At 48.4% G+C, this 124,049-nt stretch overlaps 2 protein-coding genes, 1 long non-coding RNA gene and 1 pseudogene across 6 annotated transcripts; 3 read left to right on the top strand and 1 right to left on the bottom strand.

Moving 5' to 3' along the window:
- Positions 1–25,972: 25,972 nt before the first annotated feature.
- On the top strand, positions 25,973–37,423 carry AGT (angiotensinogen). Of its 3 annotated transcripts, none has more exons than XM_080822453.1 (5): positions 25,973–26,061; positions 29,926–30,777; positions 33,851–34,118; positions 35,760–35,904; positions 36,668–37,423. In XM_080822453.1, the coding sequence occupies exons 2-5, from the start codon at positions 29,949–29,951 to the stop codon at positions 36,857–36,859; spliced, it is 1,434 nt and encodes a 477-aa protein (XP_080678579.1). In that variant the 5' UTR covers positions 25,973–26,061; positions 29,926–29,948; the 3' UTR covers positions 36,860–37,423. The 3 variants fall into 3 exon arrangements, with proteins under 3 accessions (XP_080678579.1, XP_080678580.1, XP_080678578.1); XM_080822454.1 differs by lacking the exon at positions 25,973–26,061 and adding an exon at positions 26,849–26,927; XM_080822452.1 differs by lacking the exon at positions 25,973–26,061 and adding an exon at positions 27,822–28,078.
- A 6,863-nt stretch (positions 37,424–44,286) lies between these two features.
- Positions 44,287–97,637, bottom strand: COG2 (component of oligomeric golgi complex 2). Its single transcript, XM_080822451.1, has 18 exons — positions 97,422–97,637; positions 77,957–78,118; positions 76,738–76,803; positions 74,446–74,526; positions 72,773–72,876; positions 70,376–70,484; positions 69,387–69,566; positions 67,648–67,772; positions 63,384–63,510; positions 61,315–61,454; positions 54,792–54,853; positions 52,907–53,058; positions 51,056–51,253; positions 50,076–50,148; positions 49,650–49,792; positions 48,001–48,140; positions 46,362–46,545; positions 44,287–44,856 (listed from the first exon to the last, which is right to left on the bottom strand). The coding sequence occupies exons 1-18, from the start codon at positions 97,491–97,493 to the stop codon at positions 44,755–44,757; spliced, it is 2,220 nt and encodes a 739-aa protein (XP_080678577.1). The 5' UTR covers positions 97,494–97,637; the 3' UTR covers positions 44,287–44,754.
- On the top strand, positions 91,894–92,577 carry LOC308355460 (rRNA-processing protein FCF1 homolog; annotated as a pseudogene). Its single transcript has one exon. The product of its transcript is annotated as an rRNA-processing protein FCF1 homolog (transcript).
- Positions 97,638–100,465: 2,828 nt separating the features above from the next.
- LOC308354791 lies at positions 100,466–103,227 on the top strand. Its single transcript, XR_013967905.1, has 3 exons — positions 100,466–102,014; positions 102,356–102,498; positions 102,602–103,227. It is a non-coding gene; the product is annotated as an uncharacterized lncRNA (long non-coding RNA).
- The last annotated feature ends 20,822 nt before the right edge of the window (positions 103,228–124,049 follow it).

The following is a 124,049-nucleotide window of genomic DNA, read 5'->3' as shown; positions in this document are numbered from 1 at the left end:
GAATCCCCTCTGAGGTCAGAGAGCTGCAGGGTTTGTAGTCAGAAGGGAGCTTAGGGAACCGTCATGGTACCCATTACACGAACAGAGCTTACCCAGCGCTCTCTCCGACCACCTCATTTTGATTTAGAGCAGGGGTCTGCTAACTTTTTCTGAAAAGATCCAGTTAGTCAATATTTTCGGCTTTGTGGGGTCATACGGTCTGTGTTGTAACTACTCAAGTTTTTGGGTTGTAGCACAAAAGCAGCCATGGATGCTATGTGATGAATCAGCATGGCTATGTGCCAATAAAACTTTATTTACAAAAGCAGCTGGGGGGCCGGATGTTGTCCAGCTGGCATGTGGCGGCTGACCGCTGATCGGGTGGACTCACAGAGGACGTCAGCTCCTCCTCCAGGGTACGGACGTCTCTGTTCTCGAACATTCCAGGCAAGAGGTGTTGGGAAACATTTTTCTAAAGCAGATATCATATGAGTAAAATTCTCTGTCCTGTAAAACTCTACAAACAGGATTTCACATTTGAGAAGAAATGAGGTTTAGAGGTTGGAGGCTAAAGTTTAATAAAAATATTAGCCGCCGTGTGGTACCCCTGGTCTTCTAAGCACCTTACAACGACGTCTCTGCGATTCTCCAGCTAGTCACAGTGGGTGTTGGAGGCACAGGGTCTTGAGTTAGTGGGTGTAGTTAAAAGCTCATGACACGAGTTTTTATAGGACTTCCCAGTTCCCAGAATGTTCCTTTAGTTCCACACACTTGTCGAGTGGATCCTGCGTATTGTGTTTCACAGAGAATGTGTAGACATCGACGGGTGACATCTGGGGAGAACTCCCAGGTTTGCCTGGGGTGAACTTGAGCAAAGAAGCCGTGCCTGTTTTCTCGGCATGAGTCAGGACAACGGGGTCTCCTAGGGCTGCAGGGGGTTATGGGATCAAAGTAGCCTGTGGAGTCCAGGCAGGGTCAGCAGCTGTGGACTTCTCCCATCCCTGTCCTCGCTGTCCCCTGCCCCATTCCACAGACGCGGGCTCTCATGACCTGACTTTGCAACCTCTTTTGTTGTGTCTCTTTGTTTGCACAATAAAAGGTTCTGGAATGACTCTGTGCCAAAAACAGGGGAGCTGCCCGCTGCCCTGCAGACAGCTCTGTTTAGAAGTGATTAAGGACAAGAGCCAGGGAGACTGGTGTGACAGCAGGAGGGCCCTCCATTTCTGGATCATTTCCAGGAAATGATCAGCAACCTCGGTTTCTGAGAATTTCCCCCTCAAATGCCCCGGCGAGGGGGAAAGTGAGTTTGACGTGAAATCTAACGCCGGGAGGAGTCACGAAGGGTCCGCTTCATGCCGGGCCTTCCCCGGGCTCCGGGAACCTGTGTCCTTATTCCGTCCCCGTTACAAAACCCTCTCTGGGCAGGAGTCTTTCCACTTGGTCTCTCCTGCGGACTGGAAGAACCAGATTTTTTCCTGAAAGCCTGTTTTAGTTACCGGGAAATCAGAGAGCGTGCTGCCATTTGTGACTACTGCGAAAACGCCTCTGCGTGGGAAACACACTGAAAGCGTTTAGCAACCCGCAGCCTGTTGGGGTTCACCTTGTACCCTGCTCCCCAGGACCGTGGTCCCACCAGGGGAGACAGGACTGAAGCCGGGGCCCTGCCCCAGTGCTCCTGTCTGCCTGCGGGGCCTCAGGTGTTACTACCTGGTCAGCCTTCCTGACCCCTCCCAGCCCCATCCCTTGGGACGAGCCATGGCCAGGGTGCGGGCAGGCGGATTACGCACCCCCCGCCTCCCGAGGTGCTCTGTGCTGATGCTCCTGCAGTGCTCATTGCCCTGGGCTCAGGGCTGCATCCGAGCACCTCTGAGCCTGTGCCCGGCTCAGCCTGGCGCCCTGGCTGGGGGAGCATTGGACTAATGCCTCAGGAAAGCAGACACCGTTCTTGAGCCTCTCGGTTTAATTTTCCAAACCTTCGCTTCTTCTCAGGATGGAAAAGGGTTAGAGGAACTTCAGCCACACCGTCTGGAGGCCCAGCGGGTGCGCACGCCTCCTCCAGGCAGCCCCCCTCACACACCCTAGGAAACGCTCTGAGCACCTCGGAGAGGAAGGTTTGTGGGTTTGCCTGCGGGAATGGGGTGCGTTTCTTGGAATGAGTTCTCTCTGCTTGTCACCAGCTGAGAGAGACACCCGGGTGGCTTCAAGCCCCGTGAGCCTCACGGGGACCATTCATCATTTGGGCTGTATCTCCTTCCCCTTGACAGGAACAATGTGCTGGAGTGAATTCTAAATTAATTGATCCTTACCAGGGCCTCAGGGGGCCTGCTGGTTCTTCCCTTCCATACCCCTGGCCTGCACTGAATCTGTTTTGTTTCCTTCTTCCACAGTAAGCCCAGATGGGTTTGTGCAGCAGAGGGATGAGAGGAACATGCCCGGGGTGGGGGTTGGGAGGAGTCCACTTTGCCCGAGGATTCCAGTAGCCTTGGACTTTGCAGCAGGGCAGACAGACTCCCCCTCTCCAGGACTTGCCAAGTGCACAAACCAGACCCGATCCTGCCATGGGGCCTGTCCTCTGTTCTGTGCCTGACTTAGCAGCGCTGGGAGCTGTGTGCAGAATGGTTGGGGCGGCTGGAGGAGGAGCCCGGAGGGGAGGGGATCCAGGGCGTGTGACCCGGTGTCCAGGGGTAGGGGCCGTGGCTCAGGTCAGGGGCGGTAGGAGAGGGGGTGAGAAGGGGCAGATTCTCTTAGCAAAATGACTGTCAGGGCTTCTTTGTGGGGCGCTAGGTTGGGGCTTCCGGCTCCTAGACCTGAGTCCAAGGACGGAAGAGGGACAGATAGGCAAGTTCAAAACTTTGGATATGATGGCATGAAAACGCCCCCCTCCCTGCTGGTGGGAGGATAGAGTGTAAACTCTCATAACCTTTTTGGAGAGTCGTTGATTAAAATCTATCAAAATAACAAATGCCCGGACCCCCCACCCTGAGACAGCTGTTTCCTCCTAGCAACGTCACCCGCAGATAAACCTGTACCCCTGAAACATTTTCCAGCTTGTTCACTTCATTGCAACACTATTTACTGTAGAGAAAAGTTGGGAAGCACTCAGGGCCCACTCCTAGGGCCACGATCAAAAATTACGGTCCAGCTAACCGTGCAATGGAACACCGTGTGGCCAACAGAAGGAAACGAGGGGATTCCACGCTGACATGGATGTTTGACGGAAAGGTCCCCGTGCCGCGTGGCGTGCAGAGTCGGCCACTGTTTGTGGAGAAACGGGGAAGAATATGCTTTTCCAGCTGCAGAAGAAGTTCTTGGAAAATACACCCGGCATTAGCAAGAGGATCCCCTCTGCCGTCCAGGGTTTGGACTGAGTAAGCAGGGGCTAGAGTGTCCGGAGACTTCTCTGTGTGCCTTTTTATACGATTTTATACTTGTAACCTTATAAATGGACTCGGATGAATTTCTAAGTTTGAAATGTCCAGGAGATGGCCAAGGTCGAGGTCCAGTGGGCGGTTAGATAGCGAGCAGGACTGCAGGACATGGAGAGCGTCCTTGTCCTCCTGTCTGAGTGACCGAGTCCCTCTGGCCACAGGAACCTGGCGTGGTGCCTCCCCTCAGTGAGACGCTCTCCACTCTCCCCCTCCCGGCTCTCCTAGCGACCCCTCCTCATACGTGACCCTGTGCCCCAGCACGTGACACCCACTCTGTGTGCGAAGGGGCTTGGGCTGGGACGGGGGTCTCAGAATTCATGCACCGTGTCCCACGTGTGCAGAAATGGAATTCCTTCTCTTCCGGTGCCTACATCCCCACAGGCCTTGGGACTGTAAACTGCCCAGAGCACCCGGTGATCTTGCCCCTTTGTGGGGTGCTCTGTCTAATACACGGAATTCAAGGCCACTTTTAAGTATTACTGGCTTAGTCACTCTTTTGGCCAAAACTGAGTCCTCTTGAGGTAAGCACTGCCCCCAGGATCTCTGCCCCAGTCCATTTTTCTCCCCGGGTTGGGGGGGCATTTAGGCACAGGGAGGGAAATGGGCTTCTTTGGTACCAGAACCAGACCAGAGGTCCCCAAGTCTCCTGGCCTGTGGTGGATCCGGCCTCCTCCCCTGGCCCCAGGGGACTTTCTTTCTAAGGTGGGAATGACCCACGTGTCACCATGGACTTCGAAAAGTCTAGCTTGAAGCTCAAAACCAAGCAGGGATGTCTTCATTCTAGAGGGCCTCTGTTTCCCCTCCCTTCGTCTCACTGCCAAGAAGTTGAGGCTCAGGAGTGGTGGCCACAAGGGCCACCCCCGTCTCCTAGAAGGTGAGAGCTGGTTCTCCCTCTGCCACCTCCCAGGTTCACACCGGGAAGCCTGGGTCCCAGGGGAGATTCTCACTTCCTCCCCCAGGCCGTGTCCTCACCAGAACGGCCCGCATTCCAGCATCTGGCTACCCACCCTTTCTCCCCAGTGGGCCACCCACATTGGCGTCGCATCACAGGGCAGGCGGTCACCGGCAGGCACCCAGCTCGAGTCTTTCCCAGATGCTCTGTCCGGTCTCTGGCCTCAGTTGTCTGAGTGCAGAGAGCGTGCATCTCGGAGACGCACACTGATCAGCTCCTGACAGTCCCCTCGGTTTCCCGGAGCTGCTCACGCTGCCTGTGCCGCCCTTGGCTGCTGGCTTGCTTTCTGGCTTGATTGTGGAATACGGTTTCCTCTAAGGCCTTGTCGCCCCAAATAAGCACTAGGCTCCTGCCCTACAGCCCAAGGTGACACTGTTGAAATGGCCTTTGCATTCCTGAGGGGTCCCACTCTTTAAAATTTCAGCCTGGGGGCACCTGGGTGGCTCAGTCGGTTAAGTGTCCAACTCTTGGTTTTGGCTCAGGTCGTGATCTCAGGTGGTGAGATCGAGCCCCACCTGGGGGCTCCACAGTTGGTGTGGAGTCTGCTTCGGACACTCTCTCCCTCTCCCTCTACCCGTCTTTCTCTCTCTCTCTCAAATAAAGAAATCAATCTTTAAAAAATAAAATAATAAAATAAGATAAAATAAAATAAAATTTCTGTGCGGAAGAAAAACCGATATCCTTGGCTTCCTTCTGTGGACCCTCTGACGCCTCTGTCCCTGAAATTTGGTCTCATTCCCCGAGGACAGCTTCCCGGTCTCCCTCGGGGCTGCAGGTTGATGCTGCGCACAGATCCTAGGACGCCTTGAACCCTAGGCCCAGCAGAACGGACCTCCACTCTCCGTGGTTTAGCGAGCAAACATCCTAACTTGATTTTGGAAAAACTATGTGTCTTGTTGCCTCTTGACCTGGAGCCCCCATTCCCATCCAGTAGTAAAAACGGGATTTACATTTTGCTGTTATGATACTCTGCTTCATTTTAAAAGGGTCTCTTGTTCTGCCAACTAGCCGCCCACTTCAGCGCTCAAGCACCCTCTGAATCAGTCTCTCCGCACTCAATGGCCTTCTTCTCCCTTCTTCTTTCCAACAGCGGCACCTGCAGCCGTTGGGGAGGTGGGGAGCTGTGGGTGGGGGTCTGACTTACCTGGGGCATTGGGGCGGGGACTCTGGGGCCCTGGGAATTCACCTCTTTTCTCACTGAGTCTGCTGCTGGAGGCTGCATTTCGATTTCTTATCGTGGACGATGCTTTGTAATTCCCTGGGGGTGCAGCATGGCTCCATTTTTCCCTGACGAGAGCCCCTCCACCGGGTCTTTCCGGGCCCCCTCCATCTCTGGCCCTCGGTTCCCTTCCCCAGCTGGGCTCTCGGCTCTTGCAGCCTCCCCAGCACGTCCCCTGCCTGCTCAGGACAATGCCAGGGGAAGTGACTCTCGAGTCTCAGTCACCCCCCCCCCCCAGTGGAAATTGACACGTTTGGGCTGCGCAGTGTCATTTGAACACGCTTCTCCCAACGGGAGAGTTTCATAAATCCCATTTCATAAATCCCATCTCCTGGGGATGGGAACAGAACTTATTCCCGGGTCTTCCCGGCTGTCTGGGGCTACATGACTCAGGCCCTGCTCCTCAGATGTCCCCACGTGAGACTGATTCAGAGCGAGAGCTGGAGAGGCAGGAGAGAAGGAACTTGTTTCGTGTGTTGTGAGAGCGAGGCGGTGGTGGAGGCACTCTAGTCTTTAGGGTCTGTGTGGCAAGCTTTTGGTGTCTGTGTGTCTGCATCCTGTGTGAGCCTCTAGCATGTGGGCCTGAGGAACGAGGTCTCCGAAAGTGACGGAAAAGATGGCCTTTCTCCAAAGCAGCCTCGGGATGGCGCTGAGCATCACTGCTGGCTTTGTTCCTCCCAAGCCTGGGTCGCTGGCTTCCCTGGAAACCGTTACCTCCCTCTACCCTTTAATAACCGTTCTTCTGCTTTAAGTAGCAACTGTTGCTTGTGATGAGGAATTGTGGGCACCCTTGGCTTGTTTCCATGTGATCTTCAGGTCCCGGATCTGCGGGCTCGCAGGCTTCCCTCTACCCAAACAGCCTTGGTGCCCCTTCTTGTCCGGGACCCACAGGAGCCCCTGTGAGGCCGTCTGCTCCCATGGATGCACACAGAACCTGGTGCACAGCGTACTGGTTTCAGAGTCTCCTGCAAACATCTGGAGGTGTTCCTTCCATCGCTCTCCCTCTGCAGGGTTAACCAAGAGGAGTCTTAGGGCGGGTGGAGGCAATGACTTCAGAGCTCCGTTCTCACCTTCAACTTCTCCCCACCCCCACCAGCCCAGCCTGGGCTCTGGACACTTTGGGACTCCTGCTCTGGTCCTGAGAACCCCTCTGGTACCGCATCCATAAGCCTGGCTAGTGTTCTGCTGGGTGGGGGAGGGGCCGCAGGGAGAGAGGGTGCAGCCCTCTCGGCCGGCTGTTCGCAGCCGTCCCAGTGCCATTGTCTCCTTCCGAGCCGGCTCACAGCCAACCAGCAGAGCCCACCCAGAGCAGGACAGCCCAGCTGAGCCTCACGTAAAAGGCCAGCCACAGACTCATGGAAAACACATGTTCTGTAAAGCCCTTAAGCTGCAGGGGGTTTGTTATGTAGCAAAAGCCCACCGACACACCTCCCATGAGACCGTAACTATGGTGGGATGAATGGGACAGTCATCACGAGGCAGCGCGTAACTGAGCACGACTGGGGGCAAAAATACACTGGTTTGGGATTTAGTGTTGAAAAAATATCCCTGTTACACATCATTTTCTAAATCAAATTGCACTCGGTTTGCGCTGCCGGTCTTTGGAACGGATGGAAAGTGTCCGTTCAGTGAGCTTTGGGGAAGGCTTCACACAGGGTCGCACAAGCACTCCCCAGGGAGACCCAGGAGGCCATGGGGGCTCGTACAGGGTGGTCCCTGGCATCTCTGGGGCCTCCTAGCTTGGATGAGGACGCAGCACTCGAGAGCTGGAGACACACCCGTGCCCGTGGCATCGGCCCCGTTGGCTCTGTGAGGGTAGACATCGTCCTGACCCTCATTCCTCTGCAGAAGATCTGTTGTCCCAGCTACTAATGCTCCCCTGATTCTCCCCTAGAGCACTCAGAGGAAACATAGATTAGGGCGAGTCTGGGAGACTCCCTCCCTCCTTTCCAGAGATGCTATGGGGGTTTTGTTCTGGGTCTGAAGGATCCTTCCATCCTAAGTCCAAGCACCATGTCAGACACCCTCTGATACACCAGAGCAATTATCCCAGGAGATCCCGGCAGAACACTCAACTGTCCTGGATCGTCCCTAATCCAGAAGGCTTCACCATTATACAGCCTGTCCCAGGGTCCTGGGGTCAGTCCAGCCTAGCTTCGAGGACAGCCCTCAGATTTACTATGAAATCAAGCAAGACCCTGGACCTTGATTTTACTTTGAGTTCACATCTAGGGAGGTTGGAGTAAGGGAGGCCCAAAGCTCCAGGGAGCCCGTTGGCAGAGACTTTGCCAACAAGTCACGTGGCTCTGGGCATGGATAATGCAGAGTAATGTCCTGAAGCGGCTTCCGCCATGTAGGAGGAAAGACAGTCACTAGTAGTTCGTGATGTTTTCCTGTAGCAAAAAGAGATGGAATACAAAAAAAAAAAAAAAAAAAAAGAAAGAAAAGAAAAAGAAAAAAGAAAAAAAAAGGAAAAAAATCATTGTAGAGATTTTTATATTTTCTACAGCATTGCTGGGTTTATTAAAATAATTAATATAATTACAAATATCTCATGGGAGCTCTCTCCTGCATCATACTGTCCAGCTGCATATGCAGTAATTGACATAGGTTTTATTTAATTCCCCCCTTTTTTTTGCGGTGAAGGTTTATCTTCGGCAACTCTTCGTGCGTCTCATCTTTTGTCACTTCTCATTCTGTCTTTTTGACACACCATTTTCAGATTCTCATAAATGGTATTCTCCCACGTTGGGAAGGCGCCATTAGGCAGCAAACACATGCTACGTTGGCCCGGATGAATGGCTCAGGAAAAGAACTATTTGTCTACTTTGAGCTAATGGCTTTCATAAAATCTCATAGCAATCCTTATGCTCCAGCTTTCAGAAGGATTTATTAGCTTAGGCTCCCATGAAAAGATAATTTATAAAGTCATTGACTGTCAGTCCTAGCTGGGAGGACATCAAGGAACACAAGAATTGCTCATTTTGGATAGGACTTTTTTTCATCCGAGTACTATGCTATGAACTACTACGGTCATGGGTTCGATTATTATAACTGATGTATAAATATAGTCTCCTGTTTAATTTAGGCAATTACAAACTGTGGGAGCTGGTGGGATGCAAAACCGTTTCACGATTTTGGAGAATAGTCTAGTCGTTCCTGAAATGGCTACACCTAGTTACCATGTGACCCAACAATCCCAGTCCTAGGCATACTTCCTCCCACCAAATGAAAATATATGTCCACGCAAAACCTTATTCATGGGTGTCTATAGCAACATTATTCATAATGGCCAAAAGGTAGAAATAATGTGAACCAAGTGACGAGTGGATAACCAGAATTCGGGATGTCCATGCGGTAGAATACAGGAGAGTCATGACAAGGAATGAAACCCAACACACGCCACAACATGGAGGAACCATGAAAACATTATGCCCCCGTGAAAGAACCATCACAAAAATCCATGTATTAGATGCTGTGGACTGAAGAATGTCTGTGTCCCCTCCCTGCGGCCCCAGGTCATAGGTGGAGACCTAACCCCCAGTGTGATGGGATTTGATGGTAGAGAACTCATGAATGGGAGGACCACCCTAGAAAAGAGGTTCAAGAAAGCTCCCTTGTCTCCTTCACCACTGGGGACACAGGGAAAAGATGGCCATCTCTTAGCCAAGAAATGGGTTCTCGTCAGACACCGGGTCTGGTGGTGCTTTGATCTTGGGACTTCCCAAGCTTCCAGAACTGTGAGAATTATTTGCTGGTGTAGCCCCACTGTCTGTGGTATTTTTGTTACAACAACCCAAACGGACTAAGCTATTCCATGATTCCATTCGTGTGATCGTCCAGAACAGGAAAGTCTGTAGAGATAGCAACTAGATTAGTGGTTGCCAAGGGCTGGGGGAGAGTAGGGAGTGGGATAGAAGTGGGGTGCTAGCTATAGGATCCGGGGTTTCTCTGATGTGATGAAAATGTGCTGAGATTGACAGAGGTGATGGTTGCACATAGTTGTGACCATACTAAGCATTGTTGAATCGTACACTTAAAATAGGTGAATTGCACATTGGGGAGGGTATGGGCTATGATGAGTGCTGTGAAATGTGTAAACCTGATGATTCACAGACCTGTACCCCTGGAGATAAAAATATATTATATGTTTATTAAAATAAAAAAATTAAAATAAATAAATAAATAAATAAATAAAATAGGTGAATTGCATAATATGTCAATTATAGCTCAATAAAGCTGCTTATAAAAAGAAGATATGTGTAAGTTCTGTGCTTAATTTTGCCACCGATAAGGTTTCATAAAGTTATGTGCCGCAAATGTGACTTGGGTGTTAATAATAGTGATGGTACCGACTGTAATCTCCACGGGAGGTTCTCAGGCGTCCCGACACACGCAGTGTTCTGTGCAGATGGCTCCTTGCCAGTCAAAGTTCTCCTGTAAGCTGTGCAGATTGATCTGCGTAAATGAGGCAGAAAGGTATTTATCAAAAGAGCTCGGGAAACCCAGAAAATGGGTAAATGCAGAGAAAAACTAAGAACCGGGTATGGAGACGCGCGGGAACTCAGGGAGACCCAAGAGCTGTGAACAGAGGGGCGCCTGGGTGGCTCAGTTGGTTGAGCGTCTGCCTTCAGCTTCGGCCGTGATCTCAGGGTCCTGGGATCGAGCCCCACATCCACACACCCAGCCCCACATCCGGCCCCGTATCAGGCTCCCTGCCCAGTGGGGAGTCTGCTTCTCCCTTTGCCCCTCCCCCCTGCTTGTGTGTGCTCTCTCTGCCTCAAATAAATAAAATAAAAGCTTAAGAAAAGAAAAAGAGCTGAGAACAGAAACATTCTCACAGCAGGGTCAGAAGTCGGGGTGATTGGAAGCCGACCGTCCCCACCGCTTATACCTCTGTGCTTTGGACTCCAATGCCAGGCGGTGGCCCCGGAGCCCAGGGAAGGCAGAACCTCCCACTAACAGCCCTTCCAGATTCTACCCGAGACCCACAGGGGTCCAGGTGCCAAAAAGTGACCCAAGCCCCGGCAGTCTCCAGGGATGCTTCCGGTTTTGTCCAGGGTGAACCTGGTGGCCCCATCAGGAAACAGAGCCTCCCCATTTTGCAATTTGGCCCCAAAATGCTACTCGAAGAATTACATTAGATACTAAAGCAGTGTGCAGCTGACTCGGGAAAGAGAAATCGGGAGAGGAGGAAACATTTCATTCAACCCCGAACGCCCGAGTAACAGATCTCTTCTTGCTCAGCCCCCGTTTGTGGTTCAGACCAGCGTCCGTGCTCCCGATGTTGTGCAAATCCCGGCCAAACGAGGACATTTGAAAGAATTTTTTGGATCAAGACCCAGATGAAGAGAAACCCATCACATTAACAACCGCAACAGCAACTTTGCGTTAAACCTTTATACGTTAAGACTGAATTTGCTTCAGGAGCTTGGAAGCCGAGCTGAGTACGAATGAGTATTACTGAGTATTACCGAACAACACGTGTGTTCTCAGCCACACCAAAGCAAACTCTTTGGATTTAAGGTATCGTCTTTCTTCAAGTTTTGATATCCTTTTCCAAGCTCCCCTAAACGTACGCGAGGCATTTTTCTTTTAAATAGTGTAGTCAGGGTCCTGGGAAGCAGTAGGCGGTACACCCACTGGGACAACCGAGAAGATTTTCATCAATGAACAGTTCACCAGGATGTGGGCAGGAAAAGACACAGTAGCTTGAACAGCTCCCTGGGGGTTGTAGCAACAGGGCCCCTCGAGAACGTTCCCATCTGGGAGGGGGCAGGGCAGGAGTTGACAGAAGAGGGCGTAGCGCTGGGATAGACTCCTACGGAAAGCGGGGCCTGCAGGACCAGTAAGGATGATCTCCGCCCCCGGCAAGACCAACTGGAAACCCACCAAGGGAGCCTGGTGGCATCATTCATGTCAATCAGGCTCCCAGGGGCCGGGGCAGGGAGGCGAGGGCGGGAGGGAGCAGGTGGGTGGGAGTCTTAGGAGGTGGGTCGTACTGGCATCGAGCCGCGTCCCACAAGAGGGTGGGAGGCCCCCAAACAGTGAGCCCAGGCCTGAGTGCGGTTTTCTGAGCCAGTGAGTGATGTGATTATTACCTACCTTTTCCTCTAGCGTGCCTCTGGCTCTGGTCTCTTGTTCAGACGATAAGCATAGCCAATTATTTACAGAATTTACAAATTAAATTCTTTCCTGGAGTCTTTTTGTGCTGAAATACAGGTAACATGAAAGTGACCATGGTAACGATTTTGAAGTGTACGGTTCAGTGGCCTTGCAGATGGGGGTGGTGGTCCCGGAATGATGGGCAGGACAGGTCTCCAGAAGATGGTCTCCCCATAGACAAGACGGAAGAGAGGGCATGGGGGTGGCCCAGTGACAGGCCAGCCAAGAGGAAGACTCTGGTCCCCATCACAGTGGCTCTCAAGTGGCCCCATCCAACCAGATGTCACCAGGAGGCAGAGCCTGGGGTGGGGCAGCTTTGGAAATACACATGATCCGGTGAGTTCACCCCAACTCAACTGCATTGGCAAGTTTTCCAGAGGAAACGTCAATCCTGCAAATGCTTCCTATTTTCAAACAGTAGCAAAGATGCCATTTTGGCCTAAGTGGGTTTATCACTTTGTAGCAACTGAGACAGCTTTTCAGGCGTAAGTAAGTGCAAAAGAGCCCCCTAGTAAGGAAAGCAGCCTTAGGACTAAAGGGTGCTGGCTGGGGGTTCCTGATGGTAATTTTCACAGGTGCTCGCTTTCACAAGCTTTAGCCTTGCGAGTTTTTATTTGTTGGGGTACCTGGATGGCTCAGTACGTTCAGCATCCAACACTTGAGCTCAGCTCGGGGCATGAACTCAGGGTCGTGAGTTCAAGCCCCATGTTGGGCTCCATGATGGGTGTAGAACCTACTTAAAAAAATACAGTAGATTTTTTGTTTGTTTGTTTGTTTGAAACCTGCTGAATGTATGAAAGCGTGCTTGGAAACATCTAGTAAAGAGCTGAGTTTAGGAGTTGATAGAAACTTTCTATCATTTCAATCAGAAGGAATTTTCACGAAAAGGGGCGGGATTTTAATAGACCAACTTAGTTTTTAGGTACCTCCGGCTTTGGGTACCTCTCCAAATTTCTTGTGCTGATTTGCTTCACTCGTGGGCCAGTTCACCAAGAAAGCCAGGGCCACTGCTCCTTGGTGGGCACACCAATTCTGGAGACCCACCTGTGGCCAGACACTGTTCTAGATGTGGAACTCTTGCCAGGAACAAAATCAGCCCTCAGCGACTCATCACCCAGAATTCAATACACAATCCGTATGATTTCGTACGATGGTCCTCGGTAGAAGGAAGTTAAGGAGGAGTCAGGGGATAAGGTGTGGGGCAGGGTGTCTTCAAGGGGTGCTCACAGAGGCCTCTGAAGTGTGAGATTCGAACTGATCGGTGAGTAATGAGCCCCTGCTCCCAGATTGAGGAAAAAATCATGCTGGGTGGTGGTTTCTGGGTTCAGGGGGGCAGGAATGAGGTCAGAGTGGCCGGAGCCCAGAGGATAAGTGGGGGGGCGTGTACTTAGGGCTTACCCACGTGCTGAGTTTTCTGATTTGTCACTAACTACAATGGGCTGCCTTTGGAGGTCTGGTTCCTAGAGGGAATGTGATGCGATTTACACCGAAATAAGACCTCACTGCGTGCCACATGACCAACAGATGGGAGGGAGCCGTGGGGGCAGAAACAGGAAGCTAACAAGGTGGTCTGTGGGACATGTGGGAGCCGCGCACGCCTTAGACAAGCAGTTATGGGACTCTGTTGGGGGACATTTAATTTAAAAACAGAGTCTTCTCCCAACCTGGCGATTCTCTCCATAAAACAGTAGAGCAAAAAAACACTTTTATGAGTGAAGAGGCATTAGACCGCGTGCGATGGGCATCGCAGGGAATCCGCGAAAAGACGGCAAGCAGATACCACCATGACACACGTGTTCTCAAGACAGACGACAACTAGTCCTCAAGGAAGAGGACACCATGGCCCTCCTGCTCATGCAGAGTTCCTTGAAATTTACCTGGTAACTGGAGTGACCATCTGCTAATTGAAGGGAAGACACACTTCTCATAACATTAGGACAGGAGGTGGGGGAACCATCCCACCTCTCCCCCCCACCCCCAGCTTAGGCTCCTACGTACGGCACCCCCGGGCTGGGACATAAGGAGCTCTGGCCCTTCCTGCTTCTGTTTCAAAAAGAAGAGAATTGTATTGACCGTGCCAAGTTTTCTAAGGTAAGTGTTCTGAGAAAATGGAAGGGGGAGGGGAGATCCCTTGCCCCACTCTCAACAGAGAGAATGGAGTCTCATGATTTCATTTGAATTTGTCCTTACAGGGCCCTCTGTGTGTCAGAAACACTACCCAGGAGCACAGGGCAGCTGTGCTGAACACTAGTTGGGCGCCATCGGCCTCTTGCTGGCCGTGGATGAAAGTCCGGGAGAGATGACCAGTGGAGGCCAAAGGGCAGCGTGGAGCCCAGAGAGGGAGAGGGTGGACAAAGCACACAAGATAGAGACCTTCGGCTCAGGGTCAGGTGGAGGGTCAGGTTACCGTTGCGTTTCTGCTTGCTGTCAGCCCAGCAGAGCTGGCGCTCTCCCCAGCCACCCGGCTGAAACCCACATCCCCGGCAGCCCTTTCATGATGGACAGCGCACTGGTGTCATCATAAAACACTCACCATGACCTTTGAGACTGGAGTTGTTCTCCTGGGGCGTGCAGAGAGGATAACAATCCGCCCGATCGCTTCCCTGACCTTAATTCCAGAGTATATGATACAAGAGCGAGAAGAACACCTGTGCCCAAAGAGTTACGGTGCAGATAGTACGTTCTACCCTGTTATGGAGAAGGGACGTGAAGTGGCGGGTGGGAGGTCTTAGAAGGGGGACCTGCCCCTCAAAAGTGCTAAGGAAGTGGCAGCCTCTTATAGTTGTTGCTCACAGGTGACATAAATAGCGCCTCTCCAGACAGACGTAAGAGCCCGGAAGGCTGGAGAACTTTCTGTGTTCTGCCTCCCAGGGCCAGATCAAGACTTGAGACAGAAGTCATGGCTCAGTAATTACTGACAGAAGATGAGGATTGTTGGGCTCTCAGAAGTGGATAAAACTTGCCATTCTCCCCCTCGGGCATGGTGTCTTTCTGGAGGACGGAACTCAGCAGAACTCTGTCGTGTGCCCCTCAGTTGTTTACTTGAGGTTTCTAGGACCTCCCGAGCCTGTACTGATGGTTTGAATTTTGCTAGAGAATTGTCACTGTCACGTAGGTTTTCATACTTCCTGGCAAAAAACTGTAGGTAGGGCTCTCTCTCAATTTCCTAATCTCCTTTGTAACTGTAGCCTTTTTATATGTGCTTGGTAAATATTTATTGACAGTATGATTGATAGTTTTAATTTATGATCCTGGAATAATCCAGCGAGTACAGCTGGGTATTTGACTCCTGGGGAAGAGCCCGGGAATTCATAATTTCGGCGCTTGGTGTTATGTGATGGTCTCTCTGCTCTAGCCTGAGAAATCACTCAAATGGCTTTAGGTATGAGACACAGTTCCTGGCACAGGTGGTCACTGTGCCTGGTCACAATGTCTGGAGCAGGGAGCGGAGGAGAGTTCTATTTTTCCTTTGCCCAGAATCTTTAGGAGGAGGGATTATCTTTTTTGGACCTCAGCATCATACCTGAGCACCGCTGTTGTGATTTTAGGGCTCTCCTGTGCCTACCGGGGTGCCAATTTCCCGGGACCTTGTCAGAAAGTCACGCCATTCACCATCTCCAATGCAACTTTGACTCTAGAAAGTCATCATTGACATTACTGCCCGGGGGAGAGGGAGAAGGGAGGACTCTCAGATCCTGTATCCGAATTCCTCACTCCCTACTCAAGAGAGTCAGAGTGTCTTCTTGGAAACATTTTGAGATCCAAGGGAAAGGCAGGAGGTGGAAAAAACAAGACGTGGGGAGACACAGGGGCTGTGCTCCCCCAGTAAGGCTCTGTTGAAACATACACAGATTGAATTCTTCATTGAAATAGGGAGCAGGGATGTTGGGACAGGATGTGAGAAGAGATCCGTTCACCCATCGGGCTCCCTACTCTTGAAAAAGTAGGGGAAGTGGCCCCACCAGCTCAATGTTTTTGTTCGTTTGTTCTTAAAGATCATAAGTGCAAACGCTCTCCCATCTTGGCTCATAGCATGACACCTTGGGCCAAGTCCCACTGTCCAGACTGCTTGAGCCTGGAGCCGTTTATAAGCCTGTCCCTCTATTAATAAGGTGGGCAAAGCAACTGTCACGGGTTCTTCTCTTCATAGCAAGCTTCAGACAGGACAGTCAACTAGCTCTCCCCACAAAGCCAGGGGGAGGCCTGAGAGGTGACCCAGGAATCCCGGCCTCTGCTATAGGGCTGGTTGGGGCTGGCAGCTTTTGCTGGGCCTCCTACCACGGCTGGCCTCCCCACGGCACCCTGACTTCTCCACTCCTTCCTGTTTGCGGCAGGAAGGCACCTCCACAGATTTTTGTCCCCAGATTTCTTTGCTATGTTTTCCATGGAAGAAGACGCGATCGTTGAATAAATGCTATTTCTGGAACTCGATTTTCGCAAGAGGTACATCTCAGACCCGTAAGGATAGTGTTTCTGTTATCACCCGTGTGGAACTTCAGTGGGAAGAGGGTGACAGCGTTTCCCCGTTGGACAGCCGTTCCTTATCTAAACTTATTAAATGGCGAGCAGCACTGTCCCCTGTAGACTTTTCCCAACTCCACGGTGCCAAAGCAAACACGCGGAGCCTGGCCACCTTGCTCTGGTAATACAAGTGTAAGGTGGTGTGAGTAGGGGAAATAGATCTGGAAAACAGTACTATCTGTATCTGCTTTCAGGACGCCTCCCTCTGCTGACACAGAAACGGAAGCCCAGGCCTGTCCAGGGCAATTCCCCAACCAGGGAGTCACCCCCAAAACAAACTGAGGACCCCCGAGAAATGTGCCTTCTTAAACAAGAATGCTGAATTCAAATTTGTGTGACTCCTGATGAGTTTTCATTGCAAATGTATTTTCTGGGATAAAACCCCTTCATCCAATTTAATTCACTAATCAATTTCTATTATATAGAGTAGTTAAATCATTTTTATTTTTCTAAAGTTAATAAAACATTTTCCATTCTAATTTCTCAAAAGTAATTTTCATCAGGATAAATTCTCTCCCTTTTAAAATTTATTGTGAAGAGCTGATTAATCAATTAGCTTTCGTCCTCATCAAATTCTCTTGATTATAGCATCTGCCTCTCAAGACTTTTCTTTTATAGCCGGACCCAAAGTTTCCTTTTGTTTTTCTCCTCCTTCCCCTTTGGCCAAGTTCAATGTCTCAGGCTTAAAGTTGGCAGATCTGAGTTTTACCAACAATATAGTTTTTAAAATCAATTTCCTATTAGTGACAAAGTTTGTCATGTACAATTCTAGCCATTGTCTGGATAGGTTATGTACGTTATTTCTACATGTCCTTTTCATTATGAAGGGGATAAAGTAGGTCATCTAGCTTTTTTTGGTTCAGAATTTTCTGTACAGTCATCTCTTCATGCAAGAATAAAATAATAAAATTATACAAGAAACAGGTGGTGTAAATAAAGTAGATGCTTCCAAGGTGAATATTTATGTATTTATGCTTTAAAGACTTATTTATTTATGTATTTGCGTGTGAGAGACAGCACCCAGGCAGAGCCGAGGAAGAGAGAGAATCCCAAGCAGACTCGCCGCTGAGCATGGAGCCCGACGCGGGACTCGATCTCATGAGATCATGACCTGAGCTGTCAGCCAGTTAACTGACAGAGCCACGCAGGTGCCCCCCCCTCTCCCAAAGCTGAATTTTAGAGAAGGACACTGTGCAAGTATAGATCCATTACCTTTGTCCCTGGTAACCTGGATTAACAAGAACAGATCAAGGTTCGGTGAGCCTTTTGTGGGAAGGGTGAGGTTACAAATATTTTAGGATCATATCTTCTCTCAACTCTGCTGTTGTAGCCTGAAAGCAGCCATGGACTGTATGGGAGTTACCGAGCATGACTGTGTTCAATTAAAACTGTATTGTATATAGATAAACATATAATGTATATTTATATATACTTATATACGTAAATATATACTATTTATCTAGATAAATATATGCTATTGATATAAATATATATTTATCTATATATCCACAGACTTTGTTGAAGTATAATTAAGACACAATGTTATGTCAGTTTCAGGTGCACAGCATACTGATTTAACCATTCTGTCCACCACTCAGGGCGTCCCACAGTAAGCACAGCCACCATCGGTCCCCGTACGAGGTTGCCACGATATTACAGACGGTGTCCCCTCTGCTGTACTTTTCATCTCCGTGACTTACTTGATTTATGACTGGAAGATTGCACCTCAGCCTCCTTGATCTTTTTCTCCCATTTTCCCACCTCCCTCCCCTCCGGCAGCTGCCAGTTTGTTCTCTGTATTTAAGAGCCTGTTTCGACCCCCACCCCCATTCCGCACATGGGTGAAATCATACAGAATTTGTCTTTCCCTGACTTACTTCACTTAGCGTAACACCCTCTAGGTCCACCCGTGTTGGCTCAAATGGCACGATCTCGTTCCTGATTGTGACTGTGGAATATCGCATTGGGTGTATGTACACCACGTCTTCTATACCCGTTCATTTTTCAATGAACACTCGAGTCGCTTCTCTATCTCGGTTGTTGGAAATAACATTGCAGGAAACATAGGGATGCATGTATCTTTTTGAAAGAGTATTTTCCTTCTCTTTGGGTAAATGCCCGGCAGTGGAATCGCTGTGTCATGTGGTAGCTGTATTTTTTGAGGCACGTCCCTGCTGCTTTCCCCAGTGGTCGCATGAGTGGACGTTCCCACCAGCAGTGCACAAGGCTTCCCTTTTCTCCACATCCTGGCCAGCACTTGTTACTGTCTTTTTGACTCTAGCCATTCTGACTGCTGTGAGGTGATACCTCATCGTTCTCCAATAAAACTTTATTTATAGAGTTGTGGTCCAGATTTGGCCCGTGTGCCGTACGTAGCTTGCCAATCCCTGGAATGGATGAATGCTATTCTATTGTTTGTTTACTTGCCTGGGTTGACTGCAGACAACTTAGAGCGTTCTGGAACGCACATTAGAAGTGGTTTCTCTTCGCCCAGTCTCTCGGGATCTCAGGATCACAGCTGTTCTTCAAAGTCCTGTAAAGCTGCCATGTGTGTGTCATACCCAGTTTTCCTAAGGAGCTCATCAACCTACAGACTTAAATCGAGAACCATAAAATGTCCTGGGGAGGGATAAAGGGAAGGTAATCATAGTCCCATCTTACTGAAAACGGAGGCAGAACGATCCTCTTAACCTTCATCACAGGGTTAATTATGGATGGAGCATATTATATGATAAAACCAAAACGCATCGCAAAGCAAGGCATGACTCTAACGTTATTATTCATGAACCTCATCTGGGCAGAGCAGATTAAGTTCTGAATTTAACTGGGAAACTGTTACACTTTATACTTAGATCACTCCCTTAAATACAGAAACAATGACACTTCTGAGTATAATATTAGATACAGAATTGTCTCGTCACCATGTTGGATACCAGCAGTGAATGTAACACTGTGTGTCAACTGTACTTAAATAAAAAAGAAAAGAAGAAGAAAAGCCAAAAATTCAACTAAAACAAATGTAAAAGGGAGACCCATTACACACAGGCTTAAACTTGAAGGGAAATTTAGTGTACTCAGTGGAATCACATTTTTAAAAAATATTTTATTTCTTTATTTTTGGGGGGTGGGCAGAGGAAGAGGGAGAAAGAGTCCTGGGCAGATTCTCCGCTGGGTGCAGAACCTGACACCACCCTGAGCCGAAACCAAGGATTGGATGATCGACTGTGCCACCCACACGCCCCAGAACTGGATTTTTGAAGAATGCTCTCTTGCCCTCTCTGTAGAAATAAAAGTTATGTTATTGGGGATATTTTCAGCTGCACATAACTGTCCCCAAATGCTACCGTTTGCGCTCAAACAAGCAGACATCCAGGGACAGGCAATTGTTGGCACCAGCTGGGAAGCTCGATGTGCCAATCAAAGCTCAGGCTTTCTCTCTCTTTCCACTCTATCATTCTTAGTTTGTTGGCCTGTGGTCCTTATGGGTGTCTCATGGTTGCAAGGTGGCTGCCCTGTCTCAGGGTAGTACGTAATGTTTGAGGGAGTAGATTCTGAGTCACTAACTCTGCTAATACAAGGAAAGCAAAAAGACTCCCAGAGGCCCTCAAATTTCTGTTTATGTCTCGCCGGCCTGAACCATCTCCCTTGACCATTAGTGGTTACAGGGGAGCCTAGGAAAGTGAATAGTTACTTTTCCCAATTTCCGCGTGGATGTGGACAAGGGAGAAAGGTGCAGGGGGAGAAGAGAGGTCGGCTTCCAACAGCATCCGGGATTAACTTTATTGCCCGTTTTCACAATCCCCTGGAACAGATTCACTAATTGTATCACTTAATATCAAAATTGATGGAAACAAATAATCTACTTCTTATTTATACAGCTGTAGCGGGTGACCAAGGAGAGTCATCCATTTGGCTCTGCGTTCTGAAATATGCTCCAGTCACAAGAATTTCCCCGAACGGTGCCATCCGGAATCCCCACCCCCTCCAGCCCTTGGTGGGCTGCATCTAAATCAGCAGCCGCGTCCTCACCAGGCAAGGGCTGTATGCAGAGGTCCACAGGGCCCAGCCCGGCCCAGGGCATTGCGTGATGTCCGGGAGGGCTCCCAGGGGGAGCAGAGCCCTCCTGTTGAGAAGCGGGTGCTGGCACTGGTTCGTCTTATTTAGCAGGAGTCTAAAGGCCTTGAGAGCTGAGAACGCGCCTTTGTATTTGAGGACTCTTTATTGGAAGGAGACGGATTTCTCCCTAATGGGTCCATTGTACCAACCGAGAGAGCCCCAAGAGCTGTTTCAGTTTTTCTGGCTCAGATGAGCAGGGACGAGGACTCAGAAGTGGGGGAACGTGCCCTCGTCACAAAAAGAAGAACTTGGCAGCAGGACAGGGAGCACCTCCCTGCTGTCTGGTTCCAGGAAATGATGTATCCTGCACTCATGTGTCCCGGACCAGGCATGTTTGGGGGACAACAGCTCTGATCCGGGAAGAAGCAAGTCCCCCGTGAAATAATGAGTTTTGTCCTAGAGGTAGAAACAGAAACCCGGCTTCTGTGTTTGTGTCTCCTTCTTTCCTTGCTTCATTCTACCAGCCTCAGGGGCTGATGGCGTCATGTACCTCAATAAAGCATCGCCTAGTTTCCCAGTTTGGCTTTGTTTTGCTTTAGAGCAGGAGTTTGGGTGTGTTTGTCCCGTGGCTGGCTGGCTGGCTGGCTGGTCAAGAGATGGAAAAGTGGGAGTTTGAGTTCAGACCCAGCCTCGTCTCCATGACCGAGGCGTGGACCTGACCTCCGGTAGTGCCAGATGGAGGCGTACCCCTCGCCAAGGCATCACTGTGGCCCAACGCTGCCTCCGACCCATGGCTGGGTTCATGGACCCCGTTCTGAGGGATGGCTTGCTCAAGCTCCGTAGCCAGTATGTGCTGTTCATTCCACAGTCTGCATTTAGCCGCAGATAAACCATCCCGGACTTCCACTTAGGGAGCGGATACAAGAAATGGTACATATTAGAAAGAAAATTGTCCTAACTCTATATCGGGTCAAAAGTCAGTGGCCTGCTTGAGTGGCTGCTGCTTCTGGGAATAATAAGAGTCTTGATCAAATGCTTCGGCAATTTTCTGATTTATTTTAATGAGCTTAAAAGCCTTGCATCGAAAATCCACCCAGCTGATAGCCTTGGGAGCTGATTAATGGCCTTGAACCAGTCTCGCAAGAAGTCGAAGCTGACCTCCTTTACTGTGTTCCACTTAATGATGATTGCCTCCTGATTTTTTCCCCAGTAACATGTCATTACCAAGAGACACATGTCTGCTTAGAGGCCCCTCTCCACTTGGTAACAAGTTTGAAATGAACTTTGACGTGTGTTGTAATCCCTGAGAAGCTGCTTTCGAATATACTAAAAGTTGAAATTGTGTGACAGGGACACTCAAGCCTGAAAAAATTGAGAGAAGTGGGGGAAATCACTCAAGGACACTCGAGGGCATGTTTTTCAGATGCTCACAGATGGGGGCAGAGGTGGCCTGGGTCTGGGGGGGCGGCGCCCAGAGGAGGGACACATTGGATGTTCCCTTGACGCCGGGCCACCACTAAGCTGTTTGGGGCCACAGACAATTAACCTTTGAGAAGAACTTGTCTATATAAGCAAAATAATTGTAAAATTATGTGACAGAATTCATAGGCCCATGTGAGTTACAGTGATTCTTTTAAAATGGAGATTCAGAATAGTGGTCAGAGAAGGGTCTTAAGTCCCTACTGTCTAATCAGTGAATGTCAAGATTCTTTCTGTTCTTTATTATCAAATGTGTCGTTCCTGGATAATTTCCTATCTTGTGGCTCCTCCAACCTGTTTGTGTCGAGACAGTACAGACCTTCCTGTCTCTGCCGTTTCCTGACACTCCTGAAGTTGTGCCCTCCGTCATGCCATCTGGGAATGCTGGCTTCTGACGACTTAGCAAGGTTGCCCTGTCCTTTGTTGACGATGACCACAAATGCAAGTCTTACCTACAGGGCAGTCTGAATTAGAATTCTTTTTCTGGTCATGTTAAGCATACTGCTTGGATTTTTTTTAATAGCATAAACAGAGTAACATGTGTTATGATCGTACCTTCCCCTGAACTCCATAGGGCATGTGGGCAGGGTGCATTCCTGGAGCATAATCCCTTCCATTGTCCACCTGCCTTTGGCACCCAACAGGAGCAGGGAGGATAGGTGATGAGCGACAGTCTGGGGAAAGGGGGGGGGGCGGGTCTTGTTGTCCCAAGGAATGTCCGTCTCCCGTCTGGCATGGCAGATGCCCACCCTAGAGAGCACAATGTCATTGCATTGATTTGAGGCAAGAGAGGGCATCTTTCAGAAGGACCAGTAAGTGAATGGGCATTGATTTTGAAAGTCCTTGGAAGGGAGAGGACCACCCCTGGAGGACTGGCTGACACAGAGCCTGTGGAAGATGTGGGGTGAGCATTCTGAGGGCCAGAGGCAAGGGATCCATAGGAAGAAAGATGCCTGTTGCCATTGGTACCCTGAGGCCATATAGAGCAGAAAAGATACATGGGACACAGGCGATTGAGACAGATGTATGGCTCAAGCCCCAGGCTTTGGCAGTGGCTCTTTGTAGCTCAGAGCTCCAAAGTCCCAAAAGGAGACATCAGTACCATCCTAACAGCCCAATCTTGTGTGATCCTGCTAGTTATTATCAGTGAAACAAATGTTGTGCCAGCCAGCCAGAATGATCTGATGAGGAGACAGCCCTCCTAAACCGAGGATGCCCCAGAGGCAAGAGGCCTAGAGCTACTCAGACATCTGGTCACCCCCTAATGCAACATGGGGGATGCATAGAAGGTGAGGGAATGTCTTCATGGGGAGAAACAGGAATCAGGGACCACACAGGTCATGGTCCTGCCCCCAACCTGTCCCAGACACCAGAGAACTTAAAACATTGAAAAGAAGGTGCTCTAGGGCATAGTTCAGCTCCTTCCAGTTCTGGGGTCCCAGGATTCAATTCTTCATGCCTTGGTTTACCCACTGTGTTGGGCCATTTTGAGATAATACAGTAAAATCTAGTTTTGTACATATCTGGGGTTCAGGACCCCTCCCCCTAACTTCACTAGTTTAAGAAATATGTGTACAGTATGATTTGTCTAGACAGCAGATGTCCTCCTGTCCCTCAATACTGTCATTTCTGTGAAATAATTGCTGTCCTTTGGACAGTTGGGCTAAGATGCATGATCAGACATTGAGCTTCAATTCTTGACCCGTAGAAGCCTTTCAATAAATAGTTGTTGGACAAACACCTGAATGTGGTAGGAAAAGAACAGGGGTAGGTGTCAGAGAGACCTGGATTCACCACCTTCTTTCTGGGTGATGTTTAGCAAATCTCTGAGCCTCTTGGGGGCCTCAACTTCCTCTCCCTGGATGGCAGTGGGTGCGTGAAAGTGTGCACTGCAGACATCGAAGAACGTGGATGCACTGGGCATGGAACCCCACCTTAGAAAGAAAACCACAGGCCCCAAATGGCGTCACTTAGGCTAACTCAGCAAACCAAGACTTAATACCCAAGCTAACTGCAGTTTGGATCCCCCAAGAACATGACCTTTCAGCAGACAACATGGAATTTTCTGGTCGATACCAGAAAATTTACTGCGAGACCACTTCCGCTTCTTCTAGGAGGCCAACATTGCCTGAATAATGCTCTCTTAGCTCTTGCTAATAAATTCCTCTATTCATTGTTTGCATGCCCTCTGTCTGCCTTCAAAAAGCTTTCTTTTGGTTTGCTCAGTGGAGCTCCCCTCTACTGGCTGCCTGATTCATGAATTGTATCTTCGCATTTGCTTGGCGGAATTCTGATTTTTAACAAGCCGCTCAACAAATATGAATTCTTTCTTCCTTCTACCCAGGAGTTGAGAATACGGAGTTTTTTGCTCCCTGCACCCATTCATTACCACAATCGTTAAAAGAGGAGTCCACAGTTCAAACTTCCATTGGCTTCTCAAACTATCTCAGCCAGACCCCTCTCTCGTCCTTCCCCGAAGCTGCTCTCCAACTCCCTAGGGACTCCTGCCCTCCTCCTCGTGGTCTTTGATGGGCAATAAAGGGTTGGTGTCAATCAAGATTGCTCTGAGTGCAGACATCTCCACACCGGTGACTTGAAGCCATTCTGACATGCTGCCCAAAAGGCCTCCTTCTGGCCCTGACTCCCTACCTCTCGGAACTCTCTTCCTGGCTTCTGGAACACAACCCCTGTGTGTTACAGCCACCCCACCCCGCGCGCCCCTCCCCATCCTGCGCCGACTCCCTTCCCATCCCCCAGCTCCCCCAGCTTCCTCTTCTTCCCTCTCCTCATATCTAAGACTTCTCGGGGTGGGGGGTGGGGAGCATCTCCACCCACAGGCCTTGAACTCCACCATGATGCATCAGGGCCCTGCATCCAGCTGAGATCTCCGTGCTGAGGGTGGGCATTGTCTCCCCGAGTCTTCCCCGCTGGGATCCAACAGGCGCTCAAAACAAACCCATCTGAGATCAAACTTCCCTTTGCTTCCCCAAAGTTCTAGTGCTTCCTTGGTCCCTCTCTCGACGTAAAAAGGACATTTGTAAAAGTAGAAATCAGGCTTCATAACATTCCCCCGCTCAGACGTCTTCCATCCCTCCCTCCCATGGCATTGACTTTGACCTCCGAGCTGGGGTTCAGGCTCTAGCCAGCGTCCTTTCTTTCCACATCCCTCGGTCCCACGCCCCAGATGTGGGGTGGCCAAGTGGGTTTCGTCTCATCGGCTCAGATCCTGGAGAGTTTGGCCTGAAGCCCTGTGTCCAGGGGACACTCAGGAAAGACGGGGCGCCCCCACCCCCGGCCATGGGGACAGGCACAGGGAACAGTGGCCATTTCCTGTTATCTCCGCTCTCCCTCGTAGCACCTGTAGGGGTGCTGGTGTCCCCTGAAAATCTCCGTGCTTTCCCACCCCTCTGGTACTGTCCTGCAGGCCTCTAAATATCTCTTCCTCGTTATCCAAGCCCAGCTTGTTTATCCTTCAGGCTTGGACTGAAATGACATTGCTTCCTGAAACCTTCCCCAGTTTCACAATTGTTCCTTCCCAGGATCTGAAAGCATCTTGTCGGTGCCTGTCTGTCTGTCTGTACCACTGTTGGCGTCTAGCGGTCTCTCCGGCGAAATCACCAGTCTCTGGAAGGTGCTTCTGCTTGGTTGTGAGTCTCTCCCCCTGCCCGCCAGAGGGCGTCTCAGGGAGCAGGTGCCTAAAGGTGGTTTGGACAATCATTGAGCGGCTCAAGGCCGTGGGGTCAGAAGTCGCCCCCCCACCTCCCGGGCCACCCTCCACGGCTCCTTCCCCTGCCTACTGGGGACTCAAGCACATTCTTGGGGACTCTCAGAAGCACGCCTCAAGAGGGCTCTGTCAGAAGGCCTGGGTGGCTGCCACACCTCAGGCTAGAGACCCATCACACGCCTACACGCACCTACGTGGGATCCCCCGTGTGCGTCCCCGCGGCCCCAGGGCAGGGGAGCCGGGGTAAATGTGTAACTCCACGGCTCACCGGCTCAGGCTGTTCGGCACGGAAAGTGTGTATCGATCACTCTGACTTCCTGGAAGGAGTCCCAGCCCGAGAGTCCCTCTGGCGCCTGTCCCCTAGCGGCCCCGACCGCGTGAGGCCCCCACCCCCACGGTCGGGCCAAGTGATGTCACCGCCCTCCTCCCCAGCTTGGGCACAGAACGGTCTGGGAACGGCTCCATCCCCACCCCTCTGATATAAATAGGGCCTAGCCAGGGCAAGAGGCTGCTCTTGTTTTGGGGACTCGAGGAGAAGGTAAGCGGGGAGCCCCTCCCCGTCAGGGCAGCTGAGTTCTGCCGCGAGGAGAAGCCGAGGGGTCTCTGGTGGGAGCGGCTGGGAGCCGGAAGGCAGGGGTCCGTGGTGACAGGCGCTGTGGGGGGATCACTACCGAAGACGACGCAGATGTGTCCCCCCTCCTGTCATATCGGACGTCCTCTCATGGGCTGTCCTCCCCCTCAGCCACCCCAGGTCTTAGCAGAGGAACTGCCCCCCCACCGTAGGGCAGGGTGGCCGGGTCCCCTGCCGCCTCTGAGCAGGGCTGGGTCCTCAGGCGCAGGCCGGGAGCAGAGCCACGGGGGGCCCTAGAGTCAGAAGGAAGCACAAGGCTTGTGCAGGGGCAGGAGCTGGGGGGTGGGTGGGGGAGCAGCCTCAGATAGCCGGGGGCTGCCTCCCTGTCCCGGTCCCCCGAGGCTCAGGTGAGGAGTGGCCTGCGGGTCTGTCTCCCTGCACCTCCCCCAGGCAGTGCTGCCTCTGGCCCTGGGTTCAAGGCTTGGGTGCCCTCGACTCATCACTTTGTATCCCCGAGCCTCGGTTTGCCCATCTATAAAATGGGACAAGCAGCGATGCCTGGCCTCCCTTGTTCACGAGCTAGGGGTATACTCAGAGAGCTAATATAATGTGAAAGTGCTTTCTAAACTTTAAGAGAAACTACGAAGACAGATTCTTACTGTTCAAGAGGCACCAAGATGGGTGCTGAAGTGTGTGGACTTTGGCATCAGGGGGTCTGGGTTTGAATCCTAGTTCTGTCTCTCACTTAGCTGCGTGATCTTGAGCAAGTCACGGAACCTCTCTGTTCCTCCGCAAAACGGCATTCATTAATCCACTTAACAACTGTTTATCAAGTACGTACTATGTCCCAGGAACATTTCTGGAAGTGTGGTATATATATCAGCGAACAAAACGGAGAAAGGATCCCACTCTCTTGGGGTTTGCCTTCACGTAGGAAGAGACAGGCGCTGAATACTAAACACATAAATGCATAATAATTAATTATTTATAAGGTCATAAGGGGGTCAGTGCTGTGGGGAAAGGAAGTAAAGCAGGATAAGTGAGTTCAGGGTGTCAGGCGTGGTGGGAGACAGTTACAGCGGGAAATGGGGTGTCACGGAAGCCTTAGCAGGATGAGACAAATCCATGGAAAGTGCTAGAACACTGCCTGGCAATGATAGGCATTAGACCAGTGTTGGGTGCCGATCTCACCGTTTCACGAAGCCACAGAATCACGAGGGGATAAGGAGAGGAGACTGAGCAGGGGTGCCGGAAGAGGGCAGATCCACAGGAGCCCGGAGCCCCCGTTTATTCTGAGACCCCGCGGTGGGCTAAGGCCCGGTCGGTACGGCGGCTGAGAGCAACGCACAGCAGCCCCTGCCCCGGACAGGGACCGTGAAATTGTTTCACTGTAGACAGTGCGTGTGCCGTGCGGGACTGGCAACGCAGGGAGGGGGCTGTGCTCACCTGCGTGGCCCCAGCCCGGGACTGGGGGCCACTTCTGCCAGGTTTCTCCAGCCCCCCGCTTCTACAGGTTTCCCCTGATAACTCAGAGTGTTTGGGCTTTTTACTCGAGGCAAGAGCTGGCAGTGGAGGCCTGTCTGGACGGGAAGGAGAACTTTCTGTTCCATTTCTGCATGAGAACCATGGATTGGGTCAAATGTGCGGGGAGGAGGAGGAAGCGGTGGCCGAGTTCAGAAGTCAAAGTTCCTTTGGTGTTTGATGACCAGAGCAGAACTAAACACACAATGCTTGTGAGTTGAAAGCAGGGGCAGGTTACCAGGCCCGGGAGAGGCGTGCGGAGTGCCAACGTCAGGGGATAACGGGGTATGCCTGGGTGTGCAGGAACGATGGAGGCGTCAAGGTGACCTTGAGTTCACGCCTCAGTTCCAGGGATGCCTGGGCTGCTCTAGGAGGGCCGGGGGATGAGTGAGGATGAGGATGGGAGCACGAAGGACGAAGCTGGTAATGCAGCCCCAGCGCAGACCAACACCACCGGATGTCGGTGAGAGGCGTTGGTGGGGCTGGTGTCGGGCTCCACGGGGATCCACCGCGCAGGACATAGTCCTCCACGTGCAGGACACGGTCGCCGGCTGTCCTGGGGCGCTGGGACAGGTGCAAACACCGGGGCTTCCGGCTGAGCCTCTGGTGCTCACCGCCAGCCGCCCGTGGGGGCCACACTGGGGCTGAGAAACCCCTTCCCAGGCCACGCCCCAGGGCCATTGTAACTGGCATCTCCGGGGGCGGGGGGAGACGGACTTCCACGGTTTCTAAGGCTCCCCCGGTGAGACCAGCGGGAACCGGGCTCGGGACTGACCGGTGAGAATAAATGCAGGTCTGAATTGTGTCTGTTACACGCTTTGGTGTGTGACTCGGGAACTTTTCTTCCTGCCTCAGAACTCTCCTTTCTGTGTCTGCAAAGGGGTGAAACCTTTCCTTCCTCGCATGAACAGCCAAGGACTGGACTGGGGAATCCGTGGGCCGGGGCTTCTGGGAACGGTCACGTTCTACCCAGTTAGAACAGGTCTATTCTTAAAGGACGCACCTGGTCTGGGGAATGAGGTGTACATCTCCTGGTTGGCACTACACAGATCGTTCTCGCCAGGCCAACTTATAACATAGAAAAAAACCTATGTGCGTCTTAGTCTCGTATCCCAAACTGGTCTCCACCTACCCCGGGGCGGTCTGCTCCACGGCTGGTTTTCTAGGGGAAGCTCATAGCCAGAGGCAGCCGTATCAAAGTCTCACAGACTGGGTCCCTTCAACGACAGAAATGTGTTCTCTTGTGATTCGGGCGGCGACAAGTACTGATGAGCTCCTTCTGGGAGAACCTTCATACCCGTTCCAAGTCCAAGTTGAGATGTTGACAGATGTTTCTTCCGAGGTCTCTCCCCCTGGCTTGTAGATGGCTGTCTTCTCCCTGTCTTTCCAGGGTCTTGTGTTTGTGTGTGTCTTGTCCTAATCTCTTCTAAGAGGGACCCCAGTCAAATGCGATGAGGGCCCATCCCAATGACCCCATTTAACCTAAATTACCTCTTTAGACACACCATCTCTCAACAGAGTACGTTTTGAAGTAGTGGGATTTAGGACTTCAACATATGAAGTTAAAAACTTTAAGGCAACAAGGCGAATTTTTTTTAATTTTAAAATCAAAGTTCCTTCAAAAATAAGTTTAAATGTTTCCATATTACTCTTTAAAAATTATTTATTTATTTATTTGAGAGATGGAGAGAGTGAGCACAAGCAGGTAGGGGATGTGGAGAGGGAGAGGGAGAAGCAGACTCCCCTCTGAGCAGGGAGCCACACGCGGGACTTGATCCCAGGATCCCAGGATCATGACCTGGGCCGAAGGCAGATTCTTAACGACTGAGCCACCCAGGTACCACCCCCCATATTACTCTTTAGTAAACATATAATTGTTGACTAACCCATGATATCACTGTTTTACCCAGGGTAAAAAAATACTATCAGTCAGTCACATAATCTTGAAGAGAAGCATTTACAACATTTTGTGAAAACATTTGTACTTGACGTAATGGACATTCTGGTATTTCTGTTTAAAATCTACCCATGTCTTACTCTCAAGACATTCTCCCCATCATAAAAATCAGACAAAACAAAACTAACCCCAAAATAACCCCCCCAAAAGGCACAGCTCAGCCCGTGCTAGTGCGTCGTGGCTCCCAGAGATACTGTCCTCTGGAATCTATCGCTTCTCTTCAAGGTGTGTGTAGACCCGGATAGGTTTCTCCTGCGTTCGTGACCGCAGGGAATACGGGAACAGCTAGACGTCTGGCTGGAGGGCACTAACGCGCTTAGTAACCTGTCGCCCTGCACGAAATGCCATTTCAGGGAAGCGAGCGCCCCTGCCGGAGATGGCTCCTGCCGGAGTGGGCCTAGGGGCCGCTGCCCTCTGCCTCGTGGCCTGGGCCGGCCTGGCCGCTGGGGACCGAGTGTACATCCACCCCTTCCACCTCCTCGTCTACAGCAAGAGCAGCTGTGAGCAGCTGGAGAAACCCGGCCCAGAGACGCCCGAGGAGCGGACCTTCACGCCCGTCCCGATTCAGGCCAAGACGTCCCCGGTGGACGAGGAGGCGCTCCGGGAGCAGCTGGCGCTGGCCGCCGGGAAGCTGGAGGAGGAGGACAGGATGCGGGCGGCTAAAGTGGGCATGATGCTCAACTTCTTGGGCTTCCACATGTACAGGGCGCTGGGCGAGTCCGGGAGCGCGGCCAGCGGGACCGTCCTGTCCCCCACGACTCTCTTCGGCACCCTGGCCTCTCTCTACTTGGGCGCGCTGGACCCCACGGCCGGCAGACTGCAGGCATTCCTGGGCGTCCCCGGGGAGGACCAGAGCTGCACCTCCCGGCTGGACGGCCACAAGGTGCTCTCCGCCCTGCAGACCATCCAGGGCCTTCTGGTCGCCGAGGGTGAGGCTGGCGGCCGGTCCGCACTGCTCCTCTCCACGGTGCTGGGCCTGTTCACAGCCCCTGGCCTGCGCCTGAAGCAGCCTTTTGTGCGGGGCCTGGCGCCCTTTGCCCCCGTCACCCTCCCGCGCTCTCTGGACTTGTCCTCGGACCCGGATGTTGCTGCTGGGAAGATCGACAGGTTCATGCAGGCGGTGACAGGGTGGAAAATGGACAGACCCCTGTCAGGAGTCAGCCCGGACAGCACCCTGCTTTTCAACGCCTACGTCCACTTCCAAGGTAAGGCAAAGCCAGGAGGTGCCCTCGGGGCTGGTGCCCCAGGGGGACAGGTCTGTGTCTGCACACTTAGTGTCCAGCATTTGGCTCAGCAGGGCCAGGCCTTGGGGATGGGCAGGGTGAGAACGTGGGGAAGTCCCTGGAAGTCCCTCTCAAGGAGCCGGTAGTAGCTGCCCAAGGGGCTCCTTGGATGAGCATCCGGCCAGCCACCTGCTGTCCTACTGCGTGCGGCGACTCTAGTACTCCCTTGTAACCTGATCGTTTAATACCCTTGGGACGTGGTAAAGCAGTGCTACTGCCTCTGGGGGAAAACCCACAGTGACGCCTTAAGAAGGCGCGGCCACAAGTCGGGGTCCTGAGATCCAAACCCACACCTCCCGGCCCGGTGGTCCATCTCCACGCTCGGGAGGGAGGGCTTCTTGCCTCTTGAGAAGGTCAATGTCCCTGCAAAAACACCCAGTTTGTTTGCTTACACCACTTTCATGCTGGGAGCGGTTAGTACTACTCCCCGCTCCCCAAATCCCCGCAAAGATAGGTCGCTACTCGACAACTGATCTTTGAAGACCTATTACGCGCATGCCCCTGAGCTGGGCGTCTCAGGGGGCCAGGGCGGAAGGACGCACAGGTCTGGAACCCAGGTTGCCTACTGAAGTTCAAGAGGGGAGATCGATCCCACAGGCGAGTGCCCGCAGCTGCAGAGCTCTAGGGAAATGTGCCCTGAAAAGGCACTCTGGGGCACCAGGCCCTCGAAGGAGGGAGGGTCCCCGGGGGGAGGACAAAGGCTTGGGGACAGCGAGGGGAGCAGGGCTGTGGAAGAACAAATGTGTGAGCGAAAAGGCTGGCAAGTTCAGGGCCAGGAACCAGAGCAAGGGAGGCTCTGTTTGGCCAGAGCTCGGAGGGGATGGGACCTGTGGGAGGCACAGACCGGAAGAGGGGTCCGGCCAGATTTTGGGATGTGATGCTGGGAAGGGTGGTGGGTGCCAGAGCAGGCAAAATGTTCTGGTCAGAGGGCATCCAGGCCACCGGGGCTGTGTACATGGGAGGCAGGGAGGGTCCCGGGAAGGTGATGCAACGAGCCCACTGTCCCGGGAGCACGTGCTGAGGCAGTGACCTTGCAGACTGACAGGCGGGCTGGGGAGGGCGCGTTTGCGAGCCAAGGGAGCCACAGCGGAGACATGGAGGCGTAATAGAGCACGACTGCTGTCTTACTCTGAAAACGTCCTGCAAGTCGGTAAACCCCCACGGGGGACGACCTCCAGCCCGTTCTGGGTGCAGGGGGAAGACGACGGACCCAGGAACTGAGGCCAGCTCAGGTGCCCTCCTGCTGAGGGTGGCTGCCCCCCCGCCCCGGGGAGGACGGGGTGGGGGGGGGATGCACGGCCTCAGCCTGCCGTTCCCAGGAGGAGCCCCAGGGGGACGCTCACTGAGAAAGTCCTGCCCCCGCTAAAAGCTGGAGAGCCACGGGTGCCTGGGCACTCGGCCAGCCCCACCATGCCCACCCTCTGATCTTGCCCCTTGACCTTTCCGGGCCTCGGTTTCCATCAAACAGAGATGCACAGCCCCTCCCTGCCCAGCACCGCGCCGCTGCCTTACGAAGCCAAAGCCTGTCTCTCTGGGGAGCTCAAAGTGCCTCTTTGGTAATGATGTTCCGTGACCACGACCTCAGTGCCCAGATGGACGTTCCTGGCGCTCGAGGCCTCGGGGGTTGGGAGCCCCTGAGCTGTAGGGCGCCCTTTGCCCAGGCCCTGTGGTCATCCCGAGCTGCCACTGGCTCTGGCAGGTTCCACAACACCCGTTGATTTAACCTCGAGAGATTTACTTAACCTCTGGGTGAGGATGAATTCTGTGCTTTTCAGCAGAGCGCTGAGGACAGGGAAGCCACCTCTGTTCAGACTCTCACGTCCTTCTGTTTGGGTGGGAAAAGATTTAGTCCCTTCTTCCCCTAAATCTACAAGTCTCCGGCCAGGCCGGGTGGGCCAGCACCGAGGGCCTCCTAGGGGAGCCTGGTACAGTCACGGGGGACCCCCAGGGACAGGGCGTTCAGCAGGCGTCTGCCCCTCTTTCTGGCACAGCGGAGCAAGCTGGCCGTACCCCTCGGCCACCCCACATGCAGCCCCCCGGGGGAGGCCCCCACACGGGGCTGCCCCCTCCCCCAGGGCCGAGGGCGAGCTTGCACTGAGCACTTTGCTCCGAGCCACGGCTTGCACCAGGTCCTGTGTCTGTCCTGGGCAGCACGCGGAGCCTGCCTTGCGGGATGTGTGCTTAGCTCTGCGTCCTGACTGGAAAAGGGGAGGCTGTGGCAGCTGACGCTGCTCCCAGATGGAGACGCGAGCATGCCCCGAGGGTGCGTAGGGCCACCAAGCTGCTCTGGGTGACGCTGGGATGGTGGACACAGGTCACCGCAAGTCTGTCCCGCCCCATAGAATGTACGGTCCTGAGAGTGAGCCCTCATGTCAGCCCTGGACTCTGGGTGACAGTGATGTGTCCGTGCAGGGTCATCAGTATTAATGGACGTCCTGCTCCGGTGGGGGTGCGGATAGCAGGGGAGGCTGTGCTTGGGGTGGGGACGGGTGTCCGGGAAACTCTATATTATGTTATCAACCTAACTTATGTTATCAACCTAACTTCTCTAAAAAAATGAAGTTGATTAAAAAAAAGAAGCCAGTGAGCATGGCAGACCGCAGGCTTTGGGCTGGACAGCTCTGGGGTGAGTTTCCCTGGTCAGTTCATGGTGGCCTAAGGTCCCTGGTTTCCTTTGTGGACCTTAAGGTGACAGGTGTAAAATCTCAGAGTGGCACCTGGTGTGTCACATGTCTTCAACACGGGCAGTTAGCGTCACCGTCGTGATCTCAAACGGTTGGATCTTGCAGGAGGAAACTTAACCGGCCCTTGGGGTACAGGGTAGGGCCTGCAAAGCGCAGGGGTGGGAAGATGCCCCGCGGCCCGGGGTATGCCGGGGAGGCTGGGGCACAGGCTGGGCCTTCGGCTCTCCCCGTGGTGTCCCCAGCCCTAAGCGCATCTGCCTGCCCCTGCCTCGGCTGACCCGTCCCTCCTTGTCTCCTCTCCGGGTCTCCAGGACAGCTGAAGGGCTTCTCCCTGCTGGGGGGACTGCAGGAGTTCTGGGTGGACAACGCCACCTCAGTGTCGGTCCCCATGCTCTCGGGCACGGGCACCTTCCAGCACTGGAGCGACGCCCAGAACAACCTCTCCGTGACCCGGGTGCCCCTCAGCAAGAGCGCCTGCCTGCTGCTGGTCCAGCCCCACAGCGCCTCCGGCCTGCAGAAGGTGGAGGCCGTCACCTTCCAGCACAAATTCCTGACGTGGCTGAAGAACCTGTCTCCCCGGTACGGCTCCCGGGACACGGGCTGGCACCTCTGGGGTAGCTCCCTGTGGGCCGTGGGGAGCTGGGCCCGTCCGTCTGCCCAGGGCGGGAGGGGACGTGGGGTGAGCAGATGTGTGGGTGTTGGCTGAGCCCTGGACCCAGGACAGGGAGGGGCCGGGGGCCCCCGCTGTCCTGGAGCAGAAGGCCTGTGCATTCACGCGTCACCCCTCCATCCGTCCACCCGTCCACCTAACTCTGCAGGTATCGTCTCTCTCTGGGCGCAGGAGAGGGAAAGGAGTGGGGGGCGTGATTTCCTTGGGCTTGGGCTTACCCGCTGGTTTTGGAGGACTGCGTTTCAATCCGCCCTGAAGGGGGGACCTCTGATGCCACGACCACCAACCACGCCCCCCCCCCCCCCCCACAGTCTGCTACATTTCCAGAGCTTGTCGGGGACTGGCTTCCCGGAAGGGTTCGGACCCCTCCGGGAGGCCTGGGGCAGAGGCTTTCTTGGGGAGCTGTCCTTGACTCCAGAACTCGCCGCTTTGCTGCCCGAGTCGTTTGCTCCTCTTTCCAACGGGCGGGAAGAAAGCCATTCCCGTGCGCTGGCGCTCTACACTTGACCCTCGTCCACGGCCCGGAGCAGTGGGGGCCGGAAACCTGCTCTGAGACCACCACTCAGGGACACACTGGCCTCCCGAGGGCAACGCTCCTTTGGAAATCAGTTTTGGTTGTGCTGACGGTGAACGCCTGAGGTCAAGGGTGCCACGTGTACCATCTGTAGCACACCATTCAGTGGCATGGAGCACCCCACACTGGTGTGACCCCCCCACACTGTCTCCAGAACGTTTTCAGCTTCCCCGACGGAAACGCAGACTGACCACCGTACCCGCCTCCAAACCCTGGCCATGGCCGCTCTGCTTCCACTCTCTGTGAACGTGTCTGTTCTAGGACCTCAGAGGAGCGAACTCATACAGTGTCTGTCCTTTTGTGACAGGCTTGTTTCACCTGGCATGACGTCCTCAGGGCTCGCCCGTGTGGCAGCGTGGGTCAGGATTCCCTTCTCTTACGGCTGATGTTCCGTTCGACGGACAGACACGTTTCGTTTATCCCGCCGTCCGTCCATGCACTCTTGGGTCACTTCCACCGTTTGGCTACTGTGGATAATGTATGGACGTGGGGGTCATGTAAATCCCGTGAAGGCTTCAGGGGTCTCGGGAAACACCCCCGGGCTCTCAGGGATGCCGACGGGAGGCAGAGGCCCTACAGGCCGGCCAGCTGAGTTGATGTCAGCAACGTGGCCGAGTGGAGAGTGACGGGACGTTCCCCCCATCCCTCTCCCCTCCACGGGGCTTTCTGTGTCATGAATGTCACTGCATGGGGGTAGTAAGACGCGCTGCGGTATTTCAGAGAACAGCATTTCACAATTATCCACGTAGTTCAGCTTTGATGCAGCCAGCTGAAAACCAGAGTAGAACGAAGGACAACTCATTGCCAACCCCACTGAGCGCTACTTGAAGCTCACATCCTTCTCACAGTATTTCCAGGGACACGAGAGTTTTTTGTTATATTTTTTGCTGACGAACTTTCCCTAGCTGGGCGGGGGGCCCCAGGGCCTCCCAGGGGGAGCCGCCCGGGACTTTCTAAGCATGTGTCACCCCCGCAGGACCATCCGCCTGACCGTGCCCCAGCTGACACTGCGAGCCTCCTACGACCTGCGGGACCTGCTGGCCCAGGCCAAGCTGCCCACCCTGCTGGGGGCCGAGGCGAACCTGGGCAAAATCAGCAACGACAATCTCCGAGTCGGAAAGGTACCGTGCCTGTGATGTCCGGGTCCGAGTGATTCTGTGTGTTCACGGGGGGGAGGTGGAGATGGAAGGGACACAGAGAGAGCTTCTGCGGGGCAGGCAGGGGAGGAGGGGAGGAGAGCATGGCTATGTGGCTGTGCATCTGGGGTGGGAGAGAAGTCACCAGAACTTTCCGGGGCTTTCCAGGGACAGGCGGAGAGCAGCAAACCCTTCCCCACTATGTGTTTTTGGCTCTGCCCAGCATGGCCTAGCCTCGGGGTCCTTCCCAGATCCCACAGCAGGGTCAGGACTCAGGCCATGGGATCAGGACCCAGTGCCAGCCCTGCCAGAGCCGTGTGCTCCAGGAAACACTCAGCAGGAGGCAGACTGTCCCTCTGCCTGAATGATGTCTCCCTGAAGCTGGGGTGCCTGCAAGTGCTGGCACCGGGCTGGGTCCTGGGGAGAGGGGGGGCCCTTGCAGTTCTGCCGTTGGAGATCACTGCTGGGGAGCATAAGTCTTTTTGCTAAATTCGTGGGACGAACCAAGTAATGGCAGACCACAGCCAAGGGGCCCGGGGTTCTGTCCTGGAAAGCGAGGTGGAAAGTGGGAGACCGGTGCTTTGGAGGGGTGCTCTGGGGAGAGCTGTTGTGTGAGTTGGGCTGAGTGGGAGCCATCTACGCCGAGGGGCATGTATGGCACGGGCGGGCTGGAGAAACGGCTGTCCTGCACACTGTCCCTGGACCCCGAGGGCTGTCAGGAGCAGTCCCAACGCTTGCTGCTTTGCAGGTGCTGAATAGCATCCTTTTGGAACTAAAAGCAGACGAGGGAGAGCAGGCCACAGAGTCCGCCCCGCAGCCGGACGGGCCCAAGGCCTTGGAGGTGACCTTGAACCGCCCGTTCCTGTTTGCCATTTACGAGCATGACTCCACTGCCCTGCACTTCCTGGGCCGTGTGACCAACCCGCTGAGCGCGGTGTGAGGCCCGGCCCACCCGCAGACCTGGCAGTCACCGCGAGCAAGGGCAGCGGCCCGCAGCAGCGCTGATCTGTCGCCGTCTTCCACTCTGCCTTCCAGCGAGTCCGCTCCGAGCTGGGAGAAAGCCGCTCCCCTCCCGTCTAACGAGCAGCGGAACCTGCGGGCAGAAGGCCTCCCGGGTTCTTCGGCTTCTCCTGGGCCACGTGGGGGGGTCCCAGGAACAGGAACTTAGCACAGGACAACTGTTCAGGAGAAAGTCTGAACAGACCAACTGGGTCGTGAAACCGGAAATTGTTCCCTTTTTATCAGAGAACAGGAATTGGGTTTTACAATCCCACGGTTTTCCCTGCTCTGGATGTAGATCGGCTGGGGAAGCGCGAGCCGCCGAGCCGCCGAGCCGCCGACCCCGCGATGCCTTAGCTTTTGTTGGTCCCGGTCTTCTTTCCCAGGGTGCTGTGATCTTGGAAAAACACAAGCGCCTGAATTTATGTTAGAATGTTAATACCACGGCTAATTATCCCTTGTGTTATTAGTAAATGTCTTGTAACAATAAACAAAAGAAGAAAAATTCTGGGGCTGCCTGCGTGGCTCAGTGGGTTAAGCCTCTGTCTTTGGCGCAGGTCATGATCCCAGGTCCTGGGATCGAGCCCCGTATAGGGCTCCCTGCTCAGCCCCTCCTCCCACTCCTGCTCTCTCTTGCGTCCACTCTCTGTCAATAAATAAATAAATAAATGAATAAAATAAAACAAACAAATCAAACAAATAAAATCTTAAAAAAAAAAAAAGAAAAATTCTTTCCTTCACAGCAAAACAAAAACCTGCCATTTAGCTGACAGACCATACACACCAAGTCCTTTCTAAGGCTTTGAGCCATACTTTGGGCGTATTTTCATGGAAGGTGTAGGCCATGACTTAGCCATCATGTGGAGAAGTTTGCTTCTGGACGCTTCTATCCCTAAGTGGCAGGTGGGTGCGTCGGGGAGGCCTCAGGGAAGCCGGGAAGGAACGGGGCCCACGGGCACTTCTTCCTTTCCGGGGACACAGGGTTGATCGTGGTGCTGACGACAGTGAACCCGTTTCCTGATGTACATACAGCGCTCTCTCCGGCTGCCTCCCCCGGCACTGAAATCACCAGGCAGGCTACGGACTACGGGGCCCACCGACGAGGGCCCAGGGGCATGCGGCGGCCGGGCAAGCATCTGGGGGTGAGAGTGGGGGTGACCGTCTCAGAGTTGAGCCGGGTATCTCCCGTATGCGGTGCAGTGGTGGGAGCAGAAGCACCCGTGTTCCGCTCACACGACGGCTGTGCTGCCCACAGTCCAGAGGGGACTGAGCATCCTCCGAGCCTCAGCGTCCCCCCTCATGTTCCAAGTGCCCGGCTAGTCTGGCGCACACCTCCCTGCTCTGGGATCCGGGGAACAGCTGGGCCAGGCAGGTGAGGGGCAGCGTGGTAGGGGCTTAGGGGCCCGGGTTCCGGAGGTGGACGGGCTGAGCAGGAAGCCCACATCCAACACTGACCGTGACCCAGAGCCGGTGACCTCCCCTGCCTGGGGCCCCCTGCCCTTCTGTGCCAAATGGGAAATCCTTGAATGAATAAATGAGAAAAAACCACCATCATGCCAGTGGCAAACGTTTTGGGGCACAGGCAGCACCCACCCCCATCTCCACAGCTGCAGGCGAAGCTTTCTGCTGGGAATCATTTCAGTTTCTGGCCGCCTCCCACCCCCCCGCCCCCAGCTCCCCTTTCCTCAGATCAGCCTCTGCCTTCTGGCTGCACAAGGAGGCCCCAGACACGTCACACCGAGCCGGATGGGTGCTTGAAAGTGCTAAGGCAGGCGGCCGGCTGCCTCCTTCCAGAATGTGAAAGAGCCTGAGCAAGGGGTGCCCATTCCCCCACAAACCCCCAAGCCTCACGACGTCAGCCTGAGTGATATGGGCCCCCGGGGGATGAATGGGACACGGCACCAGCGCTTTGCACAGTCACTTCGAAGACGCAGCGATCCAGACGCCCTGAGCCCTCTCTGCGGCATGTTAATGAACTGTGGGTGCTGCTCAGGGCCCCCCTTTCCGCAGCGGGCAGAGACTCGATTCCTGCAGCAGCCCCGACCCCGCTGGGCCAGCCCTGGCTTATTTTCCACCACGATCTGTGCTCCCTGGGTCCCTCTTCCCTCTGCCCAGTGTGGGGCAGAAGCTGCCCCCCAAGTCCTCTCTGGCTTGGGCTTTCTGGAACGGCTAGGAGATGCCAAGGCTCTAGGGAAAGCCGGATGTTCGGGAAGCAGGCGTCCCTGAGAATCTCACGACTCAGCCCAGCCCGTGGTGCGTGTTGGGGACGCAGAGCCTCGGGTCCCACCCAGGCCCCGGAGTCCGTGTCTGCATCCTCCCGGTGGCCCGCGAATGCACACCGGACTTCAGGTTAGGGCCAGCACAGAATCCCCCTCCCAGCACAAGCTTCTAGAAGGGCCGGGGCCACAGCCAGCAGCACCGGCTCCTGGATTCCCGCTCTCAGGGGGAGGACACATCTTCAGTCGGAAATAACCCTGACAGCCTCTCCCGTGGTTCCTGAAACGACTGCGGACGGAAAGCGGTCTAGACGGGTGGGTGCGCGACGGGTGCAGCTCGTCCCTGCACCAACACACCGGTGCCGGCGGAGAGCCCGCGCCACCGCTGCTGCCGTCAATCTGACTCGTGAACCGTGGTCTCGAGGCGGCTCACGGAGACACGCATGGTCACGCTGCAGCCAGAGGAAGGGGACGTCGGCGTTTGTGCCCGTCTTTTAGAAAGCAGCTGGCAGCGGACGAGCGCGTTTCTCCCGCCGCTGGGGCTGCCGGGGCTCGGGGCGGTTGCTAGGAGTACCGGGTTGCCAAGCCACCCACGGCTACTTTTGTCCTCCAGCTCTTTTATAAATGGGCAGTGGGTCAGCATGTTCCCAGGATACAAAATACCAACATTCTGCAGACTGCTTCACACACAGGTATCGGCTCGGGGGGGCTGCTCCTCCTACACTGTTCTTCACTCAGTTCTAAGCCTTCCTGGGGTTGCCAAGTGCCCCTCCCGTAGACACGGGCATGACTGAGCAGCTGCGACCCCCTCCGGCCTGGGCACGGGTGGGGCCGGCAGGGACGGTGGCCCAGGGTGCTTCCCTGCCCACCGAGGAAGCTCATCAGAGCCCAAATCTTTACTGAGTTTAGGAAGCGAAAACGACTTTTGTTTGTTACTCCTTCGGCAGCAAACCCCAGCCTGAAGAGACGTGGGGCTGCTTAAGAGCCTTCAGTTACAGAAGTTTATGGAAGTGTGACGGGTCCTCAATTTGCTGCAGGAAGATCCGTGTTTGATTAGCAGATGCGTTCCATGCGGCCCCATGGCACCTGAGATGGAAATCACGTTACCTTTCCAAACTGAAAAATTCGGATCTCTGAAACATGTACTGAAGGCTTTGGGCTTTAGATAGATGGTGGATTTGAATATCATCCCATGTGATCTTTTTTTTCCAATAGGATTTATTTTTTAGAGCAGTTTTAGGGTCACAGCAAAACTGAAGAGAAACTACAGAGTTCTCATACACAAATAGGTGGGATTTTGGGTGTCCTAAAAATCCTCTGTGCTCTACCCATTCATACCCCACAACTCCTGGCACCACTGACCCTTTAGCCACCTCCCTAGGGAGACATTCTCTTCCAGAAGGTCGTGTTGCTGGAATCCTACAGTCTTTCCAGATCGGCTGGAATGTCGGTGACTCCATCACTTCAAGGGAGTGGGGGTCCCGTAGCCCACCTCCCTGCCTGCAAGTTACCGTACACTTCTGTTGAGTTACCCGGAAAGGCATCCTCTGAGGCCTGTTCGTAAGCTCCGTTTAGGGGGTCGAGACCAGCCTGCGGTTTAGGCTAATTTGGTGCCACCCCTGAGGCCATATCCCTCCGAGGACCCTCCTCCTCGCGGCCCCGTCAGAGCCTTTCCACTCCGGGAACACACACTCTTCCCGGGCCCCCGAGCTCGGAGGATTGTTCTACCTGCTCCCTTCCTTGCCTTCGTGGCCTCCTGTCCACACCTGCCCACACAGCTAGTCAGCACCCAGCTATACGAGAGCCGCCCTCCTTCCTCTCCACGCTCTACCCCCAAGTTCTGGCCTCCCAAGCACCCCCCACTCCAAACTCTCTCAAACCAGAGTCGCCAGGCTCTGGGTCCTCCTGGGCTGGGGCCTGGCCGCCGTCCACACGGGGCTCAGTTTCCCTTCTCTCCGGGATCTCGGACACCGCTGTTGCCCGGTGTCCGCACTGCCCCGCTCCTGACCTTGGCCTTGTTCAGCTGTGCAAGGCGGGAGAGTGACTCAGGTCGTGGTTACTGTACCACGCTGGAGTCCTTCACGGCCAGAACCCGCCTCGAAGATTGAAGAGTGCGTCTTGGCTCCCCATCAGAGAGAGAACCCCGGTGTTCTGAGGTTCAGTGGGAACGTGAGAATGAGGCTGAGCGGAGCACGGAGGCGCGCTGGCAGCCGCGGGAAGGGAGCACGGGGCCTGCCCCCGCTGCCGTGCGACACGACACCCAGCGGCCGGTCGAGGGGGCAGATGGTGCCGGGCACACACACAGGTCAGTGCCGGCGTCCCCCTCAGAGCGGCTGACCCTGAGGCAGGAGGAGATGGACAGGGAGAGGCCGGCTTTCTCCCACGGCGGGGAGCCTCCGTCGGGGCTGCATGCAGGCGGAGGAGGAGGGGTCTCTCCTGTGGGTCGGGGTGCCAGCACCGAGAAAGTCAACGGTGCCTTCAGAGAAGAATCACCGCCCCCCCCCACCCCAGACCTGCCTTCAGAATCTACCACTCGCTCGATCTCTGCAGTCCGTCACCAGCCCGAGTCCTGGAACATGAACTTGAGTGGGAAGGTCTCGGTGATCTCCGTGGCAGGTCACGGCTGCGTGTCACCGTGCAGCCAGTAGGGCAAGGCCGAGCACCCGAAGTCCTGCGGCCCCGGCTGCCCTGCTTTAGCCCACCAGGAGAGGCCTGAGGGCCCCGGGGCCGCCTTTTCCGCACGCACTTGGTGGCTGAGCCTCTCGGTTGCTGATGGCGACTCCCTGTAGAAGCCACAGGACGCTGCAGAGTCACCGGTACAGATGCCCACCAGGAGCGCGGGTGCGTGTCCGAAGCAGCTCCAGGCTCAGCGTCCGTCTCTCGGTCCTCCTGGACACACAGCCAGACCAGTTCCCAGTCCCCACGGGCTGAGCTCCGGCTACGGCAGTGTGCGGGGCTCTCCCACGCGGGGCCACCCCCACCACCCCCCGGCGTAGCCCCCCGTGTGCTTTTCCTTTCCCAGTTGGCTGCCGCCAAGGGGGAGACCACCTGGTGGCCCCAGAAGGTCTGCCCACATCCGAAGCCCCAGAACCTGGGCCTGGTGCCCGGTGACCTCAATCAGCAAAGAGGCCTTTGCAAACACGATTCAGCTCGGGAGCTCATGACGAGATCCTCCCGGATTAAGCACGTGGATCCTAAATGCAAGGACAGGGTTCTCGTAAGGGAAGAGAGCAGGCGGCCCCGGGAAGAGGGAGGCAGAGACTGAGTCGCGCTAATGCAAGCCGAGGAGGGAGAGGCAAGGAGGACTGTGTCCGTCGAGCCCTCGGGGGCAGGGCCCCGCCGATGCCCGCATTCGGACTTCCGCCTTCAGAACTCTGAGAGAACAGAATTCTGTCGTTTTAAGCCACCACATTTGCGGTAATTTGTTAAAACAGCCACAGGGAACCAGCACAGGAAGTCACCCTCGGGGAATGCGGAAGCCACAGGATGGAGGTGGCGGCTGGGAGGCAACCGGGGTCCCTGAACGATGGCGGGGAGCGCCCCACCAACTCGCGCACGGCCTCCAGGCACCACATCACCCTGGCCAGAGAGACGTCCTTGTGCTGAGACGGCTGTTTGGCTCCTATGTCCTAGGGTAAAAATTCATTCTAGTTTTCCTATAAAAAATGCATTGGTTCGTCCTTAACCTTTGCTCAATTATGATTCTTCAAGACAAAGTTACCTAACAGAACACACATTGACACAGACGTTCTGGGGAAGCCAGGGATAAGCGTTCTAGAACTTTCTGCTTTTCACTAAAGACTGTTTCTTTAGCCTAGAAACCAGCATCAGGACCCCAAGCGTGCAGCTACGCTGAAATGAGCCCGGAACGTGGTGTTACCGGACCTAGGCCGAGCCTGGGACCCAGCCCTGCAGCAGCAGCTTCTCCGTTCCGACACTCCTCTTCAGGAGGGAGAATTACCTAGTGGGGAAGCCTGGACCCTGGGACTAGCTTGGCTGGATTTAAATTCCACTTGTTAGTTATCCTAACTCCTTAATTTCTGTTTCCTCATCTGCATAAGGGGACAATGGGGAGTTGGAAGGGCTAAATAGCCAGGCCGAGGGGACACACCGAGGCTAGCGTTGACTAGCGCTGGGCTGGCGACAGGCGCTCAGCCCCGTGGCGACTGAGCAGACCGTGGGCAGGTGGGCGATCCGCGCAGCCGGCAGCGCTGGGTCTCGGCTCCCAGAGGACCCGCCGGGCATGGCAGGAGGCTGGCGTTACCCACGAGGGCCTAAGTTTACACGCAGAGGCAAGTGCTGGGCCGGCCATCGTGGCGGCTTTCACAGGTCCCGTGGGGCTGCAGGCTCGCCTGCTGGCACGGGGAGGCAGGGCCCCCCGCTGGATCTCCCTCGCTCCAGCAAATCCTGGGCCGGGGGCGTGTGCAGCTTCGAGAAAGCACGACTTCTGTAGGCTCCCTTTACAGAACTTGGGGTCTGGGGGCAGCAAGACACAAACGTGGGTGCAGGGTTATCTCCACTGGCTCCAGGTCAGCCTCGCTCGCTCTCACTTCCCTCCCGTCCAGTGCGCCTTCCTGACCGCCCCCCACGGCCCTACAGGCCCAGCACCCGCAGAGGCAACAGCCCGTGTAGACGGCTGAGCCGGCTCCCGTGGCCGTGCGAGTGCCCACCCTGACGCCGAGTCCCTCCTGCTCTCACCACCGGGCTGCGGCCCACCGGACCCCGTCCCGTCGGGTGAGAGCCTGCTCGAGCCTGGGCAGGGCACGCAGGGCTGCGGCCAGCGCTCTCCAGGCCCCGAAACACAGTGGGAGCCGCCGGCTGCACGGGAGCCCCCGCCGCCCCTGCCGCTCTCACGCCCCCCTTCTCCAGCTCGGCCTCATCACGGCGCTGAAAACAAACAGCAAGATAACTGCTGCCGGCTCCCAGCCCTGCTTCCTTTGTGGCCCCTTACCCGCTTCCATTCTCGGCCCCGAGCGGGCCTTTGAACCGAGGAGACTCTGAGATGCAACGAAACACGCGCTAGAGGGAGGAGAGCATCGCCTTCGCGGGTCGGTCCGGCAGTGGCCCGCCTCGTGCTCCGCCCTCTTCCCGACGGCCCTGCAGCCTCTCCCTCCCGCCGGGGGAGCGCCACCCGACCCGAAACCGCACAGGCTCTCGGCAGACATGTCTTTTATTCAGGAAATACGTCTTTCCTCCCGGTTCGCGCCCGGCAGACGGAGGAGTGCGGCTTCCCGCCTCCCTCAGAGCGTCCCCCCCGCGCGGTCCCCCCTGCAGGCGGGCGCTCCCCGCGGCGCGTCCGGGGCCAACTTTCCGCAGCCACGTGGCTCTGCGTATTCGAGTCCTGTTTTAGAAATCGGCTCTTCCACGCTAAGATTTACAATAAAAATAAAATAATTTGCTCTGTAAACTATAGTAGAAAGTTTCAAGTGTCTTAAAAACGATCTTCCATACAACGGAAAAAGGCTTCTGTGTTCTGCTCCGGGTGACAGGACACCCGATGTGCGGAGAGCAGCGGCACTGGTGTGTGGCTGGAGACACGGTGCAAGCACTTCGGGGCCACCGAGGCTTGGGAGGGGACAGAGCCGCTTTCCGCCCCTCCCCATGGGCTCTTCCAAAATGCTCACGGCTGTTCTGCTGCCGCCTGGTCCTTGGCAGCCGCCACCAGCTCAGCGAGGGCGGGGAAGCTCTTTATGTCCTTTGTCGCCAGGCCCATCTTTTGAATCTGCAAAGGCCACGAGAGCGAATGAGGCCTGGGTCTGAATGCGAACAAAAGCCCCTTATGAAAGGACACACAGAACAGCCCCCCCCGCAAGGAACCCAGAAAAAGGGCGCTCCCCAGTGACTGCCGGAGTATTTCTCCCTCACAGCAAAGGGCTGACTCATTGTCAAGCCTCACTTTTTGGGGCTGAACACTTGGCATTCTCAGAAGCCAGCATGTTCATTTATCTTAGTCCATCACACCGGGCTCTTACCAGCCTGAGAGCCTCTTTTGTGGACTGCGAAAGAAAATTCACACAAAAAGAATAATAAAGTGAACTATTTTTTAAGTGGAGGGTTTTCAAAAAAGCATTGGCCTGAGGTCTTCGTTTCTTCACACGCCACCACCAACCTCTCCTCAGAACCCGATGAACTGCGGATGCCGTGGCGGGGCGAATGCTGGATCACCGTGGCAACCGAGTCGTGGCACACCGTGTCCCCGCTTTTGTGAACGGCAGCAACAAACACCACACGCACACACGCACAGGAAAATCTGGAAAAACCTACACCAAGTATATACAATCTGCCGGCATGCTGCTGCTCCTCTGGGGACGGGGACCAAGGACTCCCATTTCTTTTTGTCCCCCCGCTGCTACCCCCCAGCCCTCCCCTTCTTTCTTTGGCTTCTTTGTTCTTCACTCTGCTGTAACAAATTGTCTTCCTTGTAAAAAGACTCTAAGTTTCTCTTGTGAAATAAAAAAACAGGGCAACGGACTTCTGCCAGAATAGACCTATCTCTGAATTCACCTCAAAGCAGCAAAATCCGGCTCTGCAGGAGTCCTCAGTGAGCTAAAAGCCAAGCATCTCCTGCCGGAGATTTCAGGATCTCACCTCTCACCTCTTTTCCTCCGGCACAAGACCTTCCCAGAGAACCTGTGCCATTCCACGAGCCTACACGGTTTGGAAAGCCAGCTTCTCGAGGATGAGAAGTTTCGCGATCCTTGAGCAAGTCACCTCAGTGTGAACAGAGGCCTTGCACAGAACCTGGATCTGCCTCCTAAGAGACAGTCTGTACGGTAATGCTCATCCACCCGCCGTGACCCTAAAGCCTGGGTTCGATGAAAACAGAGAACTCAGCCAGGGACGCAAAGAAGTCAGGCTCAGACGATTCCTCAAGGGCCACGCTCAGAAATCCACGGCCTAATGCTTTTGTCGTTATTCTAACCACCTGACTGCGTCTTGGGCACTTTCCAGGCGGTGGACAAATAGGACCCCCTCTCCGTCTGTGAGCTCACGCTCACACTCACGAGCGCCCGAGCCGAACAGAGGTGGTGGGCCCGCAACCGTCAATTTTTAGTATCTGCTGGTGCACATCCTTTTCCTTCAAGTATTTTGGGGCCCTGACCTACTCCTCCATCCCCAGAGGTGGACACCCCCAACCCCCGGCAGCACATGAGGGCTCAGGCGAGCCCCCAAGAGACCGAGGGGCCCTCATCAGAGGCATCACGCTGACGACGGCTCGGGCCTTACCTGCTCTCCCAGGTACTCCACATCCAAGGCCAACTGCAGCCGGATTTTGTCATCGTCGCTCATGCCGCCGCCACTGGGACCGACAGGGTTGGCGGGAGTGCTTTTCCTGGCTTGTTTCAGCCTTTTCAGGCTCTCCTCCATTTTCCTCACCGAGCTCAGAACGTCGGACACGGTTTCGTAATACCTGGAGCACAGGACACACTCACTGGTGAGGCCGAGGTGCTCGTGTGCCTCCCCAGACAGGGGAACTGGCTTTGGGGGCCAAAACAAGAGATTTTTAGGATTAAAAATTCATTTCCAATTAAAAAAAAAATCTGCCATGGTAGATTTATCAATGTTTCTTAAGACTGAAAAAAAAATAGTTTGTTTTTTTTTAAAGATGTTATTTATTTGAAAGAGCGCGTGAGAGAGTGTGCACAAAGTGGGAGGCGCAGAGCGAGGGGGAGAAGCAGGCTCCTCGCTGAGCGGGGGGCCTGATGTGGGGCTCGAGCCAGAACCTGGGGATTGTGACCTGAGCTGAAGGCAAATGCTTAACTGAGCCACCCAGGTGCCCCAAAAGGGCGGGTCTTGACTCTCTAACACTGCATTCCTTCAAAACTGATACGTACGTGGACTTGTGTACAATTTTACTCCCGAACACTAAGAGGAAACTGTGGGCCAAATGGTCTTTCGTACTTGGGGTGAGCAGCCGGAGTTCACTCCCCGAGTGCGAGTAACAGATTCATCTACAGTCAGCTCTCGGAACAGTCCATCTTTTAAAGAATGGAAGCATTTCAAATTTTTAAATAAAACGAATTACCTTCACAACAGTCTCAATATAATTTGCAAATTATAAATGAGTTGCTTTTCAAAACTTCGCTTACGAGCTGGTTACTTGGCACTTGGAATGTATTTGCCCACAAAAGCAATATTGTAACTCACTGTTATGTCCTAAATGAACCCACAGATTTCACTTAATTCAGATGAGACTGAAATAAATCAAGTATTAGTGCAAAATAATTAAACAAAATTCAATAATAAAGCTGAATAATATTCTTTTGACATAAGTCAAGGCTGGCATCGGGGGAGGAGCTGATTAAGGGAGAAATGAGGAGACATTCAACCACAGGAATGCTAAAGACCTCCTTGTATTTTCAAGGACTGCGGGGTTTGAGACACGGAACATTTGTCCGTTATAGTGATACTTCCGAATGTCTGCTTTCTCGTCTAGACTGCAGCGGCCTCGCGGGTAGCAGCCTTGGATTATGCGGCGTGATCAGAGCCATTTCGGACACAGCTGAGGAGACAGAGGATCTTCAAAGGAAAAGCAAGCCTGGACTTGCACAAAGAGGCCCAGACGAGGCGCATCACGGACAGCAAGGACTGGTGTGCCCAGGGAGGTGCAGGGCCGGTGTGAGCCCCGGGGAGAGGCTGGGAGGCAGGCGGCCCGATGCGCTCTGGGTGCAGGGCGAGTGGCGCGAGCACAGCTCAGCCATCAACACAGACAGAAGGACTGAGCACCTGCACCTGGCTCGTCCAGCGACCCGCTGACTGGATGGGCTCGCCACCTTGTCCACATGCAAGCCGCCAGGGCCTCCACGGTCTCTGACTCAGGGCTTTTCTAAGAAAGTCTGGAATCGCCTACTTCTCGGGTACTTACTTATGAGTGCTCTCAGAAAGGGCGCCTTCCAGCCACTGCCGAATTATTGCCTGTTTGAGCTTATCCTTGTGCCCGCTCTGAAGCTGGTGAAAGGGCTTCAGAGCACTGTCCACGTACGAGGAGGCTGCTGTTGGCACCTCCTGGAATAATGACGGTGGGGGATACAAAAATACACAGGAAAAAAAAAGAGAGAGAGAGTAAATTACTTACACTTCACAGAGGTGCTACTGACCTACCAGTTTTGAGACAGGTACAAAGTCCCTCCCTCCCCAGAAGGCACACTAGTGTTGTCTACAGAAAGACACCTGGAGAACGGAGGGGGTCTGGTAAAGCAAGGGAAAAGTCACGTTTCGAGCCAGAGAGAGAAAGAGAACATGCACCGGGGCAGATGAGGGTAATGGGGGTGGGAGGGAACCTGTGTCTGAGACTGTGCATTTCTAACGAGCTCCCACCAGGTGGCGCTAACACCACCGGTGGGCAGCGGAGCACGGGATCTAGGGTGTGTAATTTGACTTTCCTTAGTTTTAGCTTCATCTGCAGACAGGGCCACTGGCATTCACTTTATAGAAGAACAAATGACAGTATCTGACCCACAAGCACCTGGTAAATACATTAACATCGTATTGAACAGACGGGGAAAGTTGGTAGCTTACTAGAAGAAAATTAATGTATTTGGAACATAAAGTAGGTCTCCTCCCACTTTGAAGTGGGAGCTTCAAGTCAGACCAGAAAGAGGAAGCCAGGTGAGAAAGTGCTCTCGTTGGAAGCGGAAATCCCAACGCACACCCCAGATTTTAAAAGGAGAAGAAAAAGAACCACAAAGGAGATTCGCCCCAGCTCAGTTCAGCCCTCTCTGCCTCCACAACACCGAGTCAGACAGGAAGTCCAACACGAATGGGACAAGACGCCCATCATTAGCACACGCAGAGGCTGCCCCAGGGACACTCCAAAACAGTACAGCGTTTTAGGAAATTTTCATAGTTCTTGAAAATAATTTTAGCCTAACATCCAACTCTACATTTATGAAAAAAGAAATTCGATGGAAAATTAAGTGACACGTAGCCAGAAGGAGACGAGAAATGCCTGAAAATAAGAATTCAGGAGGGGAAACTAAAACCACTGGTCCAAAAGAAGTCCCCAAATCGCCATTCTATAAAACGTGACAACAGGAGAATCTGACTTGGAACACCACCGTGCGTGCATGCTTTTCCATCTCATAAATGCTTTCCTTGTTCTTAACGCAGCTTTTTAAATCTTATTGAGTTAAAGAACCGGAGAAAGCTGGTACTTGCTAGGACAGTATGAAGGGAACAAGGTAAATTCAAATTTATTCAAATATAAGATTCAAAGACCAAAAGAATACAGGAGTTAAAGATATTTTCTTAAAATGCTTTCTTTTGAAATGATTATCTTTCCTTAAGGCCAAAGGCATCCAGAACAAGTCTGTATAGTCTGAGTCCAATTCCCAAAGCAGCTGACCATAACCTTCCACCTGTGCGGTCCCCCTCCCGCAAATAAAGACTCTTTGGATGAGGCCGATTAGGTCTGTCTCGGGCTGTCCTGGGTCTTGCTCAACCACTCCCTCCCTCGGTGGCTTTCCTGCTCTGTGTTTCCCCACTGTGGAATTCTTTTCAGTGAGTGCTGCTAACCTTATTGGTTCTTCGGTAAAGCCTGGGGACCTCCAGGGCACTTTTCAGGTAACTGAAGCAAGACTCACTTAAGTCTTGGATGATTCTGTTACTCAAGGCAGGAACACAGGCTGAGAGAGACGTCTGGGAGTCCTCCAGGGCTGCTGTTGAGACATAAAGATTAAATGTAACCACTTACTCAGGCCCAGATGTGAATCTTAATTTAGACAGTGTCATGGTATTTAGAGAGTATATGACAGTAAATCAAATCATTAGAATTAAAATATCTCATTTAGAGAAGTTAAAATCACAGAACAGAATATAGAAACAACCAAGGATTTACAACGAGAGAAGAAAATGGTAAATATATCCTACAATCTCTAAGGTTTTATTTTAAATTATTTCTTATTCAAAGATTTTCTGGGTCTAAAGATTCATTTTTTTTACCTGAGATAGAAGAAAAATTCTTAAAGCCAATCATTTCAAGTTTTGGCTTGATTGTTTCCAAGAGTTCTGGAAGCTGAAATAAATATGCACTTTATATATTCAGTTACTTTTTAGAAATCAAAGGAAGAGGCAATTCTATTTGCATCTATAAACTCTAAAATATTGTTAATGAACGATGAAACTAAACTCAGGACTTTCTGTCATATTCATCAGAAGAAAGGAGAACTCCTAACGCTTTCACAATATAACAGAAGCCAACATCATGTGAAACGGCAGTGCTCGGCTAGCAACAGGCCAGGGACCATGAAAACCATTTCCTATCCTGTGGCTCTCTCCGGTCCCAAAACAAGCTTACAATGAAGACCATGTTTTTGCTCAAAACATGTTATTTGTTCGAGCACCACAACATATTTAAACCGGAGGAAAGCATTTATGTACCAGAGCACTCGCACACAAATTCGGCCCACAAAGCCCTCTTAATTAATGATAAAGGCCCCCAATATGGGGCCCTATCCAGGGGAAACAGAGGCAGAAGTTTTAACAGTTGAGCACTTTCAACGTACAGCTGATGATCTAAAGTTACCAGGAAATGATGTGGTCAGGTCAAGTGGGGTAGAGACAACTAAGCCCCAACCTGTCAGAGATCATGCCGCACAGGGTGAGCGGAACTAAGGGGCAGACAGGAGCGGGCTCGCTCGGAGCTCGTGAGAGCGCTATGGGAGAGGAAGCGGAGGCCCCAGGTTCACACAGTTTGTGACCAGACTGATGAGAAAGGACAAAGACAGCCCACTGGGCGGGGGGGGGGAGGGGGGGCGGTTGGAGACACCTCGGAGGGCAGATGAACATGTTCTCTCGAGGTGCCCTTGGGACCCAGGATTCTAAGCCCTGTGAGGCCAAATGGCGTCAGGTCTTTGCACACACACTGCTTTCTGTGGCCACACCGAAGCGAGCCCTGGGATTCTTCCGGGACACAGGCCTACCTGCTCCTGAAGCTTGTCCAGGTCTGCGACCACATACACGAGCTGCGTACTGGAAATGGAGACCGTGGGCTTTGTTTCTGAAGGGCCACTTCCTTGGTCTTCACCATTTCCTTGGGTAACTGAAGGGTCTTTGCTACCAGTTACCAAAGGCTTTTTGATATCCTTGGCACTTTCATTAGAGATGGGCCTGAGTAAAAGCTGGAAAACCATTGCAACGATTATTTCTCCACTAGCAACATCTCTTGACCTTTCGTTTTTGTGGGTCGACGACTCACCTAAAGTGACAGCTGTCTACGAAGTACTACAAGTTCACCAACCGAAGCACGACAAGGAGAGACCAGGTCAAGCGACACCCCACGTACATTTATCTTCCTTAAACCTTAAACCTGTGTCTAATTTCGGTGATAAAAAGTAACTGGCAAAAATAAAATAGGTTCCTAAACAGAATGAAAATTAATTTCTGGAACATCACAATTAAAAAAAAAGTCATTGACTCTACTGGGTAAAATCATTTACCTAGGGCGCTTGGTAAATTTATCATTATAATTAGTAAGGATAAAAAGAAAATCAAAACCCAAGCCTCGTTATGCTTCGAATAGTACAAACAAAAGTGTTACTCGAATCCTGTATTGTTACAAGGGAAAAACCAGAGAGAATTACCCTGGATTCAGGAAAAAAATGGAAAAATGAACGTCCGGGGCAAGATAATTTATTAGAGACGTAAGAATTACTGGCTGGCCAGAATGCATGACGCTGCCGACTCAGACCGAACTAAAGAGTCTCACGGCCCCCGCGTCCCCAGAACCGACCGCACAGTGGTCTTCAAAAACAGCCTGACAGTCTGCTAAGACCCTTTTGAGCAGAGGAAAGCAAAAGGGAAAAAAAAAACCAAACTGGCTTCCACTGAGCTCCCGGGATCCGCCAGGTACTTCCATCAGCAATTTGTTGGTCAACAAATTATCTCTTTACTTCTCACAACCACATATAGAAGCTGTTTTCCCATCTCACAGATGAAACATTTGGGACTCTAGAGCTAATTTTCCCAAGGCCACGAAACATAAAAGTGGCAGAACCTCGGTTTGGTTCTGACTGAAGCCTGCGCTCCTTCCGTTAGAAACTCAGCGACACGGTGATGTGCTCATCTCTGATGCCAACTAGGACTTCCTTCCCACAGAGGAGGCTTCTTCGTGTCAACCTTTTTGAGAGCAAACACACGCTTCCGGCCTCTTTTCATTGTCATCACACACAATGAACCGGCTGCGTGTCTGTCTGTCCCCTGAGACTGTCCAGGAGGCAGGGCCTCTCTCAGACCCAGATGCTGGTGCGGGGCCTGCCTGCGCGCTGAGCTGAATGGACGCTTTACGCACAGAACCTAATAAATCTTCATAGGCATGTGACTATTTAATATAGTCAACTACCTGACAAGGAGAAAAGTAGGATATTCTGAAATGAAGGGAAGATTAATTTCCCTACCTTTTAATCTCGACGATCGTATGTTTTTTTATAAACTTTCGAATATGATTAAATCATGTTTATTTTTATTTCTACTCCTTTGCATGAAAATGAGCATCTCTGTTTTAATCTGGGGGCACCTCAAGGATTCTGGCTTTGAGGAGGGAACACAAGCTCGTCAGCGCAGAGCTTTCCCACCAGATGCCCACACAGGCCATGGAGCCAAGAGGGAAAGGGAAACACACATTGGCTATGAACTTGAGAAGGGCGCCTACTGTCATCCTCCAGATTAACCTCCGGTGACCACAGGGCCTTGTAACCTCTGGTGACCACAGGGCCTTGTGAAACCGGAGTCCCTGACAGCGCTGGTCCCGGAGCGGCGGCGTGGCCGGCCCTCACCTCGTGGACGAAGCCCGAGTACCGAGCCAAGAGCTGCAGCGTGAGCCTCCACAGCCGATGTGTCAGCCCCGGGAGGAACATCTCGGCCGACCAGCACCGCTGTAGGCCGCTCCACGTCCTGTGAGAAGCCAGGAGGCAAAAGGGACTGCCGGCTGGGGAGGAAACAGACACGTCAAGTATCGCCGCCAACTCCGGGCTCAACTCAAAACATTCTCAACGTGTAACTCAGAAATGGGGAAAGTGGCCCTAACCCATCCACACTACCCTGTCTTTCGTGGCAATGTGTTCTCTAATTTTACACAGGTCCCCCTCCTGGGTGCTGGGGAAACATTAAACACACAGCATTCAGAAATCATCTGTTACGAGGCATTTTATACCACCACATTAAACACAAGCGGGGGGGGGGGGCGGTCACTTGCGAGGGTTTCGACTTTGGTGCCGAGTCTGTCCTGTTGCATTTGTCTGCTCCTCCGTTCCTCTCCCTGAACCCACTACTCATGTACAGGAAGTCAGGGACATAGGACCGTGTTTGGCAAAAACAGGTGAAGACCGACTTTGAGGCTAAAACCGCACAGTCCAGACTGATCTGGCCACACAGACACGAGGAGTCCCAGCGAGGCAGCCTAGAGACCCATGTGGCTACAGAAGTAGCTGGACGGTGTGTGAGTGGCCGCCGGGAGTGACTACAGGACATGGGATTAGTGAGACCACTAAGGAAAGCAAGCATGTCCGGAACCCACCAACCACTGTCACCTGCTCACTATCCCGGGATGGGGGCCAGGGCTCTGGAGGCCTGGGGCGGGAACCCCAGGTGTGAATCACCCCCAGGACGGAAGGGCCATCCTGATGCTTTACATGGGCCTGGCACGAAAGCAGATGTGAGCCAGTTTGCTATACAAAGAGCGGATCACCAGGGGCTAATCCCCTCGCCGTGTTATATTCAGAAACAAAAATAATGTCTGCTTCCTGTATTCTTTTTTTTAAATTAATTATTTTTATTAACATATGATGTATTATTTGCCCCAGGGATGCAGGTCTGTGACCCGCCAGGCTTGCACATTTCAGAGTGCTTCCTATAGTCCTAGAGTGTTTTTTGTTTGTCTATTTCAATTTCACTTTAGGGGCGCCTGGGTGGCCCTGTCGGTTAAGTCTGCCTTCAGCTCCGGTCATGATCCTGGGGTCCTGGGATCCAGGCCCGAGTCAGGCTCCCTGCTCAGCAAGAGGCCTGCTTCTCCCTCTGCCTGCCTCTCCCCCTGCTTGTGCTCACTCACTCTATCTGACAAATGAATAAATAAATCTTTAAGAAATAAAATCTTAATTCCAGTGTAGTTAACATACATTGTTGTACTGGTTTCAGGCATACAATACAGTGACTCAACGATTCTCTACATTACTCAGTGCTCATCATGGTAAGTGTCCTCTTAATCCCCATCACCCGTTCTCCCCTCCCCTCTGGTGACCACCAGTTTGCTGTCTATGGTTAAGATCCTGTTTCTCGGTTTGTCTCTTTTGTTCCCTTTGCTCGCTTGTTTTGTTCCTTAAATTCCACAGGAGTGAAATCATATGGTGTGTCTTTCTCTGACTCAATTCACTTAGCGTAGTGCACTCTAGGTCCCTCCATGTCCTTGCACATGACAAGATTTCCTCCTTCTTTACTGCTGAAACCATATCTCATTCTTTTTACCAAGAATGCTCTGTAAGCCAAAAAAATCTGATTTCTTTAGCCTCTTTAGAAAAAAAGAGACTGAGTTATGTCTTTAAGGTCTAACTACGGCATGACAGGACAAGGTGCAAGTACCCTCAGAATGGGGAGCTCTAGGTGACTGGCTGAGCTTCCCTCACTCACGGAGTGACATCCTGCCACTGATCACTTTCAGGAAGTTACCTGGGGCGTCCGCCAGCACACCCGTGAGTGCTGCTTCTAACGATCCTGCGATCTCTCTGAATCTGAGATAAAAACAAGAGCACAGATGAGGGTTAATGCAGCTGTTAGATGCCTCTCCCTGTTCTCCCTCCTTCCCGGGGAACAGCCACTTCCTCCACTGGCTTGTCCCTTGGTCTGATGACCTTATTGGTGTCCAACCAGCCCCGGAATGCCTCTTCTCCCAAACGTTTTCTTAACTGAACAAGGAATACATTTCTCTTGCTTTGGGCACTATTAGGTAGGGTTTCTCTGTTATTTGCAGCTGACTGGAATCATGACTAACCCCATGCTTTTCAAACTAAACAAACTGCCTGTTAAGCCGCCACCAAGAAGCCATGCCCGGCAAGTCCCACCTGCCTGTCCCACCTGCCTTGTGAAACCTGAGTTTCCGTCCCCTCATGGCCACGAGACTGTGGGTATCTCCAATCTGTTTCGATTTGCACAATCACAGCAGAGTACACGTCCCCAAACTAACGAACGGGGAGGCTGTATTCTGTATCTTTGTTTGCAAGCTTGAGAAAAACCACTGCAGGTAGCCAGTGAGCACAGCGGCTGGTGGCCCATGCCCTGCACATTTCCGTGGAGACCCTCGTGCTCCCCCGTGCCCGCCCTGTTGGCACAGCCAGCGACATCTGCGCCACTGGCTTCTGGTTACTTCGCCTGTGTCTCAGCGGGCCCACCAGCCATCATGACTCCTGTCCCCGATTTCTGTTTTAATAACTGATGTGGGCACGTGTTTTGGACTTTGTGACATGAAAGTGTGTATTTTTTAAACTAGCTGCTCAGGTAGCATTCTGTTTCCCAAGTACGTGAACTTCCCCCATCACACCTTTCCCAGCACGCTCCTGTCACCTGCCAGTTCCCTTATGGCAATCAATTCTCACACACGCTCAAGATTAATTTACCTAATTGAGCAGTTTGGTTTTTAAAACTATTTTACTATTTTTAAAATTGTTTTGTTAGTCACCATACAGTACGTCATTAGTTTTTGGTATAGTGTTCTATGATTCATTGTTTGCGTGTAACACCCAGTGCTCCATGCAATGCATTTCCTCCTTAACACCCACCACTGGGCTCACCCATCTCCCCACCCCCCTGAAGCCCTTAGTTCGTTTCCCGGAGTCTATAGTCTCTTGTGGTTCGTCTCCTCCTGATTCCATCCCCCGCTTCATTTTCCCCTTCCTTCTCCTAATGTCCTCCATGTTATTCCTTATGCTCCACAAGTAAGTGAAACCATATGATAATTGACTCTCTCTGCGTGACTTATTTCACTCAGCATAATCTCCTCCAGTACTGTCCGTGTTGATACAAAAGTTGGGTATTCATCCTTTCTGATGGAGGCATAACCCTCCATAGTGTATATGGACCACATCTTCCTTATCCATTCGTCCGCTCAAGGGCATCTTGGCTCTTTCCACAGTTTGGCGACTGTGGCCATTGCTGCTATGAACATTGGGGTACATGTGCCCCTTCTTTTCACTACATTTGTATCTTTGGGGTAAAGACCCAGTAGTGTGATTGCTGGGTTGTAGGGTAGCTCTATTTTTAACTTTTTGAGGAAGCTCCATGCTGTTTTCCAAAGTGGCCGTACCAGCTTGTGTTCCCACCAACAGTGTTAAGAGGGTTCCCCTTTCTCCACATCCTCTCCAACACTTGTTTCTTGCCTTGCCAATTTTTGCCATTCTAACTCGTGTAAGGTGGTAGTGGTTTTGATTTGAATCTCCCTGATGGCTAACAATGAACATTTCTTCATGTGTTCTTCATGTGTCTGTTAGCCATTTATATGTCTTCTTTAGAGAAGTGTCTGTTCATGTCTTCTGCCCATTTTTTGACTTGATAACTTGTTTTTAGGGTAGAAGTTCTTTATAGATCTTGGGTATCAGCCCTTTATCTGCAGTGTCATTTGTGAATATCTTCTCCCATTCCGTGGGTGGCCTCTTTGTTTTGCTGACTGTTTCCTTTGCTGTGCAGAAGCTTTTGATCTTGATGAAGTCCCCAAAGTTCATGCTCCCTTTTGTTTCCCTTGCCTTTGGAGACGTGTCTTGAATAAACATTGTTAAAATTAAAATGTCTATACTGACCAGAGCAATCTATACTTTAAATGCCATCCCAATGAAAATAGCAATGGCATTTTTCAAAGTGATGGAACAAACAATCTTGAAATTTATATGGAACCAGAAAAGACCAAGGAAATGTTGAGAAAGAACAACAAAGCCGGGGGCATCATGTTGCCTGATTTCAAGGTTTATTACAAAGCTGTGATCACCAAGACAGCAGAGTACTGGCACAAAAACAGACACACAGATCAATGGAACAGAAGAGAGAGTCCAGATACAGACCCTCAACTCTACGGTCAACTAATCTTCGACAAAGCAGGAGAAAATAGCCAATGGAAAAAAGAGAGTCTCTTCAGTAAATGGTGCTGGGAAAACTGGACAGCTATATACAAAAGAATGAAGCTCGACCATTCTCTTACACCGTACACAAAGATAAACTCGAAATGGATAAAAGACCTCAATTGTGAGACAGGAATCCATCAAAATGCTAGAGGAGAACACAGGCAGTAACCTCTTCGACATGGGCCACAGCAACTTCTTTTAAGACACGTCTCCAAAGGCGGTTTGTTGTTTTTACAGTACATGTGGGCTTTTAAAAAGCAGTTCAAGGACAGAGCTGAAGGAGACTGTCTGAAGGGTGAAAAGAACAGCACGTCGGACAGAGAGCAGCGGCTGTGCCGCCCACGGACGTGCAACACGGCCCAGGGCCCAAGACCCCAAGGCCGCCCTGCGCTGCTGGGACCGGCCTGGTTAGCACAGTTTCCTAGAGGCAAAGTGGAAGGAACCTTCGCACCTACTGCCCAGGGAAGCCTGCGGAAGGCTCGTCTCCCTGAGCTGCAGACAAGAGGCAGGGGGGGGAAACAAGTGACAAGCAGAAAGGCAGGGTAAGAGAAGGGAACCCAGGAGATGAGCCCGAGAATAGCAGCAAAAGGGGGTGGTATGACCCTGCGCCCGGGGAAGAGAAGGCAGAAGGGGAGCTCTGCAGCGGGGAGAGCGTACTGGCCCCAGGTCTCAGCCTCAGGCCCCTCACATCACTTTTCCCCAAATCTATACAAAATACAGAGTAAGCTCTGACAGGGAAAAGGCCTGAGAGGTAACCCGGCACCGCACACAGCTGCGGAAACCCGGAGCGAGCTACACAGCCCCGAGTAAGGAAACGGTTACGTAACGTGTGGCACATTCATTCTAGAATGTGGTAGGGGAAGAGGTCGGCTTGAAGCTACACAGCGGTCAGAGCAAATATAATTTACCAGTAAGGAAGACAGAGGACACGAAATTATGTGGACATTTATGCTAACGACAAGAACGCACACGTGAGAAGTTACCAGAACCAAAAGCAGCAGGACCCCTGGTAACTTGCTGCCTTCACACGGCCCTTTGCCGTGTGACCACATGGGAAGACCCGTGAAAGCACACCTGCCCGTGTCATCTGACGGAGCTGTGCCTCTCCAGCCCGGGGCCCAGCACCAGCCCCTCGCTCAGCTTTGCTGGGCAGCCGACTTCGAGGACGGAAGTGACAGGTTATCGTTCCTTGTGCAAAACAGCAGCAAGTGAGAGGCGACTCTGGTGATGCTTGAGAAGCGTGCTGTCATTGGCACGTGGATGTGTGATGCCATTCTGCTCTTGTCAAGCGTACTTGTAGCGAGGGCAAACCCCAAATAAAACGTTTCTCAATTCTTAAATCTGGGTTTGGGGAAGGTCTCTGGACACATTCCTCCAGGCAGGCTTCAGGTCTGCGAGCTTCCAAAAGTGCTCGTATAGAATCGGCGTGGCAGGGAGACCCCCCCTCTCTGCTCGGCAGGACTAGAACTGTCGGAGGCCGCGTCTCGACACACCTCTACTTGGTGTACTCGCACACTTGGGGGCAAAGGGAGAGTGTGTCGATGCTGCAGACACTCCACATCATTAACGAGGAGATCTACTACGTTCAGCATGTACTGAATATAGCATATACTGTGAACGTTCTGGGAGTATGTAAGGTTCTAGAAAGATTTCGATTAAAAAGACCTACAACTTAGCCTTTGGCATTGAAGGGACTAATACCAACCAGTTTCTAGGTAGCCACTGGGCTCATGACAATTTGATACAGTTTCGGTCCTACCTGCATTTACTTTTCCTCCTATGAGAAATTAACTCCTAAAGCTACTTCACAACACGCCTGTAAGAACATGGGAAATGCAGACCCAGCAGGGAATCAGGACCAGTGTGCTCCAGAAGGTGCTAGCTTGGAGTGCTCCCTTTTCTCCTAAGACGATGGGGATGCAGGCCTACGGTCAGACCAGGAGCGTAAACCTGCTCCCAAGAGTGCAAAATGAGTATTTCTCCCTATAAATATGTCAAAGCGTACCACCCCACTGGCTTTTGGCTTCCTTCAGGTGACCCTGAAATGAATCAGATAACAATACAACTCTGACCCTAGTCATGTTTGTGGAACTTTCCGTCATTCCCCCAGAGTAAACAATTCGACACCTGGTAAAAATCAACAGGACAGTCCTACAAAGGATTACTTGAATTTATTTTAAAATGGAAAGACAAACATATTGAATACAAGTTCCACACTTTGTAACTCAAACGTCACTTTTAAGAATTTCACAAATTTTGAGAGAGATTACAAAGAAAAGTTAACCAATCCCTTTGAATGCTTAATTTTAAAGACCTGACGAAGGTACAGAATCTTTCAGGGAACTGGCTGACTTTCAACCTAGTTTAAGGCTCATCTGCCAGCCCTGTGAGAACGAACTGAAGCGAGGCTGTGCTGTCGCTGTGTGGCCCCGCCTGGCCCACCCTGAGCTCGGGGTGAAACAGCCCATCGGAGCTCCAGGAGGGTGGGTCCAGGAGGTAGGGGGCCAGTGCAAGGTCTCCAAGCACGGGGTCATGGGATCTGGAGGAACAACTGGAAATTGAGTTTGGAGGCAGCAGCCGGGACAACGTGATGTGATAGCACTGGGCATCTACAGCTATCTAACCCACCACAGACCACGGAAGAAACGGTTAAAATGCAGACATCTCTTCTCTACTGTAGCCTTACACTGTGACATAAAGCTCCACTATTTTAAACTCTGTTCCTGAATCAAAAGGGCTTCTTACCCTGGCTTGATCTTGATTATCCTGTAACAACTACTTCCAGTGTGGTCCATGAATACCTTAGATGACCAAATCCTTAACTTCCTACGCAGAGACAAGCTACGTTGGTGATGGGACCTTGGCAAATTAAGCATAAAACTCGGAGAAGTATGAGAAGGGCATCTCCCTAACGTTCTGATAACCGTGATTTCATTATCAGAAGATGATTACATACATTTGCAATCATGGCGAGCAATTATAATCAAGGTACCTAATCCGTAATATATTTCCCTGTGACTTTCCCTCAGAACTCGAGGGAAAAGGACTGCATCGTAATGAAAGCACTCGGCGATGTAAACAAGAAGCCTAGGACCCTCTACCTTCTATCTAAAACACTCCAGTTGGGCGCCTGGGTGGCTCAGTGGGTTAAGCCTCTGCCTTCGGCTCAGGTCATGATCTCAGGGTCCTGGGATCGAGCCCCGCATCGGGCTCTCTGCTTGGCAGGGAGCCTGCTTCCTCCTCTCTCTCTGCCTGCCTCTCTGCCTACTTGTGATTTCTCTCTGTCAAATAAATAAATAAAATCTTAAAAAAAATAAATAAATTAAATAAATAAATAAAACACTCTAGTTAATGTCATTCTATGAAGGAACTTACCATGACCTCAACCGAAAGACTCTGCAAAAATGCCTGATCTCATCGATTTTCTAGCAGAACACACGCTGCCAAGAGTTTATCCTAAATTTCCCCAATAGTTTAGAGAAGCACTTATTTACATACGTGTCATCATCAGGACATCTGTTAGAAGTGTCACCATTTTCCAGAACAGAGAGTACAAATGTCAGAGATTATAAAGAAAAGCCAAAATAATAACTAGGATTCTCATAACTGACTGATGGAACCAGATGCAAAGGATACTTAAGGCTGCGCCTCTCCCCACTCTGAGGGAAAGAACTGGCCAGAGAAGCCGACAACAGATGTGGGCTGGGGCCGCTGTCTGACAGTGGCAGGTGAGAAGAAGGGGAGAAGGGAGAAGAGCGCGCCGCTCCAGAGCCCTCCGGTCGCCTCCGTGTGATGGCTCCGTGCGATGGCCGCGCAAGTGTCAGCGGGGGGGACGGAGCTAGGCCTGGAGGCCACCTCAATTCGAGGCTGGTGTGCCCAGTGCTCTAATCACAAAATTATTTTTCTCTCACGTGAGCCAGGACCTTGGTAATCAAGACACTTGCACGTTTCCATTTCAGGTTTTGCTTCCCACGGAACAGTACAATGATCTCAAAGAAAGGGCTGGAAAGTGGGGCAACACCTGCATCGGTATTCGAATTCCGTCTTAGAAGACTGGAGGTGGGGGAAAGGAATAAATTACTGACCTTATTTGAAAATAAACAGGTAAATTCCACTTATTATTGAAGCTGTGATAGGCAGGATGAGCTCTTAGTCTCCTCACACTGGCCTGGGATCCACACTGCCGTTCAAACGCTCTCACAAAATCCATACTTACGGTGTATTTCTAAAAGAAGAACACACAGGTGGGCGTTTCACTGTAAGCACACTAACCAGAGACGGGAACATGCACGGAAAGCTGTAATCCAGAGAGAGAAGGGGAGCCCTCGGACTCCGTTCCCAGAGCCGACAGGGACCTCAAGAGATCATCCTTCCCAGGTCCCGACTTGAAGATCCCGTAATGCCCAAGTGGTTCGGTGACCGGCTCACGAGCTTACGTGACAAGCCCATGTGGAAACCCAGTGATCTGCAAAGGACAGCTCTCACGTTCCAGGGCACCCCTCACCTAGCCCACTGGAACGAGAAAAGACCGTAAATTAAGTGGTATCGCTTTCACTGCCACTCCAGAAGTCGTCAGACAAGAATCAAAGCAGGGGAGCCGTCCAGTCCTCTCTATAGACGGAAGAGCACGAAAGCGGATGGGGGCCGGGGGTGGGGGGGCTCACACCACAGTGAGGACAGCAGCTGAAACTCACCCAGCATTCATCACCTGTGCGCTGTGCTTAAAACCGTACCACTTAATTTCGCCCACAAAACTACCCTACCAGTAACTACTGCTTGCACTTTAAGGACGACATTTCCTCTTCTGCTTAGGCTCCGAGAGAATTTACCCCGAGACGAAGCTAACAGAGGACACAGAACCGGGGTCAGGCAGCGGAGCAAAACCGCAGACGTGGTGAAATGTGGATTCCCTTGTGGGAACTCTAGGCCCCCGAGTGCCCAGGCTGTGAGGAGAACGTGTGCGGACCTTCCACGGACTTCTTAATTGAGACGGGCTCAATTCTGGCTCACCAAACCATTCACCTAAATTGGCCGAAGTCTGCGCTTAGGCCTGAATTATGGTGCCCTGAATACTACATGTTTTTAATTTCTTTCAGTTGGTTCTGAGCAACAGATCCCCTGAGAGGGGGATCTAGGCCTGTGGATTTGAGACAAAGGTATTATTCATCCTTTAGGGATAAAACGTATTCTACTTCTGCATAGGACAGGATGCTAAAGGAATACAAAGATGTTTCTCTCTTCATAAGAAGCATGTCACAGTGAGGCGGAAAGCTGAAAGCATTTTTTGAGAGAAACTGACAGATGCTTTGCTTGCTTGAAATATACCCACCAACATTAAGCACCGGTTTAGAATTCTAAAATCAAAGCGCTGTGAGAAGGTGTCATTTCCGAGCTGAAACATCTCCTGAGCCTGATGTGATCCGTACAATTCTCTAGAGCACAGCAAAACGTAAAAGGTCTTAAATGGTTCCTGCCTAAATCACTATTTCATTCTGCTTACAGTATCTATTTTTGAAAGCCCTAATTTTCAAAATCACAAAAATCACTGTCACACAATTTACTGAAAGTGACAGCAAATGATCGTATTGTTCAACATACTGTTAACATCACACAACGAGTCACGAGAATAGGTCAGTGGTATTTTTGGAATAGTAACGCTCCGAATTTGTTGTCTTACCTGTTTTTGAAGTCCACCAGCCCGCCAGCTCACCGCACTTACTGCCTGCCTCTCTGATGCTTTAAAAATTAACAAGGATTTTACAATCCAATCGATACCTTTTGTTTTCCTTAAAAATTATACAGTACAGATCTGCAAACCTACTTTCTTATGGACAACAACTGCAACGAGATTGGCTTTTAATGGTTTTTAGGATCTTTTTTAAAAAGTGAGAAAATAATATATGCATCTAGTCACAACTGTGTTTAGACTGGATCTTACTAAACATTGTCAAATTAAAATACTTATTCCCAAAAGTATCAGGGACTATTACTTGGATGAAACAATTTTTAAGCACATGCTCACTCATGAACTCAAATTTTTATAGAGAAAAAAAAAAAAAAAAGACCACCACAGAACCAAGACTGCAGAAAACATGATTAGCGTCAAGCCTCTGGTTAATATCTTCAAGAATCAAGATGATGGAGGAAAAGGTACCTCGTGAAATGCATCAGGATTCCCGGGATTAAAAAGAGAAGGCAATTTTTCTTCTAATCCTCGTACTATTTCTGGCCAGACAGAGTTCACCAAAAAGTCATATCCAGGAACAGTATTGCCTTTTTCACTGTAGGACAAGAGCAAAATCTCAGTCAGATACACTGTGCTCTTCTATTTACAAAGGGTGAAATTCTACTGTGCTGTTTTTACTAGAAGTTCCTCAGCCTAACACTTATTTCGACCTTTACGAACAACTCTCTTTGTCACTGAGCTGGTTTAGGGCCCGACACTTCTATCTTACTCCTTGATCCCAGACTCACCTGGAGGCTGGTGCGTCCTCTGTAGCCTGACTCTTCTATCTATCACACAGGAGAGCAAGAAGTGTCAGACCGCCTTGGCACGATTCCTCCCCTAATTAGGCCACCGTATTTACACTCTACCTTGGATAAGCAGCACACTAATAACACAAGAAAAGCAATCTTCGCATTCAATCTTAATACCGCTAAGCCCCGAGGCCTTGTAAATGATGCTAATTTACCAATTACTAACAGCTGTGCGAAGATGCCGCCCTCTCCGAGATCACCTTCAGTTCTACAGCTATAGGACCGTTCCATGTAAAATCTTAATAACAAATCCTGATACAGAACACCTATCACATTAATGGTTTTGTGTGTGTCCATGCTTTATTTTGCATTTTTTAGCAAAAGGCTGGACTCTGGATTTCTAGTTCTAGAATTCGATGAGAGGCAGAGGCAACACAGACACGAAGCATCCACTCGGGAGCCAGAGTGCCTGGGTTCAAATGGTGGGCCCTTTGCTTTCTATGTTTTGTTGTCTTCGTCTTTAAATGGACGTGACAGGATATGGATCATAGTTTCATCATACAGGTTAACATCTATCAAGCATTTACGCTGGGGCCTGGTGTACAGTAAGTGCTATGTTAGCAATGGTTTCATATGTAAGTAAATAAAGCAGATTACCTAAGTTTCTCCTGAACTTAGAGACACATAAATATGTGCCTTGATGACTACTACCTCGATGACTACCCGCTCCGATTGTTGTATATTGCGTAACATGCTCTACTTTTAAGATAATTTTAACAATGATCAGCAATGCAGTATATGTTCTTATTTAAGCAAAAGGGGGAGTTCTGTAGCTAAGTTGTGATAGCAAATTGGGATTTTACTATGCTGGCATTAAAAGTCAACAGAAAAATGCTTTCATAATTTTCCCGCTTAACAAAAATTATAAGGAAAGACAGGTTATCAAGGAAGCTACGCTTCACTTCCAGAAAGGGAGACCAAATAATCTTACTATAGTTTGGTATTGATGGGAAATCACCGGTGGGTTGGCGGAGGGTTGGGGAGGGCAAAAAAGAAAGAATAACATTAAGGGTTTTAAAACTACAGATGCACAGAGTATAAGCAATATTAAATGACAAGATCTCCTCATCCCCAAGGTAAATATCTACTTAAAGCCCCAAAGAGAAAATTTACATCCTCAAGATTAACAGTCGAAACAGATGGCAAATGAGGAATGTGAATCCTATTCCTCGGAAGATAAATCCCATATGCCGCCAGCGCTGCCAGATTATAAAGGGCACGTGCAGACGGGACACACGGAACAAGCGAAGGACGGACAAGGAAAGCGCTGAGCCGGGCGCGTGGAAACCTGGAGGCAGGAGCTAAGCAGGGGGTGGTCAGGGGCAGCACAGTCAGGGTGCTTGAGGCAAATGACGACCTACCGAGGTACAGTTTAGATTCCTCAATGGGATGCCTGGGTGGCTCAGTTGGTTAAGCATCTGCCTTCGCTCGGGTCATGATATCAGGGTCCTGGGACCAAGCCCTGCACTGGGCTCCCTGCTCAGGGAGGAGTCTGCTTCTTCCTCTTCCTCTGCTCCTCTCAGGCTCATGTGTTTTCTCTCTCTCTCTCTCTCCCCTCCTCCCTCTGACATAAATAAGTAAATAAAATCTTTAAATAAAAAAACACAGATTCCACAAATTTCTGAGGCTTCTTTGTGAATTCGGCCACACTGAAAATGGTGGAAGAACTTGCAAAGCTTTGAAACTTGACATTTCAGGACCAAGACTAGTCTTGTCAAATCTAATGACTGGCTGTCTCCTAACTGTGGCTTCTTTACATCATGACTTTTCTTCTTCTTCTTTTTTTTTTTTTAAATTTTATTTGAGCGCAAGACAGCACAAGCCAGGGGTCAGGGCAGAGGGCAGAGGGAGCCAACACAGGGCTCGATCCTAGGACCCTGAGATCATGACCTGAGCAGAAAGGCAGAGCTCAACCGACAGCCACCCAGGCATCTCTACATCATGACTTCTAAATTCTTAATGTGAAATCCAAATCCAGCTAAATCTTCATGATTACTAAATGCAAGTGGCAAAACCAGGCTTTCTCTAAAATCATGTAGTGAAAATAGGGTATGTCAATGGTCAAGTGGCGTATTTATTACTCCAGGTTTTTCTTCCCACAGAACACAAATTCAAGACCAACTACACTGCTTGCTTACTTCATAAAGATTAGGGACCTCCTTAGCCTTTCTAAGACTGAAAACAGATACATTCTTTCATTTTGCAGACACCGTGTAGTTGTATCTTTAAGATGCTGTGCCAGGTGTGGGCAGGAAGGCGTGGGCAGCATGAAAGGGAGCTCATGCTAAGCGTATGGACATCAGTTCTCAACAGATTAAAAGCCAAATGGAATCTAGAGGATGTGCCTAATGCTGAACAACAGGATAAAAGATGGTCTCTTGAAAGAAGTAGTATCTCGGGCACGCTTCGGTGGCTCCGTGGGTTAAGCCTCTGCCTTTGGCTCAGGTCATGATCTCAGGGTCCTGGGATCAAGCCCCGCATCAGGCTCCCCGCTCAGTGGGGAGCCTGCTTCTCTCTTTGCCTCCCCCTCTGCGTATGCGTTCTCTAATAAATAAATAAATAAATAATCTTAAAAAAAAGAAAAAAAAAGAAGTGGTATTTGACTGGAGCATCATATGGAGTGACAGGTCAACAGAAAGACAAAGGGAATGAGAAAGGCAGGAAGCAATGAGGGAAAACACAGAAGCACACAGTACAGACAGATGTTCCTCGGCTTATGACAGCCTCAGCTCCTAATAAATCCATTGTTCAGCTGGAAATCTCTTTAGTTGAAAATGCATGGAATACACCTAAGTGAATGAACGTTAGAGCTCAGCCCCACCGACCTTAAATGTGCTGAGAACACTTACAGTCTTGCACAGTTGGGCAAAATCCTCTAACACAAAGCCTATTTCACAATAAAGTGTCTGGTATCTCATGTAATTTACTGAACACCACACTGAAAGCCAGAACAGGATGGTTCAAGTGTGTTGGTTGCTGACCCTCGTGATCACGTGGTTTGCCTGCCCAGCATTACAAAAGAGGATCCTATTGTAGATCGCTAGCCCAGGAAAAGATCCAACTGAATGCATATGACTTCTGCACTATTATAAAAAGGCAAAAAACCATAAATTGAACCAATGTGAAGTCAGGGATCTTCTGTACAAGGTGTGTTAGGGATGGTCAAGTGCTACTGTCTGGGGGAAAGTTCCACAGTAGAAAGTTCTACAGTGGAGAACCACTAGGACCAGAGCACCAAGGGCCTCAGGTTGCGCCAGGAAGACTGGATGCTCCTCTACAGGCGATGAGAAGCCACGAGCGACTCAGGAAGGACACAGAGCTCTGGGCAGATGGGACAGCCGAAGGCTGCAATGAAGAGGGACAGGTGGAGCCGGGGGGACCAGGTGGGGAGAGCCTGCTATCCTGGACAAAAGGCGACAAAGGTCTGGACTGGGATGATGGAGACGGTGGGAGGTAATGGGATATTCATCAAACAGAACTGGAAAGCCATGGAAATGAAATAAGAGAGGGAGGGAAAACCGAACATGACTTTAATCGCGATCAGTATAAAACGTGTTGAATCAAACTGAATTGGTATTTCTAGACAGATGATGACATCACAATAATGGAAGGAAACCAATTTTGATTTTGAACCTGGTTAAGGAGAAAGTGTAGACAAGAGGCTCTGGAGTCGCAGAATGTCACCGTCAAGATTCATCCCCACTCTTCGTTCCCTTCCCTGTAAACCCAGGTGAGCGACACCCGCCTCACAGCACTGGTAACAAATAGGGAAGCGCACACATTCCCGGGTCAGACAGGACAGCCAGGGATCAAAAGAGCACAAGGAGGTGACAGGTGATCACTAAACTGAGCTCAGGCGCAGGCACAGCAGTTTACGTCACCTTGAGATGGCTCCTCCTGTGACCTCTCGAAGAAGGCGGCAGTGGTGAGGAACGAACTCCAGGAGCTTAGCGTACATGATCTGGAGGCCATCCGGATGAGACTCAACGATCTGCTCTACGATCACCTAGCGGAAGGAAGAGCGTTTTTGTTTTTTTTTAAGCACCTAAAAGAGAAGTATGAACTATACACTACAGAGAAAAGAATCGAGAAAACCTTAAAAATGCACTTCGTCATTCCTCCTCCCCACTCGACGTGCCTTCTATATGGGAGATAAGTAACAGCGGCACGAAAATCTAGGTCCTGGGATTTGGGAACACTGTTCCGACCCTGGGGGACACAGAGGCTGGGGGACAGAGACTGGCCTGAAGCTAAAACATCACACACACTCATCTGCTTCCCTTCTGAGCCTGAAAGCAAAATGCTGTGTCTCCAGACAACAGCTCTATACCATCTTCACCCTGGCCTTGTCCTCTACCGTCTCCAGAACAGGGAAAGGGCTGAGACGGAGAGCGATGGAAGAAAACACATCTTACTTTGCTTTAGTATTTTATTTTTTGTGGTGAGGCTGGGTTGCAGGAGGTGAACGACAAGCACACAAACTTAAAATACAAACATGGCCACAACTCATTTAACGACACGGAAACTTAAAGTACTTCCCTAATTTAGCACATTAGATTCAGTTCAATGAAAAGGGCATAAATTAAATCACTAAAATATTTTCATTTAGTGACATAGAATAACGTGGTCTTCTTCACCCCCACAGAGAGAGCTATGAACTATAATAGGATACATACAAAGAACTGACAGATCATTTATTTTTAGTAGTCCTAATGAAGCTGAGAGGATTACTGAAATTAATCCTTCAATTTCACTCCTATCAATGGGATACTGTCCCGTTTTCAAACTGGAAGCCTTTCATCCTGAAGTCATGGTGGGTAGCTTTGTACTTACTGGACAGAAAGAACACTCACCCTGGCAGGTGACGGGAAGAAAGCCCTCAAACGCTGAGACTGGCTTCATGACTTCTATCAGCCCGAACCAGAGGAAACCGACACTCTCTAAGCGGGAAATTGCTGAGTGCTGGTGGCCTCACACAGCGCAGCCCGTACTCTGGCCGCTCAGAGGCAGGATACACTGACTCCCTGTATTTAACTGTATCCTCATAGGTCAAGGACACTGGGTAACCAAGTTCCGGACTTAAGGTACTACCCTGCTAACTCACCCATAAAAGCCCTTTATCTTTGAATATTCCCTCCCTCCCACCTTCCTGGCCTGGCAAACTCGTCCATGGTTTTCAAGACTTAGGCCACGTCAATTCTGCGAAGACGCCTCCCCTCACGGACTTTCCACGTGCACAGGACTGTCTTCCGGCTCCTCCAGCGGGCACGTGCGCCTCAGTGGGGTCACGCTTTTCGGCGACTTCATTGACGTATAACTTACGGAAATTGAAATTGACCTGGAAATGTTCTGATCCGTACCTTCTTCCTAGGCAAGTCCCTCACCCCTACTAAATTAAGATGATCCCTAAGCCATGGCATCACTGGAAGAGACCAGAGCACATGCCTGACTCCTGCCATGCTGACAGGCACCAACGGGGACCGACCCTTTCTTACAACCGGAAGTGCAGAAACTAGGAGAATCTTCAAGGAAGAGGCCTGAGCTCTCACACACCCAGTCAAGAATCAAAGTCAGAGAAGATGCTCTGTGTTTGCGGAATGAAGTGCATGAGGGCACAAACCTCATCCATGTACGGTTTCACCAGTACTTGACCGACTAACGCCTCTGCGTCCCGTGTCTTGTCAATTGTGGCGTAGGTCCGTAAGCAGTGCCGTATGATGTCAACATTGGAAGTCTGAAGACCTTCTAAGAGCAGGCCTTCCAGGGACTGCTGCAACATGGCCGTAATGCCAGCTATACGCTGCAAGAACAGAGAGACAAGGAAAGAAAGGTCCAGGCAGAAAAGTTTCTAAAAATTCAAATCTATATGTATAATTTATATACATATGTGTTATATATATAAAGCAAGCCTCTAATTCTACCAGAATATATGTAAGATTAAAATACCAACATTTCCTAGAGAATAACAATGAATCTCTTCTCCCCATGATTTCTTTTTTTTTTTTTAAGATTTTTATTTATTTATTTGTCAGAGAGAGAGAGCACAAGCACATACGCAGGCAGAGGCAGAGAGAGAAGCAGGCTTCCTGCCAAGCAAGGAGCCCAAGGCGGGACTCGATCCTAGGACCCTGGGATCATGACCTGAGCCAAAGGCAGTGGCTTAACCGACTGAGCCACCCACGCGTCCCCTCCCCATGATTTCTTTGAAAGTAAGTCGGCTTCACCAAAGGGAAGTTTAGATAACTACTGAACGACAAAAAGTTATTTGCCTCTTAAGCTACGGAGTAAATCTGACAAGCGTGCATTTAAACCCAGTCAAGGGCTTTGGATAAATGAACTCTGACTACATCATATGATGTGTCAAGTTACATGAAATTCAGAATTAATTTTACTCGCATAGTTTGGAGACTACGCTCGTGTCTTTACACAAAATCCACCTAGCGTGACACAATGGAAGCAGGGTCCCAAGCAGCAGACACTGAAAGAAAAAATTCAAAGCTAGCTTCAAAATCCTGTAGAGCAGCAATTATCAGGGGGCAATGCTAGGTCAAACCAAAATCATCCAGGAAATTCGCAAACAGCAAATTGAAAATCGAAACCAACACTTACTGGTCTTACTTTGTCCAGAAGAGGCATGCCTTTGCTCTGAACAGCATGAAACTGTAACTGGTTAAATTCTGTGGCAATTCTCTCCAAAATCTGTCCAGTCCAGAGAGGGCTAGTAGAGACAATTACAGAAGTGTAATTCCTGAAGTTAATTTCGGAGTGACCACATCACCTGGTTAGCAATGCTGAGGCTTTGGCGCCCCCTGTGCTCTAACTTTCTTCACGGTGTGTTCCCAGCCACCACCCCCACCCCCAGCCCCCCACGCCTTACAGCGCTCACGCACCTGCACCTGCACACCATCAATTTTCAGGACAAGCTGTCTGTGCACCAGGCCCCAGGTGTGGGGGGTGAGGAGCGGGGAGGTCGTAGAAGCCACCGAGTACAACTGCATGTTTCCACCACGCTCCTCAGGCTCTCCCATTCGTGACCTTCTTCATCTCTAACCCCCTCCTCTCTCTCACCCTGTCCTACCGTTCATACCCAAATCCCCCTCTTCTTCTCCGCCTGCCTCATTCTCCCTCCCCAATACCTCCACAGTACCAACTACCGCTGTCTCCTCAATCAGCTAAAACCGGCTGCCTAGCAGCAACCCAGGAGATCCCTCAGAGCAGCTGACTCCAAGTTTACATTTACCCAAGGGCGGAAAGAGCAAGCTCGGTGCTCCGGCAGCCGGTGAGAAAATACTCACAGTGCATCTGCCACCAAGTGGACTGGATACAGTTCCCTCCTGCCCCCCAAGCGTCAACCCCATTCAAAAGGAAGCCAAACAGTGAAAGAAGAAAAAAAAAACAAAAAGGGCCCCGAAGCACCTGCTGGGCTCTTTGAGGCATCCCACATCTGACGATGGGCAGTCAGGTAATGAGGAAACACACTGTAAGGAAACCCAAAACGTCCGGAGACCCGCGGCGGTGCACCCAGTCCCGGAGCATCAGAACTAGTGTGGTGGGAAGGCAAGCGCTCGGCACGACCAACCCCAAAGCCTAATCCCGACCTCTACTGACTGACCCCGTGCGCATTTTCTATTTATCCTTATCTCCATGTTTCTGGGCCTGGCAAGCATGATGGATTTACCGTGCGCCGACGCTGCTCTGGCTTTCCTGACTCTAGAGCTCAGAGCTGCTCTTCTCGACAAAAAAAGTCCCCCAAGGTAATTCTGAGCAAGAAAGTGCACAATGTCTGTTTATCAAGGACAGCGTTGCAAAGGGACAGGATTGTAGACACAGAGCTCACTGAAGTGTTTCTATCCGAGGAGCGCAGCGGCAATGGCGAAGACGGGAAGAACGCTGGAGGGCCAGCTCCCCGGGGGCCGAACGAGGACGTGGCCGGAGGGGCTGCAGGCGCTGCCGAGGGCCACAGCGAAGCGGAGCCGCTGGAGGCACACGGGTCGCAGAAGGGACGCGCACCGAGTGTCTGCTAAGTGCGCACGAACGGGGACAGAAGCACGAGTGCAACGGGCTAGAGACACAAGCACGGCGGGGGCTGACCACTTAGCTGAACGCCTTGATGTGAAACGGGGCAGATACCTTGGACCAGAGAATCGCTTCCTTTGGGATGTGTCCGTTCTTAATCTCCATCATGAGAGATGTGGAGCATACGGTCTCTCAAGTCCCTTCCAAATCTAAAACCTTAATTCCTAAAATTTAGAAACCCAACTCCGCCTGCAGGAGGAGAGACTGTTAGCCTCACACGACAGAGCACGCAGGGCAAGGCGACCTTGACGCGGGAGGCCCAGCTGGTACATGCAGGACAAGCCCGGGCTCCTCCCACTGCACCACAGTGCGCCTCACGGTGCTGACAGGACCTAACAACTCATTTTCTGAGTCACTCATCTACCCTGGCTGATTGAAAATTCACACCAGAAAGGGAACAAGACAATCACAGTAGAACAAAGAGAGCCATCATCTTTTTCCTATTTCATAAGCTTCTTCTTTCCTGTTTGTAAATTTCAACTGGATGTGTCCCATACTGTTTCGTAATAATATAATGTGGGTGCAAAATACATCAATGTAATACTCTGGCCATGTCTAGGAAAAAAAATCTGAGCAAGATGAACGGTAGGTATGCCTTGAAGATCAACATGATTTTGCTAGCCCTCAGGGAAGGTGATCCCAAATATAAAACTTTTCCACTGGAAGCATACTGACGTGTTGGAACTGTGGTCTATAACCAAAGGGTTTATAGGGACGTGTTATAAACTTCACCATTTCATGCACTCCACTCTCCTGGAGCTACATTCAAAAATACTAAGCCACAAACCCAGATTTTCTTCTTGTTCAGAAATGAATTCTAACTAAGCCCTCCCTGCCAAATTAGGCTGGATGGGAAGTATTAATTTATGTGCTATTTAGTAAAAAAAAAAAAAAAAAGAAAGAAAGATAGAAAAGAAAAAAAATGCTTACCTGCTTGCTTCTAGTGCAGAGGTTTCTTTAGAACTTTGTGAATTTAAGATTTTTTCAATTTTTTCAACTGATCGAATAACTTGTATAAGCCTCAACACACACATCTATAAAAATAAAAATTAAGCAAACAAAAAAAGTCACCATCTTTACTCTTATTCGTCTTTATTTCCCATGCTCAATACAGGAAAATATAAGACCAAAAGTCAACTTCAAATATACAGGGCATGCTATATTTTGAATATTTCTATGAAACACAGAATTCTCAAGAATGCAAATCTTAGTTCTGGCTTTCTAGAATAAGCATACTTCAATATTCTATTGCAAGTGTGTAGAAAAAAAAAAAAACCCTAGACTTTGCTTTCTCATATTCTATACTCTTATTTCTTCTTTTTCCCATCCTGAATCTTTCTATGGGCACTCCATTTCTTTCCTATTTTTTAAAAAAGATTTATTTATTTGAGAAAGAGAGAGAGTGCATGTGTGTGTGCAGGGGAGGGGCAGAGGGAGAGAGAGAATCTCGAGCAGACATCCTGCTTAGCAGAGCTCAATGAGGGATCATGACCTGAGCCAAAACCAAGAGCCGGACGTTTAACCAACGGAGCCATCCAGGCGCCCCTCCATTTATTTTCTTATGGCCCTTTATTCATGTTTTAACTTTGGCTTCCGATCATACTGACCCTCTCAGTTTACATGTGCGTATACCTATACGCCCAAGCATCAATTCATTAAAGACCTTTTACTCTACAAATATTATCAAAGAGGTTCAGGGACATTATGAAAACTTTCATCCTTAAAGAACAAAAAAATACAAAGTCATCCATTCAATAAATAGTTACTGAACACCCCCGGGAGCTCTACATTCATCCCAACATGTGGGAACACGAGAAAATAAAGCAAGAAAAACACCCTGCTCTCACGAAGCTTATCATTTTGTCTGGAAGCGCACGACAAGCATTCTTTGGACAAAAGCTGTGAGGAGATCTAGAGGCGAATTAAACAGAAGGTCCCTCAAATAGGCTTCTCCCCACTGAGATTTTAACAAATATGCTAATAATACACACAGAAAACACTGTACAGAGCAGCAGGAGAGAGTCAGAAGCCTGGACTCCCAATGCCCGCTGTGCCCCTATATCACGATCATGAATGAAATCGGGGATGCATGAAACTGGAGATGGACACTAAGGGGCGCACTCCCGGGGTGAGCCTGTGGATGTACGGAGCTGCTGCCTGTCTCACACACCTGAAACTAAGCCAACACCGCATGCTAACTACCAGGAATTGAAAAAATTAAAGTTAACACCAGAACACAAAGCACACAAAATCAGAAAATAACAAACCTGCGGCAGAATCCTGAGTTTGCTTTAGAAAGCCCACTTCTCCCCTAGCCTCTAATATAGGCCTATTTTCTTTACAGGGCCGCTGAAAATTTATATGGTCGTTAAACTGTCAAGCGCTGCACCGACAACAGTTATCACTGTTTCTTGTTCTGGAAAAAGTGAGTGATCTTGAGACCGTGTGGGTACCTCTAAAATGCTGTCTCATTATTTCAAGCAGATAACGTGACATAATGCATGAGAGCTTTGAAAAAAAGCTGAATAGTGCTGACAAGTACAGGGAGACAAGAGGAGAGGGCTTTAAGTGGCATGCAGCGTAAAGAATCTACTGGAGGGTACCTTTTTCTTCCTTATGTCCTCTTGTTTACACATTCGTTCATCTACCGCCCGAATTCCTTCACTGACAGATGACCTGAGACTCTTTAAAAGAATAATAAAGAAAACGTATTATAGACATTGTTTTGTCACATTATCAAGTTCCTGCATCTCACTCAATTCCAGAACTTAATACCTGTGTACCAGTACTATGCAGATATTGACAAAAACACAATATACCAGACACAACTACTGTTGAGGGGACTCATGATCTGGGGGCAAAATGACACAAAGGCAGGGTCGCATAGCTAGAAGAAGAATGACACATATACAGTGAAAGTTACGGGGATGGGGGGCTTAGAACGGAGAACAGATAATCTGAAGCAAAGTACAGGAGAGTCTGGAAATGCGATGGGGCTCGAATCGGACTCTGAAAACAACGTGTACACAGCTGCCGAGGTGGGGAGGGGATGTGGAGAAGATGTACGTGCAGACGCACTCAGGGTCAGGGTCGGACAGGCACACAGCCGTGTGCACTGCAGGCTTCCTTCTGGAGAGAAGCAGAAATAGGAAGGGAGGCCGACTTCACTGAGATGAGGGCTTCAGATGCTGCACGCTTTGGAGAACTAGAGAATGTCGAAGCACTGATGCATGATGATGAAATGTGGGTTTGCAAATACCAGGAATCAAGAATGAAGACCAGAAGACCAGAAAAAGGCAGAGCGCGTAGGTAGAGAAACATGTCTAGAAGCTAATGAATAAAGAGATAATTAGGAATTAGGGCCAAAACAAAGGTTAACAGAAACAACTAGAATAAAGTAGGCATATCACAAAAATTCCACAGGAAGGTGAATTAATTCACTCCATCAACATTATGAAACACCTCCTGGACGTCAGTATTGTGGTAGCCCACAGGGATATAATGAAGACAGAAATAGTCGTATCCCTCAGTGGTCTGAGAATCTCACAGAACAGCTTCAGAGTTGGGATCAGAAAGGCAGGTCAGGCCTGTGGCTGAGCAGGACCAAAGTGGCTATAAGGACAGGCCATGGCAAAGGGAGGGGATACAGTGCGGGCAGGGGCCGAGGCAGGATGGGAGCCTGTGCGAGCAGAGCAAATCTGCCTCCAGGGAGGGGGTTCGAGAGAAGACTGGGAGGCCAAAGGAAGGCTGGGCTCGGGAAACAGCACCGCTATGAGGCCCCGGGAGGAAGAGGCACACCAAGGAGGCAGCGGGAGAGCCCCCACAGCGGCTGGTGTGGAATCCAACAGCGGACCACGAAAATCCCTTCCATTCCAAGGAAAAGTACCTTGAACAAGATTTTGTAAAATTCAAACAAGACATAAACCATGGAAAGTATTGGCTAGCTCAAGGCACAACTCAAGATTTTTACCTCTTTCACGAACTCTTTCCTGCCTACCCCTCCCCTAGGCTTCTCAGCACTGACATTTCTGTTACTCTGCATTTTTCTTGGTTCTAACCATGGACTGTGTCTTCCCTTAAATTATGTTCTCCTTATATTCTCTCTAGGATGCAGGCACTGTCTTAGGGGAGGGATGCACGAGGCAACTCAAGCTAGAGGAGACACATAAGGAAGGATGGTGCCGTTTACGACAAGTTTACGACAGGGCGTCAGAACGGACAGAGGCCGGAAGTCAGGGCACCAGACACGGACGGGGGGGGGGGGGGAGTGGGGAAGACAGGGCAGCACAGTTTTCTGTTGGAAGTGATGCCACAACTCCCCCTCCACTGTTCACCCAGGTGGAGTTCCTATTCCCAATGGCTTAGGGGTGGGGAGTCCCATTCCCACAACAGAGATTTTTCTGAGAGAACATTCAAATGTAACATTTATTAAGTATGACATTTTATTTATATTATCCTTCAGTTCCATTAGGGATTACATAGCTTTTGTAGATCAGCCCAGGAACCTAACCACACGTAAATTACGGGGGGGGGGGGGATATTTACAAGATTATAAACTGTTAAAATACAAGTCATTAGTAAGTTGGAAACCACTTACATATGACCAAAGTGGCATTAATAAGTTGAATTTGGAAATATGCTTCCTCTCCCCTGACATTTTAAGGCTGTCTACTCTGAGAATCTGTCTTCTTCAAATCGAACATGTTTTTTTAGGTTTTTAGCATATGCGAAAACAAAATCATTTACAACTCTTCTAAAGGTGAATACTATAATCATGAACCATTAAAATACAACCACCAGTACCACCAACCTAACAGATGAACAGAATTCTTAGAGAAAAGCCAACGAGGACAACATGCGTCACAATAGACTGTTTTCATTAATTGGGGACTTACCAGAACTTCTTCTCGTAACTGTCCCAAAGGCACAGAAAGCTGATTGAGGGCTTTGTCCATGCCAACCTAAAGGCAAAACCAGGTTGGCACAAACACATCACAATAAGGAGTAATAGTGACGTATCTATTCAACGATCAAAGCAGTACCAGATTTAAGTTATTTTTTTTGGCACAACCATATTTTGCTACGTAACTAGCTAAACAACAGAAGTGTTATTTGGCCATTAATGTTGCTCATAGAATATGAAAAAACCTGTTGAAATACACGAAACTATAAAAATAAGGGAAGTCATGAGAAACGAAAGTTTCCTTAGGAACAATTTGCCTTTAGATGACATTTTAAATGAATGTGAAAAATTTTCACAGAAGGTGACCAGTTCTCTGTCTGTAATTGATGATACTCAGCCAGCTGATGTGAAAGTCTGATGGGCTATTTCTCTCTTAAACATTATTATAACCCTTGAGAAAAATACAAATTAAACAGAACAGAAGTCAAATTTTCTAGGTTTCTAATCCTATTGGGACATTTATCTTAGTGCTATATTTCCCAAAAGCAAATATGCATCATTAATTTTAATGCTTCTTGAAATTCCCGTGGAGCTGCGACTTTCTGTGCTTCTCTGGACAAACAGATTTAAAACAAAATGAAACATCAACAAGGAGACTTTTCTGCCAAGTAACAAAACTCAACATTTCTAAATGGCTTTTACAAACAACTGATAAGCTCAATGCAAATCATTCTTATATTTTTATAAAACCAAACTTTTTAAATATCAATATTGGCCAATGTTCCCTCAACCTAGCTCTGGCTAACAGATATACCTGGGAGAAAATTAAACATTTCTGTAAGAGTGGTGGACATTTGCTCCTACAAATTAGTCTAAACCAAGGAAGACTTCAGGGTAATCACTTAGCAACTAACAAAACAACCCCTCGGGTATTATTATCCTTTAGTTTTCACTGTTGACTAACGAATTTGAAACATAATCAAACTTGAGCAGCCTTAAATGAATAAAAACTAAAACAAAAAAAATGTATTCCAAAAAGTTTAGTTCTTTTATTAATTAAATTGGTAATTTCTTCAAGTTTCTGGTGGGGTTGGTGGGGTAATCAACTGAAAGGTTTCTAAAAACTCTGCCCTTTTAATAAATATGAAGGAGAGAGAAAGTGTGTGTGTGTGTGTATGTGTGTGTGTAGGACTTGCGAATTTCAGGTTTACCAAGTTTGTGGAAAGGTTGACAAAATCTGCGTAATCCTTGTTGATGAGCTCGACCATGGCTGTTTTAAGAAGTTTATAGTAGAGTTCCAGATCTCCTCTTAGTTCCTCCAGCTGGACACGCTTCCTACAGTCAGACACAAAATGATCGACGTCGAAATCTTCCTGAAAATCAAACCAGAAAGAAAAAATGATTGCACTGATACCACATTTTACATATGAAAATAAGATCAGAGAAAGAATAAGAGAGAAACACCATTCTATTCATTTAAGAGGCCGTATTACTGCAGGGGAGCACGCACAGGGACATCAGGGGGTCTGCTCACTTCCTAAGGCTGTGGGAAAGGGGGCCCCTCGCAGACCATTCTCTGCTGTTGCCTAACTCTACAAGCATTTTATTTCTTTTAATTATACATTTCAAAGAGGCTCTTCTCAAAATAGAAACAGCTTTTTCTTCTTAATTTTAAAAGTAACAAATGTTCACTGTCAAACTTTCAACCAACAAAGAAATACTTATATAAGAGAGTAAAAAAAAAAAAAAATCACCCCCTCTCTGATGCTCTGCAGTTAAGCACTGTTAATGTTTGTTTGTTTTTCTTCACTATTTAACACATCCTTCCAGACTTTGTTTTGGTCTTTCTCTTTACTTTTTTTTTTTTTTTAAGATTTCATTTATTTGAGAGAGAGAGACTGAGAGAACGAGTGGGAGGAGGGGCAGAGGGAGAAGCAGGCTCCCCGCTGAGCTGGGAGCCTGATGCCAGGCTTCATCCCAAGACCCTGAAATCATGACCTCAACCGAAGGCAGACACTTACTGACTGAGCCACCCAGGTGCCCTAGTCTTTCTCTTTAAAATATAAATTACTTTTGGGGCGCCTGGGTGGCTCAGTGGGTTAAGGCCTCTGTCTTCAGCTCAGGTCATGATCCCAGGGTCCTGGGATCAAGCCCCGCATTGGGCTCTCTGCTCAGCAGGGAGCCTGCTTCCCTGTCTCTCTCTCTCTGCCTGCCTCTCTGCCTACTTGGGATCTCTGTCTGTCAAATAAATAAATAAAATATTTTTTAAAAAATAAAATATAAATTACTTTTTAAAGAAACTGACATATAATGGACACATGTTAGTTTCAGGCGCACAATATAAAAATTCCATATTTTTATCTATTGTGAAATGATCACCCTAAGACTAGTTAACATCCATCACCAAACATACACATTTTTTTCTTGTGCTAAGAACTCTTAAGCTTTAGCAACTTTAAATATATAGTAATATACTATGCAGGCATCAAAAGAAATGAAATCTTGCCATGTGCAATGACATGGATGGAAGTAGAGGGTATTATGCTGAGTGAAATAAGTCAATCAGAGAAAGACAATCATCATACAATCTCCCTGATATGAGGAATTTGAGAGGCAAAGTGGGGGGTCTGGGGGTAGGGAAGGAAAAAAAATGAAACAAGATTGGATTGGGAGGGAGACAAACCATAAGAGACTCTTAATCTCACAAAACAAACTGAGGGTTGCCGGGGGGAGGGGTGTAGGGAGAGGGTGGTTGGGTTATGGACATTGGGGAAGGTATGTGCTATGGTGAGTGCTGGGAAGTGTGTAAGCCTGACAATTCACAGACCTGTAACCCTGGGGCTAATAATACATTATATGTTAATAAAAAATAATAAAATAAATATACAATAATACACAGTATTATTTACTACAGTCACCATGATGTACATTACATCCCCAGGGCTTATCTTATCAACTGGAAGTTTATACCACTGGACCCCTTCATCCATTTCCTCCACAACCCCATCGCCTCTGGCAACCACCAATCTGTTCTCTATGACTTCATTTTGTTTTGTTTTTTAGATTCCACATGTGAGGGAGATCATACAGTATTTGTCTTTCTCTGTCTGACTTATTTCACTCAGCGTAATATCCTCAAGGTCCATCCATGTTGTTGCAAATGGCAAGACTTCCTTCTTTTTACGGCTGAATAATATTCCAGTGTATACACACACATGTTCTTTATCCATTCACCCATCGGTGGACACTGTAGTTATTTGCAAGTCTTGGCTGTTGTAAATACTGCGATACTCACTACCGTGAGTGTAAGTCTTGCTGGCCGCCAGAGCCAGGTGGTCTAGAGGGATTCCTGGGTAGCAACTGCAAACCTTGGGGCATCATACGAGCATACAAGCTCCTTTCCAGGAGATACCAGAAAGCAGAAGCGAGGCAGAGGGACAGCGCAAAGATGGCACCTGTCAGGTCCATCTTTGGAGAATACCTTACTAGGCCCCCAGATCCATGTTAAATTAGATGCCTGCCCCTCTTTAAGATAAGCAAATGAGCCTCTTTCACAGAAATCTGAACGCATTTCAGTCTGCTGCTTCTGTGCTGAGTTCCAGGGCGGGTGAGTCTACTCGCGCAACTGCTTTAAGAACTGTTTCTCAGTTTGCTACAGCTTTGTGGGTCTCATGGATGTAAGCTCTGATGGCTTTCAAAGCTAGATGTTTTGGGGTCTTGTCTCTTAGATGTAGGTCTTAAAAGTTGGGGTGCCAGAAGTGGGGCTCAAACCCTTTGCTCCTCAGGGAGAAGCCTGAGGTTGTGAGTACCCTCCCAATCACAGGTCACTGTACCAGGGGTGGGGTTTATGGCAAGACTGATTCTTACTTCAACGTAGGTTTTTTTTCTTATTCACTTAATGTGTAGGAGTCACTCAGCTAGTCGTAGGGTTTTTTCCACAGGAAATTTTTCCATATAGATTCAGTGTGTATTTCATAGAAGAGATGAGTTCAAGATCCTCCTATGCCTCATCTTGAATGGAAACCCCAGACCTTCTCTATGTATGTGTGTACACACACATATGTGTACACACACACACACAGACACACTCTTAATACTCATGCTCTTCTAAACCATTTGCAATCTAGGGGCGCCTGGGTGGCTCAGTGGGTTAAGCCTCTGCCTTCAGCTCAGGTCATGATCTCAGGGTCCTGGGATTAAGCCCCACATCGGGCTCTCTGCTCAGTGGGGAGCCTACTTCCCCCACTCTCTCTGCCTGTCTCTCTGCCTCCTTGTGATCTCTGTCTCTCTATCAAATAAATAAATAAAATCTTAAAAAAAGAATAAAAAAATAAAAAATAAAAACCCATTCTATAAAAAAAAATTTCCCATCTAAAATAACTTCAATGTCTTTTCATAAAACACATACATTTCTATTAATATTTTATGTGGATGTTGAGTATCCCATTGAACAGATGTTCCAAATCTTTCATAACCTATTTCCAAGTATAGGTCTCACAGGATTAGCTATGCTGTGTGTCCCCTTTATAATACTGTGATGCCCCGGTAGGCTTATATGCTTAGAGGCAATAAATTACTATCTACTTCCCCTGTGACTTTGCTACTCACTGACCTATTCAGTCAGCAAGAATCGAATGTGATGACTCCCAAACTAGTTAAGGACACCTACACTTACTTCATAATTATATAGTTTCATTAAACACTACGTAAACCAACAACATATGGCTGCAAAAAAAATCACTGTTCTTATGAAAACTAAGACGGCTACTTTGGAAAGATTTGATACAAAGAAATCAGTAAGAAAATTTTTGCTAAGTTAGGTATGGGTGAGATGACCACGTACCAGGTAGGGAGGGGGTGATCACAGGATTCTCACTCAATTCAGTTAAAGAAACTGAAACTGAATGCAAAAAAGACAACATAGAAAGCTTTTTTAAAAAAGATTCTTTTTATTTATTTGAGACACAGAGAGACAGTATGAGCAGGAAAAGGGGCAGTGGAAGAAGGAGATTCCCTGCTGAACAGGGAGCCCAACGCGGGACTCCAATCCAGGACCCTGAGGTCATGACCTGAACCGAAGGTAGATGCCTAACCTACTGAGCGACCCAAGTGCCGTGACAACTTAGAAATCTAATCAGCAGGCCAGTTTCCAGAGAAAAGACCCGGCACTGCTTCAATGGAGAATAAATGTACATATATTTCTTCCAAATAAAATGCTAAGAACTATATGTACCATTCCTTAAGAGTACTTGTTTAAACTGATTTTTTTAGTTAATCAACCAAAGACTGACCCTGATAGTGTCGGAAAGGAGGACTTCATACCAAACTGTAATTTCACAGTCATCTACTGAAAGCCACCTGCTTCTTAAACTGGGGCCCAAATTAGCCTGGACCTTTCTCTCCTGAGACCATCTCAGACCTTACATCATAGTTTATGTAGTTTGTCATGGGAGGGGGTCTTGGTTCATAATCCTGGCCATCCTACTCACCAACTGTATACCTTTAAGTCGATCACTTTCCCTGCCTCAGTTATACATTGTTGAAGTACTGAACTTCATGATGGCATTCTAAATTGTATAACTGGGATGCCTGTGTGGCTCAGTTGGTTAAGCATCTGCCTCTGGCTCAGGTCATGATCCCAGTCTCTTGGGTTCGAGTCCCACATCAGGCTCTCTGCTGAGCAAGGAGCCTGCTTCTCCCTCTGTCCCTTCCTCCTGTTCCCGCACTCTCTCACTCTCAAATAAAATCTTAATAAATAAATAAATACATCGTATAACTTAGCCTCAATGAACAAATGCTATTAGGTAATATTAGTACTCAACTTACCACTTATGTATTTGTTCTCAGATAAACAAAAGTTGTATAACACATGACTAAATAACTCAGAACATCTGTGAATACTGGGTTAGGCAGCTTTTGCTGTGAAAAGCAAACCCAAACTCACAGTGCCATAATACAGACCCATTTCACCTACCAAAAATGGTTTTACTACTTCAGGAATGGTTTTACTTTATAGTGTAGATTTCCCAAGTATTTAAAAAGAAAGTATTTACAACCCATACATTTATGGTCAACTGATTTTTCACAAGGATGCCAAGACCATTTAATGGGGGGGGGGGGGGAACAGTCTTTTCGAGTGCCTACTACTGGGACAAGTGAATATCTACATGCAAAAGAATGAATTTGGAACAGCAACTTCACACATACACAAAAATATAACTCAAAATGGATCAAAGATTTAAATGTAAGAGTAAAAACTGTAACACTCTCAGAGAAAACAGGTGAAAATCTGTATGACTTTGGATCGGGCAAAGCTTTCTTAGACATGATACACAAAACAATAAGAAATATTAGATAAGCTGAACTTGATCAAAATAAAAACTTTCGTGTGTCAAAGGACACTACGGAGAACGTGAAAAGACAACCCACAGAATGGGAGAAAGTATCTGCAAATCATTTGTCTGACAAGGACCTAATAACCAGAATATGCAAATATACTCTTACAATTCAACAACAAAAAGACAAATAACCTAATTTAAAAACAAGCCAAAGACTTTTGAATAGACATTTCTCCAAAGATGATACACAGATGGTCAAGAGCACACGTCGGGATGTTCGACATCCTTAGTCATTGGGGAAATGCGAATCAAAAGCACACGGAGATGCCACTTCACACCCACTAGGACAACTACGGTAAAATAAGAAAAAGAAAAAGAAAAAAAGAAGAAGAAGAAAAGTGCTGGCGAGAAGGCGGAGAAGCTGGAACCCTCCCGTATTGCCGGTGAGAATGTAAAATAGTGCGGCTAAGGCAGCAAACAGCTTGGTAGCTCCTCAAGAAGTTACACGTACAATTACCCAGCAATTCTACGTCTAGGGGTATGACACCGACAGAACTGACAACAGATGTTCCTGCCGCAACCTGCACGTGAACGTGCACAGCAGCGCTGCTCGCAACAGCCGAACGAGTGTATACCCAACGTCCATCAGCTGATGAATGGATCCATAAAATGTGGAAGAGCCTCTTACACAACCATAAAAAGGTATAAACTGTTACACGCGACAACATGAGTGAAGTCTGAAAACGTTCTACTGTCAGGTTAAAGGAAGCCAGGCACAAAAGGTCACGTGTTATACGATTCCACTGATATGAGATGTTCCAGAAGAGGAAAACCCCTAAAAACAGAAAGGAGATTCATGATTGCCAGGGAGTAAGGGGAGGCGAGAATTGGAACTAAGAGGTTTATTTTTCGGGTGATGGAAGCGTTCTGGAATTAGACAGTAGTGACGTATGTACCACAGACACGGTAAATATACTAAAAACCAGAGAAGAGTATACTTTAAAATGGCAACTATTATGCTTTGTGAATTATATTTTGATGAAAAATGAAACAACTTAAATATCAACAAGTTAAATGCTCAGATACATTAACAAAAATCTAAAGTAACACTAATCACGGGAACACTGGAGTAGCTACATGAATTTCAGACAAAGCAGATTTCAGAGCAAGGAAAATGATCAAGCATAAAGAGCAGCATTACATAATGATAAAGAAATCAACTGACCAAGAAGACACAATTATCCTTAACGTACATGTGCCTGATCAACACAGGTGAGACACAACCTAACAGAACTGCAGGGAGAAATAAACAATTCCATTATCACAGCTGGTGACTTCAACACTTCTCCATCAGTGATGGGCCGATCCAGCAGCAGGGCAACAAGGATCTGACAGATGCGGATATTCAGTCCAGACATGGCGCACTCAACACCACCATCAACTAACGTACAACAGACGTCCACAGACAACTTCGCCCAGTAATAGTGCAACACACATTCTTCTTAAGCTCATAGGGAACACTCATCAAGACAGAATAATTCTGGGCCACAACACACAACAAATTTTTAAAAATAAAAATTATACCAAGTATGTTCTCAGACCACAATGGAATTAAAAATCAGTAACAGAAGGATAGCTGAAGAAGTCCAAAATACATGGAGATTAAATGACACACTTCTAAATAACAGGAGACAAGTCTCCACAAAATACAATGTAGCAAAACGTGTGGGATGCTGCTTAAAGGGAAAATACGGTATTGAATGCAAATATTAGAAAAAAAAGATTAAAGTCAATAATCTAAGCTTCCATTTTAGGCAACAACAACAAAAATCAAATCTAAAGTAAGGAGGGGCGCCTGGGTGGTTCAGTTGGTTAAGCATCTGCCTTTGGCTCAGGACACGGTCCCAGGGTCCTGGGACAGAGCCCTGCATCAGGCTTCCTGCTCAGGGAGGCTGCTTCTTCCTCTCCCACTCCTCCTGCTTGTATTCCCTCTCTCACTGACTCTCTCTGTGTCAAATAAAATCTTAAAAAAAAAAAACAAAACTAAAGGAAGTAGAAAAAATATAAAAATTAGAGCAGAAATCAATGTAATTAAAACCAGGAATTTTTTTTTTAAATCAATAAACCCCAAGTCTGTTTCTTTGAAAACATCAATAAAACAGATAAACCCTTAGCCAGGCAAACAAAGAAAAAAAGGTGGAAGACATAAATTACTAATACCAGATGAAAGAAGGGAGGGCTAACTGCTAACAATCCCAATCACTGTAAATTCAACCAAACACTTATGGAAGAATACTACACAATTCTCTATAATCTCTTCCAGAAAGTAAAACTAGAAGGAATACTTCCTAAATCATTCTAGGAGATCATCATTACCCTAACACCAAAACCAATACTGCAAGAAAAGAAACTACAAACTAGTATCTCTCATGAACACAGACACAAAAATCTTCAACAAAAATTAGCAAATAAAAGCAAACAGTATATTAAAAAATTAGACACCAGGATCATGTAGGATTTATTCCAGGTATGCAAGTCTGGTTCAACATTAGAAAATCAATGTGATCTGTCACATCAACAGAAAAAATCACGTGATCATATCAACGAAGGGAGGAAAAAACATTTAACAAAATCCACACCTCTTCACTATTAACCCTCAGCAAACTAGGAATAGGAGGACTTCCATAACTTGATAAAGAATGTCTCCAAAAATCCACAGCTACCATGATATTAATACTGAGAAAATAGAAGACAGGGAATCAAGGCAAGGATGTCCCTCTTACTACTACTATTCAACACTATACTGGAAGGCCAAACTAATGAAATAAGGTAAGAAAAGGAAATAAAAGGTGTACAACCTGGGAAAGAATAAAACTTTGTTCACAGATGATATGACTGTCTACAGAAAATACAAAGACTTCACACCCCACACCCACACCCACACCCTCCTGAAACTAGTCAAGTGATTATAGCAAGACTGCACGATACACAGTTAATATACAAAACTCAATTGCTTTCCAATGATGTATCAGATAAAGGGCCAGTATTCAAAATTTATAAAGAATTTATCAAACTCAACATCCAAAAAAAACAAAAAGATCCAATCAAGAAATGGACAGAAGACATGAACACACCAAAGAAGACATCCAAATGGCCAACAGACACATGAAAAAGTGCTCCACATCACTCGGCAACAGGGAAATACAAATCACAACCACAGTGAGATACCACCTCACACCAGTCAGAATGGCTAAAATTAACAAGTCAGGAAACGACACATGTTGGTGAGGATGCGGAGAAAGGGGAACCCTCCTACACTGTTGGTGGGAATACAAGTTGGTGTAGCCACTCTGGGAGACAGTAAGGAGGCTCCTCAAAAAGCTAAAAATAGAACAACCCAATCCCCTAGCAATTGCACTACTAGGTGTTTATCTAAAGTACACAAACACAGTGATTTGAAGGGGCACAAGCGCCCCAATGTTTATAGCAGCAATGTCCACAATAGTCAAACTACAGAAAGAGCCCAGATGTCCAACAGCAGATGAATGGATAAAGAAGATGTGGTGTACACACACACACACACACACACACACACACACACGAATATTACTCAGCCATCAAAAAGAATGAATTCTTGCCATTTGCAAGGACATGGATGGAACTAGAGGAAGAAAGACAAACACCATATGGTTTCAGTCACACGTGGAAATTAAGAAACAACAGATGAATATAGGGGAAGGGAAGGAAAACTAGAAACAGACAGGGAGGCAAATCACAAGAGACTCTTAACTACTGGAAACAAACTGAGGGTTACTGGAGGAGAGGGGACGGTTGGGGTAACTAGGTGAGGGGTATTAAGGAGGGCAGTTGTTGGGATGAGCTCTGGGTGTTGTATGCAACCAGTGAAGCATGAAATTCTAAACATGAAACTGTAAGTACACTATATATTAACAAAATTGAATTTAAATAAAAATTTTTAAAAAGTCAATTGCTTTCGTATATATCAGCAATGTACAAACGGAAATTGAAGTTAAAAACACAAGACCATTTACATTAGCAGACAAAAAAAATTTAAATACTTAGGTGCAAATCTAACAAAATATGCACAAGATCTACGTGAGAAAAAGTATAAAGTTCTGATGAAAGATAGCAAGCAAGGTAAGATGTGAAGTGGAAAGAAAGTCCATAATCTTGGGTAAGAACACTCAATACTGTTAAGAGGTCAGTTCTTCCCAAACTGATCTACAGACTCAATGCAATCCCAATCAAAATGCCAGGAAGTTATTTTGTGGGTATCAACATGTTGATTCTAAAATTTGGATGGAAAACTGGAAAATCAAGAGTCCCAGAGCAGTCAACAAAATATTAAAGGGGGGGAGGAAATTGAGGATTGCCACCACCCAATCTCAAGACTTACTATTAAAGCTATAGTGATTGGGGCACCTGGGTGGCTCAGTGGGTTAAAGCCTCTGCCTTCGGCTCGGGTCATGATCCCAGAGTCCTGGGATTGAGCCCCACGTCGGGCTCTCAGCTCAGCGGGGAGCCTGCTTCCTCCTCTCTCTCTGCCTGCTTTTCTGCCTACTTGTGATCTCTATCTGTCAAATAAATAAATAAAATCTTAAAAAAAAAACAAGCTATAGTGACTAAGATAGAAGGTGCTTGGCAAAAGAGACAGACAAATCAATGGAACAGAATGGAGAGCCCAGAAAAACATCCACACACACAGGCAAAGGCAATTCAATGGAAAGGACAGTCTTCAACAAATGCAACTGAACAATGGGACATCGACATGAAAAAAAAGAACAAAAAGAATAAAAACAAATTTTTCACACCTTTCACAAAAAATTAACTTCGAATGGATCCAAAACCTAAATGTAAAATGCAAAACTTCTTAAAGATAACATAAAATGAAGGGATCCTTGGACTTGGCAATGAATTTTCAGATACAAAACCAAAAGCATGATCTACGAAAGAAAAAACTGATGAGAGGCAATTGTTAAAATTAAACTTCTCTGTAAAAGACACTCTTAAGAGAATGAAAAGACCAGTCACAGAGCAGAGAAAGTACCTGCAAAACACATCCTCGGTAAAGGACTTAAAACCAAAAATATATGAAATCAAACCTAATTTAAAAATGAGAAAAGAGGCGTGCCTGGGAGGCCCAGTCGGTTAAGCATCTGCCTTTTGGCTCAGGTCCTGGGATTGAACCCCACACTGGGCTCCCTGCTCAGCAAGGAGCCTGCTTTTCCCTCTCCCACTGCCTGCTGCTACCTGTGTGTGTGCTTGTGCTGTTAATAAATAAACAGAATCTTAAAAAAAAAAAAAGATCTGAAAAGATGCTCAACTTTGTATGTCATTAGGAAAATGCAAATTTAAACAAGGTACTATTACATATCACGTAGAATATAAAAAATCCAAAACACTAGTAATACCAAATGCTAGCAAGGATGTGGGGCAACAGAACTCTCATTCACTGTTTGGTCAGAATGCAAAATGGGAGACATTGTGTAAGACAGCTTGGCAGTTTCTCACAGAACTAAACACACTCTCACCATAAGATCAGTAATTGTGCTCCTTCGTATTTACCCAAAAGATCTTAAAACTAGTGTCCACACAAAAACCTGCACACGGATGTTTATAGCAGCTTTATTCTCTGAAGTGCCAAAACTTGGAAGCAATCCACATTTCCTTCAGTAGGTGAACAGGTACACTGTGCCACATCCACACAATGGATTATTCGGCAATTAAAAAGATGAATTATTAAGCCACAAGACTTGGAAGAACCTTAAATGCGTATTGCTAAGTGAAAGACCAGTCTGAAAGGCTAAATACTATATGATTCCAACTCTATGGCATTCTGGAAAAGGTAAAAATTAACCAGCATTTTTATTTTTTATTTATTTATTTTATTTATTTATTTTTATTTATTTTATTATTTATTTTATTTATTTATTTTATTTATTTTTAATTTTAGGTCATCTCTACACCCAATGCGGGGGCTGGAACTCACAACCCCAAGATCAAGAGTCAGATGCCCTAGTGACCGAGCTAGCCAGGTGCCTCTGAAAAGGTAAAACTCTAGAACAGTAAAAAGATCCGGGGCTGCAGGGGTGAGGGAGGAGGGTGCAGCCAGAGGAGAAGAAACAAATAGGTGAGATACAGGGGTTTTCAAGGCAATGAAACTAGGCTGTAAGATACCAATAGTAGGTAAATAACATTATACATTTGTCAAAACCCACAGAACTATAGAAAGAAGAGTGAACCCTAATGTAAACTTGGACTTCAGTTAATACTGTATCAATGCTGGTTCATCAGTTGTAACATATGTACCACAACAATGCAAGACATTAATAATAGGAGATAATGATATTAGAAGAAAAATAGCTTCTCTTTGTACTCAGGGGTATTTCCTATCTGAACCCAGGTAAAGTACAAATCCCCCAAAAGGCCAGAAGTTGTGAGATAACAAGAGGTGTTAGAATACAGGAAAAGAAATGAGCAAACCAGACAAGTTGCAGGCAATTTAAGAACCATTAACCATTAGAGAAGCAGTGACATCACTCAAAATTAAAACCAAGTAGAGTTTAAAAGTTTAGCTACTTTACTAACTAGCTGCAATCAGGGATGGCAAACAAAGACTAATTCAAAGTAACCTGGGAATTAATCATTTAAAACCCCAAATCCAAATATTAATAGCTTTAACACTATAAAAATTACATAGAATTTTGGAAAGATCGAAGTTCTCTAAGCCGCCAAAAAGTAAAACACTCCTTCCCAGATACATGGACTTATAAGATAACTACATACTACCTCCACGACAGAAGCAGAATCCCCCGGAACCATCACTCTGTAATTATGAGAAGTACTAAGAGGACACATGAAATTTATGATCTCTGCCCTGAAACACGTCCCATTTCATCGAGACAAAAACACAAAACAGTTAAGCACTAATCTGCACACTAAATAGGGGTTGAAAGACATAGAAAGTTAGTGTGAGCTCATGTATCATGTATGTGTGTGTTTCCAACCATTCTTGAAAACAAGGGACAACAGAGACGAATAAATGTCCCTGTCTATCCCGTAAATATTCCTTAAATATTTACCATGCAACTCCAGCTCTGCTCTAAGACCTGGGGACACAGTCATGAAAAGGAAAGACAAGGTCTCTGCTTTTAAGGAGCATATATTCTAATGCACAAATGAGAAAATAAACATGTAAACAAACATGATATTAATGAATAGTGATCAAATAGTGATTAATGAATAGTGATCAAAGCTAAAAAGAAAACAGGACACCGTAAAGGTCTGAGTGACAAATGGGATGTACTTTAACTTGGATGAACCAGGAAATACACTTACAGAACAATGAGTTGAGATCCAAATGACACAACGGAGCTAGCCACGGGAAGTGTGGGACGAGTGTTCCGGCCCAAGGGATCAGCATGTGTGCAAAAATGTCCTTGGAGCTCTTCCCTCCAGCCGCTGCTCTCAAATCTCTGACCCAGCTAGGAGGGGACATAATCTAGGACTTGTGTCTCCCAAAACTCATTCTAAATCTTTTATTTGGTGACTTAAATTATTCAAGCTTGAGAAATTAAAAACATATGCTAACAAGATCTTCCCACCATCTACAGAGAGATCATCTTAAAAGCATCATGAAATAGTAACACTGAAATTCTAAGGCACTTCTGTTCTTTTTTTTTTTTTTTAAAGATTTTATTTATTTATTTGACAGACCGAGATCACAAGCAGGCAGAGAGGCAGGCAGAGAGAGAGGAAGGGAAGCAGGCTTCCTGCTGAGCAGAGAGCCTGATGCGGGGCTCAATCCCAGGACCCTGAGATCATGACCTGAGCCCAAGGCAGAGGCTTTAACCCACTGAGCCACCCAGGTGTCCCCTGTTCTAACATTTTAATCAATTTTATATCTAACTCCTTTGTTGAATTTATATACCTGTTTGACATATTTATGAAGAGACAAAAAAAACCTACATTCTGTAAATTTATTCATCCATCTAACAAATATTTGAGTACCTAATTACACTCTGTTCCAGCTGATTTCTTCTCTTTATCTCTTTTTTCCCCTCAATTTAACACCAATCATAATCTATGTAGGCTTTTAGTTTGCTTTTCGAACTTAATTTCTTGAGCTATTTAAAGGAATTATCTAGTTCTAGAGTTCTCAACACTGGTCACACATTAGAATCACTTAAAGAACTTTTTTTTTTTTTTAAGATTTTATTTATTTATTTGACACAGAGAGAGAGATCATAAGTAGGCAGAGAGGCAGGCAGAGACGGGGGCGGGAGGAGGCTCCCTGCTCAGCAGAGAGTATGATGCGGGGCTCGATCCCAGGACCCTGAGACTATGACCTGAGCTAAAGGCAGAGGCTTAACCCTCTGAGCCACTAAGGCACCCCCTCACCTGAGGAACTTTAAAACAAAAAGCCCAAAGGGCACCTGGCTGGTTCAGTCACTGGAGCGTGCAGGTCTTGATCTCAGGGTTGTGAGTTCAAGTCCCATGTTGGATATAGAGATTACTTAAAAAAAAAAAAAAAAAAAAGAAAAAGCCCAAGCCCCAGTTTGTGATTAATTTGTTTAAATGTTTAAAGAAATTTGATGCTAAATGTTGTAAGACTAGTTAAATAACAAAAAGATATATTTACATAATATTTCTTGCTCTCAAATTTTGAACAAAGAACTTACTAATAATCAATAACTCAGTAGGCCAACATTTTATTTAAATAAGTTTTATGATACTAAGAAGAGTGAATTAGAAAATCAAAAGCAAGGAGAAATGAGCATGGTGTGAACATGGGGAAGCAAGAGAAAGCAAGAAAGTATGTGACCGTGAAACGAATGCTTAGCTCCAGGATCAAAGGCTTAAAGAAAGGACAGGATAAAACCTAAAAAGAAAGAAAAGAAAGATCCCAGTGCACTCAAGGAAAGAGAAGTCCCCCAACATCCCTCCTGCTTTTTCCAGTATAAACACACAGCTGGGCCGCCTTACCAGTTCTTGGTTGGTACCGACTTTATCAAGTTTTCTATTAAAGCCAAACTTGACCTGGTACAGTCAATGATGGATGGGCTGTGTGCCAAGTGTATCAGTTGTATAACTGACTGTGTCATGGCTGAAACTGAGAAACTGGGGTAAAAGTATCAAGTGGCTCTAAGGATTGCCAAAGAGCCAAGATTCAAACGATTACCACGTACACACATGTACGCAGATGACTGCTCCGTACAGTAATACTCAGTACAGTTACACTGTGGCACCAGCTGACCCAGACCCAGAAGATTCCTGGAGTTCCCATCATGGACATTTCTAACCATAGGGACAACACTGAGCGAATGCCAGATGATGATGGAGCCCCTCGCTTCTTTTTCTTAAGTTGCTCTGCCCTCCTTTGCCAACTTTCCCTGTTGCCAGTTCATACAAGCAATGTGCCGTGGCACGAATTATTCCACTCACCCATTTCCTCTGTTCTGAGCTACAGTTAAAGACACTCACTTTTTGATGTTTTGAAACTGATGTTTTGTACCACTTTACATTTTGTTGCATCTTTTTATAAATCAGATGACCGCTCACAAAAAAAAACAAAAACAAAAACAAAAACATAAGAAAAGGAAAGAAAAGAAAAGATCAAAAACAAAAAAAACACTTCTTTTTTGCCGGGACCCCTTCTTACCAAATGCCAATCAGATAAACTTTGTCTGATGTTACATTTCCTCTATCATCAAGGAAAGTAGTTCACATAAGAAACCTTCTCTATAAAATGAGATGTAGCCTTACATTCCACATTTGGCTAATTAGAATTTTATTACGATGTCTCTCAAACTGACGCGGAAGAGAACGGAATCTTGTCATCAAGACGTGGCATCAAACTAAGAACCCACAGGGTAAGCACTCAGCTCCTGTGACACGAAGATGGCTCCTGAGGGTGGGGGACCCTGGGCAACAGCGGCTGACCTGCTGGCCTGCGGCTGACTGTCACTCTTCCCTCTTCCTCCTCTGTCAGCTGCTATCTCCAGCCTCCATCAACAAAGTCCACCTCAAACAACCATCACTTCCCTCTGGTCCCATTTACCCGTAGCTAAGCTCCAGGCCAGGCATCCAGATCACCAGCCCCGTGGGAATTTCTTCTAAGGTAAGAGGTGGCCCTATTGGTGAAATGCAGGCACCAAGGCATGCGGACATTGTGCCATCTTTTGTGCTATTCTTAATGTTCTGATTGTCCCCCTCCCCCCGTTCCCACCTGTGGCCTCTGGAAAGGAACATGTTACAGTAGGATTTCCAAGGACTGATGTGTGTGGGTCAGGAGATCCGGCCTGTGATTGGCTCCAACGAGCTGTGTGGCTTTAGAGGAAGTCATCACACCGCAGGCCTCAGTTTCCTTATCTGCAAGCCAGAAAAATGGACTAGTCTTTTGAGACGAGCCCGCAAAGATCACTTAGATAAGCACCACCTCATTATACTAACAAGTAAACAGAAGCCCAGGGGCGAGTGATTTGCCCCAAGTCAGACACAAGCGAGCGGAGAGCAGAGCTGAAGACGGGATCCACATCTGCAGGTCCCAGCTAATCAGCCAGCACTGTACAAAGCGATCTGAGCAGCTGCTCATTCTTCCCCTTTTCCATTTTGCCCATCAGAATGCATGCTCCCTGCGGACAAGGACACGCAGGACCCACTTCCTGTGTCAAAATTCCCAGTTCACCCGATTAGAACAGGGAGGAGCCTCAAGGACTTACTTCCCGCGGTACTTTCACCTACAGTACCTGCTTACAGTCACCGTCCGGAGGGTTCCCGCCTTCACGTCTCATGGAGAAGGTCATCATGTGCCTACCCGGGGTGCCAACGAAGCCGCAGATTCCGGAGAGGAACTGACGCAGAGAAGTTCGAAGGAGGCAGACTGGCTCAGCGCAGAAACGAACTGTCTACCAAGGAAAACTACCCCACGGGGACTGAGTCTCTCTGAAATACGTTCAGATGTGTTGGAAAATGTTTTTTTCAAGAGCCAGTGGACTGACCAGTCACCTGGTACATACAAGATCACATACGCATTCTGACAAGAGTGGCCTGCCTGCAGTGTAGACCAGGGCCAGAAAAAGACAAGGAAGGTGCAAGGAGATCGGGTGAGAAGCTTCTACGGGCGCGATGGCGAGGGAGCACTGCAAAGGCACGAGAAGAGATGGCGAGAAGCAGGCGGAGTCAAAAGATTAGGAAGCGGATCCACAGGACTTGGTGTAACAGACTAGATTTTGGAAGGGTGACAGAGAGGAGTTGACTTCTGGTTTCCCAACTCCCAGCCAGATGGATGGTCAAGTGTTTACTGAGAGAGGCAACAGAACAAGAAAGCTGGTTTTCAGCGGAGGAGGTGCTCACGAATTCCGTCTTGAACCTGGTGAGTCTGAGCGGCCACAGACACATCCAAGAAGCAAGGTCAGCAAGTCTGATATACAGGACTGGTGCTCAGGACACATCTGGGCCAGAGACAGGAATCTGCCTTACCTGCCCAGAGGTGGTCATGAAGCTGCACGAAGGGTCATCCAGGGAAAGGAGGGAACACGGGGCTGAGCCCATAACCAGCACTCAGTGGCCACCAGGAGCATGACTTTGCACAGGAGACACATCAGAGAGGTAGAAGAAAAACAGGAAGCAATGCAGAGCATTTGGTCTACTGAGACGTCGAGTAAGGAGACAGAGAAAGGTCAGGTGCACTGACTTACACCTAGTTAGCTTTGGAAAGAACTCCCTAGTGGAACGACAGGGCCTGAAGGGTGGAAGGTGAGAAAGTCAAGTCAACCCCTGAGCACCGGCTGCGATGCGCAACAGTGACAGGGCAATACCTAGAGGTGGGACCGTCAAGTGGGAGAGGATCAAACAGGAGCGCGTGATGGGAACGAGTGCAGGGGAGAGGATCCTCGCAGGCTCCTGGAAGGGCGGGAGGGCATGGACTCCAAGCCAGAGTGGAGACTGAACCCGAGGAGGAAGGAGAGCCCCTCCCCATACAGGCAAGGAGGAGAAGGGGACAAATACAAGAATGGGATCGTGATGGGCAGGACGGAGGAGGTCCCGTGGGATGGCTGCTAACTTTTCTGTACGACTGGAGACGAAGTCATATGATGAGATGGAAGAGGAATGCTACGTGTGATGTCAACAGCACACCCAGGTAAATGGGTCTAAGTTATCTGTTATGCCACTCTCCCCCCCTACTACCAATACCTTATGTCCCGCTCATCTATTAGTTGGCTGTCTACCCTAAGGATTTTCGTATTTCCAAGCCGACAAAGTATGATGTTGCCACCGCCTCTGCCCCAGGTGACCCTTCCCCATGTGCCATTCCTGCATTTTGATCACCTACCTCTGTTGCATACCTTTCCCCTCCTATTTCTCATTAGAGCTCATAAACATGACTTTTTAAGTAGTCTCCTGCCACCATGCAACTTCCTGCTGTAAACCCGACTGCAGCTCTACCATGAAGACATCAACGCGGACCCCTCAATGTATGCAATGTCCAAGGTGCAACCTGCAGCCCCACCCCACCTCCCTTTCTACCATCCCAGTCTCACTCCAAAATGTGCCGAACAAGACACCTATGTGGAAATATAACCCCGACAGCAAGCTCTCCACTCATTTCTGCCACCGACCTGTAACTTACAAAACGTCTCTCTGACGGAAACACAATTGCAAATAGCCTTTATCTCCAGGTCCCACCTAGAAGATAAATACCACTGCACACAGAACAGCTGTTCCATGCATTTTCCTTCTGTGTATGAAGGGGTCACGTTCATTAACACTACAAATTGTACATCATATTCAGAAGTTTCAGAGCCTTGAAAGAACACGGAATTGCTGGCATTCTAGCCACCTTCCCAGTTTGCTCTCTCCCTACCTCTAAGTCCTACTTTAGAACTGCTATTTTGAGATTTCTATTTTCTGAAGCTGCTTTGACCAAAGGCATTCTGTCAGCTCAGAGTGAGAAAGATGGTGGGGCTAGTAAGTCTGAGAAAATGGTAGTGTTAGGCCCAAAGGAAGCCTGAAGAAGTCCAAAGACGGACAAGCTAAAGAGACTTCCGTGCTTTGAGATTCTTTAAGTCTCTGTGTGTGCCTTTTCTTCTTCCAATGACCTCTCTCCTCATCATGTGTCCTTCGTTAACAAAAGGTTTCTGGATCAGAGAATTCACTCTGTGCTCTCCTTCAGACATTCCATTCGATTTACACCTTTTATTACAGTGGTTTAACATCACCGTACAAGAACAAGAGTACAATATACCTTCGTCTAGACACCCCTACATATTAAAAATGATACGGCCACACTGCAGAGGATCCAAATATAAACACTTTTAAAGCCAGAGTTTGGGAGAAGTGATCTGAATGCAAATATCAAAAAGGAACTAGCTAGTTAATCCAAAAAAGAAAAAAACATATTATGACTTGAAGTCATCAAAAAACAAGAAATTTAAACTCTTTCAAAATTTTGGGTACCTACAGAGCCAAAGCTTTTTAACACTGAAACCAGCTACTAAATCCCAATCCTTAGAAATTAAACATGTACTTTTTGATAGTTTAAGTACAGACCCAGAGGGATACACAAAACAGATAACGCTCCTCCTGGCTCTGATTCAAACCTTGGGACATTTTCAAGGCTATGCCTGATGAACCTTTATTGTCAGTAAAATCTTTTCAGTTTAATTTTCTATTCTGTAAGTTTATGTCCTACAGTTATCTGCAGGCCAGCTTCAAGTTGACCTCACCAAGAGAAGTAGGGCAACTTTAGAAAAGAAGAAGCTTGGTATGCTTTGTAGTACCGGAACAGAATCAGTAAGGATAGTACAGTCTTTCAGATTTCTCATTCCAGGAGCTTTAGAAGAAACTCAGGCAAAAACTTTAGGTTAAGCGCCTTTTTGACCCGATTCCAGGTGAGTACGTGCGTTCAGAGATGTGTTCAACGCACAGTCGCTGAGCTTCTAGGCGCAAGGCACTGGGAGGCTTCTGTCAGGCCGGGGCAGCGGCGGTCTGACTGTGCCGCACGGTAACAGAGTCGGGTCCTAACAGGGGCTTTTACGTTTAGCTCAAAACCACTTGCCCTGAACTTTCAGGCCTTTTCATTCCATGTGCACGATTTCACAGAAGTGCTTTCTCCAGGCTGCACCTACCAAACCCGAGGCCAAGAGACTCACTGCGAAGTGCAGCGAGGTCCCCGCCGAGGACCCGTCCGGGGCGGGCACGGCCCAAGAAGCCCGCAGGAGAAGCCCGCAGGAGAAGCCCGAGGAGACGCCCCGGAGGGCAAAGGAGGGCAGGCCACCCACGGCCCGGCTCCGGGGAGCCGAGCCCCGGCGCGCACCTTCATGAACTCATCCTTGTCGAAGCAGAGCGTGTCCGGCCCCTTGGGCAGGTTCATCCTACTTCTCTCCATCCCGCCGGCCGCCGCCTCTCAGCGCCGACACTCGAGCGAGGAGGAAAGGTAGGAGGCTGCGCTCCCGGGCGCTGCGGGCGCAGCCACGGCCAATTTCCACCGCACAGAAGGCACCGCTTCCGCCAACATGGCAGCGCCCGTGCCGCGGCCAATGAACGAGGACGCCGCGGGCCCGCCTCCGCCTGCCGCCGCCAAGAGAGGCGCGCGGACCGCCGCCGCTGAGCCAGCAGGTGGTGCTGCCCCCGTGCGGCGGAGGGCGGCACTACAGCCTCGCGAACGTGTCTGCGGGGCAGCCCCGCCGCTGGCGACGCGGGGTGAGCCGGGGAGCGGAGGGCGGGGAGGGTCAGGGGCGCTCCCTCCCCCACCCCACCGTTTCCCTCGGAAAATCGGCCTGCGAGGCTCTTCCAGGATCTTCTCCCGAGATTGTTCCGCGGGAAGCATAGCCGTGGCGGGATGCTGGCCCTTTACTTCTGTGGCCGGTCGTCCAGAGTGGGGCGCGTCCCCGTGTCAGTCCTCCGGTCGCCGTGCGCCGCCGCTGCCGCCGCCTGGGCGCGGAGGCCTCTGTGGGAGCCTGGCTTCCGCCCTTACCGCGGCGCCCACCGGCGAGCGTGGCTTCTCCTCCGCTGAGCTTGGTTCCGGCGATCTGTAGGGAGGAAGGCGGTCAGCGGGCAGCCTCGGGTGGTCTGGGCAGCTCCCTGCTCCACTTCGGCCCAGCTCCAGGGTGGCCACAAGTTTGGGTCCTCAGAGCTCTTAAAGGATCACCTCGCTACCGGCCGACAAAACACAGCCGACGAGGAGATGTGCGAGCGTGTTTATTTCTAGTCCACGCTAGAATGGGCGAAATTGTGTGTTTGTGGCCAGCATTGGTTCGATCGCCACACCGGCCCCCAGTTTCCGAGACTCCCTCCTCCTGCTGCCATCCACCCCACATTTGTTTTGAGATTTTTCTTTCCTCTTCCCTTGCTCTTTCTCCCACTGTCCTCCCCTTTAGTGGGAATGCCATGGTCAAATGATGATGATTCATTTCTTTTTTTTTTTTTTTTTTTTCTCCTTGAGACTCTGACAGCTCAAACCACGGATCTCACCCCGCACCCTTCACCCTGCAGCTTTGCTGTAATAGACCAGGCCTGGGCTGCCCCTCCCAGTGCCGCGCTCTGCCCGAGATAGCATCAACAGTCCTTACGAAGGGATGGGTCACAGCAGGACAACAGCTTACAGTGAGTCTTGCATTCGAGTCACTCCACACGGGAAACTGGCCGCTTTTTTTTAAAAACGTGAGTACAGAATCTGAAACAATACATTCCCTAGCAGTGGGCCTGGCAAAGCCTTGTTGAGGAAAACGTTCCCAGTCAATACCCAGAGACTATGATAGGTAGGATGAGAGCTGGAGTCTTACATGGAGAATCAGAATAAATTGCCAGGGAAGCAACTATGAAAGTGCATTCTATGCCCTGTTGTGGTCGTTTGGATATAGGGAATGAAAGCCTTATTATTTGGTCTTTGTTTACGTTTATTGTGAAAATTTTCAAACATACACCAAAGTGTGGAGAGCGCAAGGATCCCGGCCCTTTCTAGAACTTTTCACTCTGCTTCCCCAACTGTCTGTTTCATAGGCCCTCCTCCTCCTACTGCCCCCGCAGTGCCTGTATTTTTTTTTTTTTTTTTTGGAGGGGGGAGGTCTGGAATATATTTTAAAGTAAATCCCAAACATCACATCATTCCCTGCTCCCCAAATACCTACATCAAAGAAGAAGGAGGAGGAAGGGGAGGAGGAGGAGAGGAAGACCGAGAAGGAGGAGGGATGAAGAAGAGATATTTCCGTACAGGCCCACAATGCCAGAATCAATAGGTCTAATAAGCTATTCTGATTGGCTCTGAGAGGCATGACTTTTAGCCCAGGGCCACACTGTTAATAAGCGACAAGGGCAAATTCAGACAGTGCAAACTGCAAGGCCCACCCTCATCACCAAGGCACCGAGAGAGGGGGCAAGGGTACCGGATGGACCAAACAAAGTTGTCTGGGAACCCCGCCTGCCCTAGAAGTCCAGATGAGCGAGCGGTTGAACTGTTTCTTACCTTCCTTGTCATTCCTTTCTGAAACGATTGCCGGCCTTAGGTAAAGACATGAACCTGAGCTTGTGCGGCCTGGGGTACGGATCTTGGGGATGCTGAAGGGAGTAGGTGCCAACAAAGATGAAAATCCCTGCTGCCTGTTCTCCTTCTGAGAGTCAGGAGGGAACAGCTAAGAGTCAGGAGGGAACAGTCAAGACCCCATACAGTGCGCTGCCACTTGGAGCCCCAGGCTGTGGCAGCGGCAGCGGCATGGCCCACCAAAGCCAGGAGCAACAGGCAAGACCCCAGATGCTAATGGGACACCCTAGGGAGGACGAAGGAAAGGCAGAGAGTCAGCTGAAACCTTCCCAAAGGACGTTGCCCTAAGTTTCACCTCGGAGCTAACATTGAGCTGGTACATGCCAGTTTAGCCATGCAGAGTTTGGTGACTGGCCTCTGGCCAGAGCCTGCTGGGTGTCTCCCTGCTACTCTGAGCCCTTCCCAGGGCTCTGGGAGGGTAACGCGTGACTCTGCAGGGGTCCTCGGGCCAACTTTTGGTTAGTTAGTTGTCCGCGCTGTTAAAGATTTGCCTACTGTTACATGTTGGACTCTCATCTTTGGTGATGGTACCTATTTCATAGGAAACAGGAGCTGGAATCCAGGAAACAGGCTGGAAGATTAAATTAAAAAGTGGATACAGGACACCTGGGTGGCTCAGTGGGTTAAAGCCTCTGCCTTCGGCTCAGGTCATGATCTCAGGGTCCTGGGATCAAGTTCTGCATCGGGCTCTATGCTCAGCAGGGAGCCTGCTTCCTCCTCTCTCTCTCGCTGTCTGCCTGCCTGCTTGTGATCTCTCTCTGTCAAGTAAATACATTAAAAAAAAAAAAGTGGATACAAAGCTTCTAATCAGGGCCAGACATAATCGGCGATCAGCTATATCCCAGTCTCTCCCCTCTTCTCTGATCTGTACTTTCCTTAGTGAGGAATGAGACTTTAAGTGGACATTTTTTTATCTTCAAGTCTCTCTCTCTCTCTATTCCCTAACTTGCCTCTCTTGCCTTCATTTCATCCTAGAGCTTGTGCCCACGGCTTCTTTTCTAAGTAAATATTAACCCCCTTTGACTCTGAATCTCTGGAAAATTCTCAGTTCCCTATTTTCGCTGGCACTGTGACAGGTCCTCATTTCTCCTTCCCACTCTTCTCTATTTATAGTTTTCACATTTTTTGGCAGGTTGGCTACAGAACACTCAAAAATTGCAAAGAGAAATATTGTGTTCTGGAAATTTGTACAAGCATTTTTTCCAATATCGTCCTTATGCTCTTCTGATCCTCTCTTGAACTGTTGGACTAAAGCAGCTGACGCTTTCACCAGCAGCCAGGGCCGTCCTGTTCACTACTGTGGGAACAGAGGGTTTCCATTTGGAACTGAAGACTGAGCTTAAAGTCTGGTGGCCCTTTGGTGCCAGGATAGCAGGTATGGGGCGGGTGGGACATGGAGGACAAGCATCATGGTAGAGGTCTCCATTCGACCAGGAAAGCTCACAATGAGCCAACAGGGCCATTTCAACATCTTCTGTATTCCCCTTACACCCTGTTTCATTCCAGAGTGGATTTGAGATCATTTAGTTTGATTCTTAAATATTTCCCATTCCAACCGGAAACAGACTCATCCAAGGGGCTCCCAAATTCTGCCTCATCTTCCTAATCAGTTTAGTACCCCAGATCGGGTATGATAGTGCTAGAACATTCTTTCTTGTGTATTTTATAACGGACTAATATAATACTAGTTTTTTTCAAACTAATAAGAATGATAAGGGTAACTTTTTTTTAAGCATTATAGGCAAAATCACGAAAGACGTTGAAATGAACCTAAAAGATTATAGTGTCTTCCAAGGGAAAACAGGTGTGTCTCATGTACCCTTCTGGGCTGAACAATTCTATGGGATATTCTGTGCCTTTCTTGTCTTTGAGCTATTTTGCAACTCTATAGATTGTATATAATTGATATGGATGCAGATGATCTTGTCTAGCAATATGCAAATGAATTTTGTCCACTGGAAGTACAGTTGACCCCCTTTCCTTTGGTAGAAGGCAGTTTTGCATCCATTTGCATTCTATTTGCGTATCTATTTGCATCTATCAAAGCAAATTCGTTTAAGTATTACTGATTCTATATGTGTCTGCCTTGAGATTCTTGCTTGAAGTGGTGGTCACGTCTTAGTGGCTCCCGTGCTAACGAATGAATTAAATAAAATCCCTTCAGGCGTTCATCTCGTATTTGTAAAATGGTCATTACTTAATCTTTTCGAGAAAATGATACACTAGCAAACCATGACAGGATCCTGGTAAATGAAAAGTGCAGTGAAATCAAATCGGAACGAATTTTAGAATTACCTTCAGTGTGGCCCGCGCTGTGCCAGAGGGGGAGAATGAATGAAGCTTGAAGATGTGGCATCTGGCCCCCAGGAGGTACGATAATCTGTGTCGACATTGGCACGCCTGACAAATGCATGTGACTTTCCCATCAGTGTTTCCCGGGGGTTCCGTTAACCTTTCCCTTCCAAGCTACCCTCTCTTGTAGTGATATCAACTGTGCCCTTGGTTTCAGCTCCCATTCCCTAACCAACACCTCTCCCACTGATGCACGACCATCTGTTTCTTCCCTACCCACCAGGCCTGTGTAACTGACTACCTACTCGTGATATTTCACTGTGATGTCCCACCCGTGCCTCAAAACCCAGCATGTTCAAAAATTGATTCATCCTCATCTCTGAAAGAACGGCTTATCCTCCTTTGTTTTGTTTCTTTAGAAATGATCCCACCAATGCCAGCGGCATTCACCAGAAACCAGGAATCGATCATACGGCTGAGCCAACCTGCTGTGCTTTAAAACACTTGACCACAACCCTCCAGTGGATACTCAACCCTGACTTCCATCTCCCTTGTCTCTCCGGTGGGTTTGCTTTCCCTCTAATGGATGACCGTTTCACCCCTTCAAGACTTGCCTCAACAACCCCTACCCCCACCTCTTCTGAACTGTGTCCCCTCACTCTCAGCTCCTGTCCTAGGGATGAGGGAGCAGAAGGCAAGCTGAGGACAAAGCAGAAGCTGGCACCCTACACCCACCCCCCATGCCATATGCGTGACATTCCTCAGGCACTCCTGGCTGCCCTAAAGGAAAAATAATGCTTAACTGATAGAGATCCCAGTCCTGCAGGACAGGAGTCGCCCTCCATTTACAAATGTCCTAGCGACTTACGAGGAAGGAAGAAGCTTTCCCATCAACAGCCTAACTTCCGGAGACCCGTACCTCCGTTTCCGGAAGCTCCCGCCCCCCCATAAAATTGAGGGAGGCTGAGGGGGAGGGAAATGTAAATAAAACTGAATTTCTTCTAAACCTGAAGACCATTGACAAGGACGTGTGATAGGAGGAATGTAACGTTCCTTCAGGAAACTCCCAACTGTCTTCATGCTTTCCCTCATGCAAGGCAAAAACAGCCTTGACTTGACAATAACCAGGTCTCCCTTATCCTGAGAGTCTGCTTTAGCATATGACAGTCCTTCTGGACACCCCCTTTGTCCTCACCTTCCTCAGCTCCCAGTCAACCACACCTCTGTCTGAGCAGCTCTTTCTGCCCATGGGTCCCGTCCCCGTGTTTTAATAAAACCACCATTTGCACCTAAGACGTCTCAAGAATCCTTTCTTGGTCATAGGCTCCGGACCTCACCCCACCGAACCTCATCTATATTCCAAAACTTCATCACTAGTGTCACACTTCAAGAAAATAAAAGCCCCTTGTGCAGGAATTCCCTTATCTTACCACCACCCAATCAAATCTATACCTACATTTGTATCCATTTTTAATTTGTTTTTAGACATTTACTCAACAAATATTTAGTCAGAACCTACTACGTGCTCCACACTGCCCTGAGTGTTTGTAAATCTGTGGCGAACGACACAGGAAAGTCCCTGGCATCGTGGAATTTACATGGTAACTGGAGAATGTACAAGAAACACAGAAAGAGTTGAAGACAGAGCAGGGTTATTGAGAAGAGCAGACACCCCCAGCTGGGTCCCCTTCCTTGTGCCTGGGATTTGTTCCCTCCGGCCCTCTCCAGGACTCCACTCCCACAGTCAATATCAAGGTCTCTTTCCAATGGATCCTTCCAGTCAGAAGACAAATGACCTTTTTCTTAAAAACAAAAGGAAAAAACCCAAAACAAAGACTTTCTTTAACCTTCTATCTTCCTACATCAACCTCCATATTTCTCTCCCCACCTCATTCCCAGCATAGCTTGTAAAATATTGGTCCACACCTGTGGGTGTAGGGTACCGCGTCCCCGAGGGTAGTCGAAAAATCTCTCTAAAGAATCCTTGCGTGCAGATCATTTTAAGGGAGTCCATTTCCAGATCTAAACTCCATGTGTGCTCGGTAGGATAGGCGATATGCCCAAGAATGGGTCTGATATCAAGATACTCCACTCGCTTCTTGAAAGAGCAAGACACTCCTCTCAGATCTTATTAGAGTGTAGGACTTGGGCTGACACCAAAGTTGAAACACCAGTTTTGTTTCAAATAACGCCCTTCTTGGGGCAGTCCTGGGGCACCGCCTTTAGGGCTTCCTCTCCTTATTAAGGGTGAAGGTTAACATCAGAAAGAGGGGATTTGGGCAGATGTTGGAAGTGCTCGGAAATCAGAAAAACAATCAGTTTCGGTTAGTGACACTCATTCCTTCATATTTAAATTAAACTGCATATTTTTAGGGACATGAGAGGAAAAAGCACAAGTGAGGATTTTAATGGTTTCATTCCATTCCAGTGTGGTTTGGGAAATAAAATAACAGAAAACGAGACTGTTCTGTTTTTTTTTTTTTTTTTAAATCAACTTGTAGCAGGCAAATGTTATTCTAATGAAGTCGATCCTTTCGTATCTCATTTTCTTTTTAAAGATTTATTTATTTATTTATTTATGTGGCAGAGAGACACACACAGAGAGAACACAAGTACGGGGAGCGCGGGAGAGGGAGAAACAGGCTTCCTGCTAAGCAGGGAGCCCAATGTGGGTCTCGATCCCAGGACCCTGGGATCATGACCTGAGCCCAAGGCGGCCGCTTAGCAACTGAGCCACCCAGGCGCCCTCCATCTCATTTTTAAAATGTTCATTATTTTCAACATTTAGTTAATAAAATATACATATTTTATGTATGAAAAGTTTATGATTAAAAATTTCAGATGTCCACTTAAAATGTGCAAGGTGCATGAATTCTCGTAGGGGGTCTATGCACCACACACGACTACCACTAGCAAACGTGGGCGTACTCGGTGTCTCTAGGTTCCTGCTTCCTTAGTGCCCTCTTAGTCACGTGGTTTCTCTTCCTACCATCCTGGACCTGTATTCTCAACCTGCTTCTCTATCTCATCTCCACACCTTTGAAGAGCTTGATTCTGGGTCTTCTGTAGCTATGCGCTCGCGCTCACTTGCTCTCTCTCTCTCTCTCTCTCTCTCTCTCGATCAGGGTTTCGCAACCTAGCACTATTGATACTTGGTGGATGAGTCTCTGCTGTGGGGCTGTCCTGTGCACTGCAGGACAGTTAGCAGCATCTCTGGTCTCTAGCCCCTAGATGCCAGTAGCACCCCCCACCCAGTTGTGACCACCAAAAACGTCTCCGGATATTGTTCAATCTGCTCTGGGAGCAAAATCCCCTGCCTCCCAGCCCCAGTTTAAAAACCACTGCTTTCGCTGATTCCATTCAGCGTTCATTGATTTAAGTTCTTTGTAGAAGCCGAAGGCTCTGAAGTTAACATCTTTAATCCTAACCCGCCCTTGGAGCTGAGAATCACGTGGCCAGCTGCCTGCAGCATTTCTCCATGAATATGTAACAGGAGTGTTATTTTCACCACGATTTCTAACCTGCTCCCTCCTCAACCTGCTCCTGTCCCGGTCTCCCAATTTTAGTAAACGGCATCCCCACCTCCTACCGGCTAAGGCCTTAGCCCCTGGGATGAGTTCCCCCTTCCCCTTATCTCGTATCTAATCCATCAGCAAAACCAACTGATGTGACCTCCAAAACAGAAGTCAGACTTGACCACTGCTCTTTATATCCACCGCTCCCATTTGAATACAAACCCTGACATTTGTTTTGCACTTGAGACACTGTTAACAGTCGTTGGTCCCACGACTACACCTACACAGATATTTTACAAGATCGCTAATCACCGCCGAATTGCCAAATCCAATGATTAATCCTCAGATCTCAAATGACTCAACCTGTCAGTCCTATATGACACAGAAGTCCCTCCACTTCTCTTGAAATATTCTATTTTTTTTTATCATGATTTTGGCTCTCCCTTCCTCTTCCACACTGGTCAAGGATGATGGCTCCTTTCTTGGCTGGGTTTTCTTGAGCTTCCTGACCTTTAAACATCAGTCCTGTGCACCGGGACTCGGACCTTCTGCCTGAGTTTTCTGTTGTGTTAAAAAAAAATTTTTTTTTTCAACTATCAGTCCTGTGCACCGGGACTCGGACCTTCTGCCTGAGTTTTCTGTTGTGTTAAAAAAAAAAAAAAAATTTCAACTGAGTGCATTTTAAAGAACCTATTGGCTTTATTCAATGAGTCACGAAATGGGCAGCATCTAAGCTAGCAGATTGAAAGGAGCTCGGAGGAGCTGTACAAAACGAAAGACTTTTATAGGCAGAAGGGAGGAGGAGCCCGGAAGTCACATCAGGCAAACAGGGCAGGTTGGTTGAGGCAAGGTGACTTGGCTGCCGGGGATGGCAGGGGTCGGAGGGAGTGCGGATCAGTGGTGGTGTCCCATTGCCTGGGTTCAGAATCCACTTCTGGGACAGCTGAAATCATATTTAAGTCTGGTTTGGGTGACGTGGGGCTTAGCATAAGCAACTCCATTTGGGGCCTCTTGTCTCGGGTTTTTAATAGTTACTTCATAACAAATAATAACAAGTTTAGTAACTTTAAACAGCTCAGTTTATTAACTTACCATCTCTAGCTGTCAGGAGGCCAGGCACAGCTTAACCAGGGTCCTCGGCTCTGGGTCTCACTCAAAGGAGGAGAGAAGGCGCCAACCAAGCTGTATTCTCACCTGCAGGTTCCGCTACGGAAGGCTCTGCTTCCAAACTCACTCAGGTTGTTGGCAGAACTCACTTCCTTGTAGCTGTGTGGTTTTGGGGGGGGCAGCCCATACTGGGGGGGTGGGGAGATTCTCCGGGCTGTTCACTGGAGACCATCCTCAGCCCCCAGAGGCCGCATGCGGTTTCCTGCCATATAACTCTCTCCTCGGGTGATTGGCTCTTTGCTTCTTCAAGACGAGGAGAGCCTCTCACGCCAATCAGTAAAACAGTCTGATTTAATATAATGAGATCATAAGAGTGACATCCCCTTACCTTGCCAAATTCTGCTGGTTAAAAGCAAGTCCTAGGTCCCATCCACACTCCCGTCCACACTCACAGGACAAACACCAGGGACAGATATCATGAAGCTGCCTTATCGTGTTGCCAAACACACCTCCGTCCATACTCACTGCGTAGGCAAGCCCACTTCTTCTCAGAGCTTGAACCCTATGTCCTAACGGTGCTCATGTTTATGTCTCCAGCCTGGACCTCACCCCCGAATGCCAAACTCATGTGTTCAGTTGCTGGTTTGGCATCCCCATGTGGATTCAACCGCCATCTCACGGGTAACATCTCCAAAACCAAACACCTGTTTCCCATCAAACTTGCTTCTCCCGTCGTCTTTCCCATCTTAGCAAATGGCAACTTCATTGTTCCAGGGCCTCGGGCCCCCCAAATTGTAAAATCATCCCAACTCTTGTCTTTTCCACACACTCCACACTTAATATATTTACAAATCCTGCGTGTTTTGCCTTCAAAATACACCCAGAATCTCACCACTTCTCCCCACCCCCGCATCTACCACTCTGGTCTGGACCGATACGCCCTCTCACCCAGATCGGTGGTCCTCAGCCAGGAGAGTTTTGTGCACCTGCCCTCCCGGCAGACTTTGACAGGGTCTGGACACACTTTTGGTTGTCACAGCTTGGGAGTAGGAAAGGGTGCTCCTGGGATCTAGTGGTCAGTGCACAGGACAGCTCTCCATAGCAAAAATTAATGTGGCCCCAAATGCCAGCAGTATAGAAATCTCAATCTACATTAATGCAAGTAGCCTCCCCACCCCACAACCCCACAAGTCCGTTCTGCACACAGTAGCCTGAGTGATTCTTTTACTTCTTTCTTTTCTTTTTTTTTTTTAAAGATTTTATTTATTTATTTGACAGACAGAGAGAGAGAGAGATTGATCTCATGTAGGCAGAGAGGCAGGCAGAGGGAGAGGGGGAAGCAGGCTCCTAGCTGAGCGGAAAGCTTGATGCGGGGCTCGGTCCCAGGACCCTGAGACCATGACCTGAGCTGAAGGCAGAGGCTTAACCCACTCAGCCACCCAGACGCCCCAATTCTTTTCTAATCTAGATCAAGTCAAGCCTCTTCAAAACCATCCAAGGTCTTCTGGTCTGGCACAAAGTTAAAGGCAAATCTTTACAAAGGCCTTCGAGACTTTATGTGATCTGACCCCACTACCTTCCTTACCTACCTCCTACCACTTGGCCTCTTGCTCATTTTTTGTCCAGCAATATTGGTCGCCATTATTGGTCATTCTTTTAAAACACCAGGTGTGCTCCCACCTTGGGCTTACTGTTTGCTTTGTTTGGGATGCTCTTCTCCAAACAGCACAACTGCTCATTCCTTAATTTCCTCCAGGTCTTTCCTCAAATGAGGGAGACTTCTCTGACACAGGCCCATAGAAAATACCAACCTGCTCCCCTAAACCCCCACACTCCATGTCCACTCCCTCAGCTTAGTTTTCTTCCTACCCTGCATCAACTTCTGATATGTATGTATATTTATTTGCTTCATTCGTCACTCAACAACCAAAATGGAAACTCCATGGGGGCAGCACATTTATTTTGTCTCTTGTTTACTATTCTGTCTTTAGGGTTTAGAACAGTACCTGACACGTAGTAGGTGTTCCATAAATATTGGAGAATGATTTGTTTCTATTTTTGCCTTTTCCCTATCCATTCTCTACACAGCAGCCAAAACGACATTTTAAAAAATGCAAAAGGAATCCCATGACCACCCTCCACCTACCAAGGTAAAACCCTTCAACAGCTTTTCATTGTGCTCAAGCCGCAGCTGACAATCCACAGCCCAGGCCAGATTAAGATTTCAAGCTCTTAATCACCGAAAAGATGATGGTGTCGTCACCACCAGAGATATTTAAATTTTTTTTTTTTAAAGATTAGATCCCAAAGTAAGCGTGCTAAAAGCCTAGCAGTTTCGGATTTCACAAATTCGGATTTCATAAAGTCTCATCAGTCTTCTCACCTTGTGTAAGTTTAACCTTTCCATGGCCCCTTTTTCTCTTCTGTTTCAGGCACTCACCATACTTTGCCAGAATTACCATAACGGCCTTTCAATCTGTCATCTCATCTCCAGCCATATGCCCCTTTCCCTCCCCTCCTCACACCAAGTCATCCTCTAAACTTATTCCAAGATGATCACTCTAAAATGTGCATCTCATTATGTCCGTCCCCTACAGAAACTTACTCAGTAGCTCCTAAGGACGTGTGGATTTCCTTGGTGTAGTATTTTTACAAGACCCTTTGGTTGCAAGCGGCAGCAATCCAAAGAAAACTGGACTGAACCAAGGGGGAAAAGTAGACAAACAAACAAACAAACAAAAACCCAAAGGAACGTCCAGGCTCCCGCAGGGGTGGATACCACCGGGGTTTCATAAAAATCAAAAGAAGAGCTGCGGAACTAAAATTTCAGAATCAAGAACTAGGGACGGGAAACCAGCAAAACACTTTTCTCTTTGTCCATGTCTCACGTTTACTCGTCTCCATAGGGCTGCTTTCTTCTCTGGTCAGAGTCTCTTCAAAGGTCCGGGAGGATGGCCATTGCCAGCTCCCGAACCCCACCCAGCAAGGCCAGCAACTCGCCTAAAGAGAGAACCTCTCCTTCCCGTCATTTACATATCAATCCCAGGGAGACTCTGATTGGTCCTATTGGTGTCAGGTGGGCCAATCACTGTGTGGGTTTATATGTGTGCCCCTCCTCCCCCAGACTGCATAAAGCACAGGCGAAATTCTTTTTTTTTTTTTTTTTTTAGATTAACATATAATGTATTATTTGCCCCAAGGGTACAGGTCTGTGGATCGTCAGTCTTTCACATTTCACAGCACTCGCCATATCGCATACCCTCCCCAATGTCCATAACCCAACCACCCTCTCCATTCCCTCCCCCGCCCAACCCCCCTGCAATCCTCAATTTGTTTTGTGAGATTAAGGTCTCTTATGGTTTGTTTCTCTCCCACCTTGTTTCATTTTTTTCCCCTCCCTACCCCCCATGACTCCCCACCCTGCCTCTCAAATTCCTCATATCAGAGAATCATATGATAATTGTCTTTCTCTGACTGACTTATTTCACTTAGCATAATACCCTCTAGATCCATCCAAGTCATTGCAAATGGCAAGATTTCATTTTTGATGGCTGCATAGTATTCCATTACATATATACACCACATCTTCTTTATCCATTCACCTGTTGATGGACATCTAGGGTCTTTCCATAGTTTGGCTATTGTGGACATTGCTGCTGTAAACATTCAGGTGCACGTGCCCCTTTGGATCACTACATTTGTATCTTTGGAGTAAATACCCAGTAGTGCGATTGCTGGGTCCTAGGGTAGCTCTATTTTCAACTCTTTGAGGAAACTCCATACTGTTTTCCAGAGAAGCATGGGGGAAGTTACCCAGAGTGAATGGCGTTCTGTACCCAGAAAGAGGAAGATGAGAAAGCACAGTGGTCAGGCACAACACATAGCCAACAGTTTTCACCATTTACATGATCTCTTCAATTCCATTTCCCCCCGCTCCTTCCGCAGGTTCTGTGCTTGAACCACAGCGAGCCCCTGTGAATTCTTGGATGGCTTTGGCTTTCTCTTACCTTCATCTGGCCATACCTGCTGCTCTCTGTACCTAAACCCCTATTTGCTGGCTTGTTATACAAAGATAATACTTCCAGCCCTTCTTCACACATTGTATACCTCATACATCATCTCCTCCAGGAAGTCTTTGTTTGGACTTAGGGGTTTTATTGTCATTTAGGGATAGTAAGGCCAACAGACCAGGAGATCACTGCCGTTGAAAAGACAACTGGTTACTCACAGATCCCAGAAGGCGGGGGCTGGCGCAAGCCACCAGGGAGGGGTGGGGGAGGACAACTGGGAGCACCGGGATCTGTCAGGATGGGACTGAGGGTAAGAGCCTTTATTGTGGTTTCTGCAGGAAGGAATGGGGGAAGTGGGGACAGTAGGTTGGGACTGGCTGATTTGGACACTTTCAGCAGGAGCTGGGGTATAACGGCTGCCCCTGGTTGTCTGATACTTGGCCCTGGGGTGATTCGGACCCTGAGTAAGTTCCACAGAGAAGGCGGTCAGGAATTCAGACTCTGGATTCATTGCTTTGCATTTAAAAACCACACTCCCAGCTGAGTGGTAACTCTCTCTAGGAGCTGACCAGCCCTGGAAGGGCAGTCCTCCCCCCAGCATCAGCAAGCACTCACGATGGTCAAAGCACCAAAATACGGAAAATAAAGGACACGGTTACTCGTCTTCCCTGATGTTTTTTTTTTTAACTTCTTTTATTTAAATTCAATTAGTTCACATAGAGTGTATCAATAGTTTCTAATGCAGAGTTCAATTATTCTTCCCTGATATTTTTTTCACCCTCTTCCCCTAAATCAGATTTCTGTGTCTCTTCCTTCTGATCCCATAATAACCGGTGCATATTTCTGTCCTTGCAAGGTGACAGTGCCCACAATGGCATCCCAAGTGACAGTATAGCAATGTTTGACCTTCAGATTCCTTCGAGGGAAGGGGGTGAGAACTTGAAGCCATTTTAATTTCGATGTAATGGATATGGGACCTCATTTGATGTGGGTAGCCTGTAAGACTGCGCTTTTAGTCTTTACTCACGTGTCTTAAAAATATTTTTATTCATTTTTTTATTAAAATGATGACAACAACACTCGAGGTGTGCTATATCCTGAATTTCCACCAGCACATTTACTTATGGAGCCATTATTCATTTATCCTCATACAGATTATGGAATACGTTTTTTTCTCTGCATCATTGTGCCTATCTTCGACCTTCCAAATACACAATTAATCAGGAAAATTTAAACTCTGACTGCTCTTGTAAGAAATTCAGGCCTGTGAATATCTGTGCATAGAAAATCAAAACAGTATGCCTGATTACATAAGGACCCTTCCCACTGCTGGCTGGATGGTGCCTTATTATCTTTATATGATGCCTGGGTGTGGATTAGGAAAAGAAGCTCCTTCCTTTGCATGGTTGCAGCTGTGTGCTGTGGAGACTGCTTGGGGAGCAAAGCACAGGTTGGTTTTTAGCCCAAAGTGTCTCCTTCTGGTAACCCTTAAAACATTAGGCGAAGATGCTGAATGTGCACTATATTGCCCCATTGGGCGTAGCTCGATTCATGTTCCTCCCTGGGATTTTCTCTGGGACCTGATAGGGTTATACAATAGCAAGTGAGGGACTAACCCATCCCTGTGTAAATTTCTGCTGCCGTAATAAAATGTGCATGTTTCTGTTTAGGAATCTGAACACGTATTTGACCTTCTTAGTGATTCAACTTTGAAGCAAAGACTTTTTTTCATCTCTTCTTCAAGACTTTGGGTTAAATTAAGGGGTGCCCTGAGATTTTAAGGCAAATTGTCATGAGTCAGCCTTTATCTACGGTTACTTATCTCTGTAATCACATTTTTCTCAAGACACAAAATACATGTACACACAAAATAAAACACAGATACAGTTTAGATGCCGACTCAAATTGTCAGCCAGGACTGCTGAGTCCACGTTTTTTTATCATCCCAGGTGATTGATTATATTAAGTAAATATTATACATTTGCAGTTACAGAATAAATCTACAGAAATACAATGTACTTTTATCATTTTTTTACATTAATGGATTTTGGTTAATTTTTCCTGTTTCTTAAAAAATAATTTTTTAAAAAATAAAGCTCTGCTATAGACCAAATGTTTATGTCCCCTCTCAAAAGTCATATGTTGGAACCCTAATCCCCAGTGTAATGACATTTACAGATAAGGCCTTTAGGAGATTATTAGGTCACGGGGGTGGGGCCCTAACAATGGGATTAGTGCCCTTATGGGAAGAGACAGAAGAGAGCCAATGATATGATATACTACACATAATATACGAAATATTATCATAATATTATATTATTATATCAATAAATGAAATGCAATAAATAAATAAATTTCCAGGTACTGTACAAGGCACAAGAGATAAGCAGTGACAAAGAGGAAGTTCTCCCTGCCCTTCTGACATTATATATTTTTTCCTATGATAGTAAAGAAAGTTATTTCGTGAATGGTGGGTTAAAATAACTGACTTACATGTAAGCCCCTCCTAAAAAATTCCTAATCTGTCATTTATTTTAAACACTGTACATTTGACTCAAAATAATAAAAAAATAAAGATTAACTCTAGTATAGACACAAAATAAAATTAAATGGAATGACAGCTATTTACAGAAATTTATTGGGTGATTGGGTACTTGAGAGGAAACCGATACAAAGGGAAGACATTGAAGATATTTGTGGGTGTTTGGAAGGAATTTCTGTGTCCATTCAAGGACTCTGATTCTACATATTACTGTACCTCCTGGACTTTCAAAAAGCTGAGACTGGGAATGAGCTGGGTCAGACACAGGGACGCGTGAGAGGGTGTCAGACTTCATCAGCGATGCAGGAGGCCGGCTCAGAGGGGCAGACGTCGTCAGTGTGGCAGAGCTGGGGGAAGAGGGAGTTGGTGTTACATAACTGGGATGAGCCATTTGGAAGATACTGGCAAGTTTGGGTTCCTGAAGATGGAAACATCAATTTACATTTTAGTCCCTTGAAAAGAAACCCAAAAGTTAAGCAAGTATCCAGCCATCTTTCGACAGTGAGATTATAACCAGAGTTTTCATCTAAGTAGAGCTCCCTGCCTCACCTTCTTTGGCAAATGGACCCATGTCCACCTTTCCCTGTGATCACAGAGGTTAGCCGGGATTGTGTGGGGAAGTTGGCAGAAGCAGAGCAGGGTCTCCAAGGGAAGGGAACAACAACTCCGCTTGTTCTAAGATTGAAATAATAGAGATGATCTTTTTCAAAGATGGAGCCAATATCATCTCAGTTGGGCCCCAAATTACATTCCCATATGGACGTCTGTCCCCAAGGCAGAGCCAGAAGTCTCAGGAAGGACCACAGGTACCACTGAAATCAAAGAGGTCTTTCATCAACCGAGTCTCAAAGTTGAGTTTGTTTGTTTTTTTTTAAATCCCCAGCTTGAAAAAGCTTCTTCCTTTCAAACTTCTAGGAGCCAGGTCCGAGGGACTCCATGGTCGTGCTGCTTTCCTAATGTGTCGCGAACACTCTTCCCATCATTAAAATTGAGTTAAGAAGCTGATTGTTTGGGTGGAGGAAGATACGGGGGCGTGGGGTTGGCTGAACAGAAGAGGCTGAGGCGAGTTCCTGGCTCCACACGGTCTGTGTGGTATGGAGAAGACCCAGAGTCCCCCCCTCACCTCCCCGCCCCTGCTGGGGAGCAGAGAGAAGTCCAAGAGGGACGGGGCTGGGATGAGGGAGCCACGGTATGCAGGGACTTGAGAGGAGCCAGTCTCCTATCCAGTAGAGCCACGAGACCTCACCAGGACCACCCACAAACCAGTATTCTGCAGCAGGACGCAGCATGAATCCAAGGGCTTTGTGTCTCACAGCCTCCCGTCCCACCCCACCCTACATCCAGACCCATGGTAGAGAGAAGGGTGAATGGAGAGAGAGCACCCACACCTGAAAAAGACTGTGTGGTGCAATGGAGTGTCCGACCACCCCTGGGGAGGGAGCTGGATTTTGAACGCGCTCTACTTAACCACGAAGATGCTGAGATACTGTAAGTCCCCCGCTCGCTCTCCATACAAGGCAGAGCTCCATGAGCAAGAATGGATAAGACAATAAAGACCCCATATTTTCTTTTTCCCATTGATGGTAGCGTGCACTCTGTCTCTCCACCAAGTGGGGGCAAATACAAAAATGTGCCAGAGTCACTGACCATCAAGCCCCTGAACTGGAGTAGGGCGATGAGGCTACGAGTGAAAAAAATCACTGTGGGAACAAGGAAGCAGATTCGGTTCTGGGTCATGTGGCAGCCGATGCAGGAGAGCTCTGTCTGCCGTCCCAGTGGGCTGTGTCCCAGGGAAGGGCTGTGCGAAATGAAGGGAAAGGTCCATGCCAGAAAGAGCCTAAGTGTCCGTCACCACATGAACAGACCCACGAAATGTGGGAAATCCATACGATGGAAGATCATCCAGCTTTACAAAGGAAGGAGCGTGGGTGACGTCCCTGGTGGGCCATGCTGGCTCTTGGCTGGGATCTCAGCCAGGCCTGGACTGAAAACCTGCATGATCCCACCAACTTGGGGTTTCCTGCTGTCTGCCCCTCAAAGGACAAGCGTCCAGTGTCAGAGCCTGGGGACAGAAATAGCCTCAGTTAGTTCCTACACTAAGAGTAGCTTTGGAAGCTTCTGAAAACCCAAGTCGTCATCCATCCGGCTATGAAGGGACATCTACAACATTAATCCCGTGACCCATGTTTTACTTTGTAGAATTCCAAACATTCAGCAACCTTGTGAGTGGTCTGTTTATTTGCAAGCTTAGGTTGCTGCTTCTTGCCAAGTACTGTAGTTGCTACCATAGATCAGCACAGTATTTTTCAGTTTTCAAAGCACTTACGAGTTCTTCCCCGATTTTTTACTTCTGAAAAGCAAAATGTGTATCAGTTAATGATGTAACTAGTTTGAACAGAAAAGGACTTTATTGAACATTATCTGGGGCCTTGAAGAATGCCCAGAGGGCCAATGCTAGGTTCTGAGGCTGTACCACCACAGGATTGCCTAGGGAAGATACTACAGTGATACCCCAGCAGTGGGCCCTGGATGGAACCATGGGCACGGCTGCTCAGAGAACTCCAGTCCTTTGCATTTGTCCTTAGGAACAGATCCTACCTACTTGGTGCTTGCTTCTTCTTCTCCCATCAGAGCCTCATGTGGGTGCACCTGATGGGCAGACCTTAGGTCACATCCTTATACCATTTGCAAGGTAGAATGAGAAAGTAATTTCTAGCTTCTCTTTTGGGGTAAAGTCAACATGGGAAAATTCCTCAGAGGTAGGAAGAGTGTCCAAAGGATGCTGGCAGTTGCAAATGACGACAAACATGACTAAATACCACTGACCACCGGAAGTGGGGTTTTAATGTCTGAAAATGGTTATTATTGGGTTTTTGATGTTACTGAGAATCATTTACTGTAGGTTCACAAGATATCTGATAAGAGAGCACCTTTTAGATTTCTCTAACCAATAATGTCTGCATTCTGATCCTGCAGAAAAAAGTTCTCTGAAAGTGCTGACCAGCTGTGATTGCAATACGATTTCTCGGCTGATTCTTTTCATATCCTATTTGAAGCAGAGCTCAAAGCTCTGTACTCAGTGGGTGGTTGTATAATTGTTTTAATTCATTTGTTAAACATAATTATCTTTCCTCACTTCTGCCCTGTTCCTTTGATATGTGCTCAGCAACTCGGTCCCTAATGGATGTGATCAGAGCTTCCCACGGTGTGCTGCATGCGAGGGAAGGAGTGTTACATCGTTAAGCTGGGGACACATCTTCATTTCATGTTTCAGGGACTTAGGCTGTTTCTTCTGACACCTGGGGGCTGAGTTAACGAGAGAGTTCTTTGATAGCTTTATGTGAGCTAATTCTGCTTGTCACATGCTATAGGGGACCCGGAGAAGAGGGAGGAAGTCAGAGGGCAGAGAATAGATGGGGTCCCCTTGTTCAGTGACCACCCCCTCATGCCAACCACCAACCCAACCATTAACTGTGTGCGTTTAAACACAGACATCCCGAGACAGATCAAAGACAGACCCTTGGCAACAAGTCAGAACATATTCTTGGGAAAAATAGTTACACTAGTGGTCCCTCGTGAATCTGAGGTGTCTCCCTCCTAGAGACCTGAGTGTTTCATAGACATCCTCTCATCCACCTTTTTTCAATGCCTCCACAAGACATCTCTTCCCAAGTCTAGGAAAACTGAAGAATATTAGACCCTGTGCTCTTAGAGATGAGGGAAGGTGCCAGTGAATCATCTTCTGGGTTCTAAGCTAGACTGACAACAGATATGAACCAAGTTCAATCAAATGTGATAGGTATTTAGGGTTAGATGAGTCAACATGGCTTAGATTCAAGACCAAAATAGTCTTGAATCTTCCTGTGCCCTGAATTGAAAAATGGTGCCCAGGGAATAGTGTACCTGGCCCGATCCACCCATACTTACCCCAAGAATATGAAGATTTCCCCCTGCATTTTCTTTTGGAAGTTTTATGGTTTTAGCCTTTACCTTTAAGTCTATGATCTATTTCCAGTTAATTTTTGGATACAGTGTGAGGCAAGAGTGGTGATTTGTTTTCCCATACATACATGCAATGATAGAAATGCTTTCCAGCCTGTCCCCAAGAAGAGCGAGCCTGGGTCTTTCCCGCTGTTCCCTGGCAATGGTCCAGCGCAGCTTTCCTTCTGAGCAGGCAAATAACTGAAAGAAAATCCTCAAATTTAACAATCTTGTCTACTGAGTTTCAATGGAAGTTCATGCATTTTATCCACTCCCCCCTTTCAACTTGCTTTCTATAGAGAACATCAATTCACCTGCTGGAATTAAACCTGAAAAAAAGGGCAACAAATTAAGTCACTTACAAGAGGGTCATGAAGTACCAATCTTTTATTCTTAACACAGCGACTGGACAAAACCCCTATTTTTTGCGAGTAAAATAGAGCAGGCACCCCTTCTCCATCCTATGCGGTGGTGCGCTTCGAAGACTTGTCTAAGCAAATCTTCAATGCAGATGTTGTAGGGAACAGAACGTTCACCAGTTTGATGAACATTGGAAACGGTGATCTTTGCAGCTTCGGTTTATAACGGTGAGCTTGTGCATTCTTGGATAGCTGTCCATTACTGATGTGTGCCACATTAGTTTCACAGTTTCACCTGAGGAGCAGAAGTCTGTTGTAGTTGTCTCATGAAGAGTCCAGAAATTCTGCTATTAAAAAACAGGCTAAGTGCATACAGCAACATTTATTACACAGAAAACACAGCAAGTCTACAAGGCACAGAAACATAAGCGCCGATGGATGGACGGCAGCAGTGGCCAGAACTATAGACAGTCCTGTAGAGAGAGAAGATGGTGATGCTTCCGGCTGGTCCAGGAAAGCTTCTGGAGGCTTCAGTACCCAGTGTGATCATTTAGCCATGAAGAGGGCACATCGGAAGGGGTGGTGTGGTGAGCAAGGGCACAGGAGAGGAGCGAGCGCATCTGGCGGGTGGCAAGTGTGCTGTCAGGGTGGGGCCATGAGAGACTGGGGTCAAGGCAAGCTGCCAGGAGCCAGGAAGCCTCCCGAAAGCCTGAACATCCCGGGATAGCATATCCTCAAATCATGGTGATAAGGCTTACGATGATTTAAATGCTGTTAAATGGGAATTTTGCCTTTCAAACCATGCTATACCTTTGGTTGTAAGATGTATCCCAATTTCAAAGATGTTAGATTGTGTGGGGGTAAAAGCATAAGTCCGTGTGCTAGCCAGCCTCGGGGAGGACCACAAAGACTTCCACATCCCGGTATCTGCACGTGTGTTGTACCCTCCCACATTTGGTATGACTAACAGGATATAGCAGAAATGGGGGTAAATCAATTACAGAATTAGGTTATGAAAGACACTGAGGCTTCTGTTTTGTTCTCTCTCTCTCTCTCTCTTCCTCTATCCCCTTCTCCTTCCCTCTCACTCCCTCCCTTTCTCTCTCTCTCTCATTCATCATTAGCTATGGTGGACACGCAGATCTCCCTGTAGATACCCAGGTGGCAAGGAACTGAAGCCCTCCACACCTGCCACCTGCACAGAATTGAGGTCCGCCCATCCTCACATGTCCTTCAAACAGCTGCAGCCGGCTGACTGTGTGATGGCAATCTCATGGGATACCTCACGGCAGAAACACCAGCTCGACTGCTTCCAGGTACCTGACCCTCAGAAACTGTGCGACATCATAAGTACTTAAATATATTGTTTGGGCTGCTGAGTTTGGGGGTAATTCATTGCACAGCCATAGAGGAGTGATTCTATACTCAGAATCAACAAATGCCTTATTCCGGATGTGTACTCAGCGTCAGTCTGACGTTCAGAAAGAGATATGCCTGCCTGAGTCAGCTTAGACCCTGCAGTGCCTCAGAACAGGGGGAGACATTAAAGAGAGGTAACCACGTGGGACTCAGGTGGTGAGTCATATGGTCACAAACGAGGATGGTTTGCAGAAGCAAGACTGGGAGGTACCGAGCCAAATCTAAGTGCCTTCAAAGCTGAGACCCCTGTCTGCTTCTGTCCTGAAACATTCTTTCTTCTTCCTACCCAAGTAGAAGTCAACTCCAGAACAAAGTCCCACCAGATTTCACAGAAAGAATTAAGGGGAATATTTCTACAAAGTAAGAAGCTCAAGGGTGGGTGTGGATCCAGGCATTTCTGGGACGCTAGAATTTTAGAACTTCAGAGGGTTATACGTCAGTGATAGATCCTAGAGGACCCTGACAGCCAGGCTAAGGTATTTTGACGTTATTGTGCAAGCCAAAGGCAGCCTCAATGATTTGGGGCACGAGAGCGGGGTGATAATAACAGTCTTTAGGAAGATTAAACAGATCACGGCAGGCAATGTGAACTTGAGTCAGAGAAGCTATAAAAGTGTGGCCTATTTCCAGCATGAGGATGTCAGTTTCAACTTAGCAGAATCCTTATTTTCTCATCCCTCATGCCCCCTGCCCGGCTCAGCATCGAAGTGAGCCTCCCTTTTCCATTCCCAGTGGCTTGCTATCATCTCACCCCGATTAGAAACTTCTCTTCCCGTGGCCACTCACTCCCTCATAAAAGTCCTTCCATAAGACAGTTCTAGAAGCTGAAGTCCATCTGAGGCAAGCATGCTGAGTCCAGGGCCAAAGCAGGACCGGGCTCTGGGGGAGGTTAGGGTGGGTGCGAAGTCCTTGAAGAGGGAGGACAGGGCAGCATCCCTTGGGATATGGAAAGACCTTTAGGAGAAAGAGTCAGAGAGCTGACTCTAGGCGAGAGTGTGGGAGAACAGAGGCTTCCCACAAATTGTTTTAATGTGCTGGAGGGACCTTAATCATATTCTGATTCAGTCCACAGTTTTGTTAATAACGCACCGAGCTAAGCCTTATACACACAATCCATGGAAAGGTCTCGACTCCTGGTCCGCCGTCCCCCAGGCCAGTCTAGTATCACCTACAGACCCCATCTACCCGCATTAAGGAAGAAAACTCAGTGTCTACCAGCGTGAAAGGCGAGCCTCCATGACGGGGATGACAGCACATGATTCCTTAGAAAGCAGACTGCCCCTGGGGTGTTTTTGATCATTTTTTGATGAGTTAAAATTGGAGAACTTGGGACTGGTGCCTCCCACTTCCACGTAGACAAAAATGATTTTTATACGTGGGTGAAGGAGAGAATTCCCATCTAGTTTACTTTCTGTGGCTCTATTGAGGGGGAAGTTAAGCAGGTAAACTCGACATATTTTTATAAGTCTGTTTTAAGAAAGTTGAAAGATTAATGTGATTTATTCAAGAGTATTTGTTTCTCCTCCTATAATTAGTCTGCACCGGCATAGATTTATTTCCCTTCACATGGGAAAGGCACAATCCTAAACAAGGGGAGGAAATCCTCCCACTCGATTTTGTCATCCGCTTCCTTTCTCACATGTCTTTTCTCTCTTCCTGAGAAAGTCACCTGGTTGACTTGTAGCACTTCGTACCCCCCGGGACAGAAGCAAAAGTCACAATGTGTGTCAGTCACACAATAGGCCTGAAACACCTGTTTACAAAATTAAAGCAGAGTTTTATTTACTAACCTGTGCATTTTATTAGGCGTCATTTTCTTCCCTTTATGTTTCACACACACAATCCCTGCAGGGTTCTCTTTCTGGCAATACGGCAACCTAATTACCCAAATCATCCCTTCTTGCTGAAAATAACTAAAGAGGTTGAAAATCAAAGGCTTCTTCAAAGCGCTGATGAGCTGGCAAGAAATCAAGGCATACACAAGGCAGAATCCAAGGGAACACGGGAACGGAGGGAAGTAACAGAGTCGGCTCTCCGCCTGGGGCACTTGCCAACTTTGGTGACACTGAGCTCCAGTGCTCACGGCTTCGTGGAGCCTAGGAGACAGAGACGCAGCAGAGGACAGCCGAAGTGGCACATCCCAGAAGACCCTCGTCTCCCAAAGCTGGGACCCAATCACACCTTCAGCGTCAGCTTGATCTGAAAATAGACCCAAATCTCCCCTTACCACCGCACAGCACTAGAAGGAGAACCACCCAGCTCCTTGGGGTCCAGCAGAAGGGAAACCCCACCCATGGGAAGTCGAGGCCACAGGCCAGACCTTATACACATTTGCAGCACAGACTCACACTGCCTGGGTAAAACAACAACCCTCGGGGCGCCTGGGTGGCTCAGTGGGTTAAGCCTCTGCCTTTAGCTTGGGTCATGATCTCAGGGTCCTGGGATCGAGCCCCGCATCGGGCTTTCTGCTCAGCAGGGAGCCTGCTTCCCCCTCTCTTTCTGCCTGCCTCTCTGCCTACTTGTGATCTCTGTCTGTCAAATAAATGAATAAAATCTTAAAACAACAACAACAGTAACAACACCCAAGGGGAAATGTAGCTCGAAGGGACAATGCGCTAAGGGTCTCCCAGGGCATCTGGCAAAATAACCTCGACTTTTCTACAGAGAGTTCTGCTTTAATTACAGGAGAATTAGGAATTCTTTTTCTTTTTTTTTAATTTAAATTTTAGGTAGTTAACATACAGTGCAATACTGGTTTCTGGAGCAAAATTCAGTGATTCATCATTTACATACAACACCCAGGGCTCATCCCAGTGAGTGCCTTCCATGGGGCGCCTGGGTGGCTCAGTTGGTTAAGGGACTGCCTTCGGCTCAGGTCATGATCCCAGGGTACTTGGATCGAGCCCTGCACTGGGCTCCTTTCTCAGTGGGGGGGCTTGCTTCTCCTCTCCCTCTGCTGCTCCCACTGCTGGTGCTCTCCTGCTTCTGTCAAATAAATAAATAAAATCTTTTAAAAAATGAGTGCCCTCCTTAATGCCCATCACCCATCCAGCCCATCCTTCACCCTCCTCCCTCCATCAACCCTCAGTTTGTTCTTACCATTAAGAGTCTCATAACTTGTGTACCTCTCTCCTTTTTCTTTTTCCCCTTCCCATAGGTACATCTGTTTTCTTTCTTAAAATCCACATATAAGTGAATCATATGGTTTTATTTCTTAAAATCCACATACAAGTGAATCACATGGTATTTGTCTTTCTCTGACTGACTTATTTCACTCAGCATAATACTCTCTTGGTCTTGTTGTTGCAAATGGCAATATTGCATTCTTTTTGAAGGCTAAGTAATAGTCCCTTGTAGGTAAATACCACAGCTTCTTTATCCATCCATCATTCAATGGACTTTCGGGCTCTCTCCATAGTTTAGCTATTGTTGATAATACAGCTATAAACATTGGGGGGGGTGTCCCTTCAAATCTGTATTTTTGTATCCTTTGGGTAAATACGTAGTAGTGCGATGGCTGAGTTGTAGGGTAATTCTACTGTTAACATGTTGAGGAACCTCCATACTGTTTTCCAGAGTGGCTGCACCAGTTTGCATTCCCACCAACAGTGTAGGAGGGTTCCCCTTTCACCACAACCTCGCCAACACCTGTTGTTTCTTGTGTTGTTGATTTTAGCCATCCTGACAGGCTTCAGATAGTACCTCATCGTGGTCTTGATTCACAGTTCCCTGAGGATGACTGATGTTGAGCTTCTTTTCATGTGTCCGTTGGCCATCTCGATGTCTTTTTTGGAAAAGTGTCTATTCATGTCTTTTGCCCATTTCTTAACTGGGTTATTTGTTTTTTGGGTGTTGAGTTTGATAAGTTCTTTGTAGATTTGGGGTACTAACCCTTTATCAGCAGATACGTTGTTTGCAAATATCTTCTCCAATTCTATAGGCTGCTTTTAGTGCTGTTTGATTGTTTTCTTTGCTATGCAGGAGATTTTTATCTTGGTGAAATCCCAATGATTCATTGTTGCTTTTGTTTCCCTTGTCTGTGGTGACCTGTCCAGTAAGAAGTTGCTATGGCCAAGGTCAAAGAGGTTTCTGCTTGTGTTCTCCTCTAGGATTTTGATGATTTCCTGTCTCACATTAAGGGTTTTCATCCATTTTGAATTTATTTTTGTGTAAAGTATAAGAAAGTGGTTCAGTTTCATTCTTCGGCATGTTTCTGTCCAGTTTTCCCAATGGTGTTGGGATTTTCTTTCTTTCATTGGATATTCTTTCCTGCTTTGTTGAAGATCAGTTGACCATATAGTTGTGGGTCCATTTTCTGGGTTCTCTATTCTGTTCTATTGATCTATGTGTCTGTTTTTGTGCCAGTATCATACTGTCTTTTTTTCCTATATTTATTTCTTTATTGGGGGGGAGATCCAGTGGGAGTGAGAGAATCCAAGTAGACATCTTACTCAGTGGGTAGCCTGTTGTGGGGCTCCAACCCAAGACCCTGAGATCATGACCTGAGCCAAAATCAAGAGTCAGATGCTAAACTGACTGAGCCACCCAGGCACCCCAGTACCATACTTCTGTGATGATTACAGCCTTGTAATATAGTATGAAATCCAAAATTGTGGTGCCTCCAATTAATTTTGTTTTTCTTTTTCAGAATTGCTTTGGCTGTTCAGGGTCTTTTGTGGTTCCATACAAATTTTAAGATTATTTATTCTAACTCTGCGAAAAAATCCTGGTGGTATTAAAATGCATTAATAAATGTGTAGATTTCTTTGGGTAATATAGACACTTTAACAATGTTTGTTCTTCCAATCTGTAAGCATAGAATGCTTGCCATTTTTGTGTCCTCTTCAATTTCTTTCATAAGTGTTTTATAGTTTTCAGAGTACAGATCTTTTACCTTTTTATTTAGATTTATTATTAAGTATCCTGTTGTTTTTGGTGTAATTGTAAATGGGATCCATTCCTTGATTTCTTTCTCTGCTACTTTGTTATTGGTATATAGAAATGCAACAGACTTCTGCACATTCATTTTATACCCTGCAAATTTGCTGAATTCATGTATGAGTCCTAGTATCCTTTTGGTGGAGTCTTTCAGATTTTCTACAGAAAGCACCATGTTATTTGCAAATAGTGTAACTTTGACTTCTTCTTTGCCAATTTAGATGCCTTTTATTTCTGTTTGT

This window comes from Martes martes (assembly GCF_963455335.1).
Source record: "Martes martes genome assembly, chromosome: 14".
NCBI lineage: Eukaryota > Metazoa > Chordata > Mammalia > Carnivora > Mustelidae > Martes > Martes martes.
This window is presented reverse-complemented; position numbering and strand designations above follow the sequence as displayed.

What these genes read in the sequence shown, in the direction of transcription:
- AGT (XM_080822452.1), top strand. Translation starts at nt 28,009, where the DNA reads ATGAGGATGGGAGCACGAAGGACGAAGCTGGTAATGCAGCCCCAGCGC. An exon ending in CGCCTACGTCCACTTCCAAG is followed by an intron (nt 30,778 to 33,850) that starts GTAAGGCAAAGC and finishes CCGGGTCTCCAG; the next exon opens with GACAGCTGAAGGGCTTCTCC. An exon ending in ACAATCTCCGAGTCGGAAAG is followed by an intron (nt 35,905 to 36,667) that starts GTACCGTGCCTG and finishes GCTGCTTTGCAG; the next exon opens with GTGCTGAATAGCATCCTTTT.
- COG2 (XM_080822451.1), bottom strand. Translation starts at nt 97,493, where the DNA reads ATGGAGAGAAGTAGGATGAACCTGCCCAAGGGGCCGGACACGCTCTGC. An exon ending in TCAACCTTTCCACAAACTTG is followed by an intron (nt 76,804 to 77,956) that starts GTAAACCTGAAA and finishes TTTTGCCTTTAG; the next exon opens with GTTGGCATGGACAAAGCCCT. An exon ending in TGTGCTGGCGGACGCCCCAG is followed by an intron (nt 53,059 to 54,791) that starts GTAACTTCCTGA and finishes TTTCCTCCCCAG; the next exon opens with CCGGCAGTCCCTTTTGCCTC.